Genomic DNA, 138,143 nt, shown 5'->3' on the forward strand with positions numbered 1-138,143 from the left:
CCGCCGCGGCTGAGCCCGCCGCCGCCGCCAGGTAACACGGGGCCGCGGGCCGGGCGCTGCGGGGACCCCGGGGCGGCGAGGGACCCCCCCCTGGGGCGGGGGCGAGGGACCCCGGGACGAGTCCTCGGGCCCGTGGGGCCCAGCCCGGGCTCTGCCCCCCTCCCCCGGTAGCACGGGCCCTGTGGGGGCCCGGCGCTAGGGCACGGTGCCGGGGGCAGCCTTTCCGGCCGTGGCTCCTGGCTTTGGGGCTGGGGACGTGCTCCTTGCTGATGGGCAACCTCTCGTGTCACCCCCCGGGGCTGCGGAGATGCCATTGTGTCCCCCCTCCCTGGCCCTGGGATTGCAGAGGTCCCACCGTGCCCCTTTCCCCAGCACGGGGGCTGCGGAGGTGCCATCGTGTCCCTCGACCATCTGCAGAGGTGCCGTTGTGTCCCCTCAACCGGCCCTGGAGCTGCAGATGTCCCATCGTGTCCCCTTCCCCAGCCCTGTGGCTGTGCAGGTCCCACCACGTCCCCCTCCCTGAGTCCCATCATGTCCCCCTCCCTGGCCCTGGTGCTGTGGAGGTCCCACCGGGTCCCTCTCCTTGGCTGCGGACGTCCCACCTTGTCTCCCCCAGCCAGGGCCGGTCCCTTCTCAACCCCCACCCCTCCCAGATACAGCATCTTTTGAACCAGCTCCTAAAACCAGCATTTTTTTTCCCCGGGTGGCAATGGGGAAGTGAGACTTGCTGCGTGGCATCTGCTCGGCGGGGGAGCTGGGGCTCCCGCGGGGAGGGCAGGGACGGTGCCGCACTCGGCCGCTCACTCGCAGCCCCTCCGGGCCGTCTTTCTTCCAGCAGAAGCCGATATGGACAGCTTCCTCCAGAGCGTGGAGAAGGACCTGAACATCGACCGCCGGCAGCTGGCCGTCGCTGCCGAGGGGACCCATGTTACCGCCTTCGTCCCGGTGAAATGGCTGGCGAGCCTCAAAGAGCGCCGGGTGCTGCCCGCCCTGTGCCCGCGGCCGGAGGGGCTGAGCGACGTGGAGGTAAGGACCTTCCTGCAGCACTCCGTGCAGAAGCTGCCCGCGGGCTGGACCCGGGTGGAGATCCACAGGCTGCGGAAGGATCGGCTGGCGTACCCCCTGCGGGTGCAGCCCCCCGCCTCCGACCAACGTAACGGCAGCCCGGAGACCCTGCACGGCTTCATGCACAGCGTCGCCTCCCAGAATTACCGAAACCTGTGGTGCCGGGCTCACTGCCTCTACGTGCGGCCGTACTGGCACGCTGACGCGCCGCCCACCGTGCCGGCCCTGGATGCGCTGCGGGCTGCCCTGCAGAAAGCTTACGGCTGCCCCGTCCTTCAGGTAGGCAAGAGCGCGCCCGGTGCTTCCCCCGCCAAGGAGAGCGTGGCGGCCGCCAAGGGGGTGCCCTCCTGCCCCAACGTGCTGCAGGCAGAAGCTCTGCTGGAGTCGGCCAGCATGCTGTACGTCGTCTACCCTTACGTGCAGTACTGTTTGCATGACATCGTGACTTTCAGCCCGGCCAAGCTCACCAACAGCCACGCCAAAATCCTCTTCCTCCTCTTCCACGTGCTGCAGGCCATGAAGGCTTGTCACCAGGCGGGTCTGGCTTGCGGCGCCTTTTCCCTTCGGGATGTGGCTGTGGACGAGAAGCTGTGCAGCCGGCTCCGTGTGAACTTCAGAGAGTATGAGGGACCGAAGAAGGAGGAAGCAAATCTGGAGGCTGGTCTGGAACGACCGACCGAGCAAAGCAGCGCTGGTGTGCGAGGGCAGGAGGCGAGGTGCACCGCCTGCCAGAAGGACCTCCGAGACCTGGTGTTACAGTGGGTACATGGGCAGGTCAGCAACTTTGACTACCTTATGCGTCTAAACAGTCTGGCTGGGAGGAGAATGGGAGACCCCAATTATCACCCGGTTCTTCCGTGGGTGGTGGACTTCACTACCAAAAATGGCAAGTTCAGGGACCTAAGGAAATCCAAGTTCCGACTCAACAAGGGAGACAAGCAGCTGGACTTCACCTATGAGATGACCAAGCAGGCGTTTGTTGCTGGTGGGTCAAGTGGGGAGCAGCTCCATGTCCCCCATCACATCTCCGATGTCCTTTCGGATATCACCTACTATGTGTACACGGCTCGGAGGACACCCAAGGCAGTGCTGTGCTGCCACGTGAGGTCCCAGTGGGAGCCCAACGAGTATCCAGCCAGCATGGAGCGCATGCAGAGCTGGACCCCGGATGAGTGCATCCCAGAGTTTTATACGGACCCCTCCATCTTCCGATCCATCCATCCGGACATGCCCGACCTGGACGTGCCGTCTTGGTGTAGCTCCTATGAGGAGTTCATCGAAGTCCACCGCATGCTGCTTGAGAGCCGGGAAGTTTCTCAGGACCTGCACCACTGGATTGATCTCACTTTTGGGTACAAGCTGCTGGGGAAGGATGCTGTCAAGGAGAAGAACGTCTGCCTCCATCTAGTAGACAACCACACGCATCTGACGACTTACGGGGTTGTGCAGCTCTTTGACCAGCCACATCCCAGGCGCATGGTGGGACCTGCCTACACACCTGCTGAAGCTCCAGCCATTGCCCGGCCTCTTCTCCAGAACATCAGGGAGACTGTGTTTTTGGAGGATATACAAGGCCAGGTGACGGATGTGGTTAATGGGCTGGTCCTGGAGGCTACTCCTAGTGAAACCACCTGGTCTGGGGAGAAACCCATCGCTGGCGAGGATGATTTAGAGCAAGGCACAGAAGCCCTGGATTCGATTTCTGCTACTAGTAGAGCTGCTGATCAGCCCTGTGCCACTGTGCCTTCAGCACAGCCCTCCACCCTCCCTGCTTATGCCACCGAAGGCAAAACCTCAGGTGTCCGACCTCTCCGTCGGAGCAAGGCAGGTGCTGTGGATCAGGTTGACATGAAGATCGCGCTTCCTGAAGGCTTCAATCCGCTCCAGGCCCTGGAAGAACTGGAGAAATTGGACAATTTCTTGGTTAAAGGCTTAAGCAGTGAGATGCATCTAATGGAGCAGCCGTGGGAAGAGCCACCCCTGGGTCTCTCGGACCTCTTCCAGAGGGACATGCAAGCTTTGGGCATTCTGGTAGCCGAGATTATATTTGCACCAAGGATTCGTCCTTCGAAGCCTGACGCATCCCTGTTGGAGCGGTTCCTGATGGTGCGTAATCTGTGTCGCTACCATCCCAAGGAGATCCCGGCCCCGCTCCAGCACGTGCTGCACGTCCTGCTGCAGCTGAACGTGCCGGTGGAGAAGCTTCTGAAGACCAGGCTGGGCAAGGGCGCGGTGCAGTTGTTTGAATACAAACCCGTCTCCCAGGGCCTCCCCCCACCCTGTCCCACGCAGCTCCTCAGTCCCTTCAGCTCTATTGTCCCCTTCCCCACATACTTCCCAGCCCTGCACAAATTCATTTTCACCTATCAGGCAAAGAAGATAGAGGATGAAGGTCAGGGCCGGGAACTTGTTTTCCAGCTGTGGCAGCAGCTGGAGGGGATCCTTTCTGAAATCACTCCTGAAGGCTTGGAGATTCTTCTGCCCTTCATATTATCTCTGATGTCCGAGGAGAATACTGCTGTCTATGCAGCGTGGTATCTCTTTGAACCTATAGCTAAATCCCTCGGTCCGAAGAATGCCAATAAATACTTGCTCAAGCCATTGATCGGAGCATATGAGACCCCCTGCTACCGCCACGGCAGGTTCTACCTCTACACAGACTGCTTTGTCGCCCAGTTGATAGTGCGCCTGGGGCTGCAGTCCTTCCTCCTGAACCTGCTGCCGCACATCCTGCAGATTCTCGTTGGCATCGAGAGCTCGCGGGAGAAGAGCAAATCCCTCCTTGGCACGGCTGAAGATGATGAAAGTGGAGGGGAAAGCCCGGTGTCATGCGTGTTTGGGGAGGAGATCAAAATGGACGTGGAGCACAGCTCCACTGCACTCGACCTCCTCGACTACACCTCTGGCGTCAGCTTCCACGACCAAGCCTACCTGCCCGAGAGCGAGGACTTCCAGAGCGGCCTCTATGTCGGGGAGTCCCTGCAGCCTCAGGAGCAGGAATCGCTCAGCCTTGGGCGGCTGAGCGACAAGAGCAGTGCCAGCGAGGCGTCCCTGGGAGAGGACAGACCTGCGGATGGGGATTCCCAGAAGGACAAGAGCAGCTTGAAGTCGATGGACAGCAGTCAGGACCTGAAACAGAGCGAGGACTCGGAGGAGGAGGAAGAGGAGCGTGATGAAGAGGAGCACGATGACGCTGCTGTTGATGCAGAGCTGACAGTGGCTGTGGATGCTGGTGCCTCCGTGGACGTCACCCTGGCTGATGACAGCAGCGAGCCAGAGGATGGAGAGGGAGAGGAGCTGCCGGATCACTCCGATGACAAAGAGCAGACAATACTCCTGGGTAAGACCCTGCTAGTCTTGAGCCTTTCTGCCGAGCGTGGCAAACGTCCAGTAAAGCAGTGAGTGGGAGAAAGGGAGAGCCTGGGAAGAAGTGGGTCCAGATTTGGGGGTGTCTATGGTCCCAGCTTGGGGACAGCGATGAAACTAGTGTAAAAGGCCAGGTCTCCACTGAAGCGTGCGGATCTGAGACCCAGGGAGCTGCCTGTGGGGCAGGCAGGGTCTGGGCAGCAGCCAGGTGATACCTAATCTGCGCCGTGCCGGGCTCTGTCCTTGCAAACTGTTTTTGTTTTGCAGACACAGCCTGTAAGATGGTGAGGTGGCTCTCAGCCAAGCTGGGCCCTACCGTCACGTCCCGCTTCATCGCCAGGAACCTGCTCCGTCTGCTCACGTCCTGCTACGTTGGTAATGTCTGCTCCTCGGACCCCTGGGGTGGGCTGTGCCCCAAAACAGTCTGCTGGGTGCCTTGTGGCTTGGGTGTAGCCTGCTGCTTCAGCTCACGATGTTGTCTCTGGGCAGGCCCCGCCAGGCAGCAGTTTGTACCAAGCAACGATGAGAACAGTCCCCTGAGTACAGGAAATATCTACCAAAAACGGCCAGTGCTGGGAGATCAGGTGTCCAAGCCAGTGCTGGCCTGTCTTGTGCATGTGGCGTACCTGTACGGAGAGCCTGTCCTCACCTACCAGTACCTGCCCTACATCAGCTACCTGGTTAGTATTGCCTTTTCTCCTCTTCTTGCGCGCGCTGGGGCGAGAGCTGTGTCCAGGCACAAAAGGAGGTTGCACAGAAAATAGTCCAGCCTCACCAGGAGCCTCCCACATAGAAATCTGTGCTCGGTTGAGCTCCATCTGGGCCAGTGTGGGCTGAGCAGCTCTTGATGTGTTGGCCGAGAAGGGCTGTGCTGATGCAGCCAGAAGAGGCACTTTCACCCCCAGCCATAAACTCTGGTCCGTTTCCAGCAAAGCCTGCGGCTGCGTACGTGGGCTTTGCTCTTTAGCAAGCCTCAGCCACTGCAGATCTGCATCGGGCTGCCGCAGCCCCTCCTTCCCTGTTTCAGCCGGGAGCTTTCCCTGTCCAGACCTTTCGATGGCGCGCGCGAAGCCAGAGAAAAAGGTTTTCTTTTGCTTTGCTGGGCGAGCGTGCCGAAAGGGAGCTGGCACGAGGGTGGGGTTGTGATAATGGGCAGGCAGAGCAGCTTGGGCTGCTGTGGGATTTTTAGAGTGAGTGTTTTTAGAGGTCGGTATGGGTAGATAGGGAATGAGCTGCGGAGAGGTTGAAGGAGGTTTTTCAACTATAAAAAATACTGGCAAGACTTGAAAACTTTTCAGCTTGAAATTCATAGCTGAATAGCAAGAAGAAAATGTGTGTAATGCGGCTGGTTGAAAAACAAACCAATTTTTCATCAAAAATGTTTCTGAATGTTTTAAACAGGCTTATTTTTCATATTGCTCCCTTTTTAGTGGTTATAAACACTTTGGTTATGGATTCTTGTTTAAATGGAAAACTTCAATAGCTTTGATAATTTAAACATAGAGGAAAAGAGGCCACAGCTGTTCATTTAAAGAAAACAAAAAGGCATTGTCAGTTTTTCCAATGTTGAAGGGGAGATTTTTCAGGGGAAAAAATCCCATTTTTCAGCAAAATCATTCTCCACCCAGTTGCAATCATAGCTCCAGCTGTTCTGCTTTGCTTTACTCAACTTCTTGCTTGGGGGCGCTGGGGGGATTAATACCCCCGTGAACAGCATTTGGCAGCCTGATATTAAAACGATGAAACTTGCAGGTCACAAATAGGATAAAGTCAATCCTTCTTGCAGGATTTGGCAGAGTGGCTATTTTGTGAGAGGAAGAGCCTCTGTGATGAGCTGGAAGATGGCAGGTGTACAAGAAATATAGCGGAAACTGGGAATTGTTTGTGGTTTTTGTTACTGGCTCTCTCTTCTTGGGTGTTTGATTTGTCTAGGAGTTAGGAAATAGGACAATCTAGAAAGAAATCTTTTCCTGTTGCTGCTGATGTCGTTAACTCTTTGGCATTGCTGTAACCAGCATCGGTACGTTGTCAGCAGAAAAGGATGTGCTCTTCTGCTTAATGAAGTTATTAACAGCTGGATTTCTCGAAGTCAGCAGCAGGTTTGCCCATAATTTGTGCTTGGATATTTCATGCAAGGACTGTTCCTCTGCAGTCTGTGCATCCAGGCTCCATGTCACGTGGGACGAAGACACTGATTTTTGCTTTAAGTTGTGTGTATGTAATAGGTTTCGCCTCTTCCTGAGCTGGCAAACGATGCTCTGCAGCCTCCGGGCTGGTGATGCTGTAGGCCAGTCCGGGGTTGTCTCTCTCCCCGCTGAGTTTCCCAGCTGTGTGGGAGCATCCCACAGGGAGGTGTCCTCCAGAGGATGCCTGTGAGCTTGGGGATGTCGTGCCCCGTTCTCTCCGGGCTCATCTCTTGTGCTGACAGCTGTCTGTCAGTTTTCAGGCTCGTCCCTTGAGTGCAAGACATGAGTTGCTCTTGAGACTCAGTGCTCAGGTTCCTCTCCCAGGAGCTGGGACCAGCACTACCGTGCCGGGTTTTGAGGCTGAGCTTGGGTGATCCTGGGATCACCCTTGATGTGTCCTGCTGGGGAGATGGTGGCCCTGGCACTGAAGGACTCCTTTTGCAGGTTGCGCCCAGCGGCGGGTCGGGTGGTGGCCGGCTGAACAGTCGGAAGGAGGCAGGGCTCCTGGCTGCTGTGATGCTGACTCAGAAGATCGTGGTATGTCTCTCGGACACCACGCTCATGGACATTCTCCCCAAGATCAGCCAGGAGGTGCTGCTCCCGGTCCTGGGCTTCCTCACTTCGCCGGCCGTCGGGTAAGCACTGCAGTCTGCCGTGCCTTCAGCCAGGATCAGCACCTCAAAAGCAGGGAGTTGAAAATGGTTCTGTGAAGGCCTTAAGGCTCCTGAAATTGTGGGGCTGCTCCTGCCCTGATGTGCACCTCCTTGCACTGGTACACAGCATGCACGTAGAGCTTGTGCTGCTGAAGACCTTCTGGTAACACAGATGAGGCAGGAAGCACGAAGCAGAGGAGGGGAAACGGGATATGTGAAGGGCAAGCTGGTAATGGATATCCTCTTCAGTTTCCCCAGTGGTGCCCAGGCCCGTGTTGTCCTGTGCGTTAAGACAATCAGCCTAATTGCCTTGATCTGCCTGCGGATCGGGCAGGAGATGGTGCAGCAGCATTTGAGTGACACAGTGAGAAACTTCTTTGGGGCGTTCTCACTGCTGCAGGAGCTGCAAGACCAGGTCAGTGACGTGGGAGAGGCCCTCCTGCTATCCCCCAGTACCGAGCCGCAGGAATGTGGTGGGCATACCTGCATACACCAGTACTGGTGTCAGCAGCGTCCATCCCAGGCCGTGTTTGTGTAATTATGTGGTGAGAGCATCTGATCTTGGGTATCTTCCTGTTTTCCCTTGTCCAGGGGTTGACGGCAGAGTCACTGAGCAGCTGTGAGGTGCCGGTGATGGAGGTGCCCCTCTCGGATGGGAAGCTGCTGGCCCTGGATCCGGCCATGCTGATGGAGTTACAGAAGGTGTTTAACCCTGAGATGGCCTACATCACCTACATCCCCTTCTCTTGCTTGCTAGGTACGGCTTGGCCACCATCTCCTGGGATTTGTGAGAGAGCTCTGCGCACACGGGCTGGATGTGAACTCGGGAGAAGTCGGAGGGCGTAGGGCTGCTGGGAGAAACCCACAGCTTCTACACTGTGGCTTGGTCTGCTTGCTGGGTACGGAGCCCACTGGGCTTCAGGCTGCTTTGGCTGGGAGCAGCGTGTGAGTGGCTTGTGGGGGACATTGTGTTCACGGCCCTGTGCTGACCCTTGTTCTGGTGGTGGTGGATGACGATGGGGAAATTCCTTCCCTTGGAGCCACATTCTCTCTCTTCAGGTGACGTTATCCGGACGGTTGTGCCCAACCACTCGCTGGTTGAGAAGCTGGCCAGCATCTACCTGGAGAACATGAATCCAAAGAGCCTGCAGGTGGTTAGCCTGGAGCAAACACCGAGTGCAGTGGGCTCAGACCAAGATACGCGAGGGACCGAGTCCTTCTCTAGCCACCAGGAGGACAGTCACTCTGGTACTTTTGGGAGCGTGCTGGTAGGGAACCGCATCCAGGTGCCTGTGGACACGCAGCGCGAGGGTCTTGGCTTACTTTGCCTCAGTGCTGGCACTGATGGCTTTATTCCCAGCTCATCCAGCGAGGAGAATGCCCTGAAGCATGACCTTCCTCGCAGCACCCACATGCTCTGTGGGAACTGGCTGGCCTACTGGCAGTATGAGATTGGGGTGAGCCAACACGACCCCCGCTTCCACTTCCACCAGATCAAGCTGCAGAGTTTCTCAGGGCATTCAGGGGCCATCAAGTGCGTGGCACCGCTCAGCAGCGAGGACTTCTTTCTTAGTGGCAGCAAGGACAAAACTGTCCGCCTTTGGCCCTTGTACAACTACGGGGATGGCACCAGTGAGGTGCCGCCGCGCTTCACGTACGCCGAGCACAAGAAGTCAGTTTTCTACGTGAGCCAGCTGGAGGCATCTCAGCACGTGGTGAGCTGTGATGGGACCGTACACATCTGGGACCAGTTCACAGGTAAGAAGGGAAAGGGTGAGGGCTGGCTGGAGTGAACTGGTCCAGTCCTTAAAGACAGAGGGGCCATACTGAATTTTGATGGCTCCTGTTGGAAAACAGTGCAGAACTGGAGATCTGCTGTGTACCTTCTCTGTACATCTACTGCTGTAACTTCTCCGTCGTGTTTTCACAGGCAAACTTCTCCGGACTTTTGATGAATTAGACAGCAAAGTCCCCATCACAGCTGTGACCACCATGCCGCCTCCCTATCACAGCATCTCTGTGGCCAGCGCAGACTCTGTGCTGCGGTTCATCGATCACAGGAAGCCAGGACTACAGGTAGGGAGTCTGGCGCGCTGCGAGCCCCTTCCTCCATCTGTGTGCTTAATGATGGGATCACGGCTGGCCCAAAGCCAGCTGCAATGACTCTGTGAAAGCCGGCTGGACCAGGGTCTCTTGTCCCCTAAATGCTGGATCCCCTGATCTTCGTCCCACAGCAGATGGACTCTCTCTCTTGCAGCACGAGTTTCGCCTGGCCAGTGGGGTGAGCGCTGGGCTCATCCGCTGCTTGGCTGTCAGTCCTAATGGGCGCAGCGTTATGGCTGGCTTCTCCTCTGGTTTCATCGTGCTGCTGGACACCAGGACAGGACTCATCATGCGGGGGTGGCCTGCCCATGAGGGAGACATCCTGCAGATCAAGGTGAGAGGTTCAGCTGGGATCAGGGTGGGGGGCTGCTTTGTGGGCCTCATCGATCCTCTGAGGTTGCGTGGAGCATCCTTCTGGTATGCGCTGCTTGGCAGGGCTTGTCCGCTCCATCCTCTGGGTGTTCCTCCATCCCTTGCTGTGTCCCTAAGAGGCTGCTCAAGCTCTCCTGCCCCATGGTTAGTGCTGCGGGCCGCTGTTCTTGGTCCAATCTGTGCTGAACGGAGATCAGCCCTCCCAGGTGTCAGTCCCTGCCGAGCAGGTCTGCAGCAGGGGCAGGAAGGAGCCACGTCTCCTGTGAAGAAGCAAATGTGTTGCTTTCTCCGCAGGGCTCTCAGCCCCCCTGGGAGAGCGTTGCTCTAATGAATAACTCTTATCCATATTTACCCACCCTCAGGGAGCGGCGCTGGGGCTCCCGTGTCCTCAACCCAAATGCAGGTTAAACAAAGTTCAGCGATGTGGGTTGTTTACCCTCTCACTAGCTCTGCTAATAAGCAGCTCCAGGCTCTCCTACCCTCAGCAGTATTTTCTACTGTGAGAGAGCCTCCCAATTCCTTTTCCTGAGAAGGAAAAGAATTTGGCAGGTGGTTTAATGGAGAGGGAGACCGCATGATAATCTCTTTACCCACTGTGGTAGTAACAGATGATGAATTAGTTGTGTTGGGTATCAGGATGTTGTTGAGAAGAGGCACAGCCCATCTCTTGGAGGATAGCACTAGAGGAGGTTGCCAGCTACCAGAGAGTCCTGTAGCTTGCAGTGTCCACCTGGATGCCTTGTTAATACCGCTCAGTACCATCAGTTGCTTGGAAATGGCTGGGACCGTCCCAAGGGATTGCACTGCGACTGTTGGATTATTGGCAGCTACCTGCTAATCTCATCTGCAGGATGAGATTGGGAGTTTGTACTGCAGCAGTGTTGGTTCACTGGCCTTTCCTCTCCTGCAGGCTACAGAGGGCAATGTGCTAATCAGCTCCTCTTCGGATCATTCCCTGACTGTCTGGAAGGAACTGGAGCAGAAACCTTTGCACCACTACAAATCTGCATCTGAACCCATCCACGCATTTGACCTCTACGGCAACGAAGTGGTCACTGGCACTGTGGCCAACAAGATCGGCGTCTACTCCATGCTGGAGTCCTCAGCCCTGCCCATCAGCACGACCAAGCTGAGCTCGGAGAATTTTCGGGGTACGCTGACCAGCCTGGCGGTGCTGCCCACGAAATGCCATCTCCTGCTGGGCTCGGACAATGGCGTCGTACGCCTCCTGGCGTAGCGACCCCCGGCCCAGGAGCTTGTGGCTGTCCCGCAGTGCTGGTGGTAGAGCTGAAAGCCGGCAGCGTCGCTTACGGAGGAGGCAGAGTTAGATGTTTCTGAACAGAGGATGCAGGGGGGAGGTGTACTTGTTAGTGAGCACTCGGTAAATCATCTCTAACCTCTTTCTGTATCTTTAAAAAGAAAAAAGCCATAACTGAGAAACCTCTGCTGCTGCTGGGAGAAATACTGGGCGTTGTAGGTCACTGTCACCCCTGCAGAGAGGCCTGGAGCTTTCCGTACCATGTGTGCCTGATCCCCAGGGGACTGTGAGCTGCCCTCCAGAGTGATATGGACCACAGGTATCCTCTCTCCTTCAGTTAAAGGGTAAGAGGTGCCCCTTGACAAGAACACAACGGTATAGCTACTGCCATCTGCACTTGCCCTTCACTTACACTCCTGAACCACTGAACAGTCTTACTAGGATAGTATAAACTGGGCCTGGGAACTGCCGCCTTTGGAGCTGCGTGGTGCTGGGCATCTCCTCCTCCTGTGGTCTCTCAAAGCCCAGAGGATGTACTCTATTAACTTTAGGTTCTGCCGGCTGAGTTAGAGCCTGTATGGGAGGAGGAGAGGTTAACTAGAGCACTTCTGCTGCCTTACTGGCTCCAGGGCAAAGGCTGGAATGGAAGTCAGCCAAGGTACAACCCCCATCTGCTCCGCCAGTTCATTTAGGAATGGACTGCTGAAGAGGGACAGTTTGGGATGGGAATGTGACCCTCTAGGGAGGCCAGAGCTAGATGCTTCCATAAGGATTTTGGCTTCTGGAGCAGTAGGATAGGGATGGACTGTTGTTGGTTCCTGCCCCAGCAGCACTGCATCCTGTGATTAGGGGGTGAGAAATGCCCTGTGTGCCACGCACTGGCAGCGTTTCTCAGGAAATCATCCTTCTAATCCTCTCCTTTGTGCTGGTCAGACTCCTGGGGAAGACAGGACAGCAAAAAGGTGCTCGGTTTTGTCCCCTCCTGCCCTTGTAGGGTGAGAGCCAGGAGGCATGATCCAGCATGGTCTCCTCCTGACCTTCCCTTTGGGACAGCACCGCCTGTTCCCGCACCCAAAGGTGAGGAGAGTGCTGTTTGACCCAGCAGTAGGAGCAGTTGCCTCACTGCCATTGCAGCCCTTTTCCCATCCATCCTTCAGCCTAGTCAGAGCCAGTATTGGGGGAGCGGGAAGCTCTTATCTTGGGCAGAGGAGGAGCCTGCTGTGGGTTGTCCTGCGAGGGGAAAGGGCTTTCATTCAGCTGCCGGTTCAATCTGAGCCACCTGCAGTTGGGAAGGCTGTCCTCCGCTTCCAGGGAGGGCCAGGAGGTGAGCAGTTGGCCCTTGCTATCCTTCCCTACTCAAGGGGAGCTCTCAGTCCTGTGTTGCCTATTAACCATTTGCAATAGATGTAAATATTTACTTCTAATAAACTCTTTGAAAGAGATGCAGAGAATGGGTGTGTGGGGAAGCTCTGTGCTGGAGGGGCCTGGGTGCAGTGCGGTGCAGGGCTGGGTGTGCTGGCTGCAGCTCTCCTGCTCTGGCAGCCAAAGCTAAAGCTCTGCGTTCGGGCACCTCTTGTGTTCCTGGGTGAGCTGGAGGGGGGATGCTGTGAAGATGCCCTGGATGTAAGGTCGAACTGCTGCACAGGGACTTGGATCTGCTTTCCAAGGGGAAGTAGCTCCCCACGTTGCAGCGGCATGTCTCAAAGTAGTTTCTGGTTGCAGAGCTCAGACCTGTCTCCTTTCCACTCCTTCCCAGCGTCTGGGGTGTTTGGGAACCAAGAGCCGCTGCAAGGAATGGATGGCTGCAAGCGCTGCGATCCCGTTAGTGTTCCCCACCGCTCCTTAGTGAATCCTCTCGCGCTGAGGACATGGTCAGAGCCGGGAAGGATCACTATTGCTTCTGCATAAGGCACAAAACCGCACAGGACAGGACCGCTGGAGTTCTGCCTGTCCCTGAGCTTCTTCCTCCATGTCACAGCGGTGCATGCGTGCCGTGGAGCCCGGCACCGGCGCCAACTCCTCCGGCAGGGCTCCGGTGCGTGCTGTGTCCCAGAGGAGGTACCAGCTGCTCTTGGCTCAGCCCAGCCTAAGCATCGCTGCCTCCTGCTCGGGTATGCAGCCACGGGGCCTTGGGCACCAGCCATCTGTTAAAACCAGCGCCCCGTGCTTGCTGCCGCAGAAGCAGCTGGGATACAGGGAGTAAATATCTGGGGTTTTCTGCAAAGAAAATTCCATAAACAGAGTGAGCCCTGTGGCAGTAAATACCAAGCCCTGTGTTTTCACTAAAGGTTATGAATAAAAGAGCGTGTTCCCAGCACAGGGAGTATATGGAAAGCAGAGCCAGTACTAGGGACAACTGACTTTGCATGTTACTTCTGCTGATGGGAGTTTTGGAGCTGGTAAACTCGGTGTTAACATTGTCTTGAGGGTACAGCAGCCCAAAGCGTCTCCCCATCTCCAAATGCACGACAAATTCACTCTTATCCCCGAAACAAATGTTTAACCGGATGCTGTAGGTCAATATTTGCCTGCCAAATTCTCAAATAGGGGGTGGTGCCGAAGGTCGCCGCCGACGGGTAGGCGGGGTGGGCTGGACAAGAGACTGCGTTTGCCCCGCACAGAGCTATTGGCCGGGCTAAAGCAGGTGCCGGCTCCAACGTGGACATGAACAACCTCAGGTAAGGGGCAAAGAAATGAGGATTTGACGGTAAATGGGGGATCCTCCAATAAGCAATAGTGTCTCTCTGGGAAAGGGGAGTGAATTTGGCAGAGGGTTAAAAGATGGGCACCACCAGGGAGGAAAGGGGTATTCAGGGTTATATGTGGCTGCAGGATTTGGGGTGAGGGAGGAGGGGGAATGAAATGGCCTCAAGTTTTGCTTCTTCTACTTGGCAACTGGGGTCACAGCCCAGCAGTTTCGGGTGAAAGCAAGGACTGCTCAGAGAGTGGAAAGCAGCCCCAGGAATTAAGTGTATGGCAGCTGTGCCAACAGCTGGGCTTTGGCATGGAGGCTTTATGTTAAGAAGAAGAAGAAGATGCTATTTCTGTTTGAAAGGGAAAAGTGGCTGGGTGAAGCAGTGGCCAGGGTGGGGTTTCATCCATGGCCCTGGAAGCCCTGCTCCCACTGTCCCGTACCGGAGTGCGGGGGTGGGAGAGGCTGGGTTTGCCAGCAAAGGGGGAAGGCGAGTGCTGGGAAGGGGAGGACTCTATTCCGGGACATACTGCTGAGAAACTGCTCTGGTATTGCATTTTCTACCTGCAAAGTCCCTCCCAGACAGCACTTGCTGAGTGCCTGCAGCCCCTCTGAGGCAGGTTAGTATCCCTTCTCCCAAGAGCCTAGGGTACGGCTGAGGGTGCTGTGCCCATACTTTGGCGGTTTGCACAGGAAAGGAGCAGAGACTTGTCTTCTTCCAGAGGCACGGCGTGTGCAGGACTGATTAGGGAAATACCATTTGCAATCCAGAGGAATGAGGGTGATGGGGTCAGAAACGCAGGATCCAAGCAGGAGAGCATCGTGTAGGAGCCTGGCTGTGGTTACAGCTCTGCTCTGGTGTGGGTCCCTGTTGCTCTCTGATTTCACTGCCTTGGCATTGGACGCAGGAGTCCTGTGTTGTTTCTTTGCAGCATTGTTCATCTCTCTATTGCTTTCTGCAAGCTCCTGCGCCAACCTGTTTGGCCAGGTTGATAATTTTCTCCCTGTAGACCTGAATAGGCTCCACTTGCTGCTGCCAGGCAGCTGGAAATAACTTCTCTCTCAGCTGGTCCTTCTGTTCCAGAAATATGGTGTTCCTCTGGGGTCTGTTGCTGCTCTGCCTGTCTGCTCTGCACAGTCACCTAAGGGTAAGTTGCTTCACTCCAGCGATGGTGGGGGCGTCTGCGGTGCGAGCACAGCCCTCTCCCCAGCCAGCAAAGGGCAAGGGGAGCGAGGTTGCTCTCCTGCACCAGACCATGGGGCAAATACCACCTGATGCTTCTGCGTGAGAAGCCCTAGAAGGCAGATTGGTGGAGGACACTGCTGCTCTGCTATGGGGTTAGCCTGTGCCCCAGTGCAGCAAGGTTTCTAATCTTCTTTTTCCCAGCTAAAGTAGCTGTGGATATTCTCATTATTCAAGTGGATTTCTGTAGGAAATCTTTAGAAACTTGGCTTCAACTGTATTTAGTTACCATGACCTCCAGGGGTTAACAGGAGGTTGTTTAATAACAGCTCCCCCCCCCCCCCATTTTAAATATGGATCCCCGTCAGATCTGAGATTGCAAAACCGCACTGCTCGCTCTCTAGAGCATACATTATTTTCTACCCTTCTGACCTCGTCCCTTTCTAAACAAATCCAGCATTTGCAGTCTCTCCCAGCTCCTGCTCACTTCCACCTCCCCACGGTGGACCCCACCGCCTCTGCGCCTGTATCCTAAAGCCCTGCCCGTGCTGTAGCCATGTGGGGGTTGCTACAGCCAGACTGGTGCCAGTCTCTGACCTGGCCCCATGGGAATGTGTTGGGAGTGGGAGCAGAGAAGACTGACTCTGGGAATTCAGAGGAAATTATCTGGGACCTGACTTTGTTTCTTGTTGGTTTGGGGTTTTTTTCCCCCTACAGTTTTCTTCGGCACATGCCATTGAGCAAAAGCGTCTCTTCTTAGACAAAGATGGGGTGCTGAAGGTAAGCAATGACTGGTTCCACCCAAGGGGACTGAAGTTATGCTGTGGTATTTGCAATGGTTTTCCAGTTTGTCCTGAGGTAGGATGAGTCCAGGCAGCGCAATCTAGCAGCACCAGTGCAATGAGAAAGTCCATCTTTGTGCAGGCTTCCCTCCCCGCCTCGCTCACTGCTGCTGCCAGCACTGTGCTCCGTCGTGTTGGAAGCTCCAGCCTAAATAACTGGGCAGCGTATGGAGTAAACATCAATAGCTGGTGCGTACAGGGACTGGCAGGTGGATTATTTAATCTCTGATTGATAAAGGAAGATGAGGAAAACAACTAGCTATGAGGGTGACAGGGAGAAAGACCCATAGCTGATGCTACCCATCGAGCCTGGCTCTGACAGTACAGCACTCCTGCAGTAGAGGAATGTCATCCGGATGCTGGTGGGAACAGAGAGATCTGAGGAAAAAAGCATGTGTTTAAGACCATCTGAATGTGAGGACAGTAGCAGCAGTGCTATAGGCTAAAGCTTAGAAAACTGGAAAATGAGGAATTTGGAGAGAAAAGGGATGGAGTAGAACAGACAAGTCAAGAAGAGACAGATGCCTGGAGGAGGATTTGAGCCAAAATGGATCAAGGCTGTGACAGCAGTAGAGGGTGCTGACCGATGCACGAGGCAGATCGGCAGTCCTAAAATATGTGAGAGGAGGTGGTGAAATCAAGGTTGAGGATGATGGATCTATAAACGGTGGAGGCACAGGACGTGTGCTGAGCAGGTGGTGATTCTTGCCCTCAGAGCATGCCTGTTGGGCTCATTTGCCTGGAGCAGGCCCTGAGAGCAAGTGGAGGAGGAACCACTGCAAGACCCTCACTCAGTCCATTTTCCCAGAATACAAGACCTTCTGTTTTCCATACTCACTGAGGTGCTTTTAACCTCAAGGTTAAAAGGCAAACTGAAGCGAATACACCACCAGAGTAGAGAAGCTGGAGAGTTTTCTCAACCCATTTAGGTGTGCAGTAAAACCCATGAGGGAAGGTCGCGCCGTGCTCCGGCTGCTCTTTCCCAGTGCTATCCTTCTCGTTTCTCCCCAGGACGTGAAAAGTGTTGGAGTTGTACAGTCTGCTCTGCTGGGAGCCGTCCCAACCCTGCTGAATGCAGAGCTGATAGATTTTACCTATGACAGCTTCGAGCAGACTGACGGACCCATGTTACCTTTCACCACCACCCCGCCAGGCACGAGGAATGACTGGAACTCAGAAGATGAAGCCATAGCTGGGGCTGTGGGCTGTCATGAACAGCAACCATCTGGGGAAATTGCCTCTTCTGAAGAGGAAGGAGAGGCTGAAGATAAAAGCTGTAAGATGACTTGGAAGAAGAGCCAGAGGCTAGCAGACGGCTTGATGAGATTCAGCATCGATCTCCTGAAAGAGGTCCAGCTGGAGTCCAACGGAACCAATGTGATCCTCTCACCCCTCAGCATCGCCCTTGCCTTGTCTCACCTGGCACTGGGTAACTTCTTACTTACAAAAGCACCGTTTCCTGCCCTTACCTGTACCCCCTCCTGGAGGCACTAGGAACCAATGTGCAAAATGCAAAGATTAAATACGGCACCTTCCACTTAATCTTACTCCTGCAGCTTTAATTAGGTACGATTACAATTGAAGCTGCCCTCTGTGGCCCTGCTGAGGCTCCTACTCTCAGGTTTCTCCAGCCTCTTTTGTAAGGCACAGTATATTTCTAACAGGAGGCAGCTAGAGTAACGTCCCTGTTTTCCACTACATGGACATAACCTAACAGGAATTTGACTTTGCTTTTTAGGAGCAGCAGATCAGACAGAGAAGCATTTGCTGGAGGCGATGCATCTGGAGTCAGTGCCCTGTCTCCACGACATGTTGGGCACCTTTTGCAGAAGGCTCGCAGAATCCACCCTCAGCCTTGCGTCGCAGCTGTACCTGCAGAACGGTGAGAGCTGGCACGGGGGAGTCTGTACTGGTGTAGAATAAAACTCTCTTGGTGTCAGAGAGTGATGGAAGCACGCTGCCATACTGGGAGACGTCTCTGTTTCCGTAAGCACTCCTCCTGGGGAGTGTCATGCCACTGGATGAGCCACTGAGCAAATGTTTTCAATGTCTGATGACTTAATGTAGAATTCTTCCCCTCTGCCAGGATTTGAGGTGAAAGAGAAGTTCCTGGAGGATTCAGAGAAATTCTACAGGGCAAAGCCCATGACTCTTTCTGGGATCAGTGAAGATGACCTCGTAGCCATAAACAAGTGGGTAAAGGAAGCAACTAATGGGCAAATACCCACCTTCCTACAGCAGCTCCCTGAAAACACAGTGATGCTCTTGCTCAATGCAATCCATTTCCAAGGTGAGCTCCACAGGCCTTGCTTTTCAAGAGGAATAGTTAGAAATCTACTAGTTTTCTGCAAGCACTGTAGCTGAATGGCATCTCCTTTCATTGCTTCCTGCTAGTCAATCTGCTTGTTCTTTTCTTGTACATCTGCTGTTCCTCTTGCTTAGATTTCTTTACAGTAATGATTCCCAACTGCTTCACATGTGCTAAAAATGTTACTTGACAGCAGAGCCAGAATGCAGCAGGTGGAACCTGCAGTATTTTTGCCTCCTGGTTCAGGATCCCAGATGGCGGCACATCACTGCTCTTCTTAACCAGGTCACATGCAACTCACTGCACACCAACCACAGAGCTCGGAGGCAGCTTCTGTGGATTTCTTTCTGACTACAGCACAATGGTCAGGCACATCTTCCTCTTTTAATTCCCTGAGGGCTGTGCATCGAAACACAGACCAAACACTGACTTCCAGTGTAAATCTGCAAATGTTTTAGCTTGGTCTTGGAGCACTGTTTCACCCTACGCAGCACTCTTCATTTTTCAAAGTGCAAACAGCCATTACTTTATCTTCATAGCCTTCAGTAATCTCCCATGCTGAGGCACGAGGATTAATCCTTGTTGTTTTTGTTATTCCATAGTCCCTCTCTGGAAGATAAGAGCTTCCTGCTGTTAGGGCTCTTCCAGCCTTGGTACTGACTTCTCTTCGCTGTATTTCTACTTGCCTGGTGACCCTCTGCCTTGTTGGAGAACTCATGACAGGAGGAGTGTCAGCTAGGCAGTTTCTGTTTTCCTACCCAAGTTTAACTTCATTGATTTCTAAACTTTTCTTTTGATAGGGTTTTGGAGGAATAAGTTTGATGCTAGCTTCACTGAGCCAGATGTATTCCACCTTGACAATGAGTTCGTGGTCCCAGTTGAGATGATGAAAGCCCAGAAGTACTCCCTGAGCTGGTTTACACTGGAGTCCCAGGACATTCAGGTAGGGCTCTATTAGGAGCATTACAAGTTTTGATTGGAATTTCCTCTTGCTATGATATTTTACAGATTGCAAGTATTCTCTCCAAAAAACAAATGTCTTTTAACAGGCATAGCACACAAAAATTTAATAAGCATCCTTTGTCCTTGCTTCTAGCAAGAATGTTGAGTCTTCACTCTCAATCCCTAGAAAAAAACCACAAAGAGATATTCCCACTAAGTGGGAATTAATGGAGTTTTAAAGCTCTGAGTGAAAGATAAATGAGGAAATATGGAAAGGAATTCCCTCAGACAATGTACTGTTGGAGCCCTTCAGAATATAGCTACTGCCAGAGTGGGTACAATGTTTGTGCATGTGGGCTTCCACTCTGCCATGTGTTCAATCTTTACAGGTCAGTGGCTAAATACTAAAATCTAATGCTGTTATTCCAACAAACTTTCTCCTCTGAAGAAATCAGATACCACCTTCCCACCAGGCTGTTTTCGCCCAATAGCTAGACTGGCTCTGTAGACCAATTAGAAACAGACGAAATTAAAAGCATCACTTTCTGGACTTTCCTTCCTCTTCCATAAATTCTTCTGGTTGGTTTTATTTCCAGGTGGCCAAGTTCCCCTTTAAGAGTAACATGAGTTTTGTGGTCATTGTACCAAACCAGTATACTTGGAATACCTCTCATGTGCTGGAGAACTTCCCTTACAAACAACTGTGCAGGCTTTTCCCCAGAGAGGTACCCACCACAGTGAAGATCCCCAAAATAAAACTGGGCTACCAGCTGGAACTCAACAAGGTTCTCAGTCAAATGGGTAAGGTCTCGAACAGGATTTGCACAGATAAGTGAAGCTGATCAATCTATATGGCATCTGTTCACTGACACTAAAAACTGCCATCCTTGTTTCTAAAGCTGTGCCTCACAGCTTGCTCCAGATAACATCCAAACTCTTTCATTTCATCTCTTATTCCTCTCCTCCTCCTTACTCTTTGCTTGCCTAGCACCAAATGTTTTGCTCCAACAAGATGATACTATAGAGAAGGCAGCATTCACAGTTCCTCACAATTTTTACAAGTTCTTCCTATTCCCCTATTTGTAGCCAAGACCAACTTCCTCCCATGCATCAACCTTTATCTCTTACTTTGTCATTTAACATATTGTCCAGGACATAGAAATTGCCAACAGAGAGACTGCAGATCACAAAACCCGGAACGGAGAGCTTACTGAAATAAACCACCATGCACTGCATTTCCAGATGAGAATAAATTAAGAGTTCACTTTGTTTTGCAGAATTGCTTAAAAAAATAATCTGTGTAAAAGTGTTTCCAGCCTAGCGAGAAAGAGCCTTCAGACTTGCTGCTGCTTTTTAAGGAAGGCTTTAAGTTCTTACACTACTATTCGAAAAGAGGTGAACAAAGCTTGTGAAAACTGTTCTGGTTTTGGCACCCTCAGCTCTTCATACAGAGAGGGACAGGGGAACCTGTCTGGACTGCAGCTTTTGTTTCTGTTGCCTGCCAGTTCTCCAGTCCTCCATGGTGGACAACACACGTAGTAGCAGATTATGGAATTGCTTTCTTCGGACAGCTTTGAGAAAAATCAGAGCTGGTGGCACCAACTGGGAAAGGTTAACTTTTAGTCTCATTTCTCTGTAGGCCTCCAGGAGCTGTTCATAAGCCCAAATCTCCGGAAGATCACAGATGAGCCTCTCTTCGTATCCAGTATACAGCATCAGTCTACACTGGAGCTTAAAGAAGATGGGGTGGAAGCATCTGCTGCTACCAGCATCGCGGTTTCACGCTCGGTCTCTGCCTTCAGCCTTGACCGGCCCTTTGTCTTCATTATCTTTGAAGATGAAACAGGCATACCACTTTTTATAGGCAGTGTCCAGAACCCTAACCCCAGTGCTGCTCCACAGATAAAAAAGTCATGGAACTCAGGTAAAGCAACAGATGTCAATGAGTACCCCATGCCCAAATAAGAGAGGAGCAGAGCCTAAGCATTCTGGGACTGCTACCTAACCCTTTGGACCAGCTAAGAGAGGCCTCCTGTCCTTGGAGACCTCCCTCTGAGGCCACAGGAAGCAATCCCTTGCTGTTTTCCTTTATAGATCCCTAGAGACCAGTCCTGGGGTAGCCCATTCCAGCCTTGACGAGCTTCTCCAGGCTGGAGTTCCCCTCTGTTGAACCTGAAAAGCTTGCTCTGCCTGGATTTCCCTTCCAGGGTTCTCAGTCCTGGAAGGGAGACTTCCTTGTCCCCAGACGCTAATAAGAGTCTTTATTAAGCTCTTATTAAGAGTCCCCTGTAGCCTGGAATCATCATTAGCATCTGGCAGCTTGGACAACAGCCAGAGATATTAATATGGCTCTTCCTTCCGCAGTTCCTGTGAACATGTCTCCCTCAAAGTGTTCCTCTGAAAACCATCTGTACTCACCTAGAAAATGACCTCTAGATCAACTGGACTAGTAACCAGTTGTCTTCTCTAGGATGCATCACAGCCATTTCCAGGCACAGGCTCTTTTCAAAAATTCCCTTTTCCCACTCCTTGGCTATTGGGATCTGATGTGGAAGGGCCTGCAGTGGGAAACCCCTTTGGATCCTTATCTCCAGCCCTTTTCCTGGGAAACTCTGGGTTCTTGGGTAATGCTAGATTTTTCGAGACATATTTTGTAAGGTGTTTTTTAGTAATTTTTATGTTGGCAGAATAATAAAGAGTAAAGCAGAATGTATTTGCTTAAGGTGTTGCATTGAAAGACCCAACAGAGAAAGGAAAAAGGCACGCAGCTTGAATAATTGCAAAGACTGGGAGAAAAAAAGTCTGGGCGTGATAGATGGAACGATAGGAGGGGCTCTTGCAAAGGATCTGCTTTTTGCTAGACCTCATCACAGAGGACAACAGGGGCTGTGAGGTGAAATGGCTAATCTGTAAAGGGTGTTCAAGGACAGAGTCCAATAAGCTTTGGGCATCTCACCTGCAGAGTGTGCAGGGAACACTCACTGGGTCAGAGCCGGCTTTGTGAGGTGGGAAGAATTCCTTGAATTAGGGCATGAGCTCAGTGGCATAGGGACAGGAGGGTATTTTGCCTGTGAGCAGCAATGCACTGATAAGCAGGGACGTGACAGTCCTTAACCTTTCTCTTGGGCAAAACCTGACCATTGCTGGTATCTACTAGGAGGTTCAAAGGTGCTGATCCGGCATCTGCTATCTGCGATTCGTTCTTCTACTGGGATATTCCTGGCTCCACAGCACAATGCTATATGGATGGCTGGGACAGCTTCCAGGGGAAGGAGGGGCAGATTTTGATGCCTGTAGCTGAATGTCACTGCTTTTGCCCTGTTTTGGCAAAAGGCAATGTCCCATTACAGCTTCACTTTTGTCAGAGATGGGCACAGCTCCCTGGGTCCTTGTTCTGAGGTAGCAGTGCATGTCTGAAATAAGCTACCATGAAAGAATCTTGGGAACCCTCCATCCAACCAAGCCATCCTACCACTTAAAAATATTAGTCTAACTCACTGTAGCCTGCCATGCTGCAGCTATTTCTGCACAAAACAACTGCTGTCCATAGTTGATTTTGCTTCTGAACTGCCTCAGCTTCTGGGTAAAAAGGATGGTGCTCTGTTTTTGCAAAATAGCAGTTACAGAGCACAAGGGCCATTCTTCTGGCAGTGTTTTCCTCACTTGGGAAGTCTGCCTTCCCTCAAAGGAAGGAGCAGAATGCTTCTGGAGCCTCCGTCCCTGAATAGTCTGCACCATCTGCTGGAATAAGAGAAGGACTGACTCACTAACCACGAATTTCGGGGATGCAGGAGACTTCGGGGAATAAAAAGTCCTGGCTCAAACCTGCAATTACACATTTCTGGCAGTCTAAAAGGGGAAGAACGGCTAAAGATAATGTCTACCCCTCTAACCAATCCAATGACACGTACCCTTCAAAAAAGAGGGTGTAATTATGGGGCCATGTAATTTTAACAAGTAAACCCACAAGAATTCAGCCCTATTATGAGGGCATAGCTCTAGCCCACAAGGAACATTTTAGCTTATTTATTTATACAGATTCATTCCTAACATTCAGAAATACCATCCCATGCCTTAGGTAAGTCCTGCTTTGGCTACTGCAACCTCAGCGCTAACCTCCCTGTTGCACTGTAACCTGTGCAAAATTTGAAGTGCAAGTCTTCCTTTTCATGCCTCTGCCCTCTAGCTTCCCCTCTTCTAGTAAGTTTTTTCCCCTCATTCTCAGTTTCCTGAACAGCTTGGTTCTTATTTTCTGTCTTTCTGCCATCCCTCCTCCTCCAAGCTATTCTTGTCAAACTATTAATTTCATCTTATTTGACAGTACAGCAGCCCTCCATGACTGTGCTTTGCTCAACAAATTATCAGTTACACCAACCTTAAGACTCTTTTTCACTCTACCGACTCTCCAGAAGAGGCAGTTTGTAAAATGCAAAGTAATATTAATGTCTCCGCTCAGGAATTTCCACTTTGCGTTGCTACGCTTTCATTTTGACTGAGCTCTATTCTGAAAAGGCATGACTAGCACAGAGCGTCTGCTCTATAGCTCATCTGCACCACTGGCTGAGAATATCAAATAAGTCTCAAAATCTTTAATATTACATGTATTTTTTCCTTACTAGAGCAAATTCATATGAACATGATCAGCACTTCCATAGCAGAGGTGAACACTGTTCAGACAGCATATTGCCTACCATCTTGAACCCAAACCAGAACAACAGTAAAATGTTTGTATTGAGTTAACAAAACTGATTTAAGTCCTTGCATCTAGTTAGATGAGTATAATGCACCGTTTCAGGGATACCCTTCACCTACAGCAATAAAGGTTACTTTGGTCTATAATAACATTCTATACAACTGCCACTCTGATTTAAATGGTTCAAAACCAAACTTGTATTTAAACAGATGGGCTTTCATTTGAAGATACACATGAGATGTTAAAATTTCTCTAGTGGTCCTTCCATAAAGGGCATTATAATACCACAAATAAGGTACCAAAAAGAGATGAAAACCACCGGACAGTATCTCCACAGCAAACACCCCCATTCTTGGGCCGACGATGGAAGACTAACAAGTACAAACATCTCTCTGCAGATGATTTCTCACAGAGCAAGCTGAGAAGCAGTTGAAAGCTGAGCTGTTACTCTTCTTGTTAGAAAGGGTCACCTTTGAAGCACTGACTAATCACAGGGCAGACTACCTGATTTGCTTTTCCAGCTTGCAAAACCAGCAGCTAATGCTTCTCTAAAACCACCCTTTCCTCTTTGCTGAGGGACTCTATGAGCTCGGTGCCAGCATGCATGAGTAACTCCTCATTACCTGTTAGCGGCGGGGCTGGCAGCCCAAAAAGGGGATGTCCCAATGCAAGCCTAGGCTGGGGACACTGATGTTACTGGCTACAATTTACTTTCAGCATTTCCAAGTAGACAAACAGCTGCCCTGGATCAGGCTAGCTACGTGTCCAGTTAGCCCAGTATCCTGGCTCTCCCAGTAGCCAGTAACAAATGACGGGGGGAAAGAAAAGCCAAGAATGACTAGGGACAAGGAAAAACAACTGTTCTCTGGCTGTATCGCCCAGCTGCTGGGTCTGACGTTCTATCCGACCATTGTTAGCCTTCAATGGACCTGTCTTCCACTAATTTGGTTTGGGTTTTGTCCCCGTCCCCCCCCCATCTATTTATCTTTCATCTTCTGCAATATCTAGTTACAATGAGTTTTACAATTTCATACTTAGGAAAAATACACTCTCTTGATTTAAATGTGGGTGCTCCCCTAGAGTCTTCCATTGCAAAAAATAATGAAACCCCTCTGCCCCTCTCCCTTTCTCCAGATCATTTATCGTTCTGTAAGCTCCTACAACATTCTGTTAATTCATCTTTTTTACCAACAGTCCTTGGCTTTTTAGTCTCTTTCTTCTTAGCCAAAAACTTTAAGCCGTTATGTTAATAACTTCTTGTTAACTAGTAACTATCACTGGATAGAGCCAGCTCTGAACATCTTCCCCTTAACTGCTTTAAACAGCAACAGAATCCTGCTTCCACTTTACAAGTCTCTCCATTAAATCTTGGACATAAATCCATAAATCCATTAAACACTGCTGCATTAACCGTACCTCTGAGACAGAAGAAATTCCCTCATGTGACATACGGCAAAACTGCGGGGATAAAAGACTTGCTCAAACAGGGCAGGGAGCATTTGCCTCTCCGACCTGTGCTTTACCCGCTAGACTGCCCTTATCACAGGGATCGCATTTGTTTTGGAAGGCAGGGTTAAAAAGTTAGTGCAATTCAGCGGGAGGGTGGCAGCAGCACAAAATGGGAGCAGAGCACTTTAAGAGAGCCCTGGGAAGCTGTAACCTGAAGCCTGCCGAAGGCTGGGCTGGGGGAAGCAGCAAAAAGCAGATGTGGCTGCACCAAGCCCACACTGTCCCCGACTCGCACCGGCTGGGAGCCTGCGACGGCAGCGGCCGAGAGGAGCCCGAGGTAAGGGGCAGCTCACCCTTGCTCACTGCCAGCGGCCAGGGGAGCAGAGGGCAGGGGATGAGGCTGGGGAGCTCTCAGGGGACCTGGGAAAGGGGAAGAACGGTTCTTCTGCAGGTGTTAAAGGGTGGGATTCCCACCAAATGAGAGATCTCACCGAGGGTTGGGAGTCACCAGCATCCTAGGGCACCTCTTCGCCTCTGGCGCTGAACTGTGCTTGGGAACTGGGGTGGTTTTCTGCCCTTCTAGCATCTGTGTTGCAGCTGGGAACACGCTTTTTCTTTGCGATGGCAACAATTTTGGTGATAGTCAAATCTTCTAGAGCTAGTGGGTGCAAGATGCTTCAGAAGGAGTTAGTGCTGTGGGGTGGAGCGATCACAGCGAGCCGTCTGAACTCGTGGATGATGTTTCATAGCACCCCTAAAATCAGAAGTGTTTATAAACAATGCGAGACTTGTACCACTATAGATGGAAAGAAAAGTATTTCCTTTGCACCTGCAGGCCTCCACAAATAGACAACTCCCAGACACAAAGTTCCTTCTCAGCTCGTTTCTCAGTTTTCTTCCCGTACCTTCCTGACTGTAACATCACACGCTGCATGCTGTTGCTCCTTCTCTTCTCTTTAAAGACAGCCACAGATTTTAATATCGTGCCTGAAACCATCCCACCTCTGCTCCAACCAAATTCTTTTCTCTGCATTTTTGGCTGTGCGCTAAGTGACATGCAAATAGAATCCAGATGTTCAGGCCAATTCAAACGCAAAAGGCTTTGTCTTTCTAAAATGGAAATTGCTTTTTGGCAAAATTTGAGAAATATGAAGCTGGTGACACTACTGGCAAAAACAATACAAATCTGCAAAACCAATCTCCGCTCTCATGCTCCCAGGAGCTCAGTGTAGTTGGAAGCAGAGGTTGTGTTGAGATTATTATTTTTTTTCTTCAGAGAAAAGGTTATGCTCCATGGAAAACCTTAATCTCTAAACTAGACTGGGCCACACCTCTTCCGCTCTGCATGCAAGAGTACTGCTTGCTGCAGGCATCCTCACAAAGCCCTCGCCAAGACCTGTTTAACTTAAGACTCACACAGGGCTTCTGTCATCTCTTTTTCAGCATGGTGCCTATTCATTGTAAAATTCTGCAATCATATGAGCAATCCCAATATCATCTCCACTATCATACCACCAAACGCATTGGTTTGTTCCAGTATAGTAAATCCTCTTGATGCACATCTTCTGCACCAGAATACCTCATCTGCTCGGCAGCTAGGATAGCAGCAGGTCACAGGATGCAAGCGCACAGGGAAAAGAGGGTACCGCTTCTGTGCTACACCATCTAAACATAGATGAAAACTTAAAATCTCCACCGTGACACCTTTTTCTCCAAGGCAGAACTACCTCCAGAACAAAATGGATTTGGCAGGAAAGGGAAACGGTGAACTGCCTTTCACTGAAGTAAAAACCTCTGCCTGAACAGACGGGGTCCTGAACTGGGGCTGTTGTAGCCACGTGGCTTTAAGTTGTATTTCTACCAGCAGGCATGTTTTCTTTATAGCTGAAGTTAATCTGAAACACATGTTCTTTCTCCTACTTCACTGGATGCCTGGATCACAGGGCTTAGTTAAATACAACCCTCTTCCTCTAATTTCTGGGAATCTATATAAACATTGCTTCAGACCAGCCTCAGTGGCGTCTGTTCTCGGGGGCATGACACTTCTGCAGTAGCTCTGGTTTACCCACAGTGAAACCCTGGGTTACACACTGCCCTTTGGACCAGACGGATCTGTCTGGAAGGGCCACATATGCCAACACTGGAGTGATTAAAAGTGGATTCCACAGAAGGAACAGCTTTGGGGAGTTTGGTACTCTTCTCCCACCTCCATTAAAAATGTTGAATAAGCCAAGCTCTGTCTTTCATTTCTTCTCTAGATCTGGCCCAGTGTTAGGTATTTACTCCCAGCCCCTTTCCTTACTGTCTTTTAAGAAAGCTCTTCTACTTTTACTTTACTGAATTGCAAATTAAAAGCAAAGGATGCATATAGGCTGTACAGCCTTCCAGGTACATGCAGACACAAGAAACATGACAAACTACTGCCTGAGGCAGGTAACTTGTATAGCAGAGCAGTAACCAGTCAGTTTCGTCTTCTGCCCCATTCAACAATATGGATTTGCTACCTTTTATAAATGAAGTGTTGAATTTTTTAAAGTCTAAAACTCAGAAGATAGGATTTAGTGCTTTTCTGGACCTTGGCACTCAGTAACTGCCAGCATCAGTGTGGTTTGGGCCACACACATCTGCTTTTGTGCTCAGGCACACCCAGGCACATGTGCTTGCCCAATTTTAAAGTCACTGGGGCCAGGCTGGCTGAATACTTCAAACCAGAGAAGAAAACCCCGCTAAGATCAGGTGTGTGTTTCACAACTGGGAAGGACAAGCAGCAGCATATGTCATTGCAGTTCCTGTTACAACCAGGTACAGCAAATAGTAGTGGTAGAGATGTATTTGCTCCGTTACTCAAACTACCTCTGTCATGTTCTTACTCTGTAGGTTCAGGCATGCAGATTCCAGTGGTTCTCCTTTTCCTGGGTCTCTTAACTGTCCCGAGCAGCTCCCAGAATTCAGCTACTGAGCAGGTGAGTAGGAGACAGCATGCAGAGAGTGAGGGAGAGATACTTGGAGCAGGTAATTTAATTTTAGAGAATCTTACGGAAGGATTAAGCACTACGCTCCTAAGTTACTAGGATTTTATTTAGCAACATAATGAGACTAACTCCTGCTTTACCTAGATAAAACCACAGTTACATCAGGGGATGACTATGAGGCAGAAATAGTGGATTCCAATCTGAGTGCCGTCTTTGGCTTTACTGGGACACTTGAAAGTAAAGTAACTGTTCCTACACTCCCTACCAGCAAGATTAAGCCAGTATTTCTGCAGATCATAGGGGAGTATCTGTAGATTGCTTGCCTTTGAAACGTTTACCACAATTGTACCTGCCCCTGTAAACTGCAAGTCTAACCAAAGCGCTCCCTGTACCTGCTAGAACTCTGCCACCGCTGATGGAGCTAACACCAGCGAGGTCGAAGAGGAAGATCCATTCTATAAGAGCCCTGTAAACAAGCTGGCAGCTGCAGTCTCCAACTTTGGCTATGACCTGTACCGTCAGCAATCTAGCCGGACAGCCACTGCCAATGTGCTACTGTCACCATTCAGCCTGGCTACTGCACTTTCTGGTCTCTCACTTGGTGAGTTCTTGCCCCTTTTTCTCACACGCTGTTTGGCTTGACAGGCCTTCCCTCATACTGTTGTCCTTGTTGTTGGCAGGGGCTGGAGAACGAACAGAAGATGTGATTTCTCGCGCTCTCTTCTATGATCTGCTTAACAAAGCTGAGGTCCACAACACTTACAAGGACCTACTGGCCAGCGTGACTGGACCAGAGAAGAGCATGAAAAGTGCCTCCCGTATCATCTTGGAGAAAAGTAAAAGTCCTTCTTCCCCTCTATCAAATTTCACCTAAATAACTAGCAGCAGGTAGAACACACTGAGTAACACCGCACTAACAGCTTTGCCTCTGACATACTGTTGAGCCAGGATGCAGCCAGTGCATGGAATGCTGTCGCTGCTCCAGAAAAAGCCTGGAAAGTTTGTGTGCACCTAAATAAAAGACCAGACTTATGCACACAAAGACACTGGTGACAGAGCAGCTAACACGCGGAAGACCTAGAAGAAACTTGCTGAGAATTTTGCCTTCACTCTAGGTTTTCTGGCAGGTGTTGCTAACTTCCAGGAACCACAAATCACGTTTTCTATTTGTGATAGCATTCAGCCATATTCCTTTGTTTAATTCTTTGCAGAACTATTTGAAATGCCTGCTTTCGGTATGCAATAAACATCTGCTGAGAAAGCTAAGAGAGATCTTTTGGAACCTGCTGGTTCCAAGAATCCAATAGTTAGAGTAAGCTGTACTCATAAAGCAAGCTGGAGAAATAAGAAAGACTGATGTAGGAATAGCTGTGTGCAAGCCTTCTGTTCTTATCTCCTTTCTTTACTTTTCAGAAGAGAGTTATCCCATACTCCAGCATGGGTGGCTCTAGGATTTGGATGAGTTTCCTCCATGTGCCGTCAGTCATTCTTCTTCAAAGCAGGTTTCTGTATACACACAGCCACAGATGTTTTATGAGAGATCTGCTGCTGGGCTTTGGATTGCAATCTGCTGCCTTGAGATTGTTTTGATAAGGGAGCTAGCTGCAATATCAATGTTTTTGTTCCCCAGGACTGAGGGTGAAGCCTGGTTTTCACAGCCAACTAGAGAAGTCCTACAAGATGCGTCTGAGGGCACTAAGTGGCAATACCCAGTTAGACCTCCAAGAAATCAACAACTGGGTACGACAGCAGACAAAGGGAAGGATTATGCGGTTTATGAAGGACATGCCCACAGATGTCAGTATTCTCCTTGCTGGGGCTGCTTACTTCAAGGGTAAGAATGTTGTGTACTTGGTTACAGAGGCAGTCTATTAAGCATGTGTTAGAAGAGATGCGAGGGAACGCTCTCACTTCCAATAGAGCAAACAGACTGCCAAAGAGACAGAGTGTAAGAAGAAAGTGTTTGAGAACGTTTAGTAAAGAAGAAAAAATGCACGCTACTTGAACAGAAATAGTCCTCAAGGGAGGAATTATTACTCTTGGGAAGCTGAATCTTGACCTGTCTGCAGTAAGAGACCAGAGAAGAAAGTTTAAGCTCACAAAACTCCAAAGGGTGGGGAGAGAATCACTTTATATGCATTGACACAGTTGTTACCCTTTAAAATAGTTTTGTAATTACATAAGTAGACATCCACTTCCCAATAGCTACTCCACCCATACACTGGCTTGATTTTTTATTTCCCATTCAGGCAATTCTCAGATGAAAAGGAAGGGCCAAAGCGTGGCAGTAAATCAGTAGCTCCAATCAGTCAATTTCCATCTCTATCATCATTCAGTTATGCCTCCTCTTAAAGCACAAATACTGTATATATATAAAGTGCAAGATTACTCAGCCACAGACACAAGCCCGGTTTCATATGCTATTATTCCAGAAAATCCTCCATTTTATTTCTTAAAAAATAGGGACGTGGAAAACCAAGTTTGACACCAAGAAGACTGCCCTGAAGGACTTCCATCTGGATGAGGCCAGAACTGTGAAGGTGTCCATGATGTCAGATCCCAAAGCCATACTGCGATATGGTTTTGACTCAGAACTCAACTGCAAGGTCAGAGAGCAAATATTGCACAAGATCTCCTAAATCTACTGAGGAACAGGCTCAGTGACACTTACCTGTTAACCCACTCCAGAAGACAGCCTTGCTCCTCCCATCAGGCTAGTTTTGCAATCCCTATTTTGAAAGGCAGTATGTTGATTCGTAGAATATCCTACTTCTACGTTGGCTATGTGACAAGCAGTCCAGAATTGAAATAATGCACAGGTCCTACTAGCCTGTATTGCTTGACCTAAAGTTGGGCAAGAAGGGCAGGGCACACTCCTCAAAACTTTTCCATATCTACCTCTTTCAACAAATCTTTCACTGTTGCATGAGCTCAAAGGTGTTCCAGCTGAGAATCCCCCAAAGCAATACTGCAGTTCGTTACAGGATTCAACAGGTGAGAGAGAGCACTTGCCATGTAATAGCAGAAAGATTGCAGCATGGGTTGATGAAAGCCTGGGCGCCAGAGGGGTCAGGAAGCATCATGTCCAGTAAAAGCAAACAGGGAAGACGACCAAATGTTAACTGGAAAGGCTGACCAGGCAGTCGAGATTCAGGCCTGTGCCTGGTACGGGACAGGTAAAACTGCTTATTATTGATGTGACCCTTTCTTATTTATAACTGGCCTTCCAGATTGCCCAGCTGCCATTGACAGAGGGAATCAGTGCCATGTTCTTCCTGCCTACGAAAGTGACCCAGAATATGACTCTGATTGAGGAAAGTCTTACTTCCGAGTTTGTCCACGATGTAGACAAGGAGCTGAAGACAGTCCACGCTGTGCTAAGCTTGCCCAAACTGAAGCTGAACTATGAAGAGGCACTTGGCAGCACACTAAAGGAGACAAGTATGTACATCACACACCCTCTACAGACTGCCAGGGCTCAAAGCAGGGGGCAAGTTCCTTCCTGCTCTCAGAAGAATATGAAGCTGGTGGGTTATTAGTTAGGTCCTGCTGTCAGTCTGTAGAGATTTCACCAGCAACTAAATCACCTTGGTCCAGGACTCCTCAACTTTTTATCACATCTTTCCACCAAGCTCATACAACGCTTCTGAGATTGAGAGGGAGAAGCTCAGTCCAAACAGATGTAAGCTGCTTCTCCCTGTTACCCTCAATAAACTCTACCAGAGCAGCTACGTGCCCTCCTGGATCACAGCATTAGCAGTACTGCTCCCCCACCTGCAATCTATGCTTTCAGCTAATGGAATTTTCTTTCTTTCCTCCAGGGCTCCAGTCACTTTTCACATCACCCGATTTTACCATGATTTCTGCCAAACCTATTAAGCTATCTCACATGCAACACAAGGCAATTCTGGAGCTTAGTGAAGATGGGGAAAGATCCACACCAAATCCTGGGGTGAATGCTGCTCGTCTGACCTTCCCCATAGAATATCACGTGGACAGACCTTTCCTTCTTGTACTGCGAGATGATACCACTGGAACCCTCCTGTTCATTGGCAAGATCCTGGATCCCAGGAGTGTTTAGATCCCTTCACAATAATCTGCAATGGTAGGGCCCAAATGGAAAGGGTGGTATTGGGAGGGATACTGGCTCCCTGCTCTGCTGCACAAAGACACAACTTGCAAATCTTATGCCTTCATGCTGCAATAAAAGAGCTTTTGCTATTAATCTCAGCAAGCCCCAGTATTCTCCCTTGAAAGATTGTCTGCCTACGTCATATGCCTTCACGCTCCCATTTTCCCCAGATGAGCCGCAATGCAGTTCTGTCCTATATGCAAGCATCATCTGGCATATACTGCATTTTTCCCCATCCTGTCTTCCAACCTGACGCCAGTTGTTTATCCCTCATCACTGACAGGTCTGCGCTGCGCTGGTAGCCCTCCAAGTTCTGCAGTGCCCCCTCTTACAGTTTGTAAGTTTGCACTCCCCAACCTGCTGCCTCACCCATTCCAACCATTTACGTTTCATGCTGGCAAGAAGAAAAATGCTTCATAGCGTTAGAAATAAAAGGCAGCGTGGTCTGGATGACTGTATGTTCATAACTGTCAAAGTACCACACATGGGAGATTCACATCTCTAGAAACACACGCATACACAAACTTCTCAAACATTTGCTTCAAACCCACATGCAGAAATTACACAACAGCATCTATTCCCACCATACCACACACAGACCCCTCATGTTAGAATCGGTCATTTTATTTACAACAGTCTCACTAAAGAGCATTTCAGATTTCATTCAAGTTGTTGTTACACATGATTTTCCAGCTTGTACTACATGACTACCTTACCACGTGAAACTTAGCTTTGATGAAAGATCACATTGCAGCTTCCTTTGACAGGGAAATTAAGTCCTCTGAAGGACGCTTCTGGGAAGCTCTAGCAGACAGGTCTTCATCTCTTGTAGTTCCTGGATCTGAGTACTCTGAGGACCACAGTGCACTGACAAAATCTCCTCTGCTCTTTGAATCGTGCTCAGAGCTTCAGAAACTGCAAATCTGAAATAGGAAGAGAATAAGAACAGAGTATACAAAATACTTAATTCAGCTCCTTGACTTACACAACCTTTAACCCCTCCCCAACAACAACCTAAACCTGTTCATGGGTACAGATCCTACCCTCCACTGCCTTTCAGCACCAGGCAAATAGTGTGCACTTTGGCTGCAAAGGGAGGAGGGGGGGGGAAAAAGCTAAGGAGATGGACAAAAACTTAAAACACTATCTTTGAGTATAGGTACCCACTACTTCCTCGCTGCAGCTCCTGCTAAAATTAATTCAGTTAAAGGGAGGTGCTGTGAGAAGACTTTCAGAAGCAGTCAGGGGATTTGCTTGCCAAAAGAGGGCCAAAACAGAGCAAGAGGATTTTATTTCCTCTTTTGAAAAGATGTCAGCAACATTATACAACTGAGGTATAAACACCAAGGGCGACTAGTTGTCAAAATAAAACAATAGGACAGGGAATAAATGGAGCCATGGAGAAGAAAAGAATAGACGGAAACAAAGCAGAGAAATGGGTCCAAAGAGAGTCATGAGGTATAAGTGAACCCCAGCGGGGTTAACCAACTTGCACTTGAGTAATGGCCAACTTGTGGACCTGTGCCAGACTGTCCAGGGTCCTGCAAGACACCCTGCAGGTGCCAAGGACCACCTGCCATGATATTGCATCAGACACACAGGAGTGGTGCAGGGAAGGGACAGAGAATGAAAGCAAATTTACCCATTGAAGAGAATTTGTGCCAGCTTGAAAAGTTCATGACCTATTTCTACACTTGATGGCCCGTGATGCATTTCCACAATCTCAATGCTCCTCTCCAGGTGTCTGGCTGCTTCCTGCCACTTCCCTGATGGAAAAAACCAAAACAACAAAAAACGAGTCATGAATAAACACTTTCTAGAGCTACTGCCACCCAAAGAATCTGACAGCATTATGCAAAATGCGATGAACTATGTCCTCAGCATTCTTGGGAGGCTGCTGACCTCAGAACCAGGACAGGAAATCCAGAAGAACATGAGATCACATTATTGTTCACTGGCTGCTGGGAACCCAGTTTTGGCTAAAGGAGTCTTTCTGAGAGCCCTGCTGTCAAAACTAGAGAAATGCAGTAGGAGAAAAGTGAAAGGGCTAGTCAGAGAAAAGGATAGTCATGTTAAATTCAAAGTTCAGAAAACTAAAGATAATGAGAAGACAATGCCATACCAAGAGTAGCATAGACCTGTGCCAGATGATCTTCCATCTCTCCCATCAGCAAATGCTCTGGAGACAAGAAGTTTCCAGCATCCATCCGACACTTCAGGAGCATTTTGATAGCCTGATCTATAACAAAACAGGGTATAAAACTCATCCTACTGGCCAGTCTCCAGCTTTCCACGATCCATGAAATAAAATCAGTCCAATCTCATCTTTGCGTCTTACACAGATAGATTTGGATTTGGTTAGGATTCAACATTGACTTCATCTGCAACCCTGCTTATTCTAACGCAGTGTTGGCGCGACTCGCTCCAGGAAAGCAAGGCCTGGGAATGCATAATTCCAATGTTACCCTGAGTTCTTTTAGTTACTATGGAACAACGTGTGACTTAGATTAACACCTGGATCAGGGGTATAAAAAACCCTAAAGCTCAAGTCCCCAGGGACACCAGGCTGCATGCCAGAAGACCCCAACTGCATAAGCAACAGTGCCATCTCATGGCTAGAACTACATCTCCCGATGCGTACTCATTAGCTGCTGACCTTAAAGTAGAAAGCTGAGCCTTACCAGCCTTCCTGTCTCTTAGCAGTTCTAATGCTTTCTTGATTTGTTGCTGAAGGTCCTGTAAACGGTGTGACAGGCTCTCTCTGCTGACTGAGATTGCACAAGCTTCATTTGAACAACAAAGCATGTCTTCCCCCTGTGGAAATCATCCCTGTGATCATTCCTGCTCACGTTCAACTCAGAGCTTACTTACAAAGTGACTTGCTTGTAAATTGCTCTTAGTCTATTTGATTTTATGAGAAACTTCCAGGAACAGCTGACTATGTGAGCGATAGATTAGGCCAAAGCAGGGTCATGCAGTACACAACTAACGTTCATACAAAATACATACTATGTTGACTTCTTCCCATCTAACCCGCACTACACGCTGTTTTCATTCACGTCCTGTGAACTGCAGAGAGTGTGACTCTCTCTACATGCAGCCCCTGTATGTACAACTTCTGTCTAGACTTGAGGCCTCCATTTTCTTTCCTAATTATCCCCCTTCCCCTAGTCCACAGCCCTGATATTCTAAAGTTCCTTCATCAAGTTCAAAGGTATTTTAACTTGCTGTTAAAGGCACTATTTTCCCTATAATGCTGGAAGACTGACGTACAAGAACATTACAAGAAAGCTGCTAAGAACAGTGAGATACTGTCTTGACTCTACAGGGGCTTTTGCCTTCTGAGCAGAGATCACGGACTGAGGTCTTTAACTCTTGACTTTCCCAGAGACCCAAATGTTACACATCCCAATAAGTTATACAGTAACTATGGAAGAACTACCTGTATCGGAGCCTGGCAGCTAGGACAGCAGAATGAGTTTCTCACGGACACCACACTCTTGACATCAGACTCTAACTCATCAAGGCATGCCTGACAGCGACACTCAAAGAAATACTGACTGAGAAGCTGTTGTCTCTCAGCAACCCTCATTCTACATCGGTGAGGCCCTGCAAAGGGATGGCAAGGGTAGAAATCTCTAAACAGGTACAGTTCTTAACATCAGACTAAATCTATCTTTGTTATAATTGAGACTAGATATATCATCTTTTGGAGAGGACATAACTGGAGATTGAAAATGTAACAGTGGGCTCAGGAGATAAAAATCTTGCGTTGATATATTTGATCAAGGCTTATACATAAACAAAGACTCTAGCAACATTATACTGGGAATTAGGATATTAACGGCCATCAGTTAGCATGCCAAGCAGAGGTGAAAGGATGTCTGTGCCTTGAGACAAACAGAGAGTTAATACTTACCGTAGCAATGGAAAATCTCTTGGCCACTTGGGATTGGCTGTGATGCCCTGACAGTGGCAGCTGTCCCACTAAATGACACGCTGATATTGGGACAGCATGCATGGTTCAGAAGGCTGAGGACAGGAAAGAAGGCTGTCGCCAGGCGCACAGGCTTCTTATTTACAACAGCACCATCTCTGGACCCTAAAGACAGAGGAAAAACAAGTAGGTTGAGAATGAATGCTCAGTAACCCACGCAACTTATGCAACGAGCACTGTGACCAATTGCAGATAGCAGTAGAAAGGTCTCTGGTATATTGCTGCAATACATAATAGCTAAATACCCTCTACATGTGCACCAAGAAACAGGCCAGCATGGGACAGGCCATTAAATTTTAAGCAAGTCATTCCTGTGTGCAATGGGAGCTTTCTACAACTGATAATTCAATCTCTTCACTTCACACAAGCTAGATGAGCAAGAAAAACAGAAAAGGGCTTAAAAGTTTTTATCTTACCCGACTCCTGCATTACAGTGATCGCTTGTGCATTACACTGCAGCTGCAACACATGCCTCAGCATTGCTTCTGCCATAATCTTCAGCTCTGGAGACAATTCATCTGATGTTTTTTCACATATCTTTGGTCTGGACCACTTCTCGGATGATTCCTGATTCAAAACAGCCGCCTCTAGGCCAGCTTCTTGCAGTTGTTTGCATATAGCTACTACACTCAGCATGCAAAGGAACTTATGTTCAGGGCTATGCTTCTCGGCATGTGGCAGAAGGTTGAACACAGCCTGGTAAGAACTCTGGTACTGACCATTGTCGTTACAACCAGGGATACCTCTGGTACCAGCTCTTGTACCTGGCGCCTCACTCAGATGTTTGCATCTTGCCTCAGGGTTATGAAGGTCACCACTGTGGGACCATTCCACCAGCCTGCTAACCTCTGCAAATCCCGCCAGTAGAACAGTCCTCAAGGCAACATGGCAGAAGACCCCTAATGTGAGAAGCAGCGCTCCCAGGGAGCACTCTGTCCTGTGGTACTGCTCCCATGCCACATCTGCACAGTTCTGGCTGCAGTACTTTGCGTAACTGCACCCACGGCAAGGCACTGAGGCTAAGAGCTGCCTCAGACAACGGTGGCAATAAAGATCTGCATTAGTGACTCGAGTATCCCACGCTGTTTCACTGCTGTCCTGCAGAAGAAAGCTCTCCCCTGGGCAGAGCACGCTCACAAAGGCCTCCTCTTTCAACAGGCTCTGTCCTGGCAGGATGTCCTGGGAGGCCACCAAGTGACGTCCTCTCTCTATATCAAAATTCAAGCTCAAAGATGAAGATGCACCTGAAATACTGTCATTCTCTTCCCAGATCTCCGACTTTCTTTCAGCGTCACCACATGCTTCTCGTGCAGGCTCTGGCCAGCTCTCTTTCTCATGTATTTTAATCTTCAGTTGACTTAACTTTTTTAGCAGTGCCTGGTGCGTAGGACTAGTCATGATCCCATCCATAGCAATTTTATTCTCCACCACACTGAGGGCATCTGCTGCATCCTGTAATCTCCCCAAACACAGCAGACATTCAGCTTTCCGCAGCAAGACCTTGGGCAGCAGCCTGTCTGGATAGCCATGACTTTCAGCCCTGGCAATATCTTCCAAACAAACCTAGAAACAAAGACAAGGCCTTTTAAACGTACTTGAAAACCAGCTGAGACTCGTGCTCTTTTATTCCATCTAAGATGCAGAATATTTTAATAAGACTACGTTAATCAGCAAATTCTATGTGCATAGCCAATCTGTTGGCCAAATAAAGCCTCCTGACACAAAACAAGAAGGAAAGCAGGAACCCTTCAGAAAGTTTCAGCAACGATGGATGCTTTAAGCACAGCTTTGGAAGCACATCTGATCTACAGTCTCTTGTTCTAACAACCAAACAGTTGTTATTGCGGGGTTCGCGGAAGCACCCGCCTGAACCCCGAGTGCAAACATTGTGCGGTAACACCTCAGATGCTGCTTGGGCTCTGCCTTGCCCCAATCCCCTCTCCTGCTACACGGGAGGCCTCAGGCCACCCTCTGGGTGTGCAAACTTGCTCGGGGGCACCCAGGAGCTCGGGGGTGGAGGGGGGCTGCCGTGGATCCCGCTGCCCCATCGCCGCTTACCTCAAAGCGCCCGAGATGGAAGAGGGCGGCAGAGCGGTTGGCGAAGCAGACGGACACCTCGGGGCTGCCGGGGAGCTCGTGGGATGCCGCCTGCGGAGACCAGAAAGCTGCTGCCTCGGGGGGGGGGGGGGCCGCGGGGGCCCCTCAACGGGACCCTCTCAGCGGGGGCTGTGGGTCCCCCCCTCCCCGGGGATCCCCTCACGGGAGCCGCCCCTCAGGCTGGGCCCGCCGGACCCCTCACCAGGAGCCCTTCGACGGAGGCCCCGGGCCGTGAGGGGCCCGCCCCAGGCCTGCCCCCGCCCCACCTACCTGCGAGTAGAGCCTCGCGGCGGCACCGTAATGGCGGCGGCCGAACAGCCGGTTTCCCTCCTCCCGGTAGAAGCGCGCGGCCGCCGGCTCCTTGCCCGCGCGCGCCCGGCGGCACAACCGCCGCAGAGCCGCCGCCTCCGCCTCGGGCCTGCGGGACGGGGGGGGGGTGTCGGATCAGCTCCGCGCACCGCCCGCCCCGCTCCACTCCACTCCGCCCCGTCCCGCCCCGCCCGCCGCTCACCGGAGAAGGCCGCAGCCCAGGCGCAGCGTGTCGTGCAGCGACGCCGCCGCCAACCGCTCCCGCAGCGCCGGCTCTAGCGCGGCCCAGCGCCGGGCGGCGCACAGCCGCCACTCCTCCACCGGCAGCGCCATCACCGATACCCCCGATGGCGGCGCCCAGCAGCACCGGCACGACACGCCCGGGAGCGCTTCCGCCGTACGGCGCCGGGCAGCCAATAGGAGCGTTGTGCTGCCGTCGGCCGGGTCACGCGCGGCGTTGGCGTAAGGGCGCGCCGGAAGGAGAGGGCACGGCTCCGGACGGCGGAAGGATTTGGCGGCAACGACGGCGAGTGGCGGGAGACGCAGCACCATGAACGTGCGGCTGAGCGAGGGCGCCATCGCGGTGAGGGGCCCGCGCCGGTGGTCCCGCGCACCGCGGGATGGGGGGCCTGGCCTGGGCTCGGCTCGGTCCTGGGCGGGGTGCGTGTGGGGTGAAGACTGGGCCCGGCCTGGGCCCGGGGGGAAGGGAGCTGGGCACCAAGTCCGGCCCGGTCCTGAGGGGAGAAACCGGGCCCGGAGCTGGGCCCGGTCCCGGGAGGCAGGGAGGGCCCTGGCCGGGTCCAGCGGTGACGGCCGTTCCACGGCAATTCCTCCTCAGCTGTGGGTCTCGAAGCGTTCCTGAGTGAGGTGGCGGCACCTTTCTGAGGGTCCCTTTTTCTTTTCTCCAGGCCATAATGCGGGGGGAGGACATCTCCAAGCCCGTGCTGCAAGTCATCGTGAGTACTCTGCGTTACCTCTTGTGCCGGTCCATTAGTGACTGCCTGCGCTTCCGCACAGGCTTCTGAGCGCAGCCAGGCTTCCTCTGCAGAGGAGCCAAGCAAGGCTTGGCTTAATTTCTTAATTTCGTTTTACGTGACTTGGGCTATCCCCTTGATATCAGCGCTCAAAAAAAAAAGCTGAATAGATAGGTCATTTGCCGACGATGTCGCTTTATGTTTTTGACGAGTTTCTGAACAAACGAGAACTAATAATCTGTTGTTTCCGCACAGAATACACGGGCTATTGCTACAGGAAATGGGCCACCGCGTTACCGAGTGTTGATGAGTGATGGGGTTAACACACTCTCCTGTAAGTATGACAAGCTGTAGTGAGGTTTTTATAAGTGTGGAGATACTAATGGTGCTAAAGTTTCCTGTCTAGTGTTTAGGTGCGTAGTGATGAAATGAGTATTGAAGGAGAAAGTGGCTTATGTGGGGGCCACAGACTCTGAAGTGTGCAGCTGCATTTTAACACTTGGACAAAATCCTTCTCTTCTGGAACTTTCTTTGTAAGCTTTAAGCAATTAACTCGCTACAGGGTATAATGAAAATACAGAAACCTATACATGTTTTTGTAACAGTGATTTTAAAGTAATTTAGCTTGATCTTTCTCTGACTTCTTTGATTATGATCATTCTAGCTATCGCTGCACTCTGAAGTTTGGAGAATAAATACAGTACAGTTTTATGCTCAGTTTTGGTGACTTGTTAGCAGTTACACTGTTTTCTATGTGTTAACTAACTAAGCAAGCTGTAGATCTAATGCAACACTAGCAGACTGGCTGGCAAAGTTGTGGCCAGCCATGGCAGCCCCGTTTAAGGCTGGCACGTGTTAATTGTTTCATTGTTTTTTCTTCTATTTCTGCAGCTTTCATGTTGGCGACACAGCTGAACTTTCTGGTGGAAGAGGAACGCATGTCAGCCCAATGTATTTGCCGGGTTAACAAATTCATTGTCAACACCCTGAAGGATGGAAGGTATATATGTTTCTTAAAGTACAGTTCTACAGAAAGGCAGCTGCGCTAGTGGGTGCTCTGTCCTTTGTGACTAAGCAGAGGCCAAATGCTTTTGATTGGGATTAATCTGAAAATACTCCGTCTTTAGGTGCAGGAGGGAAAGTGCATAGCACAAGCAATAGCAGAAATAAAAAAAACTACAGAATGTGACTGCAGTGGGTTCAGATATGTCTAGTACAGTGATTTAGTAATTTAAAGTTTCTAGTTGGAATACTCCAAATTGTACAACGTTTCATTAAAAGTCTCTTAAAATTATCTGCTGTGGAAAAGAAACAGTGAAGATTTCTTGTTACTTGGGTGTCGTGGAATCTGGTCTGTCTTTTTTGAAAATTTGAGGGAAGGGAGGTAGGATACTGCAAAATGAGAAGGGATCTGAGTGAATTGATTATAGAAAAACTATGTATCCATCTAGGAGAATATGAACTGAGGTTCCATGGTTTTTTTTATTCAGCATTTTTGTGGAGGGAATATAACTTCTTTCGAGGCAGGGAATATATTTTCTCTTCTAAAATCTGGCATGGTTTTGATGCTTTTAAAACACTATGTTGTTTCAAGCCATTTTTGTGTACCCATTCAGTCCTTGATGAAATGTGATGCTGTTTCAAGCCTACTTGTACCTCATGAGAGGGTTAAGTTGACAGTGGAAAGCTTTTGTCTTCCAGATCCCTCATCCAAAGAATCAGCCCCTAATGGTTGGTTCTCTTATCTGCACACAAAGAATATTCAGAGCCTGATAGACTTGCAGAGGGAGTGAAAGTCTTTATTGCTGTCTGTTCTGTGTTTGTAGGAGAGTGGTTATACTGATGGATTTAGATGTTCTGAAAACTGCTGATAAGGTTGGTGGGAATATTGGCAATCCAGTGCCATACAACGAAGGTGAGTGTCCTCTGTAAAGAAACACCTTTCTGAATAGGTGCCTGTTTCTTTTCATTTAAAAAGAAGCAGTCAGACATGTTCAGCTTTCTTATGCCTGGAACAGCGATGTCCAGATCTTGAAAATCCTTTCTATTGGTGTAACACAAAATGGGTTTTGTTCGTAAACTCTACAACATGGCTGAAGCTTCAGTCTCTGCATGGTATTGGGAAGTATCTATACCTTATGGTAACATTGACAGGTTTTTATTATACATTAGTGGTCTCTACCTAGAGTTCCAGTAAGTATGCGGAAGCTATTCTATGTCTCCTCATAACGAGTAATCAAATAGATTATAATTTCTTCTGTCTGGAAAGAAAACAGCAGGAGGAAGATGTAATAACGATCTATGAAAGTATAAGATGGCATGGAGGGGATGAATAAAGAATGATGAATCTCTCTCTCTTTTCTACGTTCATTTGATGCTCTTTAGTTCTCATATTGTCAGGTAGTGGTTTTAAAACAAAGGCTGTACCGCACCCCCAAACAGTGCATAGTTAAATTATGGAACTTGTTGAGGTAGCTGCCAAAAATTGGCACAGGTTCAGAAAGCAATTAGACGTGAAAGAAAAATCCATTAAAGGCTGTTAAACATAACAATGCATCCTCTGCATGAATGTTAGCTTCAGGAAGCACTAAAACTTAGATTGCTCAAAGTACATAGATGAGAATGAGAGACTGGTATGAAAACACGGCCGGCGTACAGACTTCTAAGCACCCGTTCCTACCCTGCCATCTGAAAAATGATGATGCGCTCGGTGGACCTTAGTCTGACCTGCCATGAGTCTTTTGGCTTTATTATGTTGCATAAGTAATTGTGTTCTTCATTTTCAAATTGTGTTCTTCATTTTCATGTGCTGAGCTTACAGTTCTCAGGCAAACATTTTTTGAATTAATACATTCCCCCCCCCCCCCCGAGATATGTTCAAAAGTATGTTCTGTTCTTCCAGTTCTGATCTTTAAAAAAGAGAGGATAATAAGCGCTTAAAGAAAATATTTGAACAGCTCTGTCATTGACGTATATACAGATAATGGCTGAAATAGCAAATAGCTCTTCTTGCAGAATTTTTTTTTTTTCCAGATGGAAGTGAATTAATATATTTTTATTACTAAGGGACCACACATTAGTGGCAACAATTTTCTGTAGGATATTTTTGACAAACAGTGGTGGTAGGTACACTGCTATTCTGGTTAAAAATATACTTTACTAATCGAAGTAGAAATTAGACTTCATTGCAAAGACATCTTTCTTCATTAACTTTTCTTTTTTCTAGGGAATTAGAGGGGCGTTTGTTAAATGAGCCTAAAGAATCCTTTGTTCCTTTGATAGTTACTTAGCTAATTGCTGTTTAAAAAATGTGTTGACATCTCAGATTTTATGGTTTAATCCCACAGTTGCTGTAGAGACCAAGATTTTTAGAACAGCTATTGAGCAGACTGTTTTGTGCCTTTCTCCCACTTCCCTTGCTTGTGTGATACAAGAGCTTGTGAACTATAGTGTTTTTCAGTTATCGTATTGTTGCTTAGAAACGACTGGGAATGTGATATCTTACAGAACTGAGCTGAAAATATACCTTTAAGTCTATAAATTTTGGTAAAATTACCATGACTTTGATCAAAGTTGTGTTCTTCATTTGGCCTTACGAAAGTACTTGGCAATGAAGTTTTCAAATCTAAATGCTTTCGGAGATGTTACAGGTCTGTGATCATAGTAAGTGTGGTCTTGTACTAGATAGTTAAGAGATGCCGAATTTGATGTTGTGTATTTCATTTTAACACTGACGTTATTCTGCAGACTTCATACCCTTTTATTTGATACTAAATAAGGTTTCAGTTACAGAAGACGGTAATAGTTTAGATTAAGTGTGCTTAACCCAGCCTTTCTGCTCTGCGGGGCTGCCTGATTTGTCATCAAGGCCTTGATAAAATGGCAGAGGTGTATTTCAAGTTGCAGATTCTTTAAGTTCCTGTATATATTGAGAGATTGTATTTTTGAGGAACATTCAGCTAATGCAGAATGAGTATCTAAGAGCGCTTTGTGGTTTTCATGGAAAAAAAAGTTCAGGTATTTTAAAAAGAATGTTTAGTCCTACTTGAAATACAGATCTCAAATTGCTAGACCTAGGATCAAGGAATTTCCTAGACTGTAATACCACAGTAGGACCCGGGGAGTGAGAAGCTGGCTTTTGGCCACTTTACGCTTGAGCAGTAGGAGGTTAATCTGCCTAACAAGGACGCTGGAGACACAATCTTCTTAATACGTATCATAAAAACTTTTCAGGCAGCGTTTCATAATAGTATTGAAAATTAAGATTGAGCAGTTTAGTTCTTGTTGAAAACTAGGTGGTAGTGTTATTACTGTCGTTAACCTCATTCAGGTTACTCTGATGCTGGACTTTCTTCTTACTATGACAATGACTTGCTACTTATGTTTAACTTCTGTCATTAATCTTTCAGTGTTGAAACGTTGTATACTTATACATTCACTTGAACTCTTTCTTCTTGCCCTTCCCGCTATTGTGATTTGGTGTGCATTCTTACAAAGTGCATTTTCTTCCCCCCCCCCCGTGCCATGCTGCTGCTCAGTTCTGGGACAGGTCTTCTGTCACCATGGCACTGTAGCAGTACCTCTTGGTAACAGATTATTGGAAGCAGAGGACTGCCGTTACACGGCTATTATGTTAGAGTGGGCTGTGTGGCTAGCTTTGGCCAAAGGTCTTGGGGCTGACTAACCTAGTATACATAGCAGAAATGTGATCAGGTATTTCAAGTTTTTCAGCTTCTGCTAATAGAAACTAACAGCGAAAAACAGGCAGAGGGGTCAGTTTTCTGAGCACCTTAAGTGATCTGTAGGCCACCAGCCACCAAAAATCATAGTTTAGGAGTCCCTAGACTCTACAAGTGAGAAAATTGGAGAGATGTTTGTTACTTCCATATTTGAACACATGCACAGATCTGTTAATATATTCTTAATCTGTTGAGAAACACCACGCTATGGGTAGGCAGCCATTAAAACGTGAATTTGTGTTTCATAATACACAAGTGTTCTAATGTATGTGGTGGTCTTTTGTTTGGTTTTTGGTGGGGTTTTTTAGTTAAAAAGTCCTAGGGAAAAAAACATTTGGAACAAAAGTAGCAAGGAAGTCTCTTGCTGTTTCATGTGCACATTCCTGTTCTTCTTGAATATTCTTTCCCTGACCAGATGTATTTTTCTCTTAATGTGTTTTGCTGGGTTTTTTTTCCTTCTTCTCCTCTCACACAAAATGAATTTGGGGTGCTGAGCACTGACCCTGACTGGGTCCTTCGAGTACCTGAGGCAGCTGAGGAAGGGTGAAATCTGGCTTCTCCATCTAGTGGATTCTGCAGTAAATACACATTGCTGTTTGACGTCACTCTGTTGCCAGGGAGACTGCTGTCACTAGTTCACCGATGTGACTCTACTGCGGCAAGTTAGAGGAGCAGATTGGTTTTGTGCAAGGACCTTGTTTTGGATTGAAAATAACCAGAGGGTTACCTCTGTAGACCACACAACGTCAGGCAACGCTACATCAGGGTCTCCTTGGGTTGCTTCTGCTCCTTTACCTTACTTCTGTGCCATCCTTCCTTGCCATTCTGTTCTGGGATTCTCTGCTTTTGTTCCTCGTGATGCTTATGGGCTAGGTCTGACCTTTTCCACTTTCTCGGACTATCTTACTCCTCATGCCCCAAATCAGGGGGGCTTTGCCTGCTCAGGCCTGGGAATTCTGCAAACCGATGGCTTTAAGAGTTAGCTGCATCCAAAAAGACAAAAAATGTTGGATGTTTTTTCATCTGGAGGCAAAATATGATAGGACAATTGTTCTGTAAAATAATTCAAATTTTTGAACTGTAGATTAGTCTTCTAATGTACTATTTTTCTAGATATGTCACTCTTCTCTTTCTCTTGTAATTTATGATCAATATAAGGCAAGTAAAAGTCCAGGAATCTAAAAAAAAGTACGATATGTACTTACTATGGCATCACTTTGCTCCCTATGCAATATATTCCTGTGTCCCAAGAGGAGCCCCGGTGAATGCTGAAATTAAGACTCCATCATCCCCGCATTAAATATCTTCATATTTTGGAAATAAAATGCAGCAGGTGTGGTCTTTGTCTTGTGTTAATTTCAGGTTTGACTTTACCCAGTGGGGTTTTGGCCCTTTGTGAGTTTTAAGAGGGAATTCTCCTACGGTTTTTATCTTAGCTGTTAGGTAGTAGCAGAAACTAGCTGTCAGAGCAATAGCAGCCTGTAAAAACTGAGAAGTTGTCAAGATTACTTCAGTGCTGTCCTTTTAAATAACTGTCAACCCTGAATTCTTTCAAAGTAGAAAGCAGTTGCTTGATGAAAGAGATCTGACTGAAATTCTTCCATGGTAATATTGTTCAACAGATAGCTTGCTACTGCTGTGTCTTATAACACCTGAATTTTAGCGTGTGTTCTCTGTGTTTTAAATTATTTTTTTCATGCAAGCCTTATTTTCTAAAAAAGCTTAAGGGTAGTTTTAATTACTGTGCTCCCTACTGTACTATATGGTCTCTTTCCATTTGTTTACCAGGGCAAGGGCAGCAACGTCCTTCAGCTCCAGCAGCAAACCCAGCACCCAGCAAACCACAGCAACAAAACAGCAATTTGGCAGTAGCAGGTAAGAGTAATCCTGGGCAGGAATTCTGGTTTCCATTTGTGCAGTGCAAAGCTACAGCTTAAATTTAAGAAAGATCCTTTCTATAATGGTGTTGCACAAGAAAGACTCCGTTAAAGACTAACCCATAGCTTGACAAGGTGAACTCTCTCAAGAGGCTACTGTACACTTGGATTTAATAATACATTTTTAAAAAGGGGAGGAAAAAAAAAGTCTGTCCCCCTTCCCTCCTCTTCCCCAAGGGGAAAAAAAATAGGAAACAACTTTGAAGCAGTGTAAACTGAACATCTAGTCTGATGCAATTTTGCGTTCTTGAAACAGTGCTCTGTGGACACCCAAGTAGGCTACAGTTTGGAGCTGGCCAACAGGTGTGTTACTAATGCTGAGATGTTGAGGCCAAACAGTTTAGGTGTTACAGGACTGAAATTATTTGATAGTACAGCTATAAATACGTTTTTTTGATCAAGACTTTAAATAGTGACATGCTGAAAAAGGCAGTCAATTTAAATGTCAGCCTGTAGACTTTTTTCGAAGCAAAAAAGTTGTCAGTCCTAGCTCTTGGTACTGCTTTAACCTGTCTGTATTCTTACAGCTCAGTAAGCTATTCACTTTGGCTACTGCTCTGTTGAAAAGCATGAGGATGTAATTACGTTGTGAATGACATTTTTAAGTTATGCAAACTGATTTGATTACTCAAGTTAAATGCGAATCCTGTAGTTGAGCTCTTGAGTTCTAGCATGGCTTTTCAGAACAGGCAAACTGCTGTATGAGAAATGTACCCTAGAAGAGTAAAAGACTTGAGGTCTGCTTCTATGCAGAAGGATCGTTCGCTACTGTTATCATACTAGATGCTTTATGGCTGGCTTTGTTGCTGCTTTCTCTACAACTTTCTGCCTTTAATAGTCTAGGCCATTAAAACAGAATGCAGCAGAAAAGCAGGTAGAGCTGCTGAGGTGCAGTGGAAAGATTCTGGCTTTTAAACAGTGACGTTCCAGTTCCAAAGGTTTGTAAATTCAATCTCTCTTTAAAAAAAGACACAGAACAGTGATTTCTTGCACAGTTTCAGGTGGACCATTTGTGCTCGTGTTACCCAAAAAGGCCTGTATTCTTTACCCCTGCATTTAAGAAGTATTTTGAAATAGTAAAATTTTGACACTTGCTTACTGCAGCAGAAGACAAGCTCTTCCTTCCTGTACTTAAAGCTGATCATAAGAGTTCTATGCTTATACATTGACAAGATTCAGTTTAGAATGAGCAGTATTGCTTTATGTCAGGAAATTATTTGGTTGTGGGCTACCATTCCTTAGTTGTTCCCCCAAATGGTGTAGATCTAAAGCTTGATGTGCCGTATTTTAGAGAATTTACTGCTAACTAGTTGCGTCCCGCTTAGACCATGTTTAAGTGATGGACTCTGGACACATCTCCACTTCCAGGGTAGACCTCTAAAGGTCTGAGAATGTCTCTTCTGCAGCAGTTTGCAGCCTAGAAAATACGTGTGACCAAGAGCAGAAGTGATTCAACAAACTTTTAGCCACTCTGTGGTGCCCACATAGTACAATGAATGGAGCTTTAAGTGCCTACCCAGTGTTAAGTATAACTTTGGCTTCTGTGTAGCCCCCCATAGCGTGGTGGGAGAAGTTCTGCCTGACTTCGCACCACGAGTTGGTTTTAACCTGGCTTTTGTCTGCAAGGCTGAAATTCTTTATGCTCTTGTTGTGGTTTTTGAAAGGTCCTGCTGCTGCTCCAAAGTACCATGCTCCCTCAAACCAGTTTGGTAAAGAGAGTGCTCCCAGCTCAGTGAAGACACCAGGGGGATTGCAGGCCAAAGTAGTGCCGATTGCCAGCCTGAACCCATACCAATCTAAGTGAGTTATTGTGGTATGCCAGGTGTTACTCAATGTCACAGGCATGAAGGAACAATGGCTTCTTTTTGCTTTCTCGTGTATAAACCTCTGTGAAATCATTCTTTGAGTTCTTTTGAGTTTATTGGTTAACTTCAAACAAACAAAACTAACGATAACAACAAAAGCACCCCCCCAAAAAAACAAACAAACAAAACCTCCGCAAAAACAGCTGTACAGGTTTTGGTTTGTTTTTTGTTTCTTGTTTGGGTTTTTTTTTGGGGGGGGGGAGGTTGGTTTGTTTGTTTTAATTTCATCAACACTGACAATCTGAGATTTGCCTTTGCATTGTCTTGGTGAAGTTACTCTGCTGAGCTTGATAGGTTTTTAATAGTTGAAAATCAATTGATTTCTCTTTTTTTCCTAAAGCAACCTTCTTTTTGGTAACTTAATGACAAAACAGCTCAGTAAGCTATTCGCTTTGGCTACTGCTCTGTTGAAAAGCATGAGGATGTAATTACGTTGTGAATGACATTTTTAAGTTATGCAAACTGATTTGATTACCCAAGTTAAATGCGAATCCTGTAGTTGAGCTCTTGAGTTCTAGCATGGCTTTTCAGAACAGGCAAACTGCTGTATGAGAAATGTACCCTAGAAGAGTAAAAGACTTGAGGCTTGCTTCTATGCAGAAGGATTGTTCACTACTGTTATCATACTAGATGCTTTATGGCTGGCTTTGTTGCTGCTTTCTCTACAACTTTCTGCCTTTAATAGTCTAGGCCATTAAAACAGAATGCAGCAGAAAAGCAGGTAGAGCTGCTGAGGTGCAGTGGAAAGATTCTGGCTTTTAAATAGTGACCTTCCAGTTCCAAAAGCTTGTAAATTCAATCTCTTTTTTAAAAAAAAAAAAAAAAAAAAAAGGACACAGAACAGTGATTTCTTGCATGGTTTCAGGTGGACCATTTGTGCTCGTGTTACCCAAAAAGGCCAGATCCGCACATGGAGCAACTCCCGTGGTGAAGGAAAACTCTTCTCTATAGAGCTAGTTGATGAAAGCGTAAGTGTCATATGTTGAGAAAAAGATAATGTACGTCAGATCCTGATGAACCCTTCATAAACACAGAATAGAGGAAATAAAGTGTATTATAGGCAATGTTTTTTTTATTACGACTGAAGCTTGTGTTCCTGTATTCATTAAGTAGAGCATCAATGACCCAGTTTTTATCCAGAATGAAGTCTTAAATGTATGGTATTATTGATTATTTTTCATCAAAGTCTATAGTGTGTGACTAAATTTTTGCAGCTTCAAAATAGAGTTGTTTATGGAAACTGACAGTACTTAGGTTTGTGGTGGTTTCCTGTAGTTCGAGAATGAGGTCTCATCCTTGCTTAGATACACATTACAAAACAAGGAGTGAGAGGAGCATTGCCTCCAAGTTATAAGCTTTCATTTTCATGAGGAAATCGGAGTACAAATTATTGTAATACTAGGAAATTTCATCTGTGGCTTGTTTGGGGAACGGTATCTGGTTAATCTAACTAAACTTGCAGTTTGTCAAACCTCTTATCAAATTACAGCCTTCTGTCATGAAAACAAACAAGGTTCTGCTACATTATGTTTAGTATAAAATGTGAGGTTAATAATGTAACATGTTGTCATCAGCCATTTGTTTTCTCTGCATACTGTCTGTATTCAGATTTTTTTTAAAAACAATATTTATATCTAGTGAGTTTATAACTGTTACTAATTCTTACTTAAAGACTTGACATCAGGTATGAGTGGGAGATACCACAATATACTGTGTGCTAACTCGTGGAGCTGCATGATCTATTTGATTTTTTTTTTTTTTTGCATGTAATGGCAATTAATGCCAGTTTTACGAGTACCTTTTCAGAGGTGTATATATGATATATATATGCAGTTCTTGTGCATTTCATTCTGAAGCTCTAGGTATACTAATGAGACTTGAATATGAGATTTGATGGTCAGGTGTAGAATATGTCGTTTTAGCTATAACTGCAAATGCGAGGAGAATGTTGTTTGTTTCTCACATGCCTGGAGCTAGCCTGGCAGACCACGCTCTGTCTGTAGGACTGATGCCACTTAACATTGCACAGATTTTTTTTATTTTTTTTTATTTTTTTTCACGCCAAATTTCAGTTCTGACCAGCTCTCTTATTTTCCTGCAGGGTGAGATTAGAGCTACTGCGTTCAATGATCAAGCAGACAAGTTCTTTCCACTCATTGAATTGAACAAGGTATGGTAGCATTGTGCTTTCATAGACTGACATGAGCTAGGAAAGAGGAACTTGAGCATAGCAAAGTTTTTTTTAAAGGTACACACAATCTGTTTTCTCTGTCTGACTTGTGCTAATATCCTCTGTTTCATTGCTTTCTCCTGTAGGTATATTATTTTACCAAAGGCATTTTGAAGACTGCTAACAAGCAATATACAGCTGTTAAGAATGACTATGAGATGACATTCACTAATGAGACTTCAGTTGTGCCCTGTGATGATGCCCAGCATCTTCCATCTGTTCAGTTTGAGTTTGTATCCATCTCTGACTTGGAGAACACACCCAAAGACTCAATTGTTGGTCAGTCTAAGTAGCAAAATTGCAAGCTCTAAAGCTTTGAAGTTTTACTTTTGTGTCCTGAATACTGGGGAGGGAGTGAGCATACAATGCTTGGAGTGTTGTGATCTCTTAAATGAAGTTATCCAGTAATGGTTGCCATTAAAAATACCTCGGGCAATTTTCCTGTTAAGATGTCTTTTCCCTGTTCTGCTAACAATATATAATGGTTTTTCTTCGAACTTGTGCTTCAAACTAAAGACAGTAAATGATACTTGTTTATTGTACTATGATCACTGTTTTCCACAGAAAAGGGCTGAAAGAAAAATGTCCTTGCTCAGCAGGTGTGCATTTCATACCTTCCGTGGTCTTGCTTTCTTTCACTATCTAATTATCTCTGTAGTGATTTTGGCATAATTCACTGCATCCAGGTCCAAGTTGCATGACTGTTTTGGCTTGCTTTGTGAAGTATTGGAGGTTTGTTTTTCTGTAATTTGTTGGGCAGAGTACTCCGGAAAAATCAGAGGCTTGGGTGGGGGCGAGGGTTCTCAGGTTTCACAGGCACAAGATGCCTGTGATTCAGAGGTATTCAGCTAGGAATTTTAAAGGTAGATCTGTAATATTAAAAATGGTATATTTTTAGGCAGTGCAAAGGGGATTGTGTTAGCTCTTACTACCCAAACATGTAGACTTGCTTAAGTTGCAGCTTCCTGTCACGGAGCTGCAGTGGAGGCACTAGCCAGTTGCTTCGTTGTGTTACAGTCACTTTGAAGCCCCTTGCCTGAGAGATTTGTGCTTAAACAGCAAGAGTGTGCTACAGGATGAGGGCTGAAGTCCTTTGACAGAATGTGATAGGAAAAGATAGTACAATGCCTTGTTCTTGCTAATGTGGTGAGGCTTGCATTCATGAATATCTTAATGAATTCATCAACAAAATTAAAGCACTGAAGAGTTCTGTAGTGGAGCATTCCTACCATAATACACTTAATTTCCATATCAAATTTGATTTGAATAGGGAGCTAGGATACAAGGTAAAAATCTGACAGTAGGTTTGAATTCTTCTCTTGTGATCTTGTATTTCCCAATTGTGACCCTTGAGTAACTCTAACTAAATTGTAACTGTTTTTCAGATGTAATTGGAATTTGTAAGAGCTACGAAGATGTCACTAAAATTACAAGGAAAGCTAACAATAGGGAGGTATCAAAGAGGAACGTGCATCTGATGGATACATCAGGGAAACTGGTGACAGCTACACTATGGGGAAGTGAGGTATGTGCTCTTTTACCTGTTCTTAAGCAAAGGTCCCTTTGTGTAGGGTGAGGAAATGAGTGTGCTGTTGTCATCCAAGATGGGCATAGCACTGAGACAGAGTCCTGGGTGTTTAAGGATCAGGGGCAGAGAGAAGGTGAAAGACTGTCTGGTTTCATTCAGGTGTGATGTTCTTAACCTTTCTCTGACAAACTGCTGACATGATCTGACTAACGCGTTCCGAACAACTGCAGACATTATGTCTCAGGCCCAAAGACTGAAGATAACAGGCTTCTGGTTTAGGAAAGGATACGAGTTGCAGTTTGATTATGGAAAAGCCCGGTGGCTATGGCTGTCTCATTTGAGATGAATTTTATTCGTAGGGTGGGATGCATGTTACCCTGCATAAATTGCTGCTTAACTAGGGGGTTGAGAGGCTGTATCTCAGACTAGGGGTTTAAAGCATCAGAGCCTTGGAATTGAAAGTTTGAGTAGTTGCAGTAAACTGCTGCTTTATCCTTTTAACAGGCTACTTTGTTTTCCAGCGGTGTTGTAGATACTTAGGGATTTATGTTCCGGTCTATAAAATGGGAGTGATCCTGCCAGCTTGACAGTGATGCTTTATGGCTAAATGATCAAGTGCACTGATATTGTAGGTAGCTAAACACCATTAAACATCTGCTGATATAAATGAAGTAAACTGAAGTTCAATATCACAAAGTTTTGAGGTTGAACCAGGTTGTTATAGGAGAGGCTACTGGTAATCAGTTCCTGGCATAACTCTTCCAACAGAGATCAGGGTCTGCATTTTACAAAGTTAAATCTGTTTGCTTCCTTGTAGAATAGAGACAACAAGAAGCACTGAGGGGAAGTGACGTATGGCTTGCAGCTGGCACAGTTAGGGTTAGAATCTGTATCTCCTTTATAACAGTCATTGCCCTGACTGCTGGGATATGTTTTGTGTTCTTTTTGCGTCTCATGGATATAGCGAATGCCACTGCTAGCTCCAGCTCGTTTGTAATATTTAAGCACATGATCCTCCCCTTGCTTGCTAAGTGGTGTGGGGTCCAGAAAATCAAAACCTCTCTCATGCCAAGAGCTTCTTTGTCAGTGTCAAACTTTATTCAGATAACAAACTGATGGCAATTGAACAGCGTTAAAGCAGCTTTATGAGATTAAAAACAGAAAATGGAAAGTCGGGGGAAAAGTGTTTGGTCAGCACACCTACACTTCTACCTTTTAAGTTGCAATAGAATAGACATGATTGGCTCAATCAAGCCAAGAGAGTTGTTTCATCTCCTGAAGAGTCTAATCTGACCAAAGAATGTCCCCTGTTTGGAGAAACCTCCGTTCCCATAACCCATCTCCCTTTCTAAAATCCTTGTGTAAAACTTCTAATGGAGAGTACCAATCCTTCCCCCCGCCCCCCCCCAAACCAGTGGTGTGACTTAAGGATTCTCTGGTTCCCCAGGAAATGGGCTGTTAGGATTACAGCTTTAATTGTTAGCTGCCTTTTCTTAAACTCCTAGTGATATTGTTTAAAACCTTACCTTCTAACCTGTGAATTATGACCGCAAGTTCAGTACCTTTACTGTAGTGTGCTACTAACGTTTTCTGTGTTTTCACACATGCAGGCTGAACAGTTTGATGGTTCTAGACAACCTGTGATAGCCATCAAAGGAGCCCGAGTCTCTGATTTTGGTGGTAGAAGCCTGTCTGTCCTGTCCTCGAGTACAGTTGTCATCAACCCTGATAGCCCAGAGGCTTTTAAGCTCCGAGGATGGTATGAGCGTGTGTTTATGTTGATATATTCCAGCCTGCTGCAGAGTATTTGTTTTATGCTGTTTCTCTGTACTTCAGCAGTCTGTATAGTACTGAAGAAAGGTAGCAGAGGATGTGGGTTTCAGGGTTATAGAAACTTCTCTTCCCTGAAAGCACTAGAGCCTGAAAGGCTGTCCTTTTTAAATTGTTCAATTCAAAAACTTATAATTCCATGACAGACCTTGAAAAATGGAAATAGGAGTAGTGCATGCTGACCCAAAGCCTTGGAAGGCAGCATGAAATCAGACTTGACCAGCTCTGCTTTCTGAGGCATTATCTGAGAGAACAGTATTTTTTTTTTTTTCTTTTTCACAGGCTTTTTCCATTGTGTGGAATCTGATACCCACTCTGTTAGTATGGACTGGAGGAACTGTGTTGACTTCTTCCAGTGTCTAGTCCTTATCAGATATTTTTCAGATAGCAAAAGAACATTTTTATTGTTGTCAGGAAAACAAAGTGATTTCTTGGTGGCTCGTTGCTTCTACTGTAGGTAGTTGCTAAATTGTCTGCTATAACTACTAGTATGGTGACACGTGGTGTATGTACGAATAGGGTTAAGGGCCGACAGCATCAGATTTGTGAATCCTGGGTTTTCGGGTTCTAGTTAAATCACCCAAACGTGGGCAAACTATAAAGGCATTCTCCATTTGTCATTGAGCTGTGGCTCTCCCATACTTCAGAGGGTTGTCGAAGATAAAATTGTTTGTGGGTCTTGGCTATTACTGTCACACTTTAATTCAGTTTTTGAGTCTTGTTGGTGTGTTTCTCAAATTGCAAAAAAACACCAGAATGGGATGGCAGTACAACCTTTTGCTGAAATGCAGTGCTTTCTTATTTTAACAGAGGAAGCATAATCTGTTCACTGCTATTTGCTTTTTCTTTCGAAGCTGCTGCAAAGATAATGGTACCATGTAATTTAATTTTAATTATGGAAATATCTTGATGCCCTTAAATCTTGTTATCTGCCTGCCTTTAAGAAGCATGTAGTGTGTGGTTTGACCACTAGCTGGCAGTTATATAGAACAAAGCTGTCCTCCTTTTGTGGGTTTATAAAATACTGTGCTAATTAAGTTGGACTATTAACTTATTCTGAAATGCTGTTTTTGTTTGCAATATACACAAATTACTGTAATTGTTTCCTTTGCAATCATTGATAAAAAAAATCCCTCATGTATTAAGTACATGAAACTAAATGTAAGCTTTTGATAAGTCTGTATGGTCTGCTATCCAAAAATAGAAGTGCATCTTTGTGGTTCCAGGTTTGATTCTGAGGGGCAGCTTCTGGAATGTACCTCCATCTCTGATGTGAGGGGTGGGCCAGCACCTGGGGTGAATACCAACTGGAAAACTTTGTTTGAAGCCAAATCTGAGAACTTGGGGCAAGGAGATAAGGTAAAGCATGGCCACTGAGTACAAGCCTTGTGTATTGGGGACAAAATAAAAAGCTAGACTTTATGCAGGCATTCTGCTTATTGAAGTATTCCAGTTGTTGAGCAGTATGTGCTTACTCTGTCAGAATTTATGCTATTAAATAGCTTTTTTTTTTTTCCAAAAAATTCAAGCTTGTTGCTGATGTTGCAACATGATACTATGTTTGCAAGAGAATTCTAAGCCTTGTATAAATGGGGGCGGGGGGAAGTTCACCCCAAAGATCTTTATATAAATAGCACAAAATGTTCTAGGAGAAACAGGTGCATTAGGAGGAAGTGGTTTTCAAGGGTGCACACTTGGTCAATAGAAAAGCTAGGAATAAAACCCAGGTCTCTGGCGTTCCAGTCCAGTAACCTCTCTAGGCTTATACTGCTTCTTGACTTATTTTTAATTTTTTTTTCCCAAACTTAAGTACTGAGCCATTCAGGATACACAAGAACTTCTATCTAAGGAAAAAAACTTTACCTGTAATTCAGCTATTTTCTGTGAGATTTTTTGCACATGCTTCTTAAGCAACCTCTGTTCATCTGTTGCTTAAGACTTGACCGTGGTCTTAAGCCATTAGGATGATTATTTTAGTATGGTGAGTGGGTATTTTGTTCTGTAGGCTATAGTTTAATCAAATGCTTATCTGTAAGACTACACAGTAGGCTTTCTGGTTTTTGTATTGGCTCCCAAAAGAAGCATAGGAAAGTGCAGAATCTTAATCCTGTGAAAAAGTAGAGATTTGAACAGGCACAATGGAGAAGCAAATACGCTTTATCTAAAGAAAGCCTAGCAATTGGAGTTTCCTGCAATGGAAACACAAAATAATCTTGCTGTAGGGGCTTTATTTAACATAATGGAAGCTTGAAAATGATTGCAACAGAAGGGTTGATTTACAGTTTCCCAATAATCCATAGCTGTTAAGCTTTCTAATCCTAAATATCCAAGTATGGATGCCTTGCTTTGTACTTAATTCAGAATTGGAAAACATTGAATATTTTGAGGCTAATGTTGCACACTCACTCTCCTAGGCGGATTATTTCAGCTGTGTGGGCACAGTCGTACATCTGCGCAAAGAGAACTGTATGTACCAGGCATGTCCCTCTCAGGATTGCAATAAGAAAGTGATAGACCAACAAAATGGACTGTATCGTTGTGAAAAGTGTGATCGTGAATTCCCCAACTTCAAGTACCGCATGATGCTTCTGGTAAGTAAATGGATTAGAGGAGAGCGTGTTTCTCGCTGTTTTCCTTGTACCATCCAAATAGAAATCTTCCGAGAAAATGGGGTGTTAGAGTGCTGTTTGTCTATCTGTGGTGCCTGTGGGTTAGAGGATATTTAAATTGCTTGTATGCTGTACCTGAGCGAGGGATGTTTCATTGAGCTGATTAGCAGTTTGTTTTCCTAGTGCTCCAATTAAAAGCTTTTCTCTTTGCCAAAAAGTTGATGCTAGCTCAGTTGATTCTGGTTTCCAAGTGTACTATGCAGTGCAGAGTACAGATGGCCTACGCCTCTTCAGTAGTGAAGATAAACTGAAGTAAAATGGCATTTCTGGAGAGCAGTAATTGCACTTTTACAGCTGCTACCTATATTTAGTGCATTTTTTTGGTAGGTATTGTTCTGTTTCATGCTTTAATGGAGCCTGCTTCAGAAAGTTGTCTGAGGATTATTATTGTGATGCCCGCTTACACCGTAAGCGTTGAACCTTCTTCTGTTTTACGTTATAAGCTAGAGTTGTATCTGCTTCCTAGAAATGCTGTGCCAGGTGGGCATGCAGAGAGAAGGGAGCTATCCCTGCAGTCTCACTAAAACACAAACTGCTTCTGAATAATTTCTAGCAGATAACTTCTAGGAATGCATGAACTACTTTACATAGCAGAATCATTCTCACAGAATATAAAGGGGATACTGAAGGTGCAATCAAGGCCTTCAGAACAGCGTGTCTCCTATTTTCCCCTTCCTAATTGTCAAAGCAGCCAGGAAATGCACGTGAGGCTAGTACTTGATCTTTTTACTGCTCTGTCTTGTCCTTGAATGTTTCGATAGTTTCCTCATAACATAGTATTACATGTGTTTATGCTCAAGTACTCGGGTATGTACAAAGTAAATGCAGGTTGCAGTCTCGCTGGTGTCCCCCTTGGTGGTTGTTGTTCTGGGCTACCTGTTCTTGCTCACAGCTCATCAGTGACAGCAGAACAGAGCTGAATATCCGTCAGTGTGTACCACTGTGATCTTGTTGGCCTTTTCCTGTGACACAACGTACTGTCAATATTAGCTTGCGTTAAGTTACTGTGACATTCTATGGTGCTTTAAAAAAAAAAAGTAGTAACTCGCTGCCTTCTACCCTCGGTGATGGAAAGTACGTACGGTACATAAGGCTGTGATAGTTACTGGAAATTTAAAACTCTATAGCTGTGAAATAAATTTTTCTTTTGTTCTGTCTTCCTTGAGGAATAGGCAATGGCATGAAATAACCTTTTGGGTTTTTGTTGGTTTTTTAGGTGACCATTGCAGACTGTCTAGAGTATCAGTGGGTGACTTGTTTCCAAGAGTCAGCAGAATTCATTCTTGGGCAAAACGCAGCTTTCCTGGGAGAACTGAAAGAAAAGGTCAGTCACCTAGCTTATTGTATTTTTAGTAAACGTCTAGAAGTTGAACTATGTTTCATACACCTTGTTGCGCTGCCCTCAAATTTCTTGCTCTTTTTGATCCTCCTGGTAAGGAAACATTCTTGTAATGTTGACTTTGAAGGCAACTTGGAGAAAGATGTAAGGTATGTGTGGAACACCAGTGCTGATCTCATCCCTGTGTGTGCACATATAGCACTCCGAAGTCAGCAGAGGTGACAATGGCAGTGGGTTATGTTCATGTAGTTACTGTGGAAATTAACAGTGTTATTAAAACAAATACAAAAGTGCCATATGAAAGAAAGGGATATTCTGCTTCATTTGGCAAGAATTTGATCTTGCCCGTTCTGAGTGATAGGCCAGCTCAGGGGCCTGGCAGCCCAAGATTGCTCTCCAGATGTTGGACTTCAGTATCTTTTAGAAGTTCACAAATCATTGCTTCTCTCTAGTGTGAAGTTCTTGGCAGGGACTTGTTTACTCTCCTCAGGGTTATTTTCCACGGGCCATCTGCCTGGAGAACAGAGATTTGCCTGGTTTCCCCCATAGTTTGCTCCCACAGTCAGTCTGTCTACCTCTGAGCCCTTTTGGCTGTTCAAAGCTGGAGATCAGCCTGTCCGTATCACCTGGACATCGAGAGACAGCTAATTAGTTGTCGATAGTACTGCAGCCTTTAGAGGGCTGACAGCTTTAACACATGTTGACTCCAATGGAAAGGACAGGCTGTTTTATCATTGTACTTAGATTGGGAGAATCTGCAAAAAACCTGTTTTAGCCATGAATGCTAACAACATTATCCCTGCCGTGTTCCAAAAATTTGTTTACAAAACCAAAAAGTTCCAGAACGCTTTGTATGTATCTTTGTAAGTAGGCAGGAAGCTTTTTGAACTAATGTGTGTTAGCCCACTTCTGAAGGCTCTTTTTTCCCCACCAAATATCATCAGAAACTTTGGGTCATACAAAAACCATGACTTGTAAAATAGGTCACTGGCAGAGATGCTTAAGTGATCTTTCTTTGACAGATTAGAACAGTTTTTAAGGTTGTAAGCCATTAAACACTGACAGACAGTATTTTCCTTCCTTCATCACTATATGCTTCTCTGCTGCATTCTCCTTTCTTCTAACCAAAATAATTTTTTCCTGATTTTTAGTTGTCTACTATATAAAATCTGTGTGGTTTTGTTTTGTTTTTTTCAGTGATGATGTGGAAAGCGTAATAAGTTCTTGAATTGCATGTGAGCATTGCTGTGCTCCCAGGCTGAGGCTGGTTGATACTAGGGCTCCATAGATACGCCAGTTGTTGGTTAACCCGTTGCTTGGCTGTGGGAGGGAAATGAAGGAGGAGGGATTGTTGAGGCTGTAGTCCTGGCTGTCCTGAGACACTGCTGTAGACCTCATCAGCTTCTGCAAAGCAGGGCTAGTTTTCCTGTAACTTGCATACAAGAATGATTACGGTCTTATTGGCATCACGGAGACGTGGTGGGATGGCTCCTATGATTGGAGTGTTGGAGCAGAAGGGTACAGGCTCTTTAGGAAGGACAGGCAGGAGAGACGAGGAGTGGGGTGTTGCCCTCTATGTCAGTGACCAGCTGGAGTGCACGGAGCTCTGCCTCGGATGGATGAGGAGCTGACCGAGAGCTTATAGGTCAGGATTAAAGTGAGGGCAGGGACAGGTGACATTACAGGGGGGGTCTGCTACAGGCCACCCGACCAGGAAGACAGAGTGGATGAGGCCCTCTGTAGACAGATAGGAGCAGCCTCACGCTCACAAGCCCTGGCCCTTATGGGGGACTTCAACCACCCTGATATCTGTTGGAGGGACAACACGGCAGGGCATAAGCAATCCGAGAGGTTCCTGGAACACGTTGATGATAACTTCCTTCTCCAAGTGATAGAGAAGCCAACGAGGAGAGGTGCTACGCTGGACCTTGTTCTCACCAACAAGGAGGGGCTGGTGGGGAATGTGAAGCTCAAGGGCAGCCTTGGCTGCAGTGACCACAAAGTGGTGGAGTTCAAGATCCTTAGGGCACTAAGGAGGGCGCGCAGCAAGCTCACTACGCTGGACTTCAGGAGAGCAGACTTTGGCCTCTTCAGGGATCTGCTTGGCAGAGTACCATGGGATAAAGCCCTGGAGGGAAGAGGGGCCCAATAAAGCTGGGTAATATTCAAGGATCACCTCCTCCAAGCTCAGGAGCGATGCATGCCAACAAAGAGGAAGTCAGGCAAAAATGCCAGGAGGTCTGCATGGACGAACAAGGAGCTCCTGGACAAACTCAAACACAAAAAGGAAGCCTACAGAGGGTGGAAGCAAGGACAGGTGGCCTGGGAGGAATACAGAGAAATTGTCCGAGCAGCCAGGGATCAGGTTAGGAAAGCTAAAGCCGTCATAGAATTAAATCTGGCCGGGGACAGCCAGAGGACATGTTGCCCCTTGAGGGCAACAAGAAAAGCTTCTGTAGGTACGTTGGGGATAAAAGGAAGACTAGAGAAAATGTGGGCTCTCTCCGGAACGAAACAGGAGACCTGATTACCCGGGACATGGAGAAGGCGGAGGTGCTCAATGCCTTTTTTGCCTTGGTCTTCACCAGCAAGTGCTCAAGCCTCACCGCCCAAGCCACAGAAGGCGAAGGCAGGGACTGGGAGAATGAAGAGCCGCCCCCTGTAGGAGAAGATCAGGTTCGAGACCATCTAAGGAACTTGAAGGTGCACAAGTCCATGGGACCTGATGAGATCCATCCGCGGGTCCTGAGGGAACTGGCGGATGAAGTTGCTAAGCTACTATCCATATTTGAGAAGTCGTGGCAGTCTGGTGAAGTTCCCACTGACTGGAAAAGGGGAAACATAACCCCCATTTTTAAAAAGGGGAAAAAGGAAGACCTGGGGAACTACAGGCCAGTCAGTCTCACCTCTGTGTCTGGGAAGATCGTGGAACAGATCCTCCTGGAAGCTATGCTAAGGCACATGGAGGACAGGGAGGTGATTCAAGACAGCCAGCATGGCTTCACCAAGGGCAAGTCCTGCCTGACCAACCTAGTGGCCTTCTATGACAGGGTGACTACATCAGTGGACAAGGGAAGAGCCGCGGAGTCTATTCAGTCTATCTGGACCTCTGTAAGGCCTTTGACACGGTCCCCCACAACATCCTTCTCTCTAAATTGGAGAGAGATGGATTTGATGGGTGGACTGTCTAGGGGATGAGGAATTGGTTGGATGGTCGCATCCAGAGGGTAGTGGTCAACAGCTCAATGTTCAGATGGAGATCAGTGACAAGTGGTGTCCCTCAGGGGTCTGTATTGGGACCGGTACTGTTTAATATCTTCACCAGTGACATACAGTGGGATCAAGTGCACCCTCAGCAAGTTTGCAGACGACACCAAGCTGAGTGTGTGGTCGACACACCAGAGGGACGGGATGCCATCCAGAGGGACCTGGACAAGCTCGAGAAGTGGGCCCGTGTGAACCTCATGAGGTTTAACAAGGCCAAGTGCAAGGTCCTGCACCTGGGTCAGGGCAACCCCCAGTATCAATACAGGCTGGGGGATGAAGGGATGGAGAGCAGGCCTGCCGAGAAGGACTTGAGGGTACTGGTGGATGAAAAGCTGGACATGAGCCAGCAATGTGCGCTCGCAGCCCAGAAGGCCAATCATATCCTGGGCTGCATCAAAAGCAGCGTGGCCAGCGGGTCGAGGGAGGGGATTCTGCCCCTCTACTCTGCTCTGGTGAGACCCCACCTGCAGTACTGCGTCCAGCTCTGGAGCCCTCAGCACAAGACAGACATGGATGTGTTGGAGTGGCCACGAAAATGATCAGGGGGATGGAACACCTCTCCTATGAAGAAAGGCTGAGAGAGTTGGGGTTGTTCAGCCTGGAGAGAAGGCGGGTCCAGGGAGACCTTATTGCAGCCTATCAGTACTTCAAGGGGGCTTCTAAAAAAGATGGCAGCAAACTTTTTAGCAGGGCCTGTTGCGACAGGACAAGGGGGAATGGCTTTAAACTAAAGGGGGGTAGATTTAGACTAGAGATAAGGAAGAAATTTTTTACGCTGAGGGTGGTGAGGCACTGGCACAGGTTGCCCAGAGAGGTGGTGGATGCCCCATCCCTGGAAACATTCCAGGTCAGGTTGGACGGGGCTCTGAGCAACCTGATCTAGTTGAAGATGTCCCTGCCTGCGGCAGGGGGGTTGGACTAGATGAGCTTTAGAGGTCCCTTCCAACCCAAACTATTCCATGATTCTATGATTTTTGGAAATTTCCTGTACTCGGCTCTCTAAGATAAGTGGTACAAAGCTTGTGCTTCTGGGATGCTAAAGTTTTTGTGGTACTATGAAGGCTGGACAGCTCTGTTCTGTAGGAAGATGTATTGCTAGGGCATTCTAATTAGATGTGCTTGCACTTTTACACTTCCATTTTCAGACATTCTGAACTTGTCAATATTTTTACTTTGGTTGTGCTTAATCTCTGCTAGAGCTCAAACAAAATTTCTTAGTCACTTTTAATGCTGAAGAGAACTGGGTGGGGAAGGAGAGACAGCAGATCCTATGTAACAGTACAAACATGTAATGTCTTTTGAAGAGCTGCCTAATGGAAATGGCTGAGGATAGAAAATGGAACATAATATGGAATGAGCCCTTGAGTGGGAATGCTTTGTGTGCCAGGAGAAATTGTTTTTGATTTGACACTTTTTTATGAGCCTTTAAAAATGGTACTTGATGCATTTTCAGTAAGCTTTTCTTAGTGGTTTTTCTCTGAAGACCTGATGCAGTATCCTGTGAAGTTGGTGGGAGTTTTTCCACTGCTCACAGTATGTATTGAGTCCACGTACAGCCAGTGACCACGCTAAGCATAGATATGCATGCACAGTTTTTCATCTACTTCTCCACTGTGCTTGTTACCGAAGGAGGTAATGTAGGGTAGCAGTGACTGGTATGCTAACGGCATTTTCCACTCACTAATGGTTAGCATAGTTTGTGGCAGAGCTGGAAACAGAAGCCAAATGCTTTATTAAGTGAGTTTTCTTATCCTCTAATCCATACGATGGTCAGAAGAAGGGGTTTTTAATATTCAGGAAGGATATGCCTAAATTTTGCAGTCTGTGAAACTAGCTACTCCTGTTCACCTTCATTTGTTGTGCTTTTCTAAACCTTAGGAGAATCACTGTGTAGTGTGAAATAGTGCTGCACGCATTTAAAAACAGCAGATGTAGCACTTGGAATATGAGTGAAACTGAGGTGGGTTCAGTTCCAGATCAGATGCTCTGTCTGCTGCTGGAGTGACTGATTGAGTCAAGTGCATCTGGTAGATAAATGCATTAATAATTACTTGTCTGTATCATCATGGGGCTGCAGGATTTTTGTGGAATGTCAGAAAAGGTTTTCACAACTAATTTTTACAAAAATAAACTTTTTCCACAGCCTCCACAACTTGTCTGCTGCTTTTCTACTGTTTTGACAAATTGTCTGTTATAGATGATGATGATGTTTAGTGTTCATATGGTAATTAGAAGCAGCTTATGTTATAAATATGACAGTCTTCTAATGGTTATAAAGCATGTTCAAAACGTGCATCCACTTTTTTTATAGAACATCCTCTTAAATAGGTCTGTGTCAGGATGTGAAGGATACATACAGCCTTGATGGATAAGCAGAGAAACAGAATGTCTAATAAGACAATTAATAGGGAAATAGTTAACTCTGACAGAGTTTGTAATTATAGCAGAACATCAGAATTAGCCCCTTAAGCAGCATGAGAGAATCTCATGTTGATTTACAGTATTTTCATTCTGTACACTTAGTTGCAGATTCAGTGCAACTGTACGTTATTTTGTTTAGGTAGCTAAAAAGTTTTCACCTTGAACTAAACTTTTTCTCAAAAACTTTAAGTCACGGTTTTGGCATCTAAAATTTGATGGAAGATTCAGCTCTGCCTACATGATCCAGTTAGTTCCACCGTTTTGCCAACATCGGCAAAAGATGAGCTTTTCTGAAAGTTCGTGGTACTACCGGAAGCCTGGAGTGTCTGCAGCTGATATCTGTCTTTGTCCTTCTCACAGAATGAGCAGGCATTTGAAGAAGTGTTCCAAAATGCAAACTTCAACACGTATGAGTTCAGGATCCGAGTAAAACTGGAGACTTACAATGTAAGTATCCCCCGAAAGGCAAATAACGTAGCATGTGGCTTTTGTAGTTTGACTTGTCTCCATAGGAGGTGGCTTCCTCCGCTTACGTCCGTGGGGAGAAGTTTCCAAAGATACCTGCTCACAGCAAGTCAGTCTTGAGCACTGAAGGAGGGATCCACTGCCATTAACACTACTCCCTCTCAGGTTCATCAAGCCTGGCTTGTTTCAAATGAAAACAACGTAGCTGCTCTGGGAGTCAACTTTGCACTCCCAGCTAACCCTGATACCAAGAGCAGTGAGTTACTGGGGCAGAAGGAGGTTAGAACCAAATGCCTGGAGTGCTTAGCGTTCTTTTACGTGCCATATTTCTCTTTCACAGGATGAATCTCGTATTAAGGCTACAGCAGTGGACGTCAAACCTGTGAACTACAGAGAATACAGCAAGAGGTTGATTGCAAGCATCAGGAGAAATGCTCAACTAGGGTGAGGAGGCTGGTGCCGACTGATTGAAGCTAGAACTTCAGGAAGAACTCAACAGATGATATTACATTGACTTTTTCCCCACCTCGTGTGTGACAATTTGGCATTAGTTACACCGTGCATGGTAGTCCAGCGTAGTGGGCTAAGTGATTTAATGCATTTCTCTGAAGATACGCCCCTGGTAGGTAAGAGTGCACTCTGATGGCCACGACATTGTAGACACTTGTGGTCTATTAAGCTGTGACAGCTCTAAAGAGGAATCTCTAGACAGATTGCCAGGGTCTTTAGACAAACCATTCAGAATGTCTGAAGTAACTTTGCTTTCTTACTATATAATTCAGCTTCACATATAACCACTGTCATCTTTGCAAGAAAGTAGTGACAACCTTGACACTTTGACTTGTTCAGCAGAGGGTGGGAGGAAGAGTGTCGTACAGATTTCAGATACGGACGAAGAACAGCTCTATTAGCGCGAGTTAGTTCCTTTCCATAGAATTCAAAGGCTTTCTCTTTCCACAGGTGCCGTGCAGTTGTTAATGCTTGGAATGGCAATATGGTAGAATTATTAATCAAAGACATATCTTTTATATCTGAAGAATATCATTCCTTCAGGGTTTAATAGACTGAGTCAGATGGGTCTGATATTAATCAAAATTGTCTCTTCTGAGGAAGGCAGATAAGCATTGACTCTCCATCCCCCAGGGAAGTATAGGCAACTACAAAGTATTGCTTTAGTTTTCTCTTCAATTAATACTATGGAGTTTTGACTGATTTTAGCACACGTTTCCTGCCTATACATATTTTGTATGTTTGTATGTTCAGTTTCTTTGGTTTTATTTGTAATGATGTTAATCGGAAACAGGTCTTTAAACAGGGGGAGCTTTGTTTCAATAAACACTGTTTAATTCTTGTGTAGTGAATTTTGCTTTCTTTGAACGCCAAAGACTTCTCGTTACTGGAAAGCAATTAATTAGCTTTCATAATAAGCATTCACTTGGGGGAGTTACTACAAACTCTAAGGTTAGACTGAAGAATGGGGACTTCTTTGCCTGATGTTAACAGCATGGAAATGCAGTGGTATGTTCACCATTTCTGTGCCTGAGAATGCTGATGAGCTGGCACTTCTGGGATTTTTATTGACGTTTACACAGCAGTCTAAAACTAACCAGGCTTTGAGATTTGTTCAGACATAGAGCTAGTACAGAAAACAGTAATTATGCTACTGGGCTTTTCAGTCAGCAGAGCATGCTAGCTCTGTGTGCTCCTAATCACATTAATTATGTGTTCCCTGGCTGCAGCTCACAGCTTGGCATTTGCTGCACAGCTCCAAGCATCCAAGCAATACTGAAGTGGGTCTCTGGTAGCAAAACTGGAATTTATTTATTTATTTTGCTCCGTGGAGCACTGTTTCATCATGTATTCAGTTGGTGCCCTTTATTTCCCATAATTTCCTGTTTGCCATCTTAAGTCTTTACGTTTAAGAACTGTAAATGCCATTTCCATTGATGGACATGAAGGATGTTATTCTGGGCCCATTAATTGCACAAACAACCCCTTCCTCTATTTTGGATTCTGAGGATCATGACTGGGTTCTTCTGCTGATGTTTTGAATTTTTTTATTGAAGTATTTGTTCCCTCTGACCTTGCTTATAAGGCATTGACTATAAAATTACAGTCTTCAGCACGGTTCCGGGTTGACAAATGGTAGGTTAGCGGTGATTATCTTTCCACTCTGCTAACCAGTCTTTTAGTTCCGCTCCTCCCTTCCTGTCCCTCCTCCCCAGTTAGAGGGGGCTGTTAGCAAGTGGTAATGCAAAATGTTCCTTGAGGCTGTTTCCAATTCTCAGGTCCATATACACTAGGAAGTTTTTATGGGCATTTGTGTTAGCGCGTATTTGCTGGCATTGCAGCTTTATGAGATGATGTTGCACATCTGCCTCTGTTGGGGCAGCTCATTCTCCCAGAGGGAATCGCTGTGCATCTGTATCGCTGGGTTTACTGTGCCATCGTCCAGAGCACTAGAGAAGGAAGGTATCGATACTCAAGGGTATTAAGGTATCTTACAGGATCAGCTGAATGACCTTGAGAACTGGAACAGAAAATCAACTTAAAGCAGTTTGTGTGGAAAGTAATTTATTTGAGGACTAATAAAAAAAACCAACCCCGCTCTAAAGTGGATGCTCATTAGTGACTGAAGAGTTGGAGGGTTTTAATCATGCTTTAATCAGCTAGTATATGATAAAAACATCAAGCTATGTAAGGCAAGGTATTTCTAGTATAGCTATACAAGTACCATAGGATTATATAAGCCTCTGCTGTGCGATCTCATCTCGAATGCTATGTACAGTTCTGGTCTGCTACGTATAGAGGCAAAAAAGAATCTCAGCTGGGGCGAGTACAGAGGAGGACTACACTGCTGAGTAGGAGAATGAAAATCTTTTTTCGGAGGGGCCTAGAAAAGCTAATTTAGCAAAATGAATCCTGAGAGGGGGATATGATTTCCCACATATAAAAAAATATATGCATATATCTATATATCTTGCTTCCTTCCCCTGATCATAGACTAGAACTGTTGAAGGTAATTGGTTAATAAATAGCTTGTCAATCAAAAGAAAGTGAGGTTCTGAAGCAGCCATCTAGCCGAGGAGCGAGGGCAGGGAAGCTATGGAGGTGTCTCCATTCTCTCCTCCCACCTCATTGCCAGGTGGCCACGGCCATCCAAACCCAGGTAGATCACCGTAGGTACTGACACGGGCCGTGGAAAACGGGACTCTTCAGAAGGCTCTGGGCTCTTTTGGCTGTGCTAATGAAGGAGAAGTCGGTGGACTCACAATGCTAATTGGGATTATTGGCAAACAAGCCTGTGTCTTCATTCCCTTCATCATCAATCTCCCCCGGCAAGTGTCCAGTTTATTGCTGGATGGCTTCAACCATTATCTGGGCTGAACATGTATTTGCTCAATTGAAAGGATGCTGGAATACTTCGTAACTAGATCTCTGTGAGGTGAAGATTCCTGTGGCTGCTAATGTTTTGATTTAAATTAAATGTACAAAGCGAAGATGAAATTGGGAGGCTGCTGGTTTTGAACAGGCAGGTGCAAGGACAATTACATGAGAACATCAAGTTCTTCATGGCCGAGGGAAGATCTGGAGCGTGCTTTGACGTGCCGCAATCAGGTAGTTTGCTGTTTGTGTTAATTCCCACTGTTAAGATTTAACTATGTTTTCACTGTACGTGAATTTTAAATTAGTTGTTAGTCACCCTTACGAGTCTCTGGAGGGGAGGTTCTATTTCAGTCAGATCTGGTTTTTAAGATGCATCAGGTGGTTTGGTCGTGTGTCCCGTCCCATGTGTGACACCACCCCCCCCCCCCCCAAAATAAAGCTTTGAGGAGTAATATATTCGAAGAGCTGTAGTAAAAAAAAAACGGTGGTCTTGCACGGATCAGAAGCGACTGCTCCGCGTGTGTTTGGTGGCTAGTTGCTTTACGCTGTGTACGCTGTGCCTGGCAGCTTGGATGAGTGTGTGTGTGTGGGCTTCCGTGTTCCAGCACGATGGGATTGTCCTTTTAGTGCAACGGGTGTGAGAGTGGAAGTTGATGAGTCTGATGTTTTGATTCTTGGTGATATTTGCATTTGCTGCCCGAGATACAGCGTAACATCTTGAGGGGGGGAGGAAGACGTACTTTCCTTCCGTGTCCTGTTTCGTCATCTTTCCTTTCCTTTTGCTTTCTTTTTTTCTAGCCCTCGAATTAGCTGCGTTGGAGAAGAGCAGCCACCCCGCAGGGCTGCTTCCTCAGCACGGCCGGCCTCGCTGGCTGGAGGACTCGCCTCTCAGGCAGCTGTAGGGCTGCTTAGGTGACTCAGATGGGAAAGAAAGAGAAATTTCGTATCACTTTTATATAAAAGGCTTATGAAAACATGAAATGGAGCAGGCTGCCTGCTTCCAAAGCCTGCGTTTGGGGAAGGGAGTGGTCTGCAGCATATTATGTGTTACAAATATTGGAGTAGTGCAGTAAATATCAGTAATCTTATTACAGGGAGTAATGGGCCTCGGTTTTTTAGTCTGTTTTTCATGTTTACGTGGGCCATTCATGTTTACATTTTTACATTTCATTCATATGCATTTTTTTTTTTTTTAAAAAAAAGGTGGTTTGAATTGCCAGATGGATTTTTCATGAGGACTGTTACGCATTTTTCTGTGTATTTTATTTGAATACTTAGGTGTCTGTGTTTTGGGGGGTGGGGTGTTGTTTGTTTTTAGCTTTTTCCTGTTTATAGTGCATTGATTTGTTGTGATATTCAGCCTCTCTGCCATGCCAAAAGCGTGCCTTTAGGAGTGCTTTTAGGCTCCTTGTAGTACTTTTTCCACCCTTGTATATAACTCTTCTTGCAAGTTATTTAAAATAAACTGGACGCTTGAAAGGCTTTTTTTTAATTCGTCCCAAACCTCTTGCCCTTTTAAAGGGAGATTTTGAAAGAAAAAAAATCCTCCTGAACTCCTTTTTCTGTCGCTTGATGGGATTTTCTTTGGGCTCAGCCTGGCTGAGCTCAGCGAAGGTCCCACACGAGTCTGTAACTTCTCATAGGGATGTATTTTCCAGGGATGGTCCAGGTTATGATAAAGGCACCTCGAAGGCTGCGCTGCAGTAGACGACCATGCGGGGATGCACCAGAAATGGGTTCTTCGCTCTGAGAATTCATCCTCGGAAAGTTGGCTGAGCGGAGCTGGGTTGCTGGTTTATCTGATGTAGAAATGAAAGATGTGAACATTTGTCATGTCCACTCTGACATCACCGTTGAGCAATTAAGAGAAAGAAATCTAATTTTTTTGCCATCAGTTTAGCTCTTGGAATTCCCTCATGGCTTATTGTACAAAAGGCTGAAAAATAAGAGTAATAATCTGATTTTTGTCTGTTTCTAGTGTTTTATGTTTTCCATTAAAGCCTTGCTGGTATGCTGCACTGACTTTTTGAACTGCAGGATCAAAAAATACTCCTCCCTTTTTTTTTTGATGAAGACTGTCTCTGAGAAGGATAAATATTATTGATTGAGGTATTTAATACACTAATGAAATCCACAATTATTGACTATGTAATTAATATACTGTCTAAAAGTAAAGTTTGACAGCGCATATAGAAAAGCTATATTGACTTGTGCTTCTTTGGCAATGTGCCTCGCAGGTTTTTATTTATAGACATTGAAACACGTTCTTCAAGTAATGATTCAATCCCACTTTCTGCTTGCCACAAGCTAGAAGGCTGCCGTTCTTCTTGCTGACTGTAAGGCTTTCATGTTATCTGTGGGGAACCAAAATTTTCAGCATTTAGCTTTGCTGCCTATTGCATTAGATTTCGGAGCCGGAGTGTCCGTGTGCGCGGCGCTGTTTCTTGCAGCTGGGAAACCAGACTTTTCCAAGCAGCTTTCTGCTTTTTCTAAGCAAGTTTGCAGACTTTTTGGACTTGCTTGTGGTTTTGCTAACCTTGGCGAGCGACGAAACATGGGGAATCCAAGGGACACCTTGGTAGACCTGGGAGGGTACTATAAGACAGAGGATTTCCTACCAGTATAGCTGCGTTTGTGTTTTTAAAGCAGCCCCTGTGTATGCTTGGGGAGCGTACGCTCTGGTTTAGGTTCAAGGTGATATGTGGTTTTGTTCTAAGCTAAAGTGGCCATTCTTAAGCCTAGCAGCAAGATTTAGTCTTCTCCCTGAACTGACAGATGATCTGCAGCCCGGTGCGCGTTCCTGCCTTATTCCAGGGTTTGGAGGTGCTGCATCCCCATCGTTTTGGCTGACCTCGGGCTGGTAGCTCGCCACATCTCCCTTCGCCTTGCTTGTCTTCCCCGGCTGGTTCTGCTTGCAGCCCAGCCTCGCGTTCTTTGCTGCTGCTTAAGTTGCCATAAACTGTGTTTAAATTGCCAGGAAGATGAAGCTACATTTATAAATGGCTTTAAGTCATTCGTGTGCCCTGTGAAATGTTAAACTTCTTAGCACCAGGTGAAGTTATTTACATTGAACTCAGAAGCTGATAATGAAGGTTTTTTTAGATTTCAAGTGATTTAAAAAAAACCTTCCAAATCCCAAGTGTATCAGCTATCTGGTAATTGGAGCTTGTGCTGTCATTAAAAATGACAGCTTTCTCCAATAACATTCTTAGTGCTTGTAAAATGCAGCTAACATAACCTATATTTAACTTGTATTAGCTAGAATTTCCTTTCCATGCTTGCTTACTTTCAGAGCTTTGGTGCGAATACCGAGGTCCTTCTCTATTCATGAACCGCGTATAATTTTACCTGGTTGGAAGAGATGAAAGCTTTTAAGCAGGGCTGGACAGCCGGGTATTTCTGTCGTGGTTTTCCCCATAGAAGTTTCTTTCAGCCAGCAAGTAGGAGCCATTCTTTGGGCAGAAATAAACCTTAAGAAATAATACGTATTGCAAGAAAGCCCGGCTTGGCTGAAGGTTAGCAGAAAGCTCCTGTTCCTTAACCCTGCTGAACAAACAAAGCCTTTTTCTTTTTTCTTCCCTTCTCTGTGGTCAGTTGAAAACATTTGCATGTTGAATCGTTAAGGCGCTGTCCCATAATTGAGATGCTGGGTAGCAATCTGCTCCCCTCCTCCGCCTGGAAGTGTTCCACACAGAGCCCTCTAATTAAACAGAAAATGGTTTGTCATGTGTAACTGCCTCTTCTGAATGTAACAAACTCATTTCAAGAGATGCCAACACCATCTTTATAGCTGTTTTAATAATCTTCTCTTGAATCAGAGAGGGCTCTAACCTCGTATTTCACTTCGCCAGCTGTTTATTTCGCTGTTTTGGTTTTTTTTCCCCCCTTGCACTGAGAATGTGTAGACTCTTTTGTGTGTGTGTGGAAATCCTCATTAGAGTAACTGAGTTTAAGTCTGTGAAATAGTCTGTTAGGGCTGCTGCTTTTAAGCATTACTATTTACAGTGGGAGCACGCGCGGGCTTTGAGCTCCGAGCCCTGTCAATCACCTGCCTGTCACCAGGAGGGGGCCCGAAAAGCTCCGCTGCCGTCCCCGTTTGCTGGGGAATGAAGATGTTTAGGCAGTTTCCAAAGCTTACATCTATTTTGCAGACAGATGTGCATGCCGCAGCCACCCTCTGCACACGCCTGTAATAGGGACCATTAGCTTCCCCGCTGCCCCAGCAAAGAGGAGAGCTGCAGTGTATTCTTAATGCATGAAGTGTGGTCTGGGTAGGACACAAATAGTGTAGCAGATTACCAGGTAAAATTGGCTTTTACTTCTCCCCCATCCTTCTCAGACACTTTCCTGCCAAACTTCAGCTTTTAAGTCGGCACTCAAAGAAATTCTCTCTGTGTAAAAGGCCTCTTGCTGCCTTTTAAATTGGCTAATGTTTGGCAGCAAATCCGAAGAGCGGGTACAGTTATTTAGTGCCTTCATTACTTACTGCCTGGAGACTTTCTCTGATATTAGTGGCTCCTGTTTATTCATGGTGTGCTTGTGTCTGCCTCTCTTCTGCCTGTCTTTTGCATAGGTGAGGACCTGTGGGAGCTCACGGGGGCATGCCACAGCCTCATGTCCTGGGAAGGTGCTTTTTCTTTGAACAAACCCCGTCCCCTGCGCTGAGGACGAACAGCCTCCCTTGCCGTAACGACTTGCTGCACGGTAGCACGGGTTAGAAGATGAGGAGCAGTGTTCTTCCAACAAGCCATGTTGTCAACATCTAGCTGGGATGTGAAAATCACTTCTAGGTTTATATCTCTAAATATTGCGAGGCTGATGCCACCATCTTCAGAAAGACAAGGAACAGCAAGCCGACTCCTGTCAGTTTGTTAGAGCATATTTATAACTCAAATGCTAATTCCTGCTCTTGACTCATAATAGCTTCTGAATTCTGAATCTTTAAATTCCGGATCTCATGTTTTGAGGTTAATCCATTCGGATAGATTGGGAAGCAGAATTTATAATTTGGAGAAGTAATGTCAGTCCTTCTTTGCTTCAGCCAGTCATTTCGTGTTGGCAATAGGTCCCACCAGCAAGCCAATACTTGACCCTTCCTTATAGACTAGTCAAAACCAACGTATTCATTTCATTTGACTCGATACTGCAGTTTCCTTCGTACTCGTACCTTGGCCCGTAAGCTTTAGAGTCGCAGTAACTGGCTGTCAGCATACTTGCCTGATTCTGATTTAACTCATTCAGCTTATTGTGAGCCTTAACCTATTTTCTGTGCTGTCTCCAAGTGTACGGCTTCTGCAAAGAGATTAATAAGACCAAAAAAAAAAAAAAATCTTAATTTTCAAACCTCTCCCATGAAGCAATACAGACTTAGGGGGTTTGAAGAAAGGAACAGCATTAATATACCACCCGTCAGTGGACATGGCCTTTAGCATCAGTCCTTAAGACAGCCTTTGCAGTAGGAAGCCTGTACCACCGCAGCTCTTGCTGATGCTAAAGCTCCGGGAGCTGCCTTCACCTTGTAGAAAGCTTTGCTTGACTTGTTCTCATTATACTTTAGTCTTGTGTCGGATTGCGGAGAGAGCATGCTCATTACTGAGCAAGATTTAAGAAAAAGAGTAACACTTTTTTTTCTTTTTAAGAAAAAGAGTAACTGTATTTTGATTAGAATTTTAATTACCATGCTTGGAAACAAATACAAGAAGATGAAGCAATGAATGTGAATTTCTTTTTGAAACTTTAATACTTAGTTTCTGATGTGGGTTTTTTTTTTTCCCCCCAGTTAACAAAACTGGTGAAAGATCACAGCATTCTGACGATCCCTGTCAGTGTAATTTCCTATGACTAATGAGGTGTCATCTGGTGTTAATGACAGGTCCGGTCCCCAAGCAGCAACCTATTCCCACGCCTTGCCTCCCATTCTTTGAGCAGTTCGAGGACGTTTGGTGTCTCGGGTGGGAGAGGGGACGCGGCGCATCTCCTGCCCTTAGTGCTTTCCTTTCGGGAGCAGCCATCGGCGTCCCCTCTCCCAGCTCCGGTTTCTCGTTGAATTTGCCAGACCTAAGGGGGATGATTTAGCATCGCCCCCAAGGGATGCTCCTGAAAATAAACTTTAGGCTCTGCTTATACGCCTTAGTTTATTGTGGTGGGTACTAAGTGCTTGCGGGGGGGGCGTTCCTCCCAGTTGATGCTTGCAGAACATAGTGTGCCAGCTGTGTGTGACTGCACCCATAAATCCCCCTTCCAGGAGTTCCTGGCTGTGCACTTTATAAGTAGGCTGGTAGCAAACACCTTGCAATGCATATTCATTATTTCAGCTTTGCTTAATGCATAAGGCTTAGGGGCGGGGGGGGGAGAAGGAAGCGGCCTCTCTCACCAATTTATGTTCCTTGAGCTAATCCACCTCCCCTGCTCGGCACAGTTAACTTTTGGTTGCAGTATTTTGTATCTCGCAGAAGCAAGTTTTAATTGCGCTACTGAAGTCCCTTTCTGCCAATAGTTCATTAGACTTCATGAATGCTCCGATGGAAGGATAGTCTCTCTGGATTAGCATCATCTTCCAACACACCCTTCCTGTTGGATCGCTGTCAGACAAATTGATAAAAGAGTGTTTCTGGATTGAGCCAAAAAGTAATGGGAGTGAGATACAACAATCCACAGGCTTCCAGACAAATGAGCAAAAACCAGGGAAAGCAATAATTCTGCATTCAGGACGTCACTGGCGTGGCAGGAGCTTTGGAAGGTCTAGATTAAAATGTAGCTATTTTTCTTCTGGAAATAGGAAGAAGGGATTTGGTGCCAGTCAGAAGCAAAGCCTACCCAATTCAGGAAGGAAGCTAAATTCACTGCAACAGTTTCTCTAAGAGCCGGAGAGCAGCCGCAGTGCCTAATCAATAGGCAGAATCCAGAGGTGCTGGCAGAAACGTCTCTAATGTGCCCGCGATAATTAACTCTGAATTATCAGGTGTGTATTTAAAACCCTTAAGTGGTCATCCTAGGATTTAGCACACAGTTTTGTGCAGCTAAGGGTTGCCTGGGCTTTTCCTCTCCATAAAGCTGTTAGCGACCCCGGTTTGCATCAGCGGAGCAAGTGAGCTCCGTGCTGCTGCTAAACCTGAAGGCGATCTGGCAGTGCGGCCACTGGAATAACCCCTGGAAATAGGGTTTAGGCTATAAACCTCGTTTCAGCTATCTGAAAACAGCTAAGAGCTGTTCATCCTGGGAGATAAGTCATCGTGCACCTGTCTTCAAAAATGACTGGCTCAGCTATTGTCTGCATAAAATCACCTTTGTTTATAGTGCATTTTCTAATGGCTCAGCCAGCAGAGTAAAATTTAAATAAGTAATTGTTGTGCAGAAGGTGGGCGCTAAATGGAACGATTTCCCTGGCTGCTCTGCCCTTTCGGCTGCACTCTGAGCACAAGACAACTCCCCCGGTAGTCAGGTGGGTTCAAACAGGCGGATTTTGGCAGCTTGCGCACCTTTGCTCTAGGAGCACTACTGCTGCTCAAGATCTGCCTAAGCAAACTTAAATCAGCTAAATTATTGGCACAACCCAAGAAAAACATGGGCTTAGGGTTTGGGGATTTTTTGTTTTGGGTTTTTTTTTATTTGGGGGGTGTGTGTGTGTGGTTTTTTTGTTTGGTTGGGTTTTTTTAACTCGGAAAGGCAAGAAGTGCGGAACTTGGGCTTGGGTTTTCATCGCAGTTAACTTAATACAGGGATTTTAACTCGGTGTCCCTCCAAAAACTGGCCCTTTGGAAAGCCACCGGCACTTCTTCCGGAGCCAGCAGGTGGAGCTTGAAGAATAGCATCAATTTCCAACCCCATTTGTGCTAGAGCCCATTGAGTGGGAGCTATCTGTGCTGAAATCCTGATTGAATAAAAATTGTTCATTATGCAAACTGTCTGGTTCAGTACACAGAGGCAGCCCCCAGGCACAGACCCCAAGTAGCTGCTTTCTCTTTCCCCAGATTAAAACATATGAACTGCTTTGATGTAATCTTATAACAAAGCCTAATGGAAATTTTATATCCTCTGAAGTTGACTGTCATTTCTCATCGCCCCGCTTCCTCTGTCCTATTAATTCTCCAATCCAGAGAGCGGTAGCTGAACTTGCGCTCTTTTTGCTCTCAAATACGGTATGCTTCCCCGTCCATGTTTAAGTTTTTATTTACGTTTAAATGCTGTTAGATTACATTACAGTATGTTTAATCCCTTGTTTTTTCCATAGCTATTTATCATTTTAATGGAATGCTGCAGAATATTACATTGTGCAATGTGTTTAAATTGATAAATTGTATTAGAAAAATATTGGGTAGGATTTTTAATGGTAAGTGGGGCTTTAGTAGATATATTTTCTCATTAGTAGACTAACTGCACACAGACTGCATGAGGCTGGAATGTTAAGGATTTTGGGATAAGCTATATTTATGACTTATTTGACTAATTAAGGCACAATTTTATCATAAAGTTTTTCCCAGACTTTGCTGAGCAGGATGAAGGAGGAAAACTTGCCCCAGTGCAGTTACTCTACAACATCAGTTGCCATAACAACTTCATGCAATACTATATTTTTACTTGAAATTCCTTTTAAGACTCAGTTGCTGTAATAATTTGTTTCAGCTGCTAAAAGGCATGTTTCTCTTTGTGGTGGTTTCAAGGCTCTCATTACAGTAACAAAAAAGTGGTTGTGTTAATATAGACTCTTTTCATTTCAACATATGCAGAAGTTCAATAGACTCCAAAAATAGAATTAAAGGGTGGAGGTGATGAATCTGCTATAAAATCTCTTCCAGTCTTTAGGAAAGAGGAATGGGCTTAGCTGGTGAAGGTGAACTTTATTAACAACCTTAAGGAGAGATGCTGCTGCTACTCCGTACCCGTAATTATGGCACCCGACGGGAATCTAAAAATGCAACTTCACATTGTATATCCTGCATCAGACCCATGCCACTTAGCTTCAGTGAGAGACGGAGGGCATATTTGCTCTCCAAAAGGGTTGGGGCATCAGCCGGTCGTCTCTCCAATGATGCTATTGCTATTTGGTTGAAGCTGGTCCTGAAGTCTTTGTTCAGGAGGAGAACAGCAGAACAGATCTTCAGCTCCTCCTAATGTATCTGCTCCTTTAATTCATTAAATCATCACCTCACACCGAACGTATATTGTCTAGGTTTTGGCCACGGGCATACTAGAAGTGTAAAAACAATTTTCAGGCAGCCTGGAGTGTTGTCTGATTTCTGATTCCGACGTTAATTTAGTGGAAGGCAAGGAGTGCATGATAAGAAAGTTGCTCGCTTTTCTTTTTAACCCTTTCCCATAGCTTTGGTGACTGTTGCTTTCTTCCAGGAACACGCTGTGCTGTAGCTGCCCCTGCCCGTTAAGCCAGCCTTGCACTGTTATAAATCCCCCATCTGGCTTTTGGCATCTCATGGTTGAGGCAGCAATTCCTCAAACAAGTTCTTGTTCTAGTTCAGCATATGGACCCTGTTTCTACTGGTGCCAGGCAAATAACAAAGTTTTAAGCTATTTGGTTAATTGAAGCAGTCAAAATACAGCTTCTTTTTCAACATCTCCAGGCTTCTTGGGTCCATGGAGCAAGACGAGGAGATGTCCCGGTGGCTTCACCGGGCATTTCTTCTCCTAGGGACGATGCGGAGGCGGGAGAGGAATCTGCCGTCTCCAAAGCTGTCCGTGTGCCGGCTCAACTGGGGAGCTGAGCTGGCGTTTTAATTTTGGCCAAAGGATCGTGGCCTTTCTAATGAAGCCCTTTTGGAGTGGGGTTGTGCTGTTGGGGGTGATGAAACCGCTTTCCTTCCAGGGCAGAACCAGTGCATTTGCTTTCTGGAGCCGGAGGGATGCAGAGAGCCTAAGCCCGCTTTTACTCCTTGGCTCCAGAGCGCGGTGAGGATGCACCCTCACTGCAGGGAGGAGAAAACGCCAGACCTCTTAAAATCTGTATAGATCCCACCGCTCCATCTCTCCGACATTATTCGGAACTCTGGTCTGCCGTTGTACAGATCTCCAGCTGGATCGTAGGCTTCCGATACGCTTATGACTCTCTGCTTTTTCCTGCGTTGTGGTCTCTTTCCCCCCCCCCTTTTCTAATCCTGATTCTCTATGCTGAATTGAAATGGTTAAAATGGGCACATTTTGCATCCGTTCTCTCTGGCCGGTTCCAACCACGACCATTGGATTTTTAATAACAGCGGAGATGATGGTCATTTAATGCAGCCCCCTGCCTGCAGCAAAATCTTCATCAAGGTTTTCCTGCAGCCTCCCTCAGGCAGCTCATCTCGTTGCTTAATTGTCTTTATGCTTTCTCACAGCTTCATATTTTAACTGTATTTCCCTCAAACTGCAACTGTGGTTTGGTTGCGCTCAGGAGAGTGACCCCTTTACAGCTTGGTGTCTGTCAGCCCTGGCTGTGAAATTTGGGCTGGGCAAATTATTTTGGGTGAGTAGAGATGATAGAAAAGGGCACGGCTCACCGTGAAAGATGAATCATTCCTTTGCCTTTTACTCCTTGTTGTAGTAACATTATTCCCGAGGAATTTTTGGCTATTTATGTGATTGTCAGATGCAATTCCGTCAGAATTACAAAGGAATTCAGCATGAATTAGTGGCCACTTAACGTTATAGAAAGCTGCGATGTAAATGTACTCCATGATCTCATCTACAACCCAGTCCTTAGCGGATGCTTCAAGGTAGATTTTTTTCTAAAGTGGTCATAAATTGCAACCAGTCATTGGACTCCCTCCAGTCCTAGAGCAATTACTGGGCCAGTTCAGCTGAAGGGTTTGATCAGGTGTTTTACTAGCGGGATTTTATTTCGCTAAATGAACATCTCCTAAAGAACCGGGAATGTAATATTTACACGTTGAAGTGCTGCTGTAATGGCACTGCATTTAACTTCACTAGGAGACCAGGAATCCCGTGGTAAAATGCCTGATAACTGCTGCATTTACCAGGGGAATGAATTTATAGCAGTTGAATTCCTCCAGCAGAACAAAGGGCTGTGTTATGAAAGCACCCTCTTCTCTCTAACAAAAGCTTTGAGCCAGTCCTGTTTCTTGCTCTAGAGACGGCGCGGCGTTGCTTTGCATCACTGCGGTTGTTGCCTTGCCCGGCTGCCTGGAAATATTTTGGATAAGGAAAAAGGGGTGTGGGGGGGTGTCATCCTTCTGTTTTACCCTCCGCAGGTCGCGTATGACTTAATCTCGTTTGGAAATTCTGGGAGAGGTTCTCCATGGAAAGCGGTGAGAATTACGTGTGAGCTCGGTACATGGAGTGGCCATGTAGGTGGGACTCAAATCCACCTACTTCAGCCTGGAGTACCCGTCCTCCCGGCGAGCAGGAGTGCCCGTGACGCAGCTGCAGAGGTTTCCAAAGACCGTCCCTCATCCGTGGACCATCCCGTCCCCCCTTTCCGTGGCTGGGGCTTGGGAGAAGCATGCTCGCACCGCAACATCGTGCCATCTTTACTCCTGGCTTGCATTAGCCACCCCTGTATAAATAACTTGTGCTTAGCTATGCGGCTTCCCTTTCCCTCTATTTTCTTCCATTGGTATTAATAGTAGCTAATTATTGCTTTTACTATTAGGTCATGTGTTGTAAATACACTAAATGCAGTACGCATCCCGCGCGCGCTGGCTTCTGTGCTAATGCTTGGATTCTGCCTCTTAACATGCAGCCTAATTGCCTACTCGCACTGCGCTGCCTGACATGCTATTTTTTGGGATAATTGTTCCCAAAGTCTCAGAATTTTAATGTAGTCAGTATTACATGGTCTAGCTAAAAATTGTTCAAAACAAACCTTGGGTCCCATCCCAGAAGAAATCCTGTCAGAGCTTTCTGGGAAAAGCGGGGAGCTTTTCCTCCAGCTGCTCTTCTTCCTCCGCTCTTCTTCCTCTGCTCTTCTTCCTCCACTCTTCTTCCTCCGCTCTTCCCTCCATCTCGCTGTGCTGGGATTATTGGGGTTGCAGAATCCCCTCGGAGCAGAGCCCTGCGACAGCCCTCAGCCGTCACTCTGCTGCCTGCGTCCATGGGTGGCTGTGAGATGAGTCAGTGACAACCTGGTCACTAGTGAAAAATCTTTTTAATTATTTAAGTGGTGGTAAACGCCTGCTCTTATTGGTATGGGCATAAACTGTAGCTTCGCTAATTTTCCTCTTCAATCTCTCCTGGAAGAGCTGAGCGTCTGCTCTCCTCGGCGTTGTGTTTCCCTAAAGAAAGATGCTTTGAAGAAGTCGGCTCCCTGCTCAGGATGCTGATGTGAATGAGTCCCTCAGCAAACAAGTTTCAGGCTTTTACCCTAAAAGCACTTGAGGATTATTTGTGAGTGTAATGTCAAGACAGCCTAATGGGAGACATGTGCCCCGTTCGGTTTTAAACCGCGCAGCACTGTAAGCTTCCCAGGTGCGATGTTAGTGCTGATTTTGCCTTTTTCTCCACTTTCCATCTGGGAGATGGAATAAAGCAGAGCCCTGCTTTGCCTTTCACAAGGAGACTGCCTCCCCTACTGACAGCTCCAAAAGAAACGTTCCCGTTGCTCTTTATGGGACCTTTAGCTCCCCCCTCTCAGGCCAATACCGCAGAGACTGCTCCTTTGCACAGGGAGTGCTTTGTGCATAGATGCGTTCACTTCAGCAGCAGCTGACCCTGGTATAAGCAAGGCGTACGCGCTTAGCTGTACTGCTGCAGAAGAGCTGATTTTCCTCCTTTCCCCACTCTTTGGGGCAGAGCAGAACATATGTGCTGTTACCTCTGAATTCTTCTATGGAGCATTAGGACTAATAAAAACCTTTCAGGGTTTCTGATGTGAGAAGCGCTGATGTTGCATGCTAAGAAACAGACTGGTTTAAAAAAAAAAAAAAAAGCCCCACGTACTTCTTCCAGGAACAGCGATGGCGAAAAGCTTGTGACCCCCTCCCGTGGCAGGTGACACTCTTCTTTGCTTGACTAATTTGCATTGGGTCTGCATACCTAGGTGGTGACGAGGAACTTGAGGGCCGGTGTACCCTTTAAATAACAGAACGTTGAAGCATCATTGCTTTCGTGTTTGTCTACTTGCTTCTAATTATTGAAGGCAGCTGACTTTAAAGCAGAGGCCATTTCCTCCCCTTCCTGCAGCGGGGTCATAACAGCCTGTTTATATACTCCTAAGCTGGTTTGCTGCAACAGATTGTGACTTTAAATAGAAGGTTGCTAAGAGTGAGGTAAGGGTGCCGGGAGAAATGAGCGTTCTCAAAACAAGGCGCTTGGTATTTTGGGGAGATGGGAGCAGCAGGCAAAAAAGCATCGGTGGAGAGGTGAAGGATGGGCGGCTATCGTCGGCGGTCGGTGTAACAAGATACATATATGTAGGTATATATGTTCTTTTAGAAAGCAGAGTGTAGTGTGATTGAGCTAGCTGTGTCCTGGGGAAACCTCTCCCAGGATTTTCCTGGACCATCTCGTGAGCCTGCGCCATTACTAGTTATTTATTCATCCTCAGCAAATGCCAATAGCTCCTGTTTGGCATTGGGCTGAATATCAAAAAAGTTGATTCATTGACTTAAAAAACAAAACAAAACCTACACTGGACAAATGCTAGAAAATATGTGTTGGTAAAGAGGTGGACTGAGTGATGAACATATTTTCTCTCTCTTATTTCTCTGACTCATATGGCCCTAGCTTAGCGCAGATTTTATTATCTTAGCAAACAATTAATTACCTACATCCTTTAATTCCGTATATATGCAGTTTGAGATTGTTGTTTTTGTCTTCAAATGCCTCTTATCCTCTCCCCAGTAGACTGTTGCTGCTAAATAGATGGGATTACTTTCCTGGTGGCCACACCAGATTTATTTACACTGCTAAGCCTGCTCTAGGAGTTGGGGTGAAGACTACTATCAGACTATCAAATTTAGCTTTAGCCCCTTGGATTTAGTCCCTGGCAGGCTTCTGCTGAAGTCTTAGAAAGAAAAATTCATTAGATGAACCTTAGCATGATTTTTCCATGGCTTTGATTTTAATCAAAGTGCGGATTTGAAATTGTTTTATCATTAGAATCTGTTGACTGAATGTCAATGCGAAGCAATTCCCCCCCGCCTGGTGTAGAGACGCATCCTGTGTGCTTAGGTAAATCCCAGACTGAGAGAGCGGAGCAGCAGGAAGGGCAGAAATTAGCCTCTGAGGCTTGCAAATGCACTGCAGGCTGATGTCTTCCTGCATTTCAAGGACCCAAGTTCAATTGCAAGGCTGTTATTCTGCTTATCCATAATGGGCAAACTAATCAATTAAAATGGTCCGTTCTTAAGCCATGGCAGAAGGGAAGGCTTGTTTCGAATAACTGCCTTACAAGGTCGGAAGGATGCGAGTTAAACATAACATCCTTTTATCTCCAAATCTGCAAAATCAAGGCAGGGCGTTTTACCCAGGTACCTGGGAGCACAGGGAAGAGAAATTCAGGGGAAGCTCTTTAGTAGGTTACTAAGGAGTGTTTTTGCATAAGGCGATGGAGTTGGTTGTCTCTGAAGACCAATTTATACAAGCCCCGATGACTGCAGTGAGCCTGTAACTCCCAAACCTCAGGGCTGCGGCTCAGTATCCTAACAGGAGATGCTGCGGGGACCGCGAGGAGAGCTGGAGGAGGGCCGGCTGCGCGCGCCGGACCTGTTATACCTGAAGAAGGAAGCCCGCGTGTTTAAGAGCTTGTGTGCCCGTGTTTTCTGCAATGCTTGCTGATTAGATCCACCCTGGGTGCATGCGTTTGAATTTTAAAGAGCTTTGCTTTCCAGGTCAGTGCAGTGCCTAACTCGGACCCAGCTTCCTTGTGAATGAAAAATAAAGAGATGTGGAGTAAGGCTGCCTGAGTGCTGCTTTGGTTTAGGCTGTTAGGGTATGCCGACCACAGCAGCGTCCTCCGGGTAAGTATAGCGTTGAGCTACTAAGGCTGCAGGTAACCCCGCTGCATGGCCAAAATCCGCTGCGTGACAGACGGCAATTTTCTTTCCTTGCAGGCAGGACGAGGTCAGAGCGTCCTGTCGCCGGGACTGGTATAAATCGAGAGTAATTGGGCTGGAAATGGTGGTTGCAGTGGTGTAAGAAGTGGTGTAAGGCAGAGGTGAAGCCAGACCCTAATGACGGCTTCTGCCTGCTCGCTGAATTCTGCATGGAGATCAGCACTTCCAGCAACAAAAGAAAGTAGGTCAGTGCCAGGTCCCCCTCCCCGCCTGCGCGCTGGAAGCACATGTGTTGGATTACACGCCTGCAGATTGAAGCAGGAGCGACTGTGATTTTTTTGTTGTTGTTGTTGTTTGTTTTCCCTTTGGGAAGGTGCATGTAAAAGCAATTCGGCACTTTACGGCATGCCGGTGCGGTCGTTCTCGCCATGTGTTTTTTCTCGGAGCTGCTGCATCCCCGATGCTTGGGGAGCTTGGGGGACCTGTTTGCGTGTCGTTATTGCAGGCGGGGAGCTGCCCCCATTCCCCAGCAGCCCATCCGTGGTTCAGGGAGGGCACGAGGCCGCCGGCGGCAGCCGGGTGCGCTCCCAGTCCCTACGCATCCCCTACGCATCCCCTGGTACCCTGATCCTATGCCTTTCCTTGCCTTGCTGCAGCCACGAAACTCCAGTTCTACTTGAACGATTACCCAACGCGTTAATTGGGACTCCCGCTATGATTAAAAAGAAATTTCAGATTAAGCCCGCCATGCCGTATAGCTCAGGAAGAAAACATCTCTTTATAAACACAGCAGGAATGTGGGGACTTCATTATTACTATTTTATTTTAACTTTGAAGAAACTGGCTCTCGCTGCTGTTTTGACCACAAGGAGACAAGTGCAGCAGTCACTCCGCTATGGTCAAAGCTGAGCGGAAGGGATGCTTGCAGGGAGATAAAATTGCAGGGTGTTTTTCCTTCTTCCCCCCCCCCCCCTTAATGTGATATTCATAATGGATTTATCTCTATAGACTTCAGGTCCCATCTACATGGGTCTCCACAGGCTCTGCCGCTCTTGGGCAGAGCTCAGAGGAGCTTGTAGGTCGTACAAACCGGGCGAGTGGGCAAGTATGGTCCCAGCTCCGAGGAGCAGCATACGGTGTTTAGCGTATTTAATTTGTTACACGACCTTTGCAGTGCCGTCGTTGGCCAGCTCTGAAAGCATCTTCAGCTTGCCGTGTCCCTGGGGAAAGTCCTCAGGTCAGCATTGTTTGGTTGTTGGTCCTGCTTTGTTAATTGGAAGGACACCGATGGCCAGGTGAAGTGTTCCGAGACGAACGGCGACCTCTTAAACTCTCAAATATTTGCTCTATTTATTTTCAATTTGGAAGGCGGTAATGTTGTTTGCAGTCAAGATCCAGCCCTCCTTCACCAAACGCTGCCTTCTGATGGAGGATACCATCTGAGGATGTCTCCTCCCCAAATGAAGCTCTCTGCGTGCAGTGTTTTAGGTGGGACCTGCTGTAAATCCCTCCTGCGCGGCGGGGGCACGGGGAGCCTCACCCTGCCCATCGCACAGCGGGGGACCCACTCCAGCCCTTCCACGGCACCAGGAGATAACCGTGGACGTTGAATACCCGGAGCGTGAAACGCCGCAGGTCTGCAGCGTCCTGGCCCTGCCTTTACTCCGTGCTGGACTCGCTGAGTCAGTCGGTGAGGGCAGCGATAGGTTATCCCCCACTCCCCCCCCCCTTTTTTTTTTTCCTTTAAACTTACCTTTTGGTGTTCCAGCTGAAGCAGCATGAGGTGAGTAAACTCCACTGCTCAAAATAAGAGTGGATAAGCTCAGTTTACTTGCATTTATTCATGACTTCACCACTCCACTTGGGCCTGAAAATCAGAGCCAAAAGGAACTGCAGTGAAAATTGGCCTACATGCGATGGCTTTAAATAATCTGCCCTTTTGCTCTAGTTCTGTGCTGAGATGTGCTGGAAGCCTGAAGAGCTGGGAACTGACTTGATGTAGGAGCTGCTTTTTGTTTTCTTGCCCTGGTGTTTGAAGCTGTTGTTGGTTTTTTCTGTATACGGTGTAACTTGGGGGAAGTTACGCAGCGGGGGGGAAAGAAAAAAAATCTATTTGAGAATTGCAGTGTTTAGTGCATGACTCAAAATTATCAGAATCAGCACAATCAATTAGCTTTTATTTCCAAAGATGTGAAAAATAAGGAAGACAGAAAACAGAAATAAAGTGATTAGCGTATGTCACAAATATTGACACCCAGGGACAGGGTTTTATATTGGACTGAAAAACAGTTCCGCTGGAAGGGGAACGGTTCATGTGAATAGTGAATTCTTGTTTGCACTTGCATTTGTGCAGACTGTTAAGGCAAATGTGATTCCCAGATGATGCGCAGCACATGCACGTCCCTGACACTTGCACCAGTCAGGGAAGAAGTCACGCAAGCCATCGCAGAGCCAAGTGCGCTGGATGAGGCTCGGCTTCAGCATCCGAGCAGAAATAGAAAGGGATCCATCTGCAAACCAGGTCATTGCTGCTCTTGCGCTTTTTCTCTTGGGCCCCCTTGAATCACATCATGATTTCTCCCCCCCCCCGCTCCCGGCAGCTGGGATTACTTTTCACGTACTCTGCTCACATAATTGCCTCTAATAATTTCTCAGCTGTCTTTCCTTCATTCTTGAGTCAAATAGGACCACCTTTCCCTTTTTTTCCTCCCCTTTCCAAGGCTGCACGCACCTGCTCCAGCCTGCACATACGCTCTCCTTCCTGCTGCTCCTGCCTCTCCCGCGGGCTTGCCTCATCTCTCACTGTTTTAATCTTGAGAGTTCCCATCTCCCTTCCTGGAGATCCACCCGGTTGGTGGTGAGTGTTTCCTCAGCCTCGGTGTGCTGCGCAGCTCACGCACGCAGATGTCCTTGGCCGGTCCCAGCGCTGCTCCCCACCCAGCGTGCTCGGGCGCTGTGGGGAAGGGGCTCCTACAAGCACGCGGGATGATGGAGTGTCGGAAGAGATGCTGTAAGGCAGGGCTGCCCTGTGTCTCCTGGCGCGCCTTTGTTATCTGGACGCTTGCACCGAAATGTCAGGGCAGCGCTGTGCCGGCAGCGGTGCTCGCAGCGCGTGCGGAGGGGGATTTAAGAGGTTTCCCATGTTTGCTCTGCAGAAAACCCTTCCAGCCGCCCGGTGAACCCGGTGGTCGGGGTCCGGCCGTGCCAACTGAAGCACCAGCAAGTCGAAGCAGGCTGTTAGCATCCCGTGGTATATTTAGTTCACGTTTAACGGGGCCTCCATATGTGTGTGTTCTCTTGTTTCCTTTCGCTTTCTACGTGCTAAGTAGATGCAGGAAGGAGTTGAGAAGTCTTCCCGTGATGGCAAGGATGCGGTTTCGCTGCTCCACGTGCCGCTCTCCTTTGAGGGGCTCCTTCCCCAAGCTGTGCCTTTAGAGAAGCATTAGCGTAAGAGCTGGAGAGGAGCAAGCGTCCCAGGGTCTCCTTCTATCAGGAACCCCTGAAAATGCGGAGGGCACACAGGGCTGTGAAATGGTACCCTGCAGGCAGCCAACTCCCCGTGCCGATGGGTTTTGCACGTTTGGTCCTTCTCAGGACCCTTTGGCAGGGTACGTGCCAAAAGGGTGGCTCTGTTTTTCCTTTTAACTTTTTTTTTTTTTTTAATTTTTATATTTTAGAATGAGGTTAATGCGTGCGTTGAAAATAATACAGATACTCGGTGAACACCCAGGAGGGTTAAAGAGGGCTTATTCTGAGGACATGAGGGCATGCAAGACAGTTCATGAGACAGCCCGCCTAGAAACGCTTCTTTAGAGAAGACCTGTGAGAAGCCAAGACCTTTGTTTACAGGATATTTTAGCTGTAGAAGGATTGACTGAGGGAATAACTATGAACACCTTTTCCGGGGAGAGCAATTTGTATGCACTATTGAGAGATCAGGGCTGAGAGAAATTTCACTAGGTCTGTAGGAAAAAAAAAATAACCAAGTCACGCTGGTAGGCTCGAAGTAGAGGTGTTAAATCTCGGCTGCGAGGTGGGCAAGGCGCAGCACAAAGTCCTGTGCTGAGGACGCTGCGGTACCTGCCCGCAGGAGCCGCGGGGTGGAGGGGGATCAAATGAAACTGGTGCAGCTCAAATTGAAGCAAACAAAATCCGTCTCCGGGGATGGCAACCCTTGCTGGGAATGAGATCTGCTTCTCTGGGAGATAAAGTGTAAGGATGTGGGGAAGAAATGGAAATCTTTCAGAGCGAGTCAGCAAATAGCCAAGAGTTTCATTATTCCATAATGGCCTCGGAAATCCGCAGTCTGTCATAGGAACAATTTTGTATTTTAATAGAAGTGTTTTGCTTTTGACCCTGCGTGGCAGAGCAGCCTCTGAAAAGCAGGAGGTGAGCTTTCACTGTTTCCATCTGATTTTGGTTTTCTGCCCTCTCCATTATTTTTTTTTTTCTTTTGTATCTTCTGTCCCCTGGGCAGGTTCGGGCAGGCAGCTGCAGGCAGCCGCGATGCTCGGCGTGGGTGCAGGCAGCCTCGCGGGGCGTAGCAGGACCTGGCTTTGGCAGAATGGTGGTGACAGAGGTGGACACTGTGCCCAGAGGTGTTCTGGTGGCCAGAACATTATTGTTAATCTCGATTTGGTATTTAGGCAGCAACAAAGTGCCTCCGTGTCAGCTGTTAAGTACAAAATAGCCCCCATCTCCCGGAGCTTCCCGGTACCTGCGACGCCTTTTGTCCCCGAGCGTGATCGAGGGTTGGGTTGCAAAACACTGGCTTCTGCCTGGACCCAGGGTCGCTTTCATCTGAGCGAGATGCGTAACTTTAAACCCATGGTTTAGCATCACCCTTTAGCTGGAAAATACAGAATTCAAAGCATCTAGCGGGTACTGCAGTGTTTTGTGAGAAGGAGCCCGTAAACAAATTGAGAGAAGAAATGGGAAAGAGAAAGGAAATTTTGAGTAATTTTAGGAAGTCTTTTACAAAGCGGGTGGCAAACAACGCCTGCCTGACCCTCTGCCCCTCTGCGGCACAAGGGCTTTGACAACCGACTTCCTGAGAGCAGGGAGCGCAGTAAGCTGTCCATAAATCAAAAGCACCGAGACTATCAAATTTGTTTATTACTTGGGGTTGTGCCGCTGTGTTCGAGTCGTGTAGCTATTTCGTTTCGTTTCTTCTAGCTGTGTTCCCGGAGAGGGGGAAAAAAAAAAAAGAGATTTGTTGGAACGTAACTGTACCATTCCCTTTATCCTTTGATTATTTATTTTTTTTTTAATTTTTTTTTTTCCCCCCCCAGAAGATAGCGAGCGAGCTGTGCTGGAGCTGGTGGTGTTAATGTTCTGCAGCGGGAGTGAAATAGCCTGGAGATGTGCGGCGAGAGCAGGGGCGTGTGCCCTAAGTAGGAGGGTTAAACAGGGCTTATTCTGAGGAAAGCAGTAATTGCAGCTTGCGTGAAGCAGTAATACTCTTTTGTGCATTATTTACCCAGGAACATCTGCTAATACATATACATTCTCCGGTGCGTATAAACAACTTGTGCAGGAAGAGGATTAGGAGATTTATAAAAAAATTAGAAGCAAGTTAAAAGGGCAATTAGAAGAGCAGAAAGAGATATTGAGCAGTGAATTAGGGAGGATATTTTAACACACAATCAGAGCTTCCCGAGACGTATTCAGAGCAGAGAGAAGGTAAAAGAGAAAATTGGCCAATTACGAAATGATAGCGGGGAATTGGTGACATGGGAGAAGGTAATGGCTGATTTGTTAAACAGTTATTTTGATTCTGTTTTCACAAAGGAGGAAGAGGATGGAGGGCAGCTCCGGAAAGGACGCGGGTTGTGCGGATGAGGGTGGGATGAGCCGAGGAGCCTGCAGAGAGATAAAGGTGCATCCGCAGAGCGGCTGGGCGTGGGGAGAATTTCGCCCGTATTCACGGGGTGGGGAAAAAAAAAATGGATTTTAGCGAGAGGCTCCTTACAGCGATGAGCCGGGTAGCGAGGGGCTTGCGTTATAACGCTTGCTTTTGTTCGCCTAATTGGCTGCTTTCGAGCGGGAGCCAGGGACTGAGGTGGTCACTGAGATGAAAGATCCTTCTCCCCTTTGAAGGCAGTTTCTCCGGGAGAGGGGAGGACGGAGTGTATTGGGAGGCAGCGAGATGGATGGGGACTCCGGAGGGGTGCTGCTCCTGGGGCTGCTTTTATGTGGGTAGAGAGGTGGTTTGGCTCGCCGGCGATGCCGGCGTGACGCCTTCCCAAAAACACACGTTGCAAAACGTGAGCACCGCTCCAGTCCTCTGTGTCCTGTTTTCACAGTTGCTTTTGCTTCCATCTGTAACCCACGAACTCCAACGCGGTCAGCAATACGAGAGCATCCCTGTAATCACCGTTCCCATCGGCATCGTCTGGTGTCGGCAATCTCGCATTTCACCAAAGCAGTCGTGAGCGCAGGGGCTGCTGGATGTGTTAAGGGAGAGAAGAGGGCTGGTGGAACAGAGGAATGATGTCAACCTACAACACCTCAAGGAGGTAGTAAGCGATGGAGAGGGAAATATTCCTGGTCATGCAATGGGAAATGGGACCTTGGGAATTGTTCCCGGGGGTGTGGTTGAAGCTAAGACAGGGAAAGCATACACAGACAGAGGATTTAGGGAAGGGTGAACCTGAAGGACCACAAAAAGTGTTGTTTCGCTTACGAGAAATGTGAAGTGATGCTTTTGCTCTGCTCTGTCCCTCTGAAGGGGGGGTACGTGTCGCAGAGCAACTTTCTGAGACAAAGGAAATAATCTGGGATTGGTGCTGGGGGGGCACAACTGTTGTCTGGGAAGCGATGGGGAATATAGGAGAAACTGCGGACTTGTGGTCTTGGTTTAGACCGATAAACTAAGAATTCATTCTTAATATCCGAGAGGTGTTTGGTTTTCATCCTGCCTGGGAGGATGAAAGAGATGCAGTGTCGTATGGTTTGTGTTTTCAAAGCATGTATGAAAAGCTCCGTATTAGCAATTATGGGATGAAACTGTGGAAAAGTGGTACAATGGAGAGAAAATTGGCTCTGACTCAGGAAACGGGATTCTGCCGCTGGGGGTGAGTTTCCAGAAGCACAGTCTGGGGTCTCTTCTGGGTTCTCTGGCGTTTATTTTTTTTAATGGAAAGGATTTGCACGAACAGCCCAAAGTTAGAGCACTAAAGCTCACTGATGCAATCAGGTAAATAAGGGGAAGGCAGCCACGCCGACAGGGACTCATCTCGTCTGCCAGAGCAGCGCATGGTGCATGCGGCAGACCGGAGAACGCTAAAGGAATGGGAAACCGATGAGCAAATAAATGCTCAAGTGACACGCTACCCAAGGGAGGCATTTAGAGCTTGCAGCCGAGCTGTGGGGAGCTATCGGCAGCGTCTAACCACGTCAGCAACAGGCAGCCTGTCTGCCCGGACCCTGGAGAATCGATGCACGTCCAAAGGTTGAGCTTGCGATAGTGAACTGCACCAGTTCACGGCTCGTTCCCCCCTCGCTGGGAAGGGGTACGGTGGCACGGCCGGAGGAGCCTAGGTGGAGCTGTGGAGCATGGAGGGGTTTAGGCTTATAGAATCACAGAATCATTTAGGTTGGAAAAGACCCTTAAGATCATTGAGTCCAACTGTTAACCTAGCACTGCCAAGTCCACCGCTGAACCATGTCCCTAAGCACCACGTCTACACGTCTTTTAAATACCTCCAGGGATGGTGACTCAACCACTTCCCTGGGCAGCCTGTTCCAATGTTTAACCACTCTTTCAGTAAAGAAATTCTTCCTAATATCCAGTCTAAACCTCCTCTGATGCAACTTGAGGCCGTTTCCTCTCGTCCTATCGCTTGTTACTTAGGAAAAGAGACCGACCCCCACCTCGCTACAACCTCCTTTCAGGGAGTTGTAGAGAGCGATGGGGTCTCCCCTCAGCCTCCTTTTCTGCAGGCTAAACAACCCCAGTTCCCTCAGCCGCTCCTCATCAGACTTGTTCTCCAGACCCCTCACCAGCCTCGTTGCCCTTCTCTGGACACGCTCCAGCACCTCGACGTCCTTCTTGTAGTGAGGGGCCCAAAACTGAACACAGTATTCGAGGTGCGGCCTCACCAGGGCCGAGTACAGGGGCACGATCACTTCCCTACTCCTGCTGGCCACACTATTTCTGATACAGGCCAGGATGCCATTGGCCTTCTTGGCCACCTGGGCACACTGCCGGCTCATGTTCAGCCGGCTGTCGACCAGCACCCCCAGGTCCTTTTCCGCCAGGCAGCTTTCCAGCCACTCTTCCCCAAGCCTGTAGCGTTGCGTGGGGTGGTTGTGGCCGAAGTGCAGGACCCGGCACTTGGCCTTGTTGAATCTCATACAGGTGGCCTGGGCCCATCGATCCAGCCTGTCCAAATGGGAGCACGTCCACCACTGTCCAACGTTGTCTCAAAGGGGCCATGGTGCTTACCACCACCTCGGGGGTTCAGCCCTTCACCCCAGGGACCTCCCTGTCAAACCTGTGGTGTCTGGGAGTGATTCTAATTAAATCTCAAATTCCTCCAACTTATCTCCAGCCTGAGCCAGACTAGCTCTGGCAAGTCATGGTTATACCTGCATCCGCTCGACTGGAGAGATGTTTGCTTTGAGGTTGTGGGAGCGCTGCTTTGGAGAAGGGATTTATGCCAGCCCTCACAGCAACATTCAAAATGCATGAAGACATGCTGTATGAAAGGACTGGGGGAAAAACACACGAGAGTGAACCAGGGGCCATGGTAGAGCTGAACCATGCAGATGGGAAGTTTAGTTATTGAGGCTAAGTGTCAGAGCATGCCATAAAAATTTAGTTTATCCTCAAAGAGCTGTGGTCATGGAGGAAGGATGGGCACAGGGAGGGACGGCAGCTAAGGGGAAGGCAGGAGGAACATCAGAAACCTATAGCCCATGTCAAGTGACGCCTCCTATTTAGCAGTGTATCATGTCTCCCTTCTGGTTTTTAAACAGTATCCTTTATTGCTAGGAGTTAGAGAGCTTGATTGACAAGGCTTGTAATACACCATGGAGTTGCCTTTATTTTTCCTACATGTTAAAGGAAAAGATACTAAAAATACAATTATGGTTTTGAGCCAGGCGTAGTCTGTTCTAATATAATTCACCTCAAAGACTATCCATTGTGCCTGCTGCACCCAAATCATTTATAAAACATTAGCATCTCCTATGCTGACATTTCACTCCTATATTACAGGAGTTACACAGACTTAAAAAAAATTAATAAAGTGCTTCTCTTCTTCATTCTCCCACTGAGAGCTTTGATTTCCAGAGTATGAAACGAAATAACCAACATAACAACATTCTCCATTTCTAAGGGACAGTGCCAGACTCATTCAGTTGCTATTGGTTATAGAGAGTAGGACATGAGGGAGCTATTTCAGATCACGGATTATTTGTTCTGGCTGCATTGGACATCCCTTTAGTGGAGCTTTAGAGCCCTGTAGACAGAAAAGTTTGGGTAGGAGCTGGAAGGGAGAGGGCTTGATGAAGTAACCTCTTCCTTTCTCCTCCCAGAGTTACTCCTGCTATTCCCCAAGAAGGGTATTTAAAAGCAAAGCATGCAAGCCCCTGCCCCTCCTCGCTTGCGAGGCGGACAGAAGACACCGTGCCCCCCCAGCTGCCCGCTCCCAGCACCCAACCGCTCTTAAAAACAAGTACATTGGGGAATTTTCTTCTTTTTTTTGCTCGGGAGTTTCCCTTTTCATTTCCAGACGCCTTCAGGGGTTACGTTGCTGCGTAAATACCCTCTCCCCATCCCCAAAGCGGTTGGAGAGCGGATTTCCCAAGCTGGCCCGTTCTTCCTGAAGCTAGTGGCGTGTCTGATGGAAAACACGAGCCGTTTCCTTTGGTCTTTCCAGCCCCACACGTGAGCTACAGGCTAGAAACGTGCCGCCGCTGGGATATCATTACGAAATGAACAGCAGCCTTTTCTTGTCCAAGATCACTTTTATTTCCCTTGTTTCATTAACTTCAGTGTCTGTTTGGTCTCATATATCCACACTGACAGGGAATTCACACCGACTGCAGAATTTGGGCAGCACCTCCCCGAGCCCGTGGGCTGCTGTCGGTGATGCCACCGGCTCTGCCGTGCCCCCGACCAGCAAACGCATCCCTCCGCCGCGGCGTTTAATTCGGGACGAGGGGAACAAGCAGATCTGCTCCCTCTCCTCCACCTAGCCACAACCCCCTTCGTACGGCTGTCTTGGACCATTTATTTTTCTCACCTATGGTGTAGCAGAAACCCTGGGCACTGCACTTCTCGCCGGTCCTCTACGAGCTGTAGTTTCCTCCTTCTCTGACTCTTCCCGTGACACAACCTGTTCCTTTTAAGAAACAAAACCTCTCCTGACACTGTCAGGACTATCTGCAGCCTGGGAACTGCTCCTTGCTGCCCCAGTGAAAACCTTAGTCCAGCTATAAAGGTCCTCACGCCACCAACACGGCTGGGAAGCCCCTCTCTGCCTCCAGCCCCAAAAAAGCCCCTCTCCTCCCCGGGGAGCAGCAGCACTCTCCGGAGACAGAGCTCTATGGCTCTATTTATTTGGACTAATTAATCTCTCTCTCCCCCCAGTTACAAATTAGGATGTAAGGGTGAGTTTTGGCTCTCTGGATATGGACTTTGCTGCATTGCATACAACACACCCCCCACCCCTCCCAAAGTTTAGTGCTCTGAATCGCTGAGAACGTTGGTCCGCTGTGGTTCCCCCGTGTGTACTGAGCCCGCCCGATGGCTTTCAGCATCTGTAGGCACTGCTGCCGGTTTGTTTTCTTGAGAAAAAAAATCATATACTGGTCTGCTATAAATTCAACAATACAATCCTTAGTTCTGAAGATATAGTTTCCATATAGTTTATAAACATTATAAGACATACATATGGATAATTGAGGGGAAGGGGGGGAGCCTGTGCATTTGTTGGGTTTGGGTTTTTTTCAGATGTGTGAACGCGGTTACAAAAAAATGCACCTCCTGCAGGTACCTCATTTCTTTAAGTGTTTAAGTTTGTTGGTTTTTTTTTGTTTAATTCCACCTCTAATCAGTCTTTCCTTTGGTTGTTGGCTACTCCAAGCCCAGCAGGCAAGCCCTGTTCTGCTGTAATGCCTGAGATATTCAGGGGTTTGAGATTGTCTTCTAAGAGATTCCCAGCCAACTTTGGCCTCTGGGTTTGGAGCCAAAAGGGCTAAAACATGGGAGAACCAATGTCCTCATTACATCGGTATCAGTGTCCTTGCACTCACTTTCAGAGAAATAGTGTAGGCTTAATTGGTGATCATTTTTACAGCAATTATGTTCCTTTCGGTAATTGGAGGGGTCGTTCAGAGCGCTCTCAAATGAACGGGATTTCACAAGAGCATGGATACAGTCCATTTGTCCGGTTGTTGTCACCGGCGAATTGGCTACCGTCCCTGTTATCTGGGTTTTTGTAAGGTTGGCTTTTTTTGTTGTAGGTGCTCGGTTAGGCTGTTTGTGACAAGGTGTGATAATGCCTTTTAATCCGCTCCCGCTGCGTTCGGCACAGTCCGCGTTGGCAGCCCGGCCGGGCACGGAGAGACCATCAGAAGCCGAGACAACGTTCTTCCCTTCGCCAGGCCAACGCTCGCCACGTACAAAAAAAGAAGAAGAAAAGAAACTCTGGTCCTTTGTAGATTGGTGGCAGTACAGATTCGCTCCATCCGCAGCCGGGGGCTCAGCGTATGACGGCCGCTAACACCATCATAAAAACCAGGAGCGATGCCCTGAGCCCTGAGCAGCCGGCTGCCTGCTGGACCCCGCTGGGGGGGCGGAGGGGCGTCCGCCGGGTACACTTACCCTTGCGTTTGGGGGGGAGCGTTGGCATCGCCCCGAAACTGAATTTGTGCTGATAATCAGGCACATAGTCTGGAACCTCCTGCCCGTTTTTCCGCGGCCCCAAAGATACCGGTTTAGAGGTTCTGTTACGGCTTTTGTGGCTGGTGCAGTTCTTGCCAGGTTTGCGATAGCCCGGCCGGGAGCTGGGGGGGGCGGCGGGCTGGCTGCTATGCAAACTGTTCTCGGCCCCTCTCTCCTTCCCCTTCTCCTTGGAGGAATGGTGAGGGTGGTGGGTTTTGGAGGCTCCTCTGTCTGCTGTGGAGAAAGTATGTGTTTTTATCTGATGGAGCGACTCGGACCCTGAACAGTTCCTAAAGTCTTCTGCTCTTAGCACCTTGAGGTCCTTGCCGTGCATCTGCTCGGGAGACTCGCAGATGACGCTGGAGCTGGAGCCTCTGAACCTGTGCAGCCATTCCCAGAGCGAACGGGCTTTGCAATCGCAGCTCCACGGGTTCCCGTTCAGCCTGAGAAACTCCAGGGCTCCCAGGTGGGCCAGGCAGTCCCCCTGCAGCTCCGAGAGGCTGTTATTGAACAGAAAAAGGGTGGTCAATCTTCGGAGGTCATGAAAAGCCCGCCTGTGAATCCACTGCAGCTGATTTTGATGGATGAGCAGCCGATCCAGGTTTATTAGTCCCCTGAACGTGTTCTGATGGAGGCTCCAGAGCTTGTTTCCATGGAGAAAAAGATGGCTGAGGTTAACCAAGTCAACAAAAATATCATCCTGAAGGAACTCGATGTGGTTGTCTTGCAGGTAAAGGTATTGCAGGTTGTGGAGGCCACCGAATATCCCACTGGGGAGGGAGCTCAGCCCGCACTTGTACAGGTACAAGGCATGGAGTTTCACCAGCCCTTGGAAAGTGTCTGCAGCTAAAGCCCTTAAGTAGCGGTTGTCCCCCAGGTCCAGCTCTTCCAGGTTGACGAACCCGTCGAAGGTGTTGGGGTCGATGAAGGTGATGTTGTTGGAGTAGATCCAGAGGGTGACCATGGAGGGGCTGAAGTGGCCTCGCAGCAGCAAGGTGATCTGGTTGTTCTGGAGGAAGATCCTCTCGCTGTCCTCGGGGATGCCCTCGGGGATGGTGACGAAGTTGTGAGCCTGGCAGCTGACGGTCATCGGGGACGGGTAGCACACGCAGTCGGTGGGGCAGCCCAGGGCGCCGGGCACCTTCAGCCCCAGCAGCACCAGGAGCAGCTCTGCAAACCCCCCTGTGAGGAGAGAGGGGAGAGCGTCGGCGTCAGCGGGGACTCAGGCACCCCCCTGCCCACCCATCGCCGCCGTGGGGACTATTCCGGGTGAAAAACGCCCCCAATTAACTCAGCCCTCCTCTCTGCTCATGAATTACCCATGGAAACGACTGCAGCTGTGACGAGCGGGCTCATCACCCACGGTAGTTTAAACGTGATGTATGGAGTACTCCCTGCCTCCTTGCCCTGCCTGCAACAGGCAGGCGGTTGTGCTCCCAGCCCCAACCGGGCAGGAGAAACTTTCTCGGGGGAATTCACGCTGGCGGTGCAAGCAGCAAAGCCCTTTGCCTGCAGGCAGGCAGCGCAGTCGGGGGAAAGGCGGTTGTACAAATGTGTGAGAGCAAACAGCGGAGAGGCAAACCCTCATCGGTGTCCACCCCTCCTGCAATGCATCTCTTAAATCGCCCGTGCTTATGTATCGGAGGGGAAAAGCTTTAGCAATTCCCAGCGAATCACCTAAAATTACACGTGTGCAGCGCATCTGCACAGCACACCCAGCTCCCGCAAAGCCGCAGACCCATCCCCACCATCTCTTTTTACTACAGTTGTTAGACGCCGCCATCCACCCCGAAAACCAAGTGATTTACAGGAAAATATGCTGTCAGCAGTTGGTGGAAAAGGCTGAGCTGAGAACTCCGTTTGGAAGTGGGATGCTCAGACATATTTTTAAATGGATGTCCTGTGGCAAAGCATATTGCATCCTCTAATGCTACAGTATGTGCTTGTGACTGGGGCTTTCTCGCTGCAAAGAAGCGGTGAGCAAGGCAGTAATCATCCCCTCCCTCCGCTCAGCTCTCGGAGTGCCGGTTTCACCGCCCCGTTCCCGTCTCGCTCCCACTCCTCGCACCAGGCTTGCTTTCGGGCTTATTCCTTCTGCGCCGAGTGGCTTTTCAGACTCATTGCACCCGAGTTGTCATTTCTCATTCAGATTTTCCTCCTAGATTTGGCTTTTTCCTCTTACACGCAAAATTTGCTCATGTCTAATGAATTCTGCCTCTGGACTTTACAGGGGAAAGGAGTAACATCGGAGCAGCGTACAGCTGCCGGTGCCATCCTGCCCACGAGTCCTCGCCTTGCACTCGGCTTGTAATAATCTGAAAAACGAGAGTGGAAGTGGAGTTCATCTCCAATTACTCCACATCGTTATTACCAGCTAGTCCATGAGCCTGGACCCCTTGGGCTTTTACAGTCCCTCTTTTCAGCGCCTACAGCTGAATGCAAGTGGGAGGCAAAAAACCCTCACTGTTTTCTTGTTAATTGTGTTTGAAATACAACTCCGTGGTTACCGTTGCCTTTTGCCTGGTATGGAGATCTATTACCGTATAGGTCACAGCAGGTGACCCGTCCATCTGGACCCATCCTTTCAAGGCAAAGTTGTCACTTTTTTAGATAAACGGGGTTATTCGGACTCTCCATAAATCACCAGTAAGAGGCAGTCATCTCTGACTAGGCTGTTAATAAAAAGAAAAAAAATAGCATCGCTAGCCAAAGCGTTGGACCAAGCCTTGGCTGCGATGAGACGGGGGGGACTTCTTCCAGGCACTGCCCTTCAGAAATTAAGCAGCGGCTACCAGGAGGGATGTCTCATTCCTGCGCCGCTGCCAGAAAGGGGCTGCAAGTCGGGAACGTTTAATTCGCGACAACTCCTACGGCTGTGTAGGAAAAGGAACGTTCTCCAAGTCACCGCCGTACCATTTTGGCTTTGCTGTCATGCCTTTGCAATGAGAGAGGGGCTGTGCTGGTGGGAGCGTCGTGCCGGCGCTGACTATCAAGCGCTCCCTGCCAAAACAGGAGCCCTTGCTGCAACTCGCCATGCAAGCACAGCCTGGCAAACAGCGGTATCCTGAGGATATTGTGATTATCCGAGTGCCAGATAAAGATGGTAAAGATAAAACTACCTTTGCAGATACATTCTGCTGGGTTTTTTACCCACAGATGCGCTTCACCAAGGTGGGACGGCTTCACGTTCCCCGTCGTACCTCTGTGACACTAAAGTACGAAGCCTTCTGTAGGTCTTATGTTTATTAGTAAAATCCTGCCAGGCACAAGCGCTGTGACGATCTCCCACATGCAGAGTCTGTTATTGCAAATACCAAATCACAAGGGTCTGAATCAATAAACCATCTCCCAGCTATAAGCAGCAGGTTGGAAGATTACATATTGCTTCCAAACAACGGTTTTATGCACTCTTCCGTGACACGACAGTTGCCAGGCTAACGGGATTACTGACGGGAGGTGGAGCCAGGCAGGGATCTCGGAGCATACACGATTTCACGTATAGGGATGGTGATGACAGGCAGCTGTTAGCAATGTGCGGCGATGGACGAAGGCAGCCTGGGTCTCCCTGGAGCACGGCCAAGGTAGAGGCTCCTGCCGAAAGGGAGCGCGGCGTTTAACGGCTCCCCGCCTGCAGGGGTAACTCCGCAGGAAAAGGTCAGAGGGAACTGAGTCCATCTCTTTAATTAACAGGCGTTTGTGAGTTAATGGCTGGAGTTCCTATGGAGAGGGAGATGTGACTCCCACAGCCGTGGGTGGCGGTGGGGATAGTCTGGGGTGTTTCTGGTTCTCAGCTTCCCAGGAGTAGGATGGTAGGAAGAAAAGCCAGGGGTGTCTTCCCACCTATGTGCTGCAATTTGGGGGCAAGGAGAATGGGGAAACAGAAAGATGGATGCTTAGAAAAAATAATAATTAGGTGGGCAGGACTTGGAAAGAGGAAACGTGTGGATGCACTATGGGTGCGTGGTCTCATCAAGGACGCTTTCCCTCCAAGCCCATAAAACCTGCCGATTGCCTAGTGCTGTGAGAAGCTGCTCCTGGGATGCCCTGGGCTTGGTCACAGTTTAGATCCAGGTATGAGACCCCCTAGAGACAAACCGGCTGTGGTCATGCAGCCATGAAGCTCCTGAGGCTGGTAACACCAGCATCGTGATGGCCAGCAGCTGAGCCCACCGGGACGAGACAGCCGGGAGCGCTTGAGTGTCGCTGGGCTTCCCAGGCTGGAAAGCACTGGTGGGACCTTCCCGGAGGTCCCAGCCCGGCTCCCCGGGAGGCTTAGACCCTGCCTAACTTGTTGAACTCGTTATTCCTGACACAGCCCTTTTGACTTCATCTTGTAAAGGTTGCGAGGCAGATGGAGGGTCACCAGCACGTGTGTCGGAGCTCACCAGGGAGGGAGACCTTCAAAAGCGGCACGGAAAAATCCTACAGAAACCTGCCGGTGAAGAGAATAAAACCAAAGCCCCGCTGACACGGATAAAACCAGCAAGGGGGTGTTTATCTCCTGGCTTTCTCCCACTGATGCGCTGTGTCACCCTGGCTTCTGCTCGCCGTGCCCTTCTGCTGCCTCCTGCTTTTGACTGAGGTTTCAGTGATTGGAATGAATTCGTCCGACTGTCCAAACCATTTCCCATGTAGCATCTCTCTAATTGGGCATTAATTAGGCATCAGTTAATGAATGCTTGAAATAATTTATCTTTGGATGCGTCCAGTTTGCAGTCTTACTTTTAACAGCACTAGACTCATTATTAGATTAACATCATTATAAATGTTCTCCATTACCTGCTTGTTTCCATTGTCTTAGCCTTATTACTGAGAGTGAAAATCACTCCTCCCGCATGCATTATTGATGAGTAAGGACTTTCTATATGTAGCATGGGATTAATTGTTATACAGCGTAATGCATTTAGCGTGAAGCCTCAATTTGTGCAAGAGCTGAAAGCGGCCAGAAGAATGCAGACGCCCGGAGCCAGCGTGCTCAGCCAGACACAGCACATCTCTCTCCAGCCCAGACCAGGTTCTTCCCGGACCGGTGCCAGCACAGGAAGAATTTTTTTTTAAAAAAAGCTGGTTTGATACCCAGGATCAGGGCGGGGGGAGAGATTTGAAGGGTTGGAGCACTTCTCTGCCACCGCGGCAGGGACGCTGGCCTCGGCTCTGCTCGGCGGGCAGCCTGTCCCCACGGCACTGCTCGATCCAGAGAGCAGGGTGTACCTGTGCCGGCAGTTTTCTTGCGTTTTAAGGCTTTTAACGCTTTACTGTATCTCGGAGCAAGGCAGAGCCTTGGTTTATTTGGGAAGACGTAATGCCACTTCTTTTCATCAGGAGTCTCAGGCTCAAGGGGAAGAAATGACTTAGGACAAGAGTAGATGCTTCAGCCCCAGGGGGGATGCACCTGCAGAGCCCCCCAAAACCACGAGCCCTCGCCGCCCCCTGCCCGTTCCCTCTTCGCGAGCTGCTTTTCTCGGATGGACGCTTTCACCGCTCCCATCCGGACAAGCTATATGGGTCACGGCCCGTCTAATTCTCCGGCAGGATCTGGTCTCGAGGATGGAGCAGGTTGCTTCTCTTTCAAATCTCTCCTAAACCGCCATCTGCTGTGGGAGACCCATCTTAGCTCACGTCTACATGCAACTTGACTGCATGCTCACTGTGTCCATTACCGGTGCTGCTCAAGCTGTTAGATTTATAAGCTCTTTAGAGCAAAGCCCTCGTCTTCTGGTTGCTGATTTATGTATCTTTACTGCCATAAAACACTATGTATAGCTACTACATAATATAAATAATAATACTTAACCAGAGCGAGCTACAAGTGGGGACAAAGCATCTGGCTTCTGCTCGCAGCCGGTATTATCAAAAAGGCAGAAGCTTACTCATCACTCATCCTCTTCTGAGGCCAAATTCACACCTGGTGTAACACCACCACCTCGCTGTCAACAGGCTCCAGAGAGAGATTTTCCTGCCCCGTTCACACCCTGGATCTGTCAAAGGATGCCTTCTAAATCCACCCCGAGTGAACCGGAGCACAGAGACACGACCACGACCCCCAGGGGAAAATACCCTTTGAAACTTGGGAGCCAACTCCGAATGGGATGTTTGCACCGCCGTAGAGAGAAACTGTTGTTTAGGGAGAAGAAGCAGCCTCAAATATTCACAATTTCATCTGCCAAGTGAAGGACGATGAAAGGCAAGGCCGGGGCAGCGACGGCAACTGGGTGCGAGCCAAGAGTGAAACTTCAGATCTGGGACAGTTCGACAAAGCAGTGTCAGACCTCTGCTTAGTAGCTGCGGGGGTTTTTTTTTTTCCTCCTCTTTTTTTTGCAACACAGAGGATGAAATAAACAAGCCCATCCTGACTGTCACAAAGACTAAATTCCCCAGTGAGCAGCAGCTTGCTTTCAGCCTCTCTGCAAAGCCCCTTAGGTGCTGCCCCGCGGTCCTGCCGTCCTCGCCAGCAGGAGCATCCTCGGTGGGTTTGCTCCCCGCAGCATCGGCTGCAGCTCCCAACGCCGGGACACGGCACGGGGCTTTTGCTTTCTGCACGAGCTGCCTTTCAGCCAGAGTGGCAACCACCCATCTACCTTCATAATTTTATTTTTTTTTTTGCGAACGGTGTCATAAATAACTGACAGATCCCAGCTGTTTGGAGTTATGGTTTCTGATGGAGTGACAGCTGCTCCCAATCCCCCAGTCATCACCCCGGCAGTTCTGGAACATTTCAGCAACATAAAAATCATTGGAGATAATTTCGGTTTTGCATAATTTGGTTAGGCAAGCTGTGATTTAATGGCAATTATGACCTCCGAGGCAGAAGATGAGCTTGGAGGCTACTGGCTTCGCACGACTTTAGCTCAGGGTGCAGCATCAGGGATGTTCCAGGGAGAAGGTACTACAAGAAAAAAAAATCCTTCTCCAGCAGCTGGAAGTTGCGTTTCTTTGCTGGCAAGTGGAAAGACCGTTCCCAGAAGAAGAAGCACACAAGGAAATCTGGAAGGAATATCGCTAACGAAAGCTTTGGGAAGAGGCTGGTGCCAAAAGATGCATCGGGAGGTACCTTTTAAAGAAAAGCCGGGAAAAGGCTTTAGACTGGGGAGTGCTGCAGCCCCTGTGAACCCTTCTGCAGCACCAGTAACTCATGTGTTAACTGGATTCCCTCCTGACCCCACTTTGGTAGCCCCAACGTTAAAAAGCAAATCCTCCTCGCGCGGCCGGGATGGGAGAGCCAGCCAGCACCGGGAATGGGCCATGCCCTTTGCAGGCAGCTGCCTGCTTTGCAGGCACTACCCATTGCTCTCCCCTCTTACGGGGTTTCTCTTGCTCTGGGCTGTGTTGCCTCCTCTCCCGGGTCCTTCTCGGCCACCCCGGAGCCCCCTGGTTTGCCTTTCTCCAGCGGTGACTGGCTGGAGCAAAGCCTCGGTCGGGCAGGCTGTGCCGGGCAGGCAGTTGAGGATGGAGAACTGTGCTCAGGAGCTCTGAGGACATCACGGTGCTTCAAGAGGAGCAAAATGTTGCTTAACGGCAGAAGATTGGATGTAAGGAAAAATTTCTTTACTGAAAGAGTGGTGAAACATTGGAAGAGGCTGCCCAGGGAAGTGGTGGAGTCCCCATCCCTGGAGGTATTTAAAAGATGAGTAGATGAGGCACTTAGGGACATGGTTTAGTGGACATGGTGGTGTTGGGCCGACGGTTGGACTCGATGACCTTAGAGGTCTGTTCCAACCTCAATGATTCTATGATTCTATGATTCTAAGTGGCTTTTGTCTGGAGCTGAGAAGGTCCAATTTCCCCTCCTCCATCACTGCTGTCAACCAGCTTGGAGTTTGCTGTGAACTAAAGCTCAGGGCAGAGACTGGGGTCAGCAGCACCCCAAAATCAAGTCCTTTAGGGTGTCTCAAGTTCATTTTACATTTGCTGACCCGGTATCTGGAGCTATTCACCTTCCTCCACGAAAGTCGAGGCCAAGGTCACCTGGAAGTTTCTGGATGGTGGTCATTAACTCCTATTGCAGTTTGAAACCAGACCATAAATTTCATAGTGTAATAATGTAAAAATCAATAACTCTGTTTGAAACAATAGCTTTGTCTTCCATTTCAGCCGGCTCTGATATCTCCCCACGGACCGCGTCCCTCTGAATCACACAAATAAAGAGAGAGGAGCGATGGGTGGCGGGGCAGCTGCTCTCCCGCCGGGTGCCCGGCCCCTCCATCGTTACAGATTCCATTAGTTAATTTGTTCCTCTCCTGCAGTTAAACTCGAGGGTGATTTAAAAGGGGAAAAAAAAAAAAGGGGGGGAGCTTTTTATGCTCAGCCTCTTTGACATCCTGTCCGATGCAGCGTCCCTGAGGCTTTCCATGCGAGGGATGCCCAAGCCCCCGCTGCCCATCGCCCCGGGCAGCGCAGCCAAAACCCAAAACGCTCCTGGAAAGATGCAGCATCAAAAAAAATTCAAGTCTGTTCTTTTCCAGCTCTGGCTTTCCGGGCAAGGGAGGTCTGGCTTCCTTTGCTTGCTTATTTTCCGTTGTTTGCTGTAGCACTGGCTCGAAATATACATCGAGAGGCAGGATTGTCTTTCACATGTTGGTGGATGTGTGATCCTCAAAAACAAATTAGCACCGATTCACTTCTATATAGAGCGCAGCCATCAGGGAATCACTCCTGAATTCACAGCGAAGGAAAGTAATAATGCTTCCAGCGTGCTAATCCTCTCCGAGAGCAGCCCCTGAACTCTCTCCTGGTGCTGGAGGCACCACTGGAAATTACAATTGTACTGAAAAAATAATAAATAAATACAGAAATTGGCAGGGTTTGTGCTGGTCCAGAGGATTTGTACCCTAATGTGGAACTCCCTGTTTAATTAGCACTCCTCTCTCTGTCTGCATCTCCTCCTCCCTCTGCTCGAGCTAAAGAAAAAGGGGGGAAAAAAAAAAAAGGAGGCCAACGGTGGAAGTGGCTGTGGGATTGGAAACTCGGGTATAGAAACTTCTTTAATTTAAATGCTTGTTTCAGGACTCACACATGCAGAAACAGAGGGAGCGTAGAGTGTGTTTTCCCCATGTAATCTGCTCTGCTTAACCCCAGTTTGCAGCACGCCTTCCACTGCAGCGATGCCCTTGGAGTACAGCTGCAGTCGGATGCTGCCGGTCCTACGGCCGCAGGCACGGGGCACGAACCCGGTACCTCGATGCAGAGCCTAAAAGCCAGCATTTGGGAGAAGATTATCCAAATGAGAGGCTGGGCTGCTGCTTGCATGCGGTTGGAGGCAGATCTTTAGAGTAGAGTAGAGGGGGAAGGGGAAGGGGAAGGGAAGGGGAGGGAAGGGAAGGGGAAGGGGAAGGGGAAGGGAAGGGAAGGGAAGGGAAGGGAAGGGAAGGGAAGGGAAGGGAAGGGAAGGGAAGGGAAGGGAAGGGAAGGGAAGGGAAGGGAAGGGAAGGGAAGGGAAGGGAAGGGAAGGGAAGGGAAGGGAAGGGAAGGGAAGGGAAGGGAAGGGAAGGGAAGGGAAGGGAAGGGAAGGGAAGGGAAGGGAAGGAAAGGAAAGGAAAGGAAAGGAAAGGAAAGGAAAGGAAAGGAAAGGAAAGGAAAGGAAAGGAAAGGAAAGGAAAGGAAAGGAAAGGAAAGGAAAGGAAAGGAAAGGAAAGGAAAGGAAAGGAAAGGAAAGGAAAGGAAAAGAAAGGAAAGGAAAAGAAAGGAAAGGAAAGGAAAAGAAAGGTTAAAGTTGGAAGGGACCTACAACAATCACCTAGTCCAACTGCCTGAACACTTCAGGGCTGACCAAAAGTTAAAGCTTGTTATTAAGGGCATTGTCCAAATGCCTCTTAAACACTGACAGGCTTGGGGCATCGACCGCCTCTCCGGGAAGCCTGTTCCAGTGTTTGACCACCCTCTTGGTATAAAGAAATGCTTCCTAATGTCCGATCTAAACCTCCCCGGGTGCAGCTTTGAACCATTCCCATGCGTCCTATCACTGGATACCAGGGACAAGAGATCATCTTCTTTTCCTGACTTTCCTTTCCCTGCTGCCGGAGGGTTTATTGTGCCCCTGCATCTCATCCCATCGCACATAATGGACCAGCGTCTCAAAAGCCACTGGGACCTTCCCGGAGTGGAGGCACGCCGGAGGGAAACAGCACATCTGGCTTCACAGATGGATGAGTCGAGTCCTTGGGTCCTGCTGCGGCTGGAGGTGTCGATGGACACCACGATGCTCCCGCTCCTGCGGGAGAGGATGGCGTGGCCCAGGGGACACCCCGAGTACGGCGTGCATAGATTCTGCAGGATTTCAGGCACGGCTGGGGGCTTCACCGACTCCTGGCGCTGCCGTCCTGTCCCCCAGCAGGCACCAGGCATCCTCTGCCGGTCCCCAGCGCAGGACAGGGCTCCGGCGGGACACGCCACCAGCCTACAGCGAAGCTGGGACAGGAACTGGCAAAGGACAGAGACATCTTGAGGTCCTTGGGAAGGGACTAATAATTCCAATTGCCCCCGAGGAGAGAGAAATACAGGAGGATGACTTGAGCTTAGTGGATTGTCTGAGGCGTCTCAGGGGATCATCAGATACTTCCACTCCCTTTTTGTCCTGAGGTGACAAGTTTTCCTTCCCATTCACAGAAATGCAAAGTAGTTCATTCACAGTAGTAATAAGGACAGTGTCCTTTGTAAGACAGCCAGCTAGCGAACCCTCCGAGCTGCTTTACAGCAAAACAATTGCAGATGAAATGACAAAACCCACCCCAGATGAGCACCAGCCAGATCGGTATCAAATGCTGAACAAGCTCATGTGTAGCGAAAGCAGATTCACCAGCTCATTTCCCTGCCAGCGGCTGGCTGGGACCTACGAAGAGTTTCTTTAAGATCAGAAATACAGCCAGAACAGAGCAAATGTGAGATGGAAGACCGAAGTGACAGCTGCCCGGGCTCTTGGTGCACGCTCGGCTGCCCTGCCATCCAGCCCACGTCCGTCCGCAAGAGATGCAAAAACCGGAGGCTGCAGAAAACCAGGGATGCGCTGGATGGACTGGCTGGGACAGACCTTTACCTGGATGGAGCAGGGAGCAGATCACAGCCCGAAACAGGGAAGCAAAGGGCTTTTCTGCAGTGCTTTTATGCTAGTATGGCTAATAGGGAGAGAATTAGCTCTATAAATGTGTAATCCTGCTGAGGTCCCGACCCCAGCAGTGTCCTGTGTCACCGAGATCCACAAGCCAATTACGTACCGTGCCGCGTAGGCTCCCTTTCACCACTTTTCAGTCTTTCTGCATTTCAGATTTACTGGATGTCCTTGTGTTTGGTGGAGAAGAGGGCAAACTGGAGCCTGTCATGTACCTTCTTCCCCATTCAGCAGCACATCATTCTGCCTGCAGCAGGGGGGAAGGAGACTGATGGGCAGGCATCAAAGCCACCGGCTCTGTCACATTTTCTTCCCACAAAAAAAAAAAAAAAAAGCAATGGCATCATTTGGAGCCCGGCCCACAGTCTCAGGTCTCTTTCCCACACCCGAAATGGGCAGCAGTGCCTTTCCCCAGGCCCTTGGTCTCCTCTCAGGGTGGGTGTGTGATGCCATGAGCCCTCCAAGTGAACGTCCCTGCGGGTCGGCAGCCAAGCGAGCATCGCAGACACCGGCAAAACCCCATCCCCACCGGAGACGTGTGCCAGCACGCTGGGTCGTGAGCGCGGCTGCCTTTCAGAGACCTGTCCTGTGCTTCGCACTGAACTTTTTACCGGCTCGCGAAAAGCACAGCGATAAAAGCAGAGCACTGTGAATAGCTGCGCTCCGCCGCTCCTCTGCCCATCAGCCGGGGCCAACCCACGCCTCGCACGGGGGCCGTTAGGAGGTTTAATGAGCTGGTGGGGAGATGCCGCATGCCCAGTTAGATGTCGGGTGTTGTTATGCTCCCGCGTGGCTCTCGGGGCGTGGGGGGATGCGGGGGAGCTGAGGACCAGGGGGGGGGTCACCGCTCGCTGAGCATCAACGCTTTGCCAAGCCAATCTGTATGGTTGGACGGTGGGCGTCTGGAGCGGTTGGGTGCCGGGAATTAACATGCGAGTGATGAACGTGGTCGGGACACGGCACTTTGCTAATATCCTGCTTTGTCTAGCTCCAATGCCGGCATTTCATCCCAAAATATGCCCCCGTGCATCCCCCCAGGAGTGGACTTCTTGGAGATGCTGCACATCCCCCAGCGCCACGCAAGTGCCTGCATTAAAAGCTTAATAAAAATAGCTTGTTAACGGGATGCGTTGCCATCGCCGGTGGCTTGCGAGCTTGCTGCCGATCTCTGTGCCTCAAATGCAGCAAGGCCAAGTAATTACGGGATGGGGGCTGCAAGGTCTCGACAGTCTAATTTCTATTAATTATAGCCCGCGCGTGATCCAGTCGCAGCGGAAAGAGGAGACGGGGAGATGGTAAATCATTGCAGGGGCTGAGGAGGGAACAGAAGATGCTGAAAGATGCTGAGGAGTGGTACCAGCTCTGCACCCGGGGCAGGCGGGGGGCTGGAGAAGGGGATGTGACCCCAGCCCCAAACTGGGTGGATTATTTGGGTGGTTTGTAACCGGCGGGGAAGGAGGACAATGTTTCTGTGTACAGAGCGGAGGGCCAGGAAAAGTATTCATGGGCCAAAGGGGGTGTATGGGAATTGAGGCGATGCTCGCAGTGGCTGTGACCTGTGGCCATGGTGGAAGCTGGGCTGTCACCGCAGCGTGGGGCCATGCGTGAGGACGCAGAGGGGCTGGAGGGGAGCGTACGAGCAGGGAGGTGCTGCCTGAGCTACCAAAACCCCCCTAAATGTGGAGGGGGGCAAGGAGGAGACCACGCCGGCCCTGCAGTCCTGTCCCTCCACTGGCTCCAGCGATTTCCTACTGCTTTAGGAGCCAATTAAAAACTCAAAGCCAATGTCCTCGCTTTCCCCGTGACTGGCAGGGCTCCCATTTGGTGCACAGCACAACCCTCATGGCCCGGCCGCCGCAGTGGGGGGCCACAGGGGGGGGGCCAGCCTCCTTCACCCTCCACTTTTTGGAGTCCTGCCCAGCTGTTGGCGGCTGCCAATGCCCCTTGCGTGACGACCACCGTTTCCCATCAAGCTAATCAGAGCCCGTTTCTCAGTAAGTCGTTATAAATCCTGTTACGATCCCTCCTCTGCTAGGTAATAACGGTGGGCGCGAGACGTGCATTGGCGTAAAGCCACCCACGCCAGCGTTTGTCTGTGCTAGCAGTGGGATGGACATGTCGGGCATCGGACCCTCGCCAATCCATCCCCCAAGACTGTCCGAGGATGAGGCGGGTTGAACCAGAAATGTAAGGAAAAAACCTGCAGCTGCATCCAAAGAGGGGTGTGCTGCTGGCTGGCAGGTGTGCGCCTCCGCGCCGGTGGTACCCGAGCCTCTCCAGGAGAAGATGTTCCTGCTGGGGATGGACGGGCCCACAGCCCGAAATTCCCATTAGGAATACCGCTGCAGAGAAATACTGTGAGCTGGAGAGAAGCAGGGTACAGCCGAGCAGTGAGAGCATCCAACCTGGCTGCGCTGGGGAAGGAGCTGGGGAAGGGCTGGGGGATGCGCTGGGGGCATTGACCGGCTGCAGGGGCAGTGCCACCCATTTTTTGGCGCTGCTGAGTCGGCAGAAGCAGGGGGGATGTGGGATGGCCGTGGGGATTGTGCCCGCTGGCTGACAGTGCGCATAAAGAGTTTGCTTTGAGCGCTGCCTTCGAAAGCAATCCCGCTCCCTGCGCGGTGAGCAAGCATCCTTTCCTCCCCCTCCCAGTTTGCCAGCGTCCTTCTGGGACTGGGCAGGCCCCGCAAACTGGTCTGGGGGGACCGGACACAGCCTTTGGGGATGCAGCGCTGTTCACTGATGCTCAGCCGGGCTGTTCCTAAAATACACAACCCGTCCCCAAAGAAGCATCTCTGATGGACAGCTCAGCTCCTGCAAAAGGGCCTGGGGGAGGCTGGGGGGGGGGGTGGCCGCTTCCCCCCGGCCCCGGCCCCGCTGCCCTTCCCAGCACTGTCACGGAGGACTAAGGGGCTGCAGCTGCACCGGTGCCAGGGTCCCAGCGCCAGGGTCCCAGCGCCAGGGTCCCAGCGCCAGGGTCCTGGCTGCAGGCACGCGCTGCCGACCTGGCAGCAGCTGAAATGGCCGGGCCGGCCGCAGTGGGGAGGTATTTATGGCAAGAAGCAACAGGGCGGGCTGTATGGAGTGACAGGGACGTTTTACCCTCGGCCTCCTCACGTCGTGTTGCTTAAATGCACGTTTTGCAAAGTTAAAACAAGTTGCAAACAGCAGAAATCGGTTCTTTTTAGGCAGGGGGGAAGGAAGATCTTGGCAGAAGGATAAAGGAAGGCAACTGAAATGCTCATTAAAACTGAGGGGCTCTGTTTCCCTGTCCAAGTGGCCACATCTTCTCCGGAGGCTCCCAGATGCTTTGAAATGCCTTGTCAAACAAAGCCTTTTATCCTACCTGATTCTGGCTAAATTCATGGACCCAGACGTTTTCGCTGGAAACGGGAAAGAGGGAGCAACTCCGTTCTGACTTTTCACTTCCCATCTGATCGCTGTTGATACAATTTATTCCTATGACAACATCTGCTGCTTTCACGGGGTTTTTTATTCTGAAGTACAACTCATCTTTGTTAGTCCCATTTTCAGGCCTTTCATCATTTGAGTCACAACATAAAAGGCATTTAAACACTCCTGCTTGGAAACCAGGCTGGGGGAGAGGGCGGGAGCAGGGAGACGCCACGTCTCCCCAGCCCCAGCCCTCCTCCGGCATGGGATGGGGTGTCCCGGTGTGCCACAGCCCCGCTATGCTTCCCCCATGCCTCCTGCCAAAGATGGTGGTGATGGAGCATCATGTTTCCATTTTAGAGCAATGCTGTGAAATTCAGATGTGGTTTTTAGGTGCGGCTTCACGCAGAGCCCCGCATCCCGCATCTCTGCCGGGGCAGCATCCCTCCTGGCCACCACCGACCCCCGAGCTCTGCCCTCCTCCCCGCTGGCATTCCCAGGAGCTCCGTGCCCTCCTCATCAGCCAAACCTCTCGTTCGACAACTAATTGCCTTTTGCTGCTCCAGCTCAGGCTGCGGTGCACGTCTCCCCGTGCCCTTGTGCCGGGGGGGGCTCTGCCGCCCCTTGCTGCCACCCACACCCCCTCTGAGCTCACCAGGGCCTCTTATCCCCACCGGTGCCTGCAGATCCCACTCTGCCGTGGTGTCTGCTGAGCTACTGGAGGCATCGGGGAGTTCACGGCTACCCACAGAGACCTACTGGAGTCTAATAATAGCACCGTGGTGTCGCACCAGCGCAGAGCTGGAACGGCTACGTCTGGTGGGGAGAGGCCACTGCTGGCTGCCTCCGCCTGCCTGGGCTCCTGCCTGCTCAGCTGGAAGAGAAACGCCTTTCCCAGGAACCTCCTCCCTGCCCAGCTCCTCTCCATCCCGGCACCCAGCTCCACTCTGCTCCCTCCTGCAGCCCCCACTGCGGCTCACGGCCAATTCTCCATGCTACAAAGATCCCCTACGCAAAGCATCGCGGCTCGTGCCGCTTCCCAAAACCCTCCCCGTGCAAATGCGGGGGGCACCGGGCTCCGTGCCGGCCGCAGGATTTGGGCCCTGCAGAGGAGCCACCGGGGCTGCAGAATGGGCAGCACCCACCCCACCACATTCCCAGCTTGGCGTTGGCGTGAGCATCCTTGGGACGTGGTGGCCTGCCCCCCTCCCGCATTGATTCCCCTGCCATATTTTTCACTCCAGTAAGTGCCGAGCTTCTGCCGGCCTCCGGCGGGCTTCCTTCGGGGGCACTTACAAAGAAACCCCTGCAAAATTTTCTCATGCTGTCGCTCTCCCGGCGAGGGCGCAGATCAGCCCCCATGTGCCACAGGCGTTGCCGGCGCCTGAGCATCCTTGAGCAACATCCCTCATCCCGCCCAGCATCTCTCGCCCTTCGCTGGATCCCTTCCCTTGTCCCCCAGCTCCCAGGAAAGTGAGCGCAGCTGCAAACTGTGCTGCTGCTTATTGAAATAACCTTTCAGGTTTCATTTAGTGCCGCTCGCTTCCCACCCCACCTTCCCATTGTCAGCACTTTACTAATTGCAACTTTTAACTCGTTGTGCCCGGGAAGCCCGAGAGCAGCCACTGCCATAAGGACACGGGGTCCCTCCGCTCCCTGTTGCTGCTGCCTCCCCCAAACGAAGTGCCGGCCTAACGCAGGGTCGTGCAGGCGAACACCACACCGATCGCAGCGCATACGGTCCCGCTCCTGCTCCTGGCTTCACCCCATGAGCTTCCCGCTTTGGGAAAAGAGCAATGCATCCCAGCAGACCAAAAATCCCGGGTGAGATCCCGGCTGTCGCCTGGGAGCATAAATCAGCACATCGCTGGGCGGAGAGGAGGCGAGAGATCCCGACGGCTATCCGAGTGCGCTGTCTGCCTGAGACTTATTAAATTATGGCTCTCAAGTTCAGCATCTGAGCCCGGCGCAGCAGGGACCACGGCCAGGAGGGAGGCGGGTTACAGCCCCCTAATTCAATCAAGGGGCAGAGGCGATGGCGCAGGCAGTGGTGGACAAGAGCCGTCGCTGTCGATACGGAGAGAGCGAGGCTTCGGCAGCCTTCCTGCCCGGCTCTGCCCCCCGGCTGCTCATGGAGCTCCCAGCTGCGCTTCCTAATGCACCGGGAACGGCTCCGTGTCTCCGTTAAGGGCTGGGGTTGTGATGAAGCTGTGGTCTCGAGGCTGGTCCGGCTGTGGTGCTGGCGGGGGGAAGCACGGCATCGGTGCCGCCGTACGGGTTTGCACTGATCAAAGACCACTCGCACTGAAAGGTGGGATGCTCCCGGCCCCATGGCCACACAGCTTCCAGCACAAAGAGAAAACGGGCCAAGAAACCACCATTTCAGGAGAGCCCGAGGTGTTTTTCACATAAGTCCGAGAAGCAGGGAAGGAGAAAGGTGAAGTGCCGTTTCCCAACTGACACCGTGAACCAGCGAGCGTGACTAAAACTTGGGGAGGGTTTGCATAATGGGAACGCGCGTTTCTGCTCTGCCCAGGGGTTCAGGTACCATGGTGACGTGCATGGCATCGAAACCTCGACAGCTACTCAGGGAGATGAGGATGGAGGGACACAATCGGGTGAGAAAGAGAGAGGAGGGAGCTGGGAAGGCAGATGCTTTCCCTGAAAGCATTTACAAGGTCAACGATTAGAAGTGGAGCAGAGCAAGGATTTGGCTCAGGCAAGGGAGTCGGACCGTGTCGGGATGCTCGGCGGGAGGAAGACAAACGCCCGGCTCCCATGTCGGCACCAAATTACCCAGCCGAGGGCTAAGTGAGATACCGAGACAAGGTCACGGTCCCACCGGAGTGGCGAGGGAGGCGCGGGAGCTCTGCCTGGGCCGGCTCCTGCCTCCGTGGCAGCAAATTCAATCGTGGCGAATAACAGAGTGGAACAAAATCCAGCAATGCAATAAAATCACCCGGCGTCTTGTTCGCCTGAAGCCGAGCGAGCGCGAGCAGCCGAGGTTTGTGCAGGAGGCGGCGCGGCCTCTGTGGGTAACCTTGTGTCTGGGGAGCCCAGCAAGGGGAGGCAGGGTTTTAAATGGCCTTTTGGGTGCTTTCCACGGGTAACAGGTCACCCCGCTGCCACCGAGGCTCCCGGGGAGAGGAGTGGGACCGGTGGATTTCTGAGCAAGGTAGAGACGCTGATTCCTTAAGAAACGGGGAGGCGAAATCCAATTGTGCAGCATCCGTGGCTGCCATTAACCTGTCTGTGTACTCCTGTGGCCGCCCATTCCTCTCCTCCTGACAGCCAGGGCTGTCCAGCACACACTGCCCCGGCCACCCAGGGATTTCTTTCTGCCTGCTGCAGTGGCACAGCCAGCGCCGCTGAACTGTGCCGCAGGCGTTTCTCCGGTGTTTTGCTCTGCTTCCAAAATGGAGAGCCGGCTAAATGTTCTCCGGTGAGCTGGGGAGCCACGGCATGGATTACCAGACCAGCAGAAATGGTGGCAGCACGTGGTGGGTGGCTGCAAGAGGAGCTGCCGGAGCAAACCACAGCTCCAAACCCCAAACCCGAGGCCAGGAAAGAAAATGGCATCGGAGGGTCCTTGGGACAGCTGGCATTCGGCCTGTAGCATCGTCTCCGGCTGGCAGAGCCCAGCGCGCTCACGGCACGTGGCAGGGCTCTAAAAGCTCGCTCGGTGGCAGCTTTTGCCGCCAGTTTCGGAAGGACGGGCAGGTTTGAGCCAGGGTAACGCGTTGCGGGAGGAGGCAGCCGGGCGGGTGTTAGAGGGGTCTGCACCGCAGGGTGTTCAGCCGGAGCCCCCTCGGACGTGCCGGCAGCGGCTGCTGCGGGGGGGAAAGGCGGCATCTGGACCCGCATCGCTCAGCCCCGTGCTCGCCCCAGCCCGTGGAGAGGCTGAAAGCGAGCTGATGGAGAGGGCAGGAAAGGGGAAGGGAGAGGAGAGGTGGGGAGCGGGGAGGAGGCGCAGCCGGCCCCACCAGCCACCTCGCCTCTCTGCATCCCAGCTCCATTTGCAGATTTATTAAATTGAGAGCCAATTTCAACATCATTTCTTTCAAGGAGCTCCACCTCGCAGGTGTGCGGAATTTATTTGAGATAAAGAAAACCATTACAGAGAGACAGCAATCTTCAAAGACCACCTCGGAGACCTGAGAGAAATAAAAACACTAGCCCGTGCAAATGTGCAATTAAGTTTCAAAATACTCGTGCTCCATGAAAAGCTCCGTCCCTGCAGAGAACAGGCCTTTAAGGCAATTTTCCCAAACCCTATTCAGCATTCACTCAAAAATGCCTTTTAAAAACAACATGTGATTTTTTTCCCCTCTCTGCCTCGCTTCTCCTCCCCCCGCGCTCGCTCCATCACTCCCAGGTGGGACCCAGACAGCTCCGGCGGGGACGTGGTTCCTCCCAGTTTGGTGGGCGACGTGGGGCACAGGGGGGTCCCATCCGCGCGGGGCACGGCTCCGTCCCATCCTCCGGTCATGTCAGATCCACAAACCAGGAATTTTTAGAGCCGGGTTTGTTATTCAAGGAGAGCGCGACACCGGCGCAGCTCCGCCTGGGGACGGTTGGCCGACTATTCCCAGCCGCTGGAGCTTTGCATCCCTTATTCATGGGTCACTCTCTGCTCGGTGATTAATTAAAAATGCATAATTAACCTGTGGAACGCACTGCCACGAGGTATCAGGGAGGCCAGGAGCTTAGCGGGATTCGGGGGAGGATTATATGTTTAAATGGATAATGAGAACATCTGCTGGCACATTAGCAAGGATCAAGCAGAATTAGGGAGAAGAGCCCAGCTTGCCGCTGGCGCGGGGTGCAGGAGGGCACCCCCGGGGCCATCTCGAGGGGGGCACCGCTGGTCCAGCCCCTCACAGCGGCAGAGATGCCAACGCGCCCGTGCACACTCGGGGAGGGAGATTTCGGGGCCGAGCGAGTGTGCTCGGGGACGGGGCAGTGCCGGCGCTGTCACTGCGGGGCTGGTTGCCTTCGGGCTGGAGGTGGCTGCCCGGGACAGACGAGGGTCAACGCACTGGCAGCTCTTTGCCAGAGCCCCCAACCCAGCAGCTGCCTCTTGTATCCAGAGGCCAGTGAGATGCCGGGGGCTGACCCTGACCCCCGAGGACACCCCAATAAGCTCAGCCATAGCATCATTAAAACCCCGGGGAGAGCACCCATCAGCTGCAGCAACTCCTGCAAACGACACCGTGCTTGCATGCAAGGAGAAGGGCTTTGCAGATCATCTGTGCCACTGTCGGTGAGCTCCAAAGTTACGGCACGGGACCGAGAAGCCAAGGAAAGCGCAGGAGACGCAAGACAAAGCCTTGGCCAAGCTGGCCATGCAGTGTAGCCCAGCTCCAGGGCGCGCAGCCCATGCAAGGGGCAGTTGCTGGAGGTCTCCAGCCTCCGGACACCACGTGGCTCCCAGAGCTGAGCCTGGCATAGACCATTGTGCCCGTTGCAGCATCCTCCATCCACCCTGGGCTCCGCGCCGGTGCACAGACAGCTCCCACCATCCCCCCTTGCACGGGCGGCACAGACCACTTGCTTTGCCTCATTTTTTTTCCCCCAGCCCCAGAAGTTTTCTTAGAAAAGCCTGGCAGAGAAGCCAGCAACTGCAGAGCAAACTCGGGGCCGACGGCAGGATTATTAAATCCCCGTCCGCAATCCCCTCTAGGTTCAAGCATCTGCTCTTTTGCATCGTAAATCTGCCGCTGCATCATTAGCACTAACTAATGGTTGTGCAAGGCCTGGGAACCGTGACATGTCGGGGTGCAGAAGCGCTGAGGACTCTTGGCAACATCCCCGAGACCTGGGGGTATCGCAAGCCCTTCACCCAGCGGCACGGCGAGGGCAGTGCCAGGCGCCCAGCGTGGCTCCGGCTTTGCAGCAGCTTGGAGCAAGGAGGGGAGCTATCCCCTGCCTGGGGGAGATGCCGGCACCCAGGGGATGCTCAGCCCTCCTGGCGAGACCCAGGATGCTCCCACTGTCCCTTCGCAGCATTTTGGAGGTGACACCACAGACGCAGCAAGATGGGGCGACCGGAGGCATTTTGGGTGCTGTGGCCCCCCCCCCATCCCGGCCTCGCTGCCTGTCCCCCAGGATGAGGTGGCTGCAGCACATCATGCTCAGCCTGCCGAGCGCGTAGGGGGCCTGCTGGGCTGGGGTTAATCTCATTGTCACACTTTCCCTCCTTCTTGCTGGCTTGGCGCGCTTTGACCCGCTGTGAAATTGTGGCCAACAGCACTGAATATTTTAAGAGCAGCAATGCAGTCATGGCCGTGCGGCGGAGCAGCAAGGCAGGCCGGGAGCAGGGCTGGGCCCTCGCCTCCCCCCCGCCACCGCCAACCCATTAGCACAGTTCAGGGAAACCTAAAAAATTCAAAAGACACTGAAATATGCAGCATTTTGCTCTCTCTGGAAATGACGCGCTTCGCTTCCCAGATGCTCCCGAGTAGGAGGTTGTAAATAAGCGGCTTTATGGCACGGGGGGTGTTGCTGACGGGGCTGCGGGCTGCTGCAGAGCCCAGATTCACACCCCGATCCCCGTCCTGCCCCTCGATGGGGACACATAGGCGCTCGGGCTGGGGACAGCCCTGTGCCCGCCGGGCACCGGTGCCCATCCTTGCTAGCGCGGTGCGGAGGTATCGGCCATTAAAGGACCTTCACCTCTCCGTCTGCGGCCTCTGCCCCCTTTCCCCTTGAGACATCCCTTCGACGCATCCCTCCTCCCCTCGGCCGGGCGAACGGCCGGGACGCGGGTGCCGCAGGACCTGACGCAAATGCCTGTCCTCAGCACTTCTGCTATCTGGGGCACGGCGGAGCAGCAGCGGCGAGGAATTAAAAAAAAAAAAAAAAAAAAAAAAAGGCCAAAAAAAAAAAAGCCCTATTTGCATAAACCTCCCAAAAAGAGGAGCTGGAGCCTGAGCCCGGAGAGCCAGAGCGGCTGCGAGCATCGGATGGGGACCACCAGAGCTGATAGCGAGTGCAGTAAGTAGTAGGGGAGCATCGCCTGGACCAGGGCACGCTTTGCCACCGGCTCCCCGCACGTCCCCGAAGTGCTGCCCCGGGGCTCGACACCCCGTCCAGGAGTGACATTGGGACACTTTTGCATTCAGGTCTTAAGAGGGCAGATTAATCGCCGTGTGCTGGATCTGTCACGCACGGGGATATATATTCTTCTCAGAATTTACAAGTAGTTCTGTCTGAGAAATAAACAACCGGAGATAAAAATTACATTGTCACCGTGCAGGTGTGATCGATGGAAGAGACAAGCCCTTGGAGCGCCGGCGAGATGCCACCGGCACAAGCCACCCAGGGAGCGCCGGCCCCTGGGAGATGCCAAAGGGGCTCAGGGAAAGGCGGCGGAGTGCGCTTCACCAACCCCAGCCCGTCGTGTCCCTGTCCCAAAGGCCGGGGAAGGTGTGGACGGCCACCTAGGCCATTCCCAAGCGGGGAAGATGCCGAACCTTGGAGAAAACAATGCTGGTGATGGGTGACCATGAGGAGCACCCATGAAGCAGCTGTGGGAAGGATGCCTGGGGCAGAGCAGTCAGCGGCAGAGGGGGCTGCAGCCCCCAGGTCAGCTCCTTGTAAAACCCTCTTGGGCCCCGTCTCGAGCCCCCAGCCCTCCCCTCCAGCGTGTTTCCAAGGTCAACGATGGGCAGAAGGCAGAGCCGGGCAGGCAGCCGCCGCAGCCCCCGGGGACCAAGGTGCAAGGAGGATTAATGGGGTTTTCACCACGCTCCTTTCTAGTTTGGTTTCTCCTCCATCTCTCTCTGCTTCCCGTGGCTGCATTGGCTTTGGCCAGGCTTGTCGCAGTGTCACAGAGCTCCCCGGGGAGGGACAGACATAGGCTCCTTCATAGCTTAAATCTGAAGTCTCACTGAAAGCAGTAAACAAGCATCGCGTGGATCCTCTCCCCGGCCTTCAGCATCCCGAGGAGCCAGGACCAGGCTCGACCTGCCGGGACAGAGATCCCAAAACCAGCTAGGGCAGCCCGGCAGCCGGTCCTGCAACTGCCTTCGGTCTATTAATAAACTCGAAGCAGCTGGTGGAGCCTCCGCCAAGCCGGTCCTCGGGATTTATCCACATTGCTCTGCCTTATCAGCCATGCTTTTCACAAGCACTTAAATTCAGGAGGAAAAGGAAAAAGTGAAATCAGATAGAAATGCAGGTCTGTTTGCTGTTTTCTCCAATGAAATGGTTCTGGGTAAACAGCAGACGCCTTTGATGAAATCCCAGCAGGCTTAAACAATAAAGCTGGTTACAAACTCAATCTGGCACAGATATCAGATCTGAAATTGTTTCAAAAAACATGTCAACATTTTCTAATGCTGCTGCAAAACTTCCTCGGCACCTTGCCACAAGCCTGCGTCTGTGACGCAGGACCCACGCCGCTGTCCCGGCGCGCGCCGCTGCTGCCGTAGTTCCCACGGGGAGTCCTGTCCCGGCCCCTCTGCACCCCTCCGCTGGCCCGGAGACCCCTGAGCTGCCGGAAGATGCTCGGTATCACCTTGGAGACATGAGATGGTCCCCAAGCCACCAGGGAAGGACCTTCCCCGCTCCGGGCACACCAGGTTGTTTTCCAGCTGAAAATCCAGTCGCCATCCCCAGGCGCGGCCTGGCCAGGGCTTCATGGTGCTGGAGGTCTGGCAGGGTTGGACGAGGGGCATCAAGCAGAGCGGCCGTCCCATCCCGGGGACAGCGCTCAGCCCTGGGTTCATCCCAGGTGCCACCAAGGACAATTGACTTTTCCACGGAAAAACAATTTGCGCAGTGCTAATGGTGGCAGAGAAGCACAGCCAGGTACCCCTCTTGAGTTTTGCCTCCGGTGTGCCACGTCTGTATCCCACTGGGAAACCAGCCACGGCCCAGGGCAGGATGAAGCCGCGCGGTGATGCACGGGTCCATCCGATGGAACGCCTGGCTGGGGGCACGGCTCCACCCCTCTCCTAAACCCACGGCGCAGGCTGGGGGGTATGACGGGGACTTCATCCGGCGGAGGTTGGTTGTGTCAGGGTGACAGGCGATTTGCCAGCTCCCGTTAACAAGTGCCCCTCTGTCGGCGTTGGCGTTGGAGCAACAGGGACCATCTGAACTCGGAAAACACGTGGACCCAGAGAGCGATGAGGCAGGTCCCACGTCGGCATCTCCGGGGCGAGTCTGCCAGCTACCCGGCACCGGCGCTTTCCGAATGGCGTCAGTGCCCGGGGTCTCTGGGGGACACCAGAGGACGCAGGTCCCCAGCGGGGACTAAGGCGAGGGGGCGAGAGGCTGCCGAGAAGGAGGAGGAGGCAGGTCTGGTCACACCACGAGCGGGGACAGCGTCTTGGCACCAATTAGGAAGCTGGCACCAGCTCCGGGGGTGTCTGGGCCGCCCCCTGGGCTCCGTGTCCCCGTCCATGAGGAGCTGCTCCCCGAGTGCGGGGACAGACACCAGCTTTCCACGTTGGACCCGGCCTTATGCACGCCCCGTCCCACACCCCCGTGGAAGCCCCCAGCCCGGAGCTGATGCCCAACACAGCTTGTGTCCTGTGTGGCAGCAGGACAAGGGACAGCTGCGCTGGAGCAGCAGAGCCCTCGTCCCTCCCGGGAGCCGGAGAGGACAAAGGGGACGCAGGAGAGGAGAAGCAGGGCAGGAGGAGGAGGGGGCCCGGGGCTGGTGGCCCTGGGGGGCACGGGGGGGCTGAGCCCCAGCTCTGGCGCAGCATGGTGGGGGGGGGAAGCGGCAGATCTGACCCCTCTGCAGAGGTTGCCTTCGCCATCGATCCCTGCTGCACTCAGGCTCATTAGGGCCGGGGAGCTGCTGCGAGCGGCTGGCAGAGGAGACAGACGGGGGGAGCGCTCGCCGTGGCTCCCTGGATCGTATTAAATATTTACTTTGTTTTGTTTTTCCCAGCTATATTGATCGGGGGGGGGGGCGGGGGGCGGTCGAGTGCTGGGAGGGAACAGCAGAGGCAACAGCTGAGCTGCAAAGACGGGGACGGACCTGCCAGGGCACTCCTGAAGGCTGTACCCGTTCTCTCCGGAGGTACCCCGTCCCGTCCCCCCTGCAGAGCTGCTCCCCCCCGGAGCCATTCATCCCCCCCCCCAGGGTCGGGGCGAGCATCGCCAGCACAAGGGGGGGGCTGCAGAGGGGCAGCTCCCCCTCCCCATCCCACGCCAGCCCCATCTCAAGGGATGCAGGACGGGGGGATGCCCAACGCGACGGCGCTTTGTGCCGGGGGGTGTCTCCTCGCCCCGGGCCGGGAGGTGCCCCCCACGGCCAGGCTGGGCCCCGGGAGTGGCCGCGCAGCCGGCACTGTTTCTATTTCGAGAGGAGCTCTACTGGAAAAGGAACAAAAGCCGAGGGAAGCTATAAATAGCCGCCTCCTTCACACCAGCGCCTCCTCCGCCCCAGCATCCTGCGGCCGGGGGGGGGGGGGGGGGGGTGTCCCGCAGCCTGCCCCGCGCGTGGCCCTACCATCAAACCCCCTCCTCGTTTTCGGGCCAACGTCCCCATCCGAAAACCGGAGGGAATAAAGCGCTGAGGAATATTTGCCGCTGAAGCAGAACGGGCTCTGAACAGCGGTTTGCCAAGTTGCCCGGCAGCTCTGACTGGCTCCCCGGGGGGTTCGCCGCTGCCCAGCTGGGCTCCGCACCCACAGACACCCCTTGGGGCCGGATTCAGCTGCCTGGGGATGCTCCTCTCGCCCCGGCACAGCCCTCCCTGGCCCTGGCTGCGGCTGGCGAGAAGCAGGGAGAGCCAAGCAGCTCGGGCAGACCTACTTTCAAGGCTTTAATCCTTTTTGCTTAAAGGATCTTTTTTTTTTTCCTCCCCCCTTTTTTTTTTCTTTCCGTGCGGCAAAGATGGGGTCTGATCAGAGGAGAGACGCAGGGAGCTGACAAGCTGCGGAGTACGGAGAGAAAGGAGAAAGAAATACATATTTATTACCCTCAATTATTAAAAAATAGATAGCAGCAGATCTTAGGCCCTGGCAGAGGCACTGCGGAGCCGTTTGTCTGAGGACTATTTTGTTTTTTAAATTCCATTGAAATTATAATATGCCTGGCTTGTTAGCACAAACACCCCGGCACATCCCTGCCGAGGGGGGATCATCCCGGCCCCTCTCCCGGCTCCGGTGTGCTGCCCAGGGGGTGGCCGTAACCACCACCCCATGGGCTGCCAAATTTGCAGGCGGCGAGGAGACAGGGCGGCTCGTGGGGCAGGAGCTGGCAGTGGCAGCCAGTGGATGCAGCTGGCAGCCTTTGGCCCCCTCTGCCTTCACACCAGGGGATCAGAGGGGCTCTGCCCCGCGCAAGCACATCCCCACGCCCAGATGCTCATTGATGCCCAGCCGGGCAAAGGTCTCGTGGATGAGCGCTCACCCAGGCCGCTGCGGGCTCGTCATGGGGCCAAAGAGCACCAGGATATTCTCCGTGCATGAGGATGGGCTTTGCACCCCTCGGATGGCACCGTGGGGGTCCTGTGGCCACGGGGCCGGGGTTTCCCCCAGCTAACCAGTGCAAACGCCGGTGCAAACACAGCTGGAGAAAAAAAAAAAAGCGGTTCCCAAGTGCGGCACATGGGGCTGGCGGAGCCGCTGGCACCTCCCCTCCACTTGCAGGGCTGCCTCGGTAAGGAGCCCTGCCAGCGCAGCAGACAAATTCCCTCCTGCTGCTGCTCCCTGGTAAACAACGGCCGCAGCCTCCCCGTGTGATGGTGATGCTGGGACATGGGGCGCACGTTGGAGCATCTCCCATGCCCTCCAGCACCAGCACCCCGCTCTCCCCACGGCAAGGCACCGTCGGGATGCGATGGACCATCGCGGAGCCCCAGTCTACTGTGCCATCACCTCTCCGGGGCCAAAACCTGCTGCCGTCCCGTCCTGCTAGCCACGAGCCGGGGAGAGACACGGCCCCGAGCACAACCGGCTTTCGGCGCTGGGAGTCACCGGGGTGGTCATGACACTACCAGCCCAGGCAGGAGCATCGCAAAAAGCCGCTCGCCAAAGCTGGGCTGGCTCCAAGCTGCCGTGCCGGCTCCGAGCTGCCGTGCCAGCGCCACCGGGAAGCAAGCAGCTGGCGGGCACATGTGCTGTTAAAGATGAAAAGGAGCTTTCTACACCAAATGGAGCATTTTCTGCTTAATAACCCCCCAGTCCTAATCTGCGCAAAGAAGATTGCCCCCTGCATCTCCCTGTCCTGCATCTGCCACTTGCCGCTGCCCGCACTTAACACGCGGGCAGCGCCGCGGCTGCCAGATTGGCACGTGCCAAGCCGTGCCCTGCCCTCGGCAAAACGGGCATGAGAAAGACCGGCCGCTGGGGAGGGCAGGCGATGCCCGGCACCAGGCGCAAGCGTTTTCTCCGTCAGCGCCGAGCCTCCATCATTTGTCACCAGTAAAAATAATATTCCTAAAAGTGTCCCCCCCTGATTGCCGGGTGGCAGGCGCAGGGCTGCGGGTTTCCATGGCGATGCCGTTCCGCAGGGATGGTACGGGGGATCGGCACTTCCTCAGTTTGGGAGATGGGACGCGGTGCTGACATCCGGAGCCAGGACAGCACCAGCTGCGCTGCTGGCAGAGGGACCTGGGGCCAAGCTGGCTTGTCCCCCTTTGGGCTCAGGCAGCATCACCCAAAATAGCGGGGAAGGAGCACTCTCGCCGGAGAGGACAAGGATGCTCCTGCATCCCACTGGTGCCCCGGGGGCTGTGCCCTGCACCCCCTGCCCACGCCGGCACACAGACCCCCCAGCTCCTCCTCACTGACCCCCACCAGCGTCCCACTCACTTCTGGCCCCACGGCTCTCCCCGCGGCCTCCCGACCTCCCACTTGTTGCCTCTGCTCTTAAATCAGATGCCAGCCTCCTTCGGCCGGTGCCGGGTCGGGGCAGCACCTCGCCCGTCCCGCCCCACAGGGAACCCAAACAACAGCCACCATCGCTCGGGTGCCAGCACCTCGCCTGCCTGCCGCTGCCTGCCGCTCCACCAAAGCGCTTTTAAAGACATAATCTGCTGTTAATAACCAGAGTTTATACCGAATGCGGCTAAGCCCTGGGATTGCACTTTGCAAACAAAGCCCAAGTTCTCAGCTATTTGGGGGCGGCTGGAGGAGCTCCTTGCATCACCCTGGGGTCCCCCGATGTGGGGCAGAGCAGGATGGGTGGCTGGCCCCAGTGACGCGGGGCTGAAGCGGCCGTGTCCCGGGTCACTCCTCTGCAAGGGGGAGGGGGTTGCCTCCGCGCTGCTCCGGGGCTGGCCGGGGGCACTGCCGGGAGCTGGTGACACCCCCGATGGGGGGTGGCTCTGGCTGTACCCCGTGACCACCATATCCCTCCAGGCTCCCACGCTTCCCTGCCTGGTTTTTGCCTCCCAACGCGGTTTTGGCTTTTGCTGCCAAAACCCATCAGCGCTCCAGCCGTGTTCAGCAGCCCGAGTCCTTGCCCAGCCCCGGGGCGACCATGTCCTGCTCACGGCCTCATCCTGCAAACCACAGAGACCCACTGCCTGTGGCTCTGGCCCGTGCCACCGGCTCCGGCACCACCAGGTGCCTTGGGGAAAGGTGGGTGTGAAATCACGCCGGAAAATGCATATTTTTACGTCTCACCGGCAGGTTCACTGGTGTTTTTAGGGCAGCGCTTTAGGCCACCTGGAGCGTCACCTGCGGCCTTGGGCACCCGGATGGGACCGTGGGGCACCGGGTGCGGCACTTTAGGCAAAAGGTGGGAATAACATCCAGCCGCGTGTGGCTGTGGCTCTGACCCTGCCGGGCTCCGTCAGCGCGGGTCACCGAGTGGTGACAGCTCCTTCGCATCCCGGCTCCAGGTCCAGGCAGGTCTCGCTTGCCCGAGCCCACCTCGTTTCCCGCCCCCCCGGCACCGCCACAGGGACAGCCTGGGCCGCATCCTGACCCCCTGCCCAGCCACCCCCCTTGCTTCGCCGGGCACAGAGAGCTTGTGGCTTCCTCTCAGCTCTTTAGGAAATTAAACTTTTATAAGCAGAAAGGTTTCTGGGCTCTCAGCTCCCCGGCGCAGGAACCGCAGCCCAGCCTGCGTCCGCACCCCGCCTGCCAGCTGCTCCCCTGCAGGGAGGGATGGGGGCTGGACGCCCCGTCGATGGGCTGAGTGATGGCAGGGACAGGGACGTGGCTGCCCATGACCTTGGTGTTATCCTTGACCTGGAAATCTCCTTCTCCTGCGTTGCCAGCGTTGCACTCCTGCCTGTGGCCACCTCCGGCAGGGTGCACGGCGCAGCGCCGGCCCCGCCGACACCCTCACCCAGGCTGGAGCTGCATCCCGCGCTGTCACCCACTGCCACACTGACAATGAGGTCCCGGTGCCCAAAATCCACCCCAAATCCCACCAGTGGTGCCCGGTGCCTCCGCGGCTGGAGCTCACGGGGCACAGGAGGCCCAAAATGCCCCTGGGCATCGCAGCGCTGCCCTGGCCACGCCGCTGCTGCCTGTCCTTGCTGCAAACCTCCGGCAGCAAAACACCTTTGCCTCGCGTGGTACCGTGCACAAAGCCGTCCCCCCGCGAGCAGTGGGCACGCAGAGCTGCCTCCCCCGGGGACATCGCCTGTGGGTCCTCCAAGCCCTGCCACGTCCCCCAGCCCCAAGCCCAACCCCGGTCCCCAGCAGCGGGACGGGGAAGGCGGTGGCAGTGCCACCATCAGCCTGTGCTGCCTCCCACCAGCACAGCCTCACGCTGCCACATCCCTCGACAAAGCCAGCTGGCCCCGAGCCCCACCGAGGGGTTTGGCCCCAGCCCGGCGCCCCGGCGGCAGCTCCCCCCGTCTCCCCTCGCCCCCCCGCATGGGCTGTCCCCTCCGCACCCCACTTGGGGCAAATGGCGGGGACCGGGACCCCCTGCCCAGGGACACCTGGCCACGGCGAGACGGGGAGGGGAGAGCTTCTTGCTGGGATGGAGGCCTCCTCTAACTGCCTGTTGAATTATTCAGGAATGGCATTAACTTATAAATGAGTGTGTTTGACTGATTTTGTGGTTGATGTACAGATAAATTCTAATGAAAGACAGCTACAAGATTTTAAATTATTAATTAGACTGCCACTTAACAAAGCCTATTTGGCACTCTATTTCCTTGCTTAACAAGACAAAAACTTTAAGAATAGGTTTTGCATTAGCCTACAGGCTCTTCAATTTGCATTTTGTTTTTCTAGCTCCAGAAATGAAAGCTGTAGATCTTGACCTTAACAGGCTACCCCTGGTGGGATGCAACCCCGCCGGCAGCCCCGCCGCCTGCCTCCACCTCAGGCTCCCCGTTTCCCAGCCTGGATGATGCTTTTCCTCCAGCCAGCAGCACCGAGGCTGGGAACCGGAGCTGCTCCGAGGGTTTGGGGTTTATTCTCAAGACCGCCAGCCTGGTTGAGTTAATGCGCCGAACAAAGCCGAGGCGGGAGCCGGAGAAAGGAGCATCCGAGCGCGAGGCCCCGCAGACACAAGGTGACATTTCCCCCAGTGGGAAAAAGCATCCCCGGGGTGGCAGCGGGGGTTCTGTCCTGCCCAGGGGTCCGCGCCCCAATGTGGGGGGTTGCGGGCGTGGCGTTGGCACCTTCTCCCGCTGCCGGAGCCTCGCCAGAGAGGGGCATGTGGTGGTGGTGGCAGCGAGGGCTGGGCCCTGGGCTGCACAGCTGCCCCCTCCCCAGGGCGTGGGACCGGGGGGGGGGGGGGGGGGAGGGTGGCCGGCTGGGGTCCCCCCACGCAGCACCGCTGTCCCCAGCATCTCCCCGGGACTGGACTGGGCGCAGCAGGGCTGGGGGTCCTGGCCCCTCTCCCACCCCGGACCCCCCGGGGGGGGCCGGCTTCTCCCCTCGCTGTGATGTCAAAAAGCTCCCCTATGATGTCCCAGGCGGTTGCCATGGAAATAGCGTGATGTCACAGCGGAGCGAATCTCCTCGGGGGGGCGGAACGGGACGGCTCGCCCCAACTTCCCCGCCGAAGCCCCCGCGTCCCCCGGTGAGCCCCGTTTCCCCTTCCCTCGCCCCGGGGGACGAGCACCGGCCCCCCCGGGACCCGCCGTGCCCCCGTCGCCTCGGGACCCGCCGTGCCCCGGTGCTCCCCCGCGCCCGCCGCAGCCCCGCTGCCTCCGGGACCCGCCGTCCCCCGGTGCCCGCGGGACCTGCCGCCTTCCCCAGTCCTGCGGGACCCGGCGCCTGCCGTGCCGCCCCCCCCCGCTCCTCCCGGTCCCCCCCCCCTCCCCGCCGCGCTGCGTTCCCGCCGTGCGCTGCCGGTGTCGCTCCCCGGGGACCCCGGGGGGCGCCCGAGCCTCGGTGGCGGCGGCGGCGCCGGTAACGCGGCGGCGGCGGGGGGCGCCCGGCGGCGCGGCCCCAACTTCGGCGGGGAGACAAACTTCGGGGCCGGCCCCGCTGCCCCCGGTACCCGGTGCCCTCCCGGTGCGGCGCTCACCTTGGCGGAGCATCTTGGAGCCGGGGCGGGCGCGGTCTCCCGGCGGCGGCGCTTAAAGCCGCGGACGCGGCGGCGGCGAACGGTAGCGGCGGCGGCAGCGGTGGCTGCTGCTGCACCGGGAACGAGGAGCCGGGGCCCGGGCGACCGGCCCCCGCGGGGGCATGGCGGGCCGAGCCGCAGCGGCACCGGGGAGCGCCGGCCCCGGAGCACCGGGGAGCGCCGGCCGCGCCTCTGCCCGTCGCGCGTCCCGCCGCCGGCTTTTAGGGGGGAGCCGCCCCCTCGGGGCTGGGGCCGCCGCCGCCCCCCACCCCCTCGGGCCGAGCCTATAAAGGGGCGCCCGGTGCCGGTGCCGCGCTGCCTGCAGCGGCGGGCAGGGCTGGGCAGGGCGGGGCGGGGCAGCGACGGGGCGGGCTGGGATGGGCTGGGCTGGGCGAGCCCGGCCGGGCCCCCCCCTTCCTCCGCCGCCGCCGCCGCCGCCGCCGCCGCCTCTCCCGCCTCCCGTGGACAGTTCGTGAAAGTGCCGCTGCTCCCGTTCCCCGCGCCGCCCCCCGCCCCGGCCCCCTCCGCCCCACCGAGGGGCATGGCCCAGCGCCGCGCCCCCGGGGCTCTGCGGTCCTCCCGGGACCGGCTGTCACCCTCGCCCCATCGCCATCCCCTCCGCCCTCCCCCCGCCCGGTCCCCCGGTATCCCACCGGGGCTCTGCCGCCCCGCGCTTGCCGGGGTCCCGGCTTTCCCGGCTCTCTCCGCTGTCCCGTCTGCCCGGCATCGTTCCTGCCGCCTCCCGGAGACCTGCCGTCCCCTCCGCCCCTTATCGCCCCCTCCGGCCACCGGTGTCCCGCCGCGGTCCCGCCACCCGATCGGGGTCCAGGCTGCCCCCGCCGTCCCCTCCGCTCCGGCACCGTCCCTGCCGCTCCCCCCGGGTCCCTGCCGCCCCCTACGGTGCCCTCCACCCCTTATCGTCCCCTCCGCCCTACCGGGTCCCTGCTATCCCACCGGGGCCACGGATGCCCCACAGGGAGCTCTGCTGTCCCCTCTGCCCCCCCGGTCCCTGCTGTCACCGCACTCCCCATCGGGGTCCCGACACCCCACCGGGACACCGCTGCCCCCCGGGCGGTTCCCGCTGCCCCCGGGCAGTCCCTCCCGCCCCGTCCACTCTGCCCCACCGGGGGTCCCGTTATCCCACCGGGAGCGCTGCTGTCCCCACTGCCCCGCCGGGGTCCCCGCTGACCCCGGGGGGGTCTCTGCTGCCTCCCCGGTCCCCGCTACCCCCGTGTCCCTCCTGCCCCACGCCTCGCAGGGACTTGGCTTCTGTCCGGCGACACCGGGGGACGACGACACGGACCCGTCACCATAGCAACGGGCCCGGCGCCCCCGCCCCGTCCCTGCGTTAACGTTGGACCGGCAACCCGGGGGCTGTAAGCCGCGGGGGGGGGGGGGGGGGGGGGGGGGAGGGGGATGCGGCGGGACCACGGCCGCGACGTGAGGAGGAGCAGCCCTGACACCGCAGCGCTCGGCACAGCCCGCTGCACACCCAGGGGCCGGGCGGGACCGTGCCGGGACCCATCGGTCCCCGCCGCACCGCCCGTCCCGTCGGGGCCCGGCGGCGCGCTCCCGCACTCGATCTCTCGTCCAGCGACTGCTCTGGCCTAGCGCGGGGCTCGCTTAGCGCTGCCTTCCCGCCTTCACGTGCTCCAGAGCCATGGCGGCCTCCGTGGGGGTCGGGAGCGCGGCCCCGGTGCCCGTCGCAGGTGGGCTGAGGCCGGGTCAACGCTGGGTTCCCGGTGCCGGTACCAGGCGCTATTTCGGTTGCCTCGGAGGGGGAGGCCGGGCCGGTGGCGGGGGAGGCCGGGCCGGTGGCTCCGCCACCGGCCCGGCCTCCCCCGCCACCGGCCCGGCCCAGCTGGCCCTTTGGCGGTTCGACCGTGGGCCGTGCGGGGAGGGTTTGGTGGCTCATGAGTGCCGGTGTTGGGCTGGAAATAGTGAATAATCCCCCTGCTGTCACTCCCCCGCCGCTCTCCGGCTTCGCCGAGCTGTAGGGGGGCGGTTGCTGGCGGGGGCCGATTTCAGGATGAGGCTCCCGGGGACGGGCCTGGCTCGCCCGCTGCTGTTGCCTTTTCCCCGGTGGGATAACGGGATCCCCTTGATGGGGCAGCGGGCACCCCCGAGGGTGCCCCCGGGGTGCTTGTGGATGGGGGGGGGGGGGTTGGTGTTGTTCCTGGTGTCTCCCCGGCTTGGGGGGAGCCAGCCCCGCTCATAGGATTTCACATAATTAGAGTGGTGCTTTCTGGGGAAAAAAAAAAAAGGTGTTTTCCCCCCAAAACTGCCAGCAACCTGCCCCCAGCGTGAAGGGCAGAAACCCACCCCTTTCTCCTGCCCGCTTGTCCCCGGGGGTGGCGTGAGGGCAGCAAGGATGCTGGTGGCCCGTGGGGTACAGGGTGCGCTGCCCTCCCAGTCACTCCTGTAGGCCACCCCGTTTGTCCCGCAGCCCGAGGTCCCGCACGGCGAGCGGCGCAGCAGATCCCCGAGGAGATCCTCGGTAATGCGGAGCTGCGGGAGGCGGCGGAGGCCCTGCCCCGAAACTACAACTTCGAGATCCCAAAGACTGTCTGGCGGATCCGGCAGGCTCAGGCCAGGAAGGGTGAGCGCCGGCCCTGGGGACGAGGGGTTTTGGGGCTGGGTCGGTGCCACTGAGCTCCCCAGCGGCGAGGGGACCCGCTCGGGGCCAAGGCACGGGGCCGGTGCTGCTGGGGCAGGGATGGTGCCGAGCTGCCCGGCGTGCCCCGGCATGTTTAGGCTCTGTCTTGGCGAGCTCTCCTCCCCTCGAGGCGGGTTAATAGATCTGTATCTCTGGATTATAATCACATTGGACAGGACAGCTTGAGCTGCTCGGACCTGTCAGCCTGCGGGATGTGTCTGGGACACCGGCCAGGTCCCTGCTGCTCTCTCTTCTCTCCCTGCGCTTTCCTGCCATGCTGCCAGGGCCGGGCAGGGGGAGCCCCACAACGCCTGGCTCTGGGGGGCTGGAGGGGCTGACGGGGAGCTGGGCCACGCTACGCCCTGGTCTTAACCTTCCTTGGGGTCCTCTGGGGTTTTCTGTAGCCCCGGAGGGGTGGGGAGTGGCCATGGTGGCCCCCGAGCAGGTGCTGCAGGGTGCTGCCAGGCCTGTCCCCCCTCGGCGTGCACATCCCTGCTAGGCGTGCGCATCCCGCTGTGGCTGAACTGGCTCTCGGTGTGTGATCGGCTACAGGCATCAGGGCATGGAGCCTCCCCCTCCGTCCTCGGGTGTCACCAGCGTCCCCACCCTCGCTTCGCACGCAGGCGGGGGCTGCTCACGGGGTTGTGCGGTGCCGTAGGCTCCGGGCAGAGCCAGATTTGAAACGCTGTGTCCACCAGGGAATGTCTCTGCCTGCTGCCACCGAGCTGGCAGGGCTGGCAGGAGCTGGCAGGTGTCACAGGGGACGCTCCGGGAGCTGCTGCCTGAGCCGGTCCCGGCTGCGAGGCCGAGGGGCTGGAGGCTGCAGGGCCGCCCGGTCCGGCCCGGCTGCGGTGCAGGAGGCAGGGCTGCCCATCAGGACGCGGCGAGGCCGCCCGGCCGTGCCGCTCAGGCTTTCGTTGCCATGTTTTGCTGCTTGGCACCTCCTAATTAAATGTAAATATGCGGCTGGGATTTAGGCTTCAGAGCTGGGAGCGGAGCCCATCAGCCAGCCAGCCGTGCTGGGATTTAAAAATCTGCGCGTGCAGAGCCCAGCCAGGGGCTCGTTGCTGGGGGAACGCAGCCTCCTGCCGGGCTGCGGCCAACCCTGCCTGCGCCCTGCCTACTGCGGGGTTTGCGGGGGCTGGCGTGTCACCCCCTGTCCCCATAGTGCCGTGCTGGCGAAGAGTGACCCAGCTGCCTCCCGCCACCCCCTCGCTGGGGGAGGCGAAGCTGTTTGCAGGTCTGCTTGGTGGTGGCAGTCCGGGGTGGAGGGCACTCCCAAATGGTCCCAAAGGGGTTGGGGAATGCCGGGACCCTGAGCTGCCCGGCCCTGCCAGGTCAGGCAGGGGCTGGCACAGCACATGCAGCTTTCCTTGGGCCCTGCAGGTTGGAGCAGGGCGAGATTAGCCCGGTTTGGGCCAGGTCTTTACACAGCTCCGCGCTGGCCAGCAGGCTGGGCTTGGCAGCGCGGGGATTTCTGTTGGAGGGGGATCTGGAGAGGATGTTTGGATAGATATCGCTGGAGCTGGGATGTCTTAGTGGGATCGGGAGGTGAAATGACAACGGGATTAATGGGGCCTCCTCCATTCATCTCCCCCAGCATGGTCCCTGCTCCTCCCCACCGCCCCGGGGTAGCCTGGGGGGACCCACAGGGGGGTCCTGGCTGGACCCCAGGCGCTGCGGGGCCCAGCTGGGCTGCGGAGGCAAAGGGATTGTTCCCATCTGCGAGGAGGGAGCAAACCAAGAAATATCGTTCGCTGATGAATACATTCCTGCTAGGCACAACGCTGTGGCGTTGCCAGCCACCCTCCCGAAACGGGGAGAGAATCAGGGAGGGGAGGTGCGGAGAAGGGCAGCGAGGACGATCAAAGGTTTGGAACAGCTTCTGTACAAGGAGAGATTAAATAGATTTAGATCCTTTAGCTGGAAAAGAGGCGAACGAAGGGGGATATGATAGAGGGATATAGAATTGTGAATGATGTGGAGAGGCTGAATAGGGGATGATTATTCACTCTTTCTTGTACTGGGAGAACCAGGGGCACACGTTTACATTATTAGGAGCGGGTTTAAAATAAACAGAAGAAAGTACCTTTTCCTGTGCAGCACATAATTAAAATCTGGAACTCATTACTGTGGGAAGTGGGAGAGATCAGCAGTGTCAGCGGGTTCAAAAAGGGATGAGGTGTGTGCGCAGGGGCCGGGTGCGAGCAGGGAGAATGGATACGGCCCGAGGCAGGACCACGTGCACCCCGGCTGCCAGAGCCGCCGGGAGTTTTGGTCAATTTCTGGCTGTTTTGGGGAGGGCCGTTCTGCGGCTGCCGCTCCAGCTGGGTGTGTTGTCCCCGGCAGCTGGTGCCCAGGTCTCTGCTTCGGGGCGTCCCCTCCAGCCCCTCCTAACCCCGGGGCTGTTTCTCTTTCCCAGTGGCCCTGCAGATGCCGGAAGGGCTCCTCATGTTTGCCTGCACCATCGCGGACATCGTTGAACGGTAAGACGATGGGTTTTCCGCACTTCCCCGCTCGGCTCCAGGGGCTGGCGAGGGGATGGGGGCTGCTGCCGGGAATGGGGTGGCCGCTGGACAGGGATGCCTGGGCAGGATGAGGCCCAGGTCTACTGCCGAGGGGGCATGCGGGGGGCCCCGGCACGGCTGCCCTCGCAGGGACACCTCGGCCACTGCCTGGTTGGGCACAGGCAACGCTGCTGCCCTGTGGCAGGTCGCAGAGACCCCCTGCCAGCCCTGGGGACAGGGACCGGCACCGTGCCAGCCCGTCCCTCGCTGCTCAGCTTCTCCTCCCCTCGCCGCTCTGCTGGGAGCTGCTGACAAGCTCAGCGTGTTGGGGCCCTCGCCGGGGTGATGGAGCCGGAGAGCAGCCGTGTTAACAACCAGCTGACGACAGCTTGGTGCCTGCGCGCTCACCATGACAGCGCAGCTGGTGAAGGGAGGGCTGGCAGCGAGGCCACCGCTGCCGCGCAGGTCTCCTGCCCACCTCCCCCATGGCCCCGTCCTGTCCCTGCAACCACGGTCTGGCTGTGCTACTCTCAGGGCAGCACGGAGGTGCTTGGGGGCAGCCCTTCTCTGGCTGGGGAGGCCCGAGGCCACGATGATGGCCTGGGTGGGGTGACTGCAAGCGGCTCCTGCCGGGCGGCCCCTTCCCTCTGCGGCTCCTTTCCTGATTTTCTGTGCCGCTTGGGAGGTGAAGTCGGAGGCGCCAGAGAGGAGCTGGGCTTTGCAGCGGCAGCGGATGCAGGCACCTTGCAGAAATTGGCCATAATCTCCTTACCGCCGAGCGTGCCTCCCTCCCTCCCTTCCTGCCCGCCGGCTTCTCCCCGCTGCGGCTGCCACCTCTCCAGCCCCTCTCTGTTATCGCACAATGAATTAGTGCTAATAGCACCGCGTGCCTCGTCTGCCGTTGGGGTCACGGCACTCATTAGTAAGCTGCCTTCCCAGGGCGAGCAGGCTCGCCTCCCCGCTGCCGCTAGCTGAGCAGCCGCTGCCGTGCCGGGTGGGAAGGCAGCCGTGCCTGCGGGCTTTGTCCCCACTTCACCATGGTTTCCCCGGCGGGACCGCAGCAGCCCCGCGCTCGGGTTGGGCAAGGGAGCGGTGGGAAGGTGGGCGCGGGCAGGGGATGGGTGTGGGGGGCAGGGGATGGGTGTGAGTGCGGGCGGCTCCGCGTGGGCTTGTCCCTTTAAGTGGAGCTGCCTCCTCTCCGGCTTTGGCACCCAGCCGCTTTCATGTCTCTGACTTCAAAGGCAGCGGATTAAGGGGCTCTGTTATCTGAATGAAACCTTAAGCCCCACTTCCCGGTGGATGCCGGGCTGCCGGTGGATGCTGGGGCGCTGGCATCCCCTCTGGACTCGCCCTCCCTGCCAGGGGTGCTCCACAGGGCTGAGGAGGGATGCTGGGTGCCGAGGTGGGGGGTGCTGGTGGGAGATGGGTGGTGGGAGATGGGTGCTGCATGGGGAGAGGTGCCTAGCCAAGAGCAGAGAAGTGGCAGTGCCAGTGGGTTGGCGGTTGGATGGGGGCTGGCTTTGAGGCCGAGCAGGAAGGCCGTAGCCTTCCCTCACTGCCACCGCGCAGCACCCAGGGACACCTCACTGCCAGTCCCTTGCCGGGAGCACCGGATGCCATCCGTGATTTTGGCTGGGGACGTGGCTGCGCCGGGTACCAGCACTGCCAGCTGGAGGATTGTGGCTGTGGGCAGGAGTGAGCCCAGCCCTGTCCCTGCTCTCTCGGGGACACATTTGGGACCTGGTTACATTGCCGTAGATGAGGTGCGAATCGGCAGGTGGCCTCGTTAGTGCCTGCCTCTTCCTGCTATTAATATTCATCGCTGGCATTAATGTGGAACCACGGCTCGGCCACCACTCCTGCTGGCCCTCCTCACCCGGTGCCGGGGCCAGATGAGCCTCTGACGTGACGGGAATCACTGCAGCCGCATGCTCATGCCATGGCCAGGCTGGGTACGGGGGCTTGGGGTGCCGTTGGCCCCGGGGTGGTGTGTCCCCTTCTCACTGGGGACACAGGGGACGCGAGGGCTGAGCGTGCTGGGGATACCTGCACCCATGGGGGCACTGCTCAGCGAGCAGCCCCTCTCCCCAGCCCATCCCCGGAGCCTCCTGCCCCCTCCTTGCTGGTGGGAATTGGGGTTTGGGGATGCCAGCGAGCTCCCCCTCCCCTGTGTGCTCTGGTAATGGCTGCAGAGCTGGGACGACGGTGCCCATCCCCGTGTGTTCCGGCTCGAGCGGAGCCGTGTCTGCCGCCACTCAGATGGAATATTTATCCCTTCTGCTGGAGTTGCTTTTTAATAAAATATTTGCGCCGTGGTCTGGCAGTGCTGGGGAGGGCCAAGAGCAGGGACGTGGCCTCGCTCTGCCGCAGCACGGGCGGCTCGGGGAGGATGCGGTGCTTTCTGTGGGTCCGTCTGTCCCCGTGCAAGGGGATGGCGGTGTCACCGTGTCCCCCACTGCAATGTGGGAGAGAGCAGGCCCCCGGGGAGCCCCGGTGGGGGCAAGGAGGGGAGGGGGCTGCCAGGTGGGGACCCCCCCCCGGCACCCTGTCTGGGCTCGCCGGCACTTGCCGAGCCCTGAGGGGCTGCGGGCGTGAAGATGTAGCCAAAGTGTGACAGCCGCTGCCTCCGGAAAGGCCGGTGGGGTACTTTAGCCTGGAGCCTTGTCCTGGTGCCGGCACTTAAACCACGACAAACCTTTGAAATCGAGAGCGCACTTACAGCATTGACCAGCTTGAGGCCCAGTTAATTAGCGTTAATAGGTTTGTCATTATCGAACCTGCGCTGGGGGGAGCAGCCGGCTGCGGGGGGGCGGCAGGGCCGGGGTCTGCTGAGCTGGCGGGGCGGCGGGCTGCCGAAACCACATCACGACACTCTCGCGGCACCTTCCAAATTGGCTCCATTTGTCACGGCTGATGTAATTCGGCAGAGGGTAACTCGTGCTGGGGGGCGGCAGTGTGGAGAGGCGCGTGGGGGGAGCTCGGACCGCGGCTCGGGGAGGGGGGCAGCCCCCCAGCCCACCCGCCGTCGTGCCAGGGAGGCGGCAGTGGTGCCCCCTGCGCCGCCAGCTTGGGGGGGGCGCAGCCGGGAGCAGACCCCTCCTCTCCCCACACCGGGGCTGGAGCAGACGGATCAGCTGGGCTCTCAGCTGGGCTTTTGATTCCTTGTTAATAAAGTCGGCTGTCAGGCTTCGCAGCTGCTAATCCCTCCGTCTCCCCGCACCGCAACGGGGCGAGTGGCTCCTGCTAATCAGCCGTGGCTCGGTGGCAGGGACGGGCGACGGCGGGGCGGGGACAAGGGGCATCCTGATGCCTGCACAGGCTGCCCTGCCGCGGCCTTAGCACCTCCCAACAGCCCGATGGCTTTTGAGCATCCGTGGGAGGCAGTGCTGCGGGTGCTCAGAGTATCCCGGTGACCGTGCCGCGGTGTGTCCAGGAGCATACAGGGACATTTCAGAGTGACAGGGGGTCTTGAATCGTCTCTGCTTGAGCAGTAAAGAATTAAACATCGTGCACACAGCCCAGCAACTCTGGCACGGCTTGAAATGCCCCACTATGGCCAGTGGCAGTGATAGCGAGGACAAAAAAGCCCCTGAAGGCTGGTGTGCCTGGCAGGTCCCCAGTGCTATGAAGGCTGTCCCCTCCTGGGGCTGGCGAGTGGGCAGGACAAGGGCACTGGGTACCCTGGCCAGGCAGGTCTGCGATGTGCCACTGAGCAATGTGGCGCTGAGCGCCATGGCAAAGCTGGTGGCATCACCAGGAGGTCCCAAAGGGCCATTCTGGGACACTAACACAAGTCAGGATCCGGCCTCAGCTTCACAGTGCCGTAGCTCTGCCGGCCAGCGCTGCCTTCCCGTCTCCCCTTGTCCTTTAAGTGCAACCCGGAGGCGCTGGCAGCGCGGTGCGGCACGCTGTGCAGGGGAATTTAATCACCGTCATTAACCGCACAACAGCATCATTAGGGAGAATGAAGTTCTCACTTCACTGGAGATGTTTAAAACCTCAGTCCGGGTGGTGACGGCATGGGGGGGACCGGGCAGCGGGGAGTGTGTGGGGTCTATAGGGCTGTCGCCTCCCAGGGCTGGGACGTGCTAGCGCAGGTGCGGTGCCCACCACCACATGCCTCGTGCCACCTCCTCGTGTCCCCGGGGAGCTGGCACCGACGGGCAGCGCTGCGGCCAGGCTGCAAGGAAGAGGGGACAGGCACCATCTGGGCGCAGGACGGCCACGGTGGCTTTGCCACCACCGTGCGCTGGGCCCTTGGTTTGCCTTACTTTGGTTTTTTTACAGCTGCAAGGCCAGCAAAGCTGGGGTACCCCCGGGACGTGCCCCTCGGGAGGGTGGGGTTGGCCCTGGCACCTCCAGTGAGGATGGAGGGGGAGGTCCCCTCAGGGGAGGGGACCTGCCTGGAGATCGCTGCTCCTGGGGGGCTGCAGGGACATGCACCTCTCCCCGTCCTGACCCACTTGCAGATGCTCCACAGGGCCCCGCGCTGCCCGTGAGTGGTGATTGCCCAGCTGCAGTGGGGCTCTTCCAGCACCGTTTGCAGTAAAATTGCAAACTCATTATTTTAATTATGTGCAGCCTTCCTGCGCTAATGAAGTTGGGAGTCTGGTAATGGGGCTTGGTGACGGGCTTCTCCGCTAATTAAGCGCATTGTTCTCGGCTGGAGCTATGCTCAGTCCCCACGCCCCGGGACAGCGGCACCCGCTGGCACCCGTCCCTGGGACTGGCTGGGCTTGGGTGCCGCAGTGCAGGCAGTGGGTGTAGGTTTTGTGGGGTGATCGTGGGGCTCTGCCTTTCCCCCGAGGGACAGGGCGTGGGGTATTTGCAGGGCATAACCCTCTTGTTTATCCCCAGGCATTTCCCGGCAGGGAGGTGACACCACGCTACAGTGTGACCATGCTGTGAAGGGCCACACGCAGGCGAGGCAGGTGACTGTGAAGCAAGGAGCAGCCCGCTCCGCGTCCCAGCGGCACACGTGGGCACCCCAGCACCTCGGTGCTGGCTCCATCCTCCGGCAGCCTCGCGGTGCCAAGGCTGCCCGCTTTCAGTTCAGTCCCTGCAGGACTCCCTGCCCAGGGCTGCTGGAGCCAGGCGCGATGGACGTGTTGGGGCTGAGGACTTCTCTCTGCCGGGGAGAGCAGCTCTGCTTCACGGGCTGAGGAGCAGCACGGTATCACTCACGCCACCACGATGTCAGGGGACCCCATGCTCCTGCCGGCAGCAAATGCTCTCATTTATTTGTCGAGGGGCCAGGATAAATCAGGGCCACTCCAGCCCGGCGTCTGCACTCGGGTAATGGGGACTGGCCACCCCGTGCTTGAGGACATGCTGGCCCTGTGTGTGCCTGTCTGTCCCAGCGTTTTCAGCCCCCAAACTTGTCCCCGGGTCGCTGTCGCCTCCATCACACACTGGCCAGGGAAGAGCAGGGCTGGGAGCGTCCAGGGGTCCCAGCAGTTGGGATCGGGGCCGGGACCTGGCCTTCCCGGTTGCGCATCCTGCCAGTGCTGAGCATGGCGCTTTATAAATGGGATTTCGGGAGCCATCTGTTTAAAGGAGGAGATAATGAATTAGGGGAAGATGAGAAAAATGCTAAGGCCGGGCGGTTTTTCAGAATGAGCTGGGGTTTGCGGGACGTAAAAGATGAATAACCTCCCCACATGTTCAATATTCATGAGCTCCCAGCTGTAGTGAGCGACTCGGCGCTGGGTGGGGACAGCCCCGTCACCGTGTCCTCCCTGCCGGCATGCTGCTGGGACCCGTCCGTGGCCGTGACGAGCTGGGGGACACGAAACACCCCCAAGGATGCTCCTATGGCTGCCCCTTGCCCGCATCGCAGTCCGGTCTGGTTGGCAAGCAGCTCCTCGGACCGCGTCAGAGGCAGGTGGCTGCTAATTGACGTTTCCTTCCTCTGTAGTTTGATGAAAGGCTCCAGCGACACCAAACTGATTAAAACATCAAGGGGAGGCCCCCGTGCTTGCCTTTGATTTGTCTTGGGAGATGATTGCTGCTCTGCTCAACTGTCCAGCCCGGCTGGCGCGGGTGACCCTGGCACGTGCCGTCCTGGCACCTCTGCACCTCTCCTGCCGGCACCGCCAGGCTGCCGGCACCCTTCCAGCCTCACCGGCTGCGGTGGCAGCAGCACCATTGGGCTCCCCCCTCACCAGGCATCATCCGGCGCCCTCTTTGCTCCTTGCTCGGCTGTGGCTCTGCTCCCTGCAGCCGGAGCAGGATGGTCCCCCGTGGCCAGGAGAGAGCTCAGCCCCCTCTCTCCCTGCCCGCGGGCCGGTGGCCATGTACTGCCGGCTGCAGACCCGCACGCCAGGCACGGGCCACGGGCGCCTCTGCCAGCCTCTGCCCTCCTCCCTCCGCTGTTGCTATTTCACTTTCTTGCTCTTCACCCCCAGGGACTTTCTCTGGGGTTTGGGCCAATTTGCATACATTTTAATCTATAAAAAATTAAGCGGCGCTGGCTGCCGCTCTGAGTCAGACCTCCCCGTCCTGAATCTTAAGGAGCTGAATAATTTTCCACTTTTGCTGAGATGTGTGGAGTCTGATTCACGTTCATCTCATCACCTCTCATTAGAGGAGGGGGCTGGGGGCTCGGGGGGGTGGGGAAGAGCCTTCTGGAACCTTCTTCAGCAGCCCCCAGCCCCACGGCGCCGCCGTGCAGGCAGCACAGGAGCTGTCCTCCCGTCCGGGCCACGCTGGCAGCAAGGAGCCACGGGATTTGGGTGCTGGCAGGATCTGGTCCATCTTCTGACGGTCCCCAACTGTGTCCCCAGCCCTTGGGACACTGCGGTGAGCGGGAGATGCCTGGGCTGGACGCGGGAGGTGGGGATGGCTTTGCCCCCTCTCCAGATACGCTCCGGCAGAGCTGCTCCCCTGTCCCCCTCCCTGGGTGCTGATGGATGGGCCGGAGCTGTTAATATTCAGCACGCTCCACCATTTTTCCACCTTCTGCCATCTGCCCAGCTCTGCCCACCATTTCTATTCTTGCCACCGACATAACGCTCCCTGCCTGGCGCTCGGGGGGGGGGGAGCGTGCGGGACCCTGGCCCCCAGCCAGCACCGGGTGCCGGCTGGGGGTGACGCTGTGCCAGGGCACCCACCTCCCCCGGCCCCTTCGCCCCACCCCCACACCAGCGGCAGGGGGGATCCCACTGGCACCGGGCTACGGCCTGGGGTGCAACCTCAGCGTAAATAAGGAATTAGCATCTGGTTTAAGCAGCCCCTCCAGGCGTGGGGCTTTGTCATGACGATACCTGCTTTCATCCGTAAACTACCACGGCAGCTCCCCGGGAAGGCAGCCAAGCTAATAATCCCCCAAAATGGTGCAATAAAATACCCAGAAAGGTGGTGCCTTTAAATCATACCAGAGCCCCGGCTTTGCCGCCCGGTGCCAGTGCGTGCCTCTCCGCTGGCTGGCAGGTGCCGGGTGGGCTTGGGCCGAAGCGCCAGGATGCTGGAGCAGGGATGGGGGACAGCGCCAGCGTTCGCTCGGTGCTTTTCCTCGCCAAGTGCCACCTAAGCACCAGCTGCTCCTGGAGCACACCCAGCTTGGCCAAACTGGCACCAGCGGGTGACGCAGCCGGGTGCGGGCTGGGGTGCACCGGCTTGCAGTGCCCGGGCATACGGGGATGGTGGCTCGGCCAGCCTGGCTGGCATGGCTGGGGATGCCAGGGCAGCTGTTCTGCCCGTCCTGGTGGCTCTGGTCCCCAGGGCCGGCTGGCGGGAGCGGCAGCACTGCGCTGCGCTGGGTCTCCCTCTGCTCCTCTCCCCGCTGGAGCATTAGGAAGCTGGCAGCGTATTGTTTGATGAGCGGATAATCCGCTGAATTGCAAACAGCTTTACCCAATTGAAGAGACGGATTACCGCTCTCCAGCTTAATCATGTTGACATCTCGGAGAGTAGCCAGTGCTCGTC

At 51.3% G+C, this 138,143-nt stretch overlaps 7 protein-coding genes across 11 annotated transcripts in view; 5 read left to right on the plus strand and 2 right to left on the minus strand.

Moving 5' to 3' along the window:
• The first annotated feature begins 664 nt into the window (after positions 1–664).
• Positions 665–12,452, plus strand: WDR81 (WD repeat domain 81). Its single transcript, XM_076354401.1, has 10 exons — positions 665–4,405; positions 4,699–4,806; positions 4,921–5,111; positions 7,062–7,252; positions 7,520–7,685; positions 7,862–8,027; positions 8,330–9,028; positions 9,201–9,346; positions 9,528–9,707; positions 10,656–12,452. The coding sequence occupies exons 1-10, from the start codon at positions 847–849 to the stop codon at positions 10,980–10,982; spliced, it is 5,733 nt and encodes a 1,910-aa protein (XP_076210516.1). The 5' UTR covers positions 665–846; the 3' UTR covers positions 10,983–12,452.
• Positions 12,453–13,608: 1,156 nt separating this feature from the next.
• Positions 13,609–21,683, plus strand: SERPINF2 (serpin family F member 2). Of its 3 annotated transcripts, none has more exons than XM_076354725.1 (10): positions 13,609–13,681; positions 14,780–14,843; positions 15,596–15,658; positions 16,732–17,149; positions 17,459–17,602; positions 17,807–18,010; positions 18,829–18,971; positions 19,567–19,771; positions 20,610–20,894; positions 21,335–21,683. In XM_076354725.1, exons 1-10 carry the CDS (start codon positions 13,668–13,670, stop codon positions 21,397–21,399), a joined length of 1,605 nt encoding a protein of 534 aa, XP_076210840.1. In that variant the 5' UTR covers positions 13,609–13,667; the 3' UTR covers positions 21,400–21,683. The 3 variants fall into 3 exon arrangements, with proteins under 3 accessions (XP_076210840.1, XP_076210843.1, XP_076210841.1); XM_076354726.1 differs by lacking the exon at positions 13,609–13,681 and adding an exon at positions 14,220–14,315; XM_076354728.1 differs by having other exon boundaries at positions 20,610–21,683.
• Positions 21,684–25,348: 3,665 nt separating this feature from the next.
• Positions 25,349–32,314, plus strand: SERPINF1 (serpin family F member 1). Its single transcript, XM_076354407.1, has 8 exons — positions 25,349–25,449; positions 27,990–28,075; positions 28,484–28,685; positions 28,765–28,920; positions 29,715–29,918; positions 30,548–30,690; positions 31,315–31,525; positions 31,906–32,314. The coding sequence occupies exons 2-8, from the start codon at positions 27,998–28,000 to the stop codon at positions 32,163–32,165; spliced, it is 1,254 nt and encodes a 417-aa protein (XP_076210522.1). The 5' UTR covers positions 25,349–25,449; positions 27,990–27,997; the 3' UTR covers positions 32,166–32,314.
• Positions 32,315–32,824: 510 nt separating this feature from the next.
• Positions 32,825–38,952, minus strand: SMYD4 (SET and MYND domain containing 4). The gene is made up of 10 exons (XM_076354405.1): positions 38,822–38,952; positions 38,581–38,728; positions 38,272–38,361; positions 36,630–37,776; positions 36,136–36,318; positions 35,659–35,825; positions 34,898–35,030; positions 34,339–34,455; positions 33,859–33,982; positions 32,825–33,139 (listed from the first exon to the last, which is right to left on the minus strand). The coding sequence occupies exons 1-10, from the start codon at positions 38,950–38,952 to the stop codon at positions 32,989–32,991; spliced, it is 2,391 nt and encodes a 796-aa protein (XP_076210520.1). The 3' UTR covers positions 32,825–32,988.
• A 150-nt stretch (positions 38,953–39,102) lies between these two features.
• On the plus strand, positions 39,103–65,239 carry RPA1 (replication protein A1). The gene is made up of 17 exons (XM_076354558.1): positions 39,103–39,202; positions 39,528–39,575; positions 39,849–39,927; positions 40,485–40,593; positions 41,420–41,508; positions 46,121–46,207; positions 47,934–48,069; positions 49,000–49,102; positions 50,236–50,304; positions 50,451–50,643; positions 51,750–51,889; positions 53,503–53,651; positions 54,949–55,081; positions 56,137–56,313; positions 57,608–57,715; positions 63,779–63,865; positions 64,224–65,239. Exons 1-17 carry the CDS (start codon positions 39,170–39,172, stop codon positions 64,329–64,331), a joined length of 1,848 nt encoding a protein of 615 aa, XP_076210673.1. The 5' UTR covers positions 39,103–39,169; the 3' UTR covers positions 64,332–65,239.
• A 26,784-nt stretch (positions 65,240–92,023) lies between these two features.
• RTN4RL1 (reticulon 4 receptor like 1) lies at positions 92,024–125,125 on the minus strand. Its single transcript, XM_076354755.1, has 2 exons — positions 125,016–125,125; positions 92,024–95,290 (listed from the first exon to the last, which is right to left on the minus strand). The coding sequence occupies exons 1-2, from the start codon at positions 125,026–125,028 to the stop codon at positions 93,927–93,929; spliced, it is 1,377 nt and encodes a 458-aa protein (XP_076210870.1). The 5' UTR covers positions 125,029–125,125; the 3' UTR covers positions 92,024–93,926.
• A 1,589-nt stretch (positions 125,126–126,714) lies between these two features.
• Positions 126,715–138,143, plus strand: part of DPH1 (diphthamide biosynthesis 1) — a 20,401-nt gene continuing 8,972 nt past the window's right edge. Inside the window, exons 1-3 of one of the 3 annotated variants that reach the window (XM_076354659.1) lie at positions 126,715–126,802; positions 127,501–127,653; positions 130,133–130,196. In XM_076354659.1, the coding sequence (XP_076210774.1) occupies positions 126,715–126,802; positions 127,501–127,653; positions 130,133–130,196 (305 nt within the window). The remainder of the gene's footprint in view (positions 126,803–127,500; positions 127,654–130,132; positions 130,197–138,143) is intronic. The other 2 variants (XM_076354660.1, XM_076354661.1) reach the window with 2 other exon arrangements.

Source organism: Aptenodytes patagonicus, chromosome 17, assembly GCF_965638725.1.
Source record: "Aptenodytes patagonicus chromosome 17, bAptPat1.pri.cur, whole genome shotgun sequence".
NCBI lineage: Eukaryota > Metazoa > Chordata > Aves > Sphenisciformes > Spheniscidae > Aptenodytes > Aptenodytes patagonicus.

Excerpts from the sequence above, each read along its gene's own strand:
- WDR81 (XM_076354401.1), top strand. The coding sequence starts at position 847 with ATGGACAGCTTCCTCCAGAGCGTGGAGAAGGACCTGAACATCGACCGC. Across the intron at positions 8,028-8,329 it reads CCCCTTCTCTTGCTTGCTAG|GTGACGTTATCCGGACGGTT; the intron begins GTACGGCTTGGC and ends CTCTCTCTTCAG. Across the intron at positions 9,029-9,200 it reads CATCTGGGACCAGTTCACAG|GCAAACTTCTCCGGACTTTT; the intron begins GTAAGAAGGGAA and ends GTGTTTTCACAG.
- SERPINF2 (XM_076354725.1), top strand. Across the intron at positions 14,844-15,595 it reads CTCTGCACAGTCACCTAAGG|TTTTCTTCGGCACATGCCAT; the intron begins GTAAGTTGCTTC and ends TTCCCCCTACAG. Across the intron at positions 19,772-20,609 it reads CAAGGTTCTCAGTCAAATGG|GCCTCCAGGAGCTGTTCATA; the intron begins GTAAGGTCTCGA and ends ATTTCTCTGTAG.
- SERPINF1 (XM_076354407.1), top strand. The coding sequence starts at position 27,998 with ATGCAGATTCCAGTGGTTCTCCTTTTCCTGGGTCTCTTAACTGTCCCG. Across the intron at positions 30,691-31,314 it reads ACTCAGAACTCAACTGCAAG|ATTGCCCAGCTGCCATTGAC; the intron begins GTCAGAGAGCAA and ends CTGGCCTTCCAG. Across the intron at positions 31,526-31,905 it reads CAGCACACTAAAGGAGACAA|GGCTCCAGTCACTTTTCACA; the intron begins GTATGTACATCA and ends TCTTTCCTCCAG.
- SMYD4 (XM_076354405.1), bottom strand. The coding sequence starts at position 38,952 with ATGGCGCTGCCGGTGGAGGAGTGGCGGCTGTGCGCCGCCCGGCGCTGG. Across the intron at positions 35,031-35,658 it reads GCTGCCAGGCTCCGATACAG|GGGGAAGACATGCTTTGTTG; the intron begins GTAGTTCTTCCA and ends TGATTTCCACAG. Across the intron at positions 34,456-34,897 it reads GCTAAGAGACAGGAAGGCTG|ATCAGGCTATCAAAATGCTC; the intron begins GTAAGGCTCAGC and ends GTTTTGTTATAG.
- RPA1 (XM_076354558.1), top strand. The coding sequence starts at position 39,170 with ATGAACGTGCGGCTGAGCGAGGGCGCCATCGCG. Across the intron at positions 39,576-39,848 it reads AGCCCGTGCTGCAAGTCATC|AATACACGGGCTATTGCTAC; the intron begins GTGAGTACTCTG and ends GTTTCCGCACAG. Across the intron at positions 57,716-63,778 it reads TGGGAGAACTGAAAGAAAAG|AATGAGCAGGCATTTGAAGA; the intron begins GTCAGTCACCTA and ends TCCTTCTCACAG.